This window comes from Hemitrygon akajei, chromosome 8, assembly GCF_048418815.1.
Source record: "Hemitrygon akajei chromosome 8, sHemAka1.3, whole genome shotgun sequence".
NCBI classification, from domain to species: domain Eukaryota; kingdom Metazoa; phylum Chordata; class Chondrichthyes; order Myliobatiformes; family Dasyatidae; genus Hemitrygon; species Hemitrygon akajei.
Genome location: NC_133131.1, coordinates 160,810,260 through 160,954,438, shown reverse-complemented (window position 1 = coordinate 160,954,438; position 144,179 = coordinate 160,810,260). Strand labels below are relative to the sequence as shown.

At 42.4% G+C, this 144,179-nt stretch overlaps 1 protein-coding gene across 10 annotated transcripts; it reads left to right on the top strand.

Moving 5' to 3' along the window:
- The first annotated feature begins 44,977 nt into the window (after positions 1 to 44,977).
- actr3b (actin related protein 3B) lies at positions 44,978 to 140,724 on the top strand. Of its 10 annotated transcripts, none has more exons than XM_073054911.1 (13): positions 44,978 to 45,154; positions 59,215 to 59,270; positions 63,115 to 63,177; positions 72,091 to 72,215; positions 79,364 to 79,474; positions 90,832 to 90,927; positions 96,885 to 96,992; positions 123,555 to 123,698; positions 130,597 to 130,770; positions 132,576 to 132,668; positions 135,928 to 136,053; positions 137,962 to 138,045; positions 139,876 to 140,724. In XM_073054911.1, the coding sequence occupies exons 1-13, from the start codon at positions 45,111 to 45,113 to the stop codon at positions 139,969 to 139,971; spliced, it is 1,320 nt and encodes a 439-aa protein (XP_072911012.1). In that variant the 5' UTR covers positions 44,978 to 45,110; the 3' UTR covers positions 139,972 to 140,724. The 10 variants fall into 10 exon arrangements, with proteins under 10 accessions (XP_072911012.1, XP_072911014.1, XP_072911018.1 ...); XM_073054912.1 differs by having other exon boundaries at positions 45,001 to 45,067; XM_073054913.1 differs by lacking the exon at positions 63,115 to 63,177.
- Positions 140,725 to 144,179: the final 3,455 nt, after the last annotated feature.

Below are 144,179 nucleotides of genomic sequence, written 5' to 3'. Positions count from 1 at the left end.
CCTTTGTATGTCAATGCTGTTAAGGGTCCTGCCATTAACTGTATACATTCCCTTTGCATTTGATGTCCCAAAGTGCAACACCACATACTAAATGCTGGAGGAACTCAGCAGGTCAGGCAGCTTCGATGGAGAGGAATAAACAGAACACTCCATAGATGCTGCCTGACCAGCTGAGTTCCTGTAGCATTTTGTGTGTGTTGTTTTGAATTTCCAACAACAGCAGAGTCTTATGTTTAACACCTCATAAGGGCCACGATTCAATATCAGCTGACATTTCTCCACCACATCTGCAATCCATCAATCTAACAATCACCTTGGACTCCTTTCTCACCTCTCCACTTCATAAGGGCCATCTTGCTTCTCCGTTCCATCCTGATATGGGGCTCCAACCAAGATGTTGACAATTCCTTTCCTCCCAGAAGTGCTGCTCAACCCGCTGAGTTTCTCCAGCAGGATGTTGGTTGTTCTGCTGTGTCCCACTGCCTCCTTTGGCGATGTTCTGTACCATCTACAACTTCACCAATTTTTGTGTCAACTATAAAGCTACTAAACAACATTTTCTTCCAGGTCATTTATATGTACTGTATATTCCGATCAATTGCGACCAGCACATTTTGCCCAAATTAAGCGGTAGATCCAATTAGCCAACATTTCATGGAAATACTTGAAAATGTATATAAAAAAAGACAAACTGCCATTTAACTGAGTAACAAATTATGTACTTTAAGTGAAATATAGACCAAATTAGCACACCACCAATGCTATTACTGTACTATAAAGCTGTGTATTAGTTCCTAATAGTTAATCGACAGAGGAATTCATCCACTATACACTGCTGTGTGTGGGGCGTACACCACTTATCTTAATTTAACTACTGTATATATATTTACAGTAACTCAGGTTTTTTGTTTATGTATCATGTATCACATTGTATTACTGCCACAAAGTTGACAAATTGCACATTTGCCGGTGATATTAAACCTGATTCTGATTCTGATCTCCTGGGATTTTCACACACAAGTTTCTAGATTTTAAGAGAATGGTGCAAAAAACAAAAAAAAAACAGACATTGAGTGAGCAGCATTTATGTGGATGAAAATGCTTTATTAATGAGAGAGATCAGAGAATGGCCAGACTGATTCAAGCTGACAAGAAGGTGATAGTAACTCAAATAACCACATGTTACAATAGTGGTATGCAGAAGAGCATCTCTGAATGTACAACATGTCTAACCTTGAAGAGGATGGGATGGGCTACAGCAGCAGAAAACTACACACTGGGTTCCACTCCTGTATTTAATAATTTTGCAAGATGGCATTATTTGCAAGATGACACTGACAATTATTGGTGACTTTGTGTGGGCTGCAGAAATTTGTTCCAGAATTCCTCTTAAATGTACTTTTTTGAATTACTTTCGCTGCATTCTGCAGTATGTAAATTTCTTCTTAACTTTTAAATCACCTCAATAATCTTAAGATCTCATGGTCGACTGAAGAACCCAGACCAGTTAGGCGTGGTTTCTTGAAGACCCATCGCCATGGCAGGAGAGGGGAAATCCAAGCCAGGCTGAAACACAGAGCAGTGAGGCCTCTTCTACCCAGTATCTTGGTGCTGAATGTACAGTCGTTAGAGAATAAAATGGAGGGCCTGAGGGCAAGGCTGCTGTATCAGGGACAGATGAGAAACATCTCAGTTGTTTGATGTGTCAAAACTTGGTTATCTGTGGACATGACGAATGAAGCAGTCAGACCAGAAGGATTTACGCTTTACAGAATGGTCTGAACTGTGGACTCGGGTAAGGCAAAAAGAGGAGGCTTGTGTTTTATGGTCAATCCTCAATGGTGGTCCAACTTGGCAGTTCTTTCCAACTCATTTTCTCCAACCTTATGATTCTATTTGCCTCAGGAATTCTCCTGTGTAATCCTGACTGCGGTGTATATGCCACCAGTACTGGACCCCAGTCAGTTTGGATGCCAAACAACATCTCCATCAGAAGAGGTGCACTACAAGATGAGTGCTTATCCCCCTGCTCTACTTGCTTTACGCCTATGACTGTGTGGCTAAGCACAGTTCCAAAACCATATTCAAGTTTGCCGATGACACCACTGTTGTGGGCCGAATCAAAGGGGGTGACGAATCAGCATACAGAAGTGAGACTGAAAATTTGGCTGAGCGGTGTCATAACAACCACCTCTCACCCAATGTCAGCAAGACCAAGGAACTGCTTGTAGACTTCAGGAGAGGGAACCAGAGTTCCGTGAGCCTTTACTCATCGGAGGATCAGAAGTGGAGAGGGTTAGCAACTTTAAATTCCTGGGTGTTACTATTTTAAAGGAACTCTCCTGGACCCAACATGTGTACAATTGTGAAGAAAGCATGGCAACACCTCTGCTTCCTTAAGAGTTTTTGCGTGGATTCGGTGTGACAGCTAAAACTTTGACAAACTTCTATAGATGTGTAGTGGAGAGTTCATTAACTGGCTACATCGTGGCCTGGTACGGAAATGTCCAATGTCTTTGAACAGAAAATCCTGCAAAAGAGTGGATTCAGCCCAGTACATTACGGGTAAAGTCCTCCAAACCATTGAGCTCATCTACATGAAACACCATCGTAGGAAAGCAGCATCCATCATCAGAGATCCCCGCCACGCAGGACATGCTCTTTTCTAGCTGCTGCCATCAGATAGAAAGTACAAGAACCTCAGGACTACACCGCAACCATCAGGCTTTTGAACAAAAGGAATAATTACACTCACTTGCCCATCCATTAAGATGTTCCCACAACCATTGATCTCATTTTAAGTACTCTTTATCTCATTATCTCATGTTCTCACTACTTATCACTATGTATTTATGTTTGCATTTGCACATTTTGTTGTCTTCTGCACTCTACTTGATATTTCATTGATCCTGTTATAACCATATAACTATAGTCACTATACCGTAGATTTGCTGAATATGCCTGCAGGAAAATGAATCTCAGGGTTGTATATGGTGACATAAATGTACTTAAATAATACATTTTATTTTGAACTTTAAAGTGGCTACTGAGTGCATAAACAGCCCGCTACTTTCACATATTATGACAGTGACTATACTTCAAAAGCTCTTAATTCAAATAATTTGATGCTGTAATAGATATTATGGAAATCCAATACTTTAGTTTTTGCATGCCGGTTTAGTTTGAATTTGCAATCAGAGGAATCCATGGTGTACATCTCACTTTAAATCTGCGAAGCAATTTGCATAGCTCACCAAGCACCACTCATAGGCGAAGAAGGAACAAATTTATCCTCAAATCAAGTCAGTAGATAATCTATGTGGGCTCTTTCTTCCCACTGCTTGTGAATACCTGCTCTGTTCTCAGTACTTCCTTTGCTGAGGAGAACAGGGGCCAATTGTTTGAAGTTGGGATGATTTAGAGCATCATGTTGGCATCTGTTAGTTTTCTAGCTCATAGCTGTCATCAAAGTGCTTGATGTCATTTCCTTATCCTGGTAGCTGTTGTTTTTGCTTCCATTTGGTTATCATGCCCCAGAGATGGGGGTTGGGGTGGGGAATACTTTCATGCCATCTTGCAAAGATAGAACATCCTGATGTTCTCAGAAACATTTCTGCCAAGCAGACCTTAGATTTTGTGCAATTAACTGGCAAAATGAGATAACTTTTAAAGCTCAAACAAGAGAAAATCTGCAGATGCTGGAATCCAAGCAACACACACAAAATGCTAGAGGAACTCAGTAGGTCATGTTTAATGTGTGTAACTTTTAAAGCTTTTAGTTATACGGTTGCACTGGAATTGAGGCAAGATTATTGATAAAAATAGATTAATTTGTCTCTTGCTCAGTGGCTCATACATTATTTAATGAGTTTAAAAAGAAAAAGGAGGAAAAATCTTTTGGTGCTTTGTCACTGTTTCAAGGACTCTACAACTCATGTTCTCAATATTATTGTATTTATTTGTTACTATTAATTTTTGTATTTGTGTAGTTTGTCTTCTTTTGCACATCAGTTGGTTGTCAGTCTTCGTAATCTACAGTCGGCCCTACTTATCCGCTGGGGATTGATTCCGGGACCCCCCGCTGATACCAAAAAACGCGGATGCTCAAGTCCCTTATTTAGCCTGATCAGTACGGTGGTCTTTAGGACCCAGTGGAACTCCAGACCTTATTTAACCTGTCTCAGTGCAGTGGACATTAGGATCTGTTGCAGCTCTGAATCCACAGTGTTTCTGTTCACAAAAATAATCACGATTGAAAATAAAGTAGAAATAATAAAGCGATCGGAAAGAGGTGAAACGCCATCGGTCATTGGAAAAGCGTTATGCTGCAGTTGGTCAACGATCAGAACAATTTTAATGGAGCATGTGAAAGGCCCTGCCCCGATGAAAGCTACGATTATTGCTAAGCAACGCAGTGGTTTAATTATTGAAATACATACGTTTCTTAAGTGTTTTATATGCATAGAAAGGTAAAATGTATATTATATACTAAGACAAATGTTTGACTAACTGACGCTAACTAATACTGGATGTACCTGTTCCGACTTAAAGACAGACTCAGGAACGGAACTCGTTCATAACCCGGGGACTGCCTGTACTTTTAAGTCATTTCTAGATTACTTATAGTACCTAATACAATGTACCGTAAATGTATGTAAATAGTTGTTATACTGTATTGTTTAGGGAATAATGATAAGAAAAAATAGTCTGTACATGCTCAAATAATGACTGCTGGAGAGAGAACATCTGGGTTTTCCCGATCCGTGGCTGGTTGAATCTGCGCATGCGGAACCTGCGGATAAGGAGGGCCGACTGTAATTGATTTTTAAAAAAATTTAGTGATACAGCATGGTAACAGGCCTCACTGGCTCATCGAGCCTACAGTGCCCAATTACACTCATGTGACCGTATTAACCTACAAACCTGTATGCCTTTGGAATGTGGGAGGAAACCAGAGCACCCAGAGGAAACCCACGCAGTCACATGGAGAACCTACAAATTCCTTACAGACAGTGGTGGGTATTGAACCCGGGTCACTGGCACTGTATTAGTGTTACACTAACTGCTACATAATGCAAGAAAATGAATCTCAGGGTATTATATAGTAGCATATACATACACTGATAATAAATTTACTTTGAACTTTCAACTATAAAGCCGTGGTTAATCTGTGGGGCGCCACAGCAGCGTCATGGTTAGTGTGACACTATTACAGCTCGGGGCGTTGGGGTTCAGAGTTCATTTCCCGCATCATCTGTAAGGAGTTTGTCCATTCTCACAATGACTGCACATTTCCTCCAGGTGCTCCAGTCTCCTCCCACAGTCCAAAGATGTACCGATTTGTAGGGTAAATGGTCAACGTAAATTGTCCCAGGATAGGGTTAAATAGGCGGGTTGCTGGACGGTGCAGCTTGTAGGGCCAGAAATGCCTATTTCATGTTGTTCTGTTAATCTAAAATCTAAATTCTAATCTCTCTCATAATTCCCCCTGATTCTCCTACCACTGGTAACTGCTATTGATCGTTACTCAATAACCGAATATCCACCGTTCATTTAGTATAGTATTCCAAAAACTCACTACCCTTTGATAGAATAAATTTCTCTTCACCTCCGTTCTAAAACTGCTGACTTCTGATCTGCAGTTCCACATTCTCCAGCCGGGTCAACATTCTTCTAACATTCCCTCAACTCCACTCCCCTCAGAACTTGCCAATAACTCGGGGGGATTAAACATACCAACTTGCACGTCTTTGGAATGTGGGAAGAAACTAAACCATCTTGAAAGTAGTGTCACAGGTACTGTAGATAGGGTTGTAAAGAAAGCTTTTGGAACACTAGCCCTCATAAATCAAAGTGTTTGAGTACAGGTGTTGGAATGTTATGCTGAATTTTTATAAGATGTTAATGAGGCCTAATTTAGAGTATTGTGTACAGTTCTGGCCATCTACCTACAAGAAATATATATTAATTAATATTGAAAGAGTACAGAGACAATTTACAAGGGTGTTGCCGAGAATTGAGAACCTGACTTACAAGGAAAGATTAAATTAGTTAGGCCTTTATTCCTCAGAGTGTAGGAGAATGATGGGTAGTTTGATAGATGTACATAAAATTACGAGTGGTGTAGACAGGGTATATGCTAAAGGGCTTTTTCCACTGAGGTTGGGTGAAACTAGAACCAAATGCCATGGGTTAAGGGTGAAAGGTGAAATATTTAATGGAACTGAGGTGAAACTTCTTCACTCAGGGGGCAGTGAGAGTGTGGGACGTGCTGTCGATGTGGATGTGGGTTTGATTTTAAAATTTAAGAGAAATTTGGATGGGTATGTGGGACTAAGGTTTGGGTGCAGATTGATGGAACTAGGCAGAGTAATAGTTTGCAAAGGACCTCTTTCTGTGTTGTAGAGCCTGATGGCTCTACGACACCCACATGAAACTCAGGTGGTCACAAGGACAATGTACAACTCAATGCTGGGTGTGAGGATTGAAGCCAGGGTGTTGGAGCAGAGAGGCACCAGTTTACTGTCTATGACACTGTGCTGTCCCATTTATATTCCTAACTGCTACCGTGGGACTCAAAGTCATATGTCTGAATCAGATATCAGGGTGGTATTTCTGTAATTTAACAATAACCTACTGTAGCTGAAATTATTCCTGTATTGAAACAAAAAAAAACACATGAATAGTGTTTGAATCTGACACTCAAACTCCAGTCCAAAACTAATACCTTCTTTCTGTGATATAATGTACAGTCTTGACAGCAAATTTGCAAAAGAGTCTCAGTTCATACAGTTGTAAATTCTGCTCGAGTTCCACGTCCCTCGATATAAATGCTTCCTATAGTGGGTGTGGGGGGGGGGGGTAGTCTAGGACCAGAGAGCACAGCCTCAGAATACAAAATGATGAGGAATTTCTTTAGCCAGAGGATGTTGAATTTGTGGAATCTATTGCTATAAGTGGCTGTGGAGGCCAAGTTATTGGATATCTTTAAAGCGGAGATTCTTGAATAGCAAAGATGCCAAAGATAATCAAAGGTTCAGAGGTTCATTTTATTATCAAAGTATGTATGCAAAATACAACTCTGAGATGTTATAGGGAGAAGGCTGGAGAATGGAGTTGAGACGGATAATAAATCAACCAAGATGGAACAGTGGAGCAGACTTGATGGGATGAATGGTGTAACTCTGCTCCCATGTCTTATGGTTTATTGTGTAAATCAACTTTCTATTAGGCTGTTTCTTTCTACTTATCACTAGTTTTTAGTGATGTTCATACTTCAGCCTCTCCTCACTCCTGAGTTCTTAGCATTTACAAAATACCCTGATTTGGTTTTCTCAGGTTCCTACCTAGATAACAAAGCACTTTTCTCCCCTTCCGGCTATCCCCTGCCAGATTTTGTTCCACATTTTCATATCCCCTCTGTCTTTTGTTCCAGAACATCAACTGTCCGTTTCCTTCCACAGGTGCTACCTGACCTGCCGAGTTCCTCTAGCATTTTGCCTGTTGCTCCAGATTCCAGTATCTGCAGCCTCTCATGTGTCTACATATTTTCCACTATGAGATATGCCATCACATGGTTCCACAACTATTGAAAGCACAAAGGTTGTCACCAAGATTGGATGACAAAAATAAATACATACCTGAAACACGATTAAGGAAGAACTCAAAAATGCAACAAGGGGTAGATGACTTAAAGAGCAACTGGAAGCACCTTAAGCATCACTGTGTCGGAAGGTGGTTTGAGTAAGAATGTTATCCAATCATACAGAGATACAGCAGGAAATAAGCCCTCTGGTCTCAGGGTCCATGCTGATCTTCACCTATGTACACCAATCTGACATTAATTTTTGGTCACCTACTTATAGGGAAGATATAAACAAGCTTGAAAGAGGGCAGTGAAAATTTTAAAGGATGATGCCAGCTCTGGAGGACCTGAGTTATAAGGAAAGACCGTATTCTTTACAACATAGAGGATTGAGAGGAGATTTGATAGATGTAAACAAAATTATGAAGGATATAGAAAGGGTAAATGCAAGCAGGCTTTTTCCACTGAGGTTGGGTGGGTCTACAATCAGAGGTCATGAGTTACTTTACTTTACTTTTATTGTCACCAAACAATTGATACTAGAGCGTACAATCATCACAGCGATATTTGATTCTGCGCTTTGCGCTCCCTGAAATACAAATTGAAGTAAATATAATAAAATTTTAAATTATAAATCATAATTAGAAAATAGAAAAGGGAAAGTAAGGTAGTGTAAGTCAGGTCCGGATATTTGAAAGGTACGGCCCAGATCCGGGTCAGGATCCGTTCAGCAGTCTTATCACAGTTGGAAAGAAGCTGTTCCCAAATCTGGCTGTACGAATCTTCAAGCTCCTGAACCTTCTCCCGGAGGGAAGAGGGACAAAAAGTGTGTTGGCTGGGTGGGTCATGTCCTTGATTATCCTGGCAGCAGTGCTCTGACAGCGTGCGGTGTGAAGTGAGTCCAAGGATGGAAGATTGGTTTGTGTGATGTGCTGGGCTATGCTAAGGGTGAAAGGTGAGAAGTTTAAGGCAAACATGAGGGGAAAGTCAGTGTGTCTTGAGAGCGTGAAATGAGCTGCCAGCACCAGTGGTGCATGCGAGATCAATTTCAACGTTTAAGGGGAATTTGGATAGGTACATGGATAGTAGGGGTATGGAGGGCGATGGTCCTGGAGCAGGTCAATGGGAGTAGGCAGCTTAACTGGTTTCAGCACGGACTAGATGGGTCAAAGGGTCTGTTTGTGTCCTGTACTTCTCTATGACTCCATGACTCTAAATCCATTTTTTATTCCCTCATCATCATCATCTTCTCCTTCTCATCATCTCCCTCCAGATTCTACCATTCTCCTACACACTTGAAGCAACTTGCAGTGGCCAACTAGCCTATCTACCTGCATGTCTTTGGGATGTGGAAGGAAACCAGGACACTCAGAGGAAACCTACATGGTCAAGGAGGGAACATACAAGTTCCACACAGAGAGCAACTGAGACTGGTCCCTGTAGAACTGAGGTTAGGAGGAATTTATTCAGCTAGAGGGTGTTGAATCTGTGGAATTTGTTGCCACAGCGGGATGCAAAGGCCAAGTCATTTTGTGTACTTAAGGCAAAAATTGATGGGTTCTTGATTGTTAAGGGGGTTAAGGACGATGGCAAAAAGGTGTCTGAATGGTGTTGAGGAAAGGATAAAACTAAGTCAGTCACCATTGAATGATGGAGAAGACACAATGGGCCAAATGGTCTAATTCTGCTCCTATATGTTATTGTCTCGTGATTGCAAATTAAACTAAACCTATTTGCCTGCACATGATCCATACCCTTGCATTCCGCAATTATAATGTGGTTTAGAATTAAATGTAGATTTAGTTGAACGTGCTCTGGGGAAATATTACAAAGATTGTTCTAAGGAAATATAGTGAACAACAAACACAAAATGCTGGAAGAACTCAGCATGTCAGGCAGCTTCAATTCAGGGGAATAAACAGTCCATATTTCGGGCTGACACTCTTCATCAGGACAGGAATTAAGACCATAAGATCATAAGACAGCAGAATTAGGCCACCTGGCCCATCAAGTCTGCTCCGCCATTCAATCATGGCTGATCTTTTTTTCTATCTCCTCCTCAACCACAGTTCCCAACCTTCTCCCGGTAACCTTTGATGCCATGTCCAATCAAGAACCTATCAATCTCTGCCTTAACTACACCCAGTGACCTGCTTTCACAGCCGCATGTGGCAACAAATTCCACAAATTCACCACCCTTTGGCTAAAGAAATTTCTCCGCATCTCTCATGTAAATGGACGCTCCTGTATCCTGAGGCTGTGCCCTCTTGTCCTAGACTCTCCCACCACAGGGAACATCCTTACCACATCTATTCTGTCTAGTCCTTTCAACATTCAAAAAGTTTTAATGAGATCCCCCCCCCAATCCTTCCAAATTCCAGCGAGGCGAGTACAGACCCAGAGCCATCAAATGTTCCTCGTATGATAACCCTTTCATTCCTGGAATTATCCTTGTTAACCTCCTCTGGACTCTCTCCAATGCCAGCACATCTTTTCTAAGATGAGGGGCCCAAAACTGTTCACAATACTCAAGATGAGGCCTCACCAGTGCCTTATAAAGCCTTAGTATCGCATCCTTGCTCTTGTATTCAAGACATCTTGAAATGAATGCTAACATGGCATTTGCCTTCCTCACCTTCGGCTCTGCCTGCAAGTTAACCTTCATGGTGTTCTGCGCAAGGACTCCCAAGTCCCCTCTGCGTCTCAGATTCCTGGATTTTCTCCCCGTTTAGAAAATAGTCCGCATGGTTTCTGGTGATGTCATTGTCTAGAATGGCAGCTTAAGTCACTAGCTCCTCTGGAAAAATGCGTATTAAGCCCCATTAACCCGTCAAATATAATATTTTTCGAAAAATATTTGAACTGAAAAGAGAGGCAAGAATGGGGAGAAGAAATGGAAATAAAAAAAGCGACACTGCGGAGCCTGCGGCCGAGAGGAGTGCAGCGAGCGGCTCTCCGACCCAACCGCGTGCGAGCGAGGCGGCCACCGGGCCTCGTTCAGACGAAGTGGCGAATGTCTTCGAAATCCTGAAAGAAATAATGGAGGTCCAGAAAGATATAAAGCAGCAGCTACATGATATGAAGTCAGAGCTCGCCAGCGTTAATCAAAAAATAGCGGTGGCAGAGACTTGCATTGAGAAGGTGGAAGATCGCGTTCAAAACGTGGAATGGATACTGAGCAAGACAATAAAAATAATACATCACCAAGAAGGTAAACTGCTTGACCTGGAGGGAAGATCATGGCGGAAAAATATCAGAATCTACAACGTTCCCAAAGGAGCGGAGGGCTCATTCATGACGGAGTTTGTTGGAAAGTTACTGCGGGATGCGCTGGAGCTTCCCCCGGCTATGAAGCTGGAAGTTGAAAGAGCGCACCGCGCGCTAGTCCTGAAATCTACCCAGGATAGAAAGCCACGCTCAATTATAATTAATTTCCTTAGGTACAGCACCAAGGCGGAGATTCTACGAAGGACCTGGGGTAAGAAGAGAGTGTTTTTAGAGGATAAATTAATATATTTCGACCAAGATTAACCCCCCACAGTCCTCCAGAAACGCAAAGAATACTCCGAAGTAAAGCAAGTATTAAAGCAAAATAAGATTAGATTTCAAACTCTGTACCCTGCTAAACTTCGAGTGTTTTATGACAATGGGACGCAGTTGTACCAGACAGTGGAAGAGGTGACTACAGACATGAAGGCCAGAGGGTTGTCCATCAGCATGACCAAAACGAAAGAAGGCCTGGCTGAGGAATTGTCTCGCTCGGCTTGGGAAATAGTGCGAGAATCGAGAAGGCAGGAGACGGGAGGAAGCCAAGAGAAACATATCAGGAAGAGACCGGGAGTTTCCCAAAGATAGTCCTCACCCCCTTCAGAAGAGCCATAAGATTTGGCTAATTTTAAAAATGTTGAGAAGCTAAACAGAAGCAAAAGTACACGGTGATATACTTATCTTGAGAAATACTTATAATGTGGATTTTATATTACTTAGTTGTTATTCTTTATTCGCTCACTTACTCCTTTTTCCCCACCAAAATGAGAATATATATATATGTGTGCATATATGTGTATGTGTGTAATGTGGGTGTGTGTGTGTATGCACATATATATATTTGTGTGTGTATATATACAGGAGGAGTACACAGGGAAATCTTTTCTGTGTAATGGATTTGTTCACTGACTTTTATGAACACTGCAATTGAGGCCCTCAACTCACAACTAGGACGGGTTATCCCCCACAGCTAGACGTTTCCTCTAGCTCAACACAGGGTCATTTACTAGAGACCTCAGCCGTTCGTTGCCATTTTTGTTATTATTTGAGTTTCTTGGTTCTTATTTGTTCAGGGAGTAGATCGATTAAGTTTTATTCTAATTTCAATGATATATTGACAGATAAATACAGATGGCTAAGGACAAGGTAAAATTAATTTCTTTTAATGTAAATGGGCTATTAAATCCAATCAAACGTTAAGAGAATTTTATCCAAAATGAAAAAAGAACAAGCCCATGTAGTATATTTACAGGAAACTCATTTAAGTGATAATAAGCATAAAAAACTAAAGAGAATGGGCTTCACTAATCTGTTTTTCTCCTCATATAAATCAGGACATAGGAGAGGAGTTGCTATTCTTATCTCAAGTAAGCTAAATTTTGAAAAAATATTCGAAATGGGAGATAAAGAAGGCAGATATATTCTGGTAAGGGGGAATATAGATGGCCATTCAGTTACTCTATTGAATACATACGCACCCCCTGGAAGTGATATTGGTTTCTTTCAGAAAATTACTGATATTATGGTAACGGAAACAGAAGGTCTCCTGATATGTGGGGAGACTTAAATTTACAATTACAACCAAACTTAGACTCTTCCAATAGAAAAACCTATGAAACAAAATCTTTACATAAGAAAGTTAATACACTTTTTGAGGATGTTGGTTTAATTGATATATGGCAGGACCTTTTCCCTGACAGAAGGGATTACACTCATTATTCTGTTCCCCATTCTGTATATACAAGAATAGACTATTTCATAACATTTGGAAAAGACAAAGACAAAATAAACACCTGTGGAATTGGGACAATAGATGTAAGTGACCATGCACCTATATATTTATCTGTTGATTTTGACCTACAACCAAAGAATACTATTTGGAAACTAAATTCAAGTCTACTCAATGATCCATACTTTAAGGAACAAATTAAAAAAGAAATTGGTCTCTACTTAGAATTTAATGATAATGGAGAGGTTTCACCTCTCATTATATGGGATACTCTGAAGGCGGTCTTAAGAGGGAAAATTATAGCGATATCTTCATATAAGAAAAAAATAAGGAATAAAACATTAGAGGAATTACAAAATAGGCTGAAGGAACTAGAGAAAAACACAAATTGAATTTGGCACAGGATACATTAGAGGAAATTAAAAGAATTAGGAATGAAATAAATAATTTGGCTACGCAAGAAATCAGGAAAAACTTAAATGTTTCTGAAACAGAGACATTATGAAAGTGGATCGAAATCTATGAAAATACTGGCATGGAAACTGAAAAAAAAAGATAGCAGAAAATACAATTCATAGAATTAGGGACCCAAGAACGAAAATGATAAAAAATAAGCTAAGTGAAATTCAAGAAGCTTTTGAAGTGTTTTACAAAACTCTATATTCCAAAGTTCCAGGGGGAAGCATAACCCAAATTGACACCTTCTTGAATTCTCTAGAGTTACCCACTTTAAGCGAAGAACAAAATAGAAGGATGATTGCTGACATAACTGAAGTTGAATTAAAAGCTGCAATTAGTAGGCTTAAATTAAGCAAGTCACCAGGATCAGATGGGTATATGGCAGAGTGGTACAAAGAATTTTAAAATGAGTTAATCCCTGTTTTACTCCCCACTGTGAACTGGGCTCTAAAAAAGGCACAAATGCTACCCAGTTGGAAGGAAGTGATAATCTCAGCTACACCAAAAGAAGGGAAGGATAAAATGGAATGCAGGTCATTTAGACCAATATCCGTTCTTAATGTAGATGATAGGTTATTTACCTCCATCATGGCCCAACGATTAGAGGAGTTTCTACCCATACTGATACGTAATGATCAGACAGGTTTTATACGACAACGCCAGACTCAAGACCATATACCAAGGACACTTCACATTATGGATCATATACAAAAAAATAAAATTGAAGCAATAGTGATAAGCGTGGACGCTGAAAAAGCATTTGATTCGGTTAATTGGAATTTTCTTTACAGAGTTTTACATAGATTTGGTTTCCAAGACACAATTATTAAAACTATACAGACACTATATGACAATCCTACTGCTAGGATTAAAATCAATGGATATTTATCAAATAGGCTTACCCTAGAAAGGGGCACGAGACAGGGTTGTGCATGGTCACCACTACTCTTCGCACTATATCTGGAACCATTTGCTCAATACATCAGACAAAATGAAGATATCAGGGGAATTACTATTAAAGGGACAGAGCATAAATTGGCTTGTTATGCGGATGACATTTTGATCTATCTAGGGCTACCAACATACTCTTTACCTAAATTGATGCAATCCTTTGAACAATATGGTCAATTATCAGGATACAAGATCAACATAGATAAAACCCAATTACTTTCATATTACTATAGCCCACCAAGAGAAATTGAAAGTCGATACCCCTGGGCATGGCACACAGTCTTTCAAATATTTGGGCATCATTATGCCAAAAGATTTGGCAAAATTATCAGAATGTAATTATCAGCCTTTATATAAAAAAATTAAGGAAGATGTGGCAAGATGGAGCCTGATTCCTTTTTTCAGTCTCAGTTCAAGGATTGAGTCTATTAAAATGAATATACTGCCCAGACTGTTATATCTCTTTCAGACCCTACCAATAGAGATTAATCAAAATCAATTCAATGAATGGACCAAGATGCTATCAAGGTATATTTGGCAGGGTAAAAGGCCTAGAGTGTTCAAACTCCTTCCCACACCGAAAGACCTTGAGTTTCCGAGCTGCTTCTTGATTCCTCGGGTGGAATGCACACACTTCAGTTTTTGATGGATTTGGGTTGAGAGGCCATTTTTCATAATACAACTTCATTGCTTCGGGGGCTGCTGTAAGTTGTAATTTAACTTCTTGGAAGGAGTTAGCTTGTGTTGCTATATATAGGTCGTCTGCATAGATAAACTTGCTTGTGTTAGGAAAGGTTGGTTGGTCGTTTGTGTAAACATTAAATAGTAGAGGTGTCAGGACTGAGCCCTGTGGGAGTCCATTCTTTTGTGGACGCCACCTATTCTTAATTCCATTCATTTCTACATAAAATCTATGGTTTTCTAGGAGGCTTCTTATGACTTGACTGTGGTTTCGTTCTTTAACATTTTAGACAATTTCAGTAGGAGGCCTCTGTGATTCACAGTGTCGTATGCTGCTCTTAAGTCGACAAATACTGCCCCTGTAATTTGCCGTATTTCAAAGCCATCCTCAATATACTGGGTCAAGTTCAGGACTTGACCACAGCAGGAGCGGCCTGGCCTGAATAGGTGAAGAGGAATAGGTTAGGACTTTATTCAATGGAATGCAGGAGAATAATGGCAGGTACACCAAATTATAAAGACATAGATAGGGAGGATGTATGCCAGCTTTTTTCTCTCAGGTTGGGTGAAATTAGAACTGGAGGTCAAAGATTAGGGTGAACGGTGAAATCTTTAAGGGGGAATCTGAGAGGGAACTACTTCACTTAGATAATGGTACAGGTGTGGAGCAACCTGCCAGTGGAAGTGGCAGAAGTGGGTTCAATTGTAACATTTAAGAGAAGTTTGGATAGGTACATGGATGAGAGAGGTATTGAGGCCTATGGTCCTGATGTAGGTAGATGAAACAAGCAGAAAAATAAGCCAGGATAGACTAGATGGGCTAAATGGTCTGCTTCTTTGCAGAATGCTTGATGACGAGATGTTGTAGACTGTTCTTAAGAGCATCAAAAACAAGGGGTGTAGATTTAAGGTGAGAGGAAGGAGTTTGAGGGGGATATAAAAAGGGAGTTTTTTTTAAACTTGAAAGTGGTTAATATTTGAAATGCTAGAGGAGGTAGTGGACTCCGATTCAAGCACTAGGTTTAAGAGATCACGCACACAAAATGCTGGGGGAACTCAGCAAGTCAGGCAGCATCTGTGGAAAAGAGTACAGTTGACGTTTTGGGCTGAGACCCTTCAGCAGGACTCTGCCCGAAATGTCGACTGTACTCTTTTCCACAGATGCTGCCTGGTGTAATGAGTCCCTCCAGCATTTTGTATGTGTTGCTTTGGATTTCCAGCATCTGCAGATTTTCTCTCGTTTATGAAAGATTTAAGAGATACCTCGGCAGGAATTTGAATAGGCAAAGCATAAAACAATACTGACCTAATGTGGCAAATGGTATGAGTGTAGGTAGGTAAAAGGATTAGTAATTTTTGTGGTATTCATATATTTTTGTATATTTAGTTATTTATGTCATTGTGCTGTAAAGCTGTCACAAAATTTAAAAAAAACTCCAGGTGGATGTGCAGAGGATATTTCCAGTAATAGGAGATTCTAGGATCAGAGGGCACAGCCTCAGAATAAAAGGACATCCCTTTAAAACAGAGATGAGGAGGAATTTCTTCAGCCAGAGGGTGGTGAATCTGTGGATTTTATTGCCACAGATGGCTGTGGAGGCCAAATTGTTGGGCATATTTAAAGAGACATTGTTCAGTTCTGAATTAGTAAGGGCATCAAAGGTTACTGGAAGAAGGCAGAAGGTTTTTAAATATAAGGGTGTCAAAGGTTACGGAGAAAACGGGATTGAGAGGGAAAACAGATCAGCCATGTCTTGTGGAGCAGACTCGATGGGCCAAATGGCCTAATTCTGCTCCTATGTCTTATGGTCTCGTGGTCTTTCAACTCTATGTCCACTACTGTAAGTGCTAGAAAATAGGATTAGTACAGGCAGAGGATACTCAGTGGTTGGCATGGAGATGGTGGTGTTGAAGGACTTGTTTCCATCGCTCTATGCCTCACTGACAGTGCTAAGATGGAGCACAATCAAATGAATATTGCAAATAGGTAACACTGACTTAAGTATATATCATGACTCACAAAGTACCTGCAGGCTTTGACATGGAAAACATTAGTTGAAGTAAGTATGTTTTTGGACACAGCATAATGGAATATCTCCACTGAATCCTTTCTGTCTCATTCTTCCTACATTTATAAATGCCCTTTGCAACTTCCTGCTCCTAACAACATTAGTTACTCTGACATGCAATTTAAAATCATCAGCAAACTTGGAGATAAGCCTCCCTATTCCTGCACCCAAGTGAATCATAAATATCATGAATATCTATGGCTGTTTATAAATCCTGAATGTACAACACTAGTCATGTCCTGCCAATCTGAATTTGAGTGTACTTTCTCTTCTCTCTGCCTTCCATACCCTCCATCAAAAGCAATAGGTTCCACTGATTCCACATGCACGTGGGCACTACCTCATTATTTTTGCTCATTATTTATTTCATTTATTTTTCAAATATTTCCTAATGTTTTTCTTTATTTATCACACTGTCCTGCTGCTGCAAAACAACAAATTACATGACATATGACAGTGATAATAAACCCGATTTGTCAAAAATCTCATCTGCAGAGCCCTGTAGATTGATGTGGCAGTCCATTGAAACAATATCTGTGAACACTTATTCACGGGAATTGTTGCCACCTCAAAGAATTCTAAATATGAAAGGAATTTAACTCTTAAAGTAGGCTCCTTGTAAGTGCCATGTGCCAGTGGGTGTAGAGCTAGGAAGATGAGGTGGATCAGTTCACAGCTTGAGGTGTAGAAGGGAGGGTTTATGTTTATTGGAGTACTGAAGACTAACTTTGAGACAGGGTCACCTATTCAAAAGTGAAAGATTATAGCTCAATGGGACTTGGAGCAAGATCATCATGGTAAGGTTACTAGTGTGGTTGTGAAGGCCTAAACTAAGATATCAAACATAGAGCAGTACTGCACATGGAGTCATAGATCACTACAGCACAGAAAAAGATCTTTCAGCCCATCTAGTCCATGCCAAACTATTAATCTGCCTAGTCCCATTAACCTGCACCCGGACCATAGCCCTCCATACCTATCCAAATTTCTCATAAATGTTGAGATCAACACTGCATCTACCACTTGTGCTGGCAGCTCGTTCCACACTCTCACCACCCTCTGAGTGTAGAAACTCCCCACCATGTTCCCCTTAAACATTTCACCTTTTACTCTTAATCCATAACCTTAAGTTGTAGTCTCACTCAACCTCAGTGGAAAAAGCCTGCTTGCATTTGCCCTATCTATACCCCTCATAATTTTGAATGCATCTATCAACTGTCCCCTCAATCTTCTACATTCCAGGGAATAAACCCTCTTCTCATTGCTACCATCAAGGAGAAGGCACACATTCAACGATTCAGGAATAGCTTCTTCCCCTCTGCCATCAGATTTCTGAATGGGCATTGAGCCCATGAACACTATCTTACTACTTTTTTTCTCTTTTTTCACTACTTATTTAATTTAACTTTTAAAATATATATTCTTCTTTTTGTAATTTACAGATTTTATTATGATGTATTACAACACCACATAACAACAAATTTGATTAGCATCCTAATCGATTCAATCTTTCCTTATTACTCAGGTCCTCAAATTCCAGCAAAGTACTTGCAAATTTTGTCTGCACTCTTTCAATCTATTGGCGTACTTCCTGTGGGTAGGTGACCAAAACTGCACAAAATACTCCAAATTAGGCTTTACTGATCAATTTCTTATACAATTTCAAAATAACACCCAAACATCTGTACTCAGTACATTGATTTATGAAGCCAATGTGCCAAAAGCTTTCTTTATGACCCTATCTACCTTTCAAGGAATTATGGCTCTGTCTTCCAAGACCCTCTGTTCTTCCACATTCCTCAGTGCCCCACTGTTCACTGTGTAAGTCCGACCCTGGTTAGTCCTCCCAAAGTGCAACACCTCACACTTGTCTGCAATAAATTTCAACTGCCATTTTTCAGTCCACTTTTCCAACTGGTCTAGATCTTGATGCAAGCTTTTTTTCATTGTCCACTACACCCCCAGTCTTGGTGTAATTTGTAAATTTGCTGATCCAGTTTACCACATTATCGTCCAGATCATTGATATAGACAGCAAACAACAATGGATCCAGCACCGATCTCTATGGTACACCACTAGTCACAGGCCTCTAGTCAGAGTGGCAACCGTGAACCACCACTCTCCGTATTCTGCGAAGCCAATGTGTAATCCAATATTCAATCCAACAATGTCTACCTCATCGTGAATGCCAAGTGACTGAACTTTTTTGACCAACCTCCTATGTGGAACCTTATCAAGGGCATTGCTAAAGTTCATGTAGACAACATCAACTGCCTTGTCTTCATCAACTTCCTCGAAAAACTCTATGATTGGTTAGACATGACCTACCATGTACAAAGCCACGTTAACTATCCCTAATCAGCCCCTGTCTATCCAAATATTTATGTATCTGATATCTTAGAATACCTTCCAATAACTTTCCCTCTACTGATGTCAAGCTCACTGGCCTATAGTTTCCTAGCTTATTCTTAGAGTCTTTCTCAATTAAAAGAACAACATTAGCTATCTGCCAATCCTCCAGCACCTCCCCCATGTTGGAGGGTGATTTAAATATCCCTTCTAGGGCTCCTTCAGTTTTTGCACCTGCCTCCCACAGGGATTGAAGGAACACCTTGTCAGGTCATAGGGATTTATCCACCCATAATTTGCCTCAAGACAGAAAACACCTCCTCCTCTGTAATTGGTATAGGGTCCATGACCTCACTGCCACAGACTATGTGTCCATCTCCTGAGATGGGGAGATCATAAATGAACTTTTTTCCCAGATGCAAAAAAAATTCATTTAAGGTCTCCCTCATCTCTTTTGGCTCTGTGCATAGATTACCACTCTGATCTTCCAGAAGACCAGCTTGGTCCTTTGCTACCCTTTTGCTCTTCATATTATCTGTAGAAGCCCTTAGGATTCTCCTTCATCTTGCCTGCTGGAGCAACCTCATGTCTTCTTTTATCCCTCCTGATTTCCTTTTTAAATGTTCTCTTGCATTTCTTATACTCCTGGAGTGCCTTATTTGTTCCTACCTGCCTCTATCTGCTATGCATCTCCTTTTTTTTACCCAGGACTTCAATATCTCTTGAAAACCAAAGTTCCGTAAACCTGTTATCCTTACCTTTCTTTCTGAAGGAACACGCAGACACTATACTCTCAAAATTTCACTTTTGAAGGCTTTTCACTAACCAAGTACAGCTAACAACCTGTCCCAATCCACACTTGCCGGATCCTCTCTGATACCATCAAAAATGGCCTTTCTCTAGTTTAGAAACTCAATCCAAGGACCAGACCTATCCTTTTCCATAATTACCTTGAATCTAAAGGCATTATGATCATGAGATACAAACTGTTCCCCTACACAAACTTCTGGCACCTGCCCTGTCTCATTCCCTTATAGGAAATCTAGTATCACACTCTCTCTAGTTGGGATTTCTATGTACTGATCAAGGAAACTTTTCTAAACACATTTGACAAACTCTATCCCTTCCAGCCTTTATACAGTACGGGGTTCCCAGTCAATATGGGGAAAGTTAAAATCACACGTCATCAGACCCTTACTTTTCTTGCACCAGTCTGCGATCCCTTTACAAATTTGCTTCTCTAAATCCTGTGGACTGTTGGGTGGTCTGTAATAAAATCCTATTAATGTGGTCATACCTTTCTTATTCCTCATTTCTACCCATAAAGCTTCACTAGTCTGTCCTGACTGAGCACTGTGGTGACATTTTCCCTGACTAGTAATGTCACCCCTCCTTCTTTACCATATGTAAAACAACAGATCCCAGACCACTGAGTTGCCAGTCCTGCAACCAATTCTCCTGAATAGCTACAATTTCATAATTGCACGTGCTGACCCACGCCCTACGCTCACCTACGGTCCTTTAACACCCCTTGCACTGAAATTTACGCAGCTCAGAATATTCCCACCACGATTTCTTTTGATTTCTGACTTTGTATGTATGTTTAAAAACTAGTTTCTCCACAAACCACTCCACCTTCTGTTCTGGTGCTCTGGTTCCCATCCCCCCTGTACCTCTAATTTATCCCCGCTCCTCCCGTGCAGTACTAGCAAACCTTCCCACTGGGATATTAGTCCCCCTCCAGTTCAGGTGCAAACCATCCTTTCTGTACAGTTCCCACCTTCCCTGGAAGAGAGCCCAATGATCCCAAAATCTGAAGCCCTCCATCTTGCAACATCTCCTTAGCCACGTGTTACACTGCATGATCTTTCTATTTCTGTCCTCACTAGCACATGTCATGGGTAGCAGTCCTGAGATCACAACCCTGGAGGCCCTGTCCTTTCACATAGCATTGCAGGAGCTTATCACCCCTCCTACTCATGTCCTTGGTGCCAACGTGGACCATGACCTCTAGCTGCTCACCCTCTCACTTAAGAATGCTATGGATTCAATTTGAGATGTCCCTGACACTGGTACTCAGCAGGCAACATACCATCTGGGAATCTTGTTCTCGTCCACAGAATCTCTTTTCTGTTCCCCTAACCAATGGACCCCTATCACTACAGCTCACCTCTTCTACCTCCTTACTTTCAGAGCGACAGAACCAGACTCAGTGCCAGAGTCCCGGCCACTGTGGATTTCCTCTGCTGGTTCCTCACCTCCAACATTATCCAAAGCAGTATACCTGTTTTTGAGGGCAATGTCCCCAGGGGGACTCTGAACTGGCTGGCTATCCAATATCCCCCTCTTGATGGTCGCACCGTTACGTGTTTCCTGCACCTTGGTGGTAACTTCTGATATGAATTGTAACTCCAGAAACCAATCAAAAGAGAAACACGGGAGCCAGGATTACTAGTGTACTTAGTTTTCCTCCACTGAAGTGCTCACATATGAAGTGATGGCATCATGATATATGCCATTCAAGTGCTTCTTACATATAACCCGTAATGAATTTTGTAAACAAACAAAGAATGCTTAATCAAATAGTATCTTCACAGTATTATTGAAATATTACTGAAATATTAACTATACTATTAATACCTTCCTATGTGTTCTGTCTATCAACCCCTCAGTCTTCAGAAAGATCTGGAGTTCATCCAGTTCCGGCTCCAATTCGTTAACATCTTGGGTGCAGAAACTGGGTGCATTTCTTGCTGCTGTAGCCATCAGGGACACTGGAAGCCTTCCTGCCTTCCCACATCTGGCAAGAGAACCACTCCACTATCCTGGCATTCTTGCCGCTGTAAATGTGGGACAAGAAAGAATGAAAGAATAAATAAGAAAGAAAATCTACTCACAGGCTTTGCCTCTTCCTTGCCGAAGAGTCAATTCCCCACTCTAACACTGGCCCACTCGCATAATAGTCACTCTCATAATGGCCGCTCCATTACTTCTAACTTCCTTTTATTGGATCTTGCCAATGCCTAATTATGTGCAATCCAATGTCTCCTTGAGAATTGTAGCCCGCAAAATGTGTTGGCTGTTAAACACTCTCTTCCTCTACATAATTCAATGTCTCTTCAGGAACTGTGGCATACAAAAAAAATCTCATGAACAGGCCATTCAGCCCACGATATTTGTGCTGACCAGGATGCCAATTCAAATTGCACATCTGCCTACATATGCACTATATTCCTCCATTCCCTGTATGTTTATGCATCTGTCTAAATGACTCTTAAATGCTGCGGGAGAGGGGGTAGTATTTTTTCCGAGTTATGGGAAAAATTTTGGAAGGTTGGGAAAAAGCAAATGTGACATTTTTGTTTAAGAAAGTGTATAAGGATGTTTATAAGGAGGTAGAGCTTTTGAGTCAGTAATCAGGTAGAAATTAATAGGGATTTGCAAAATACAGATTATATTTGACTGAACTATTTGATGTTTTTGATGAGAAACCGAGGAGACTGTTGAAAAGAATGCTGTCTATATGGATTTTGAGAAGATATATGTCATCGCTAAAATGGCAAAAGGCACACTATGACTCATTCATTGTTAAAAGCATAAAATCAGATTTTGAGGCATCAATGCAAGTCAGAGATCTGTAGTAGACACAAGAAATTCTGCGGATGCTGGAAATCCTGAGTAACACATAAAATGCTGGAGGAACTCAGCAGCTTAGGCAGCATCTATCGAAATGAGTGAACAGTTAACATTTTGGGCTGAGATCCTTCATCAGGACTGGAAAGAAAGAGGGCAGAAGCCAGAACAAGGTATGGGGGGAGAGAGGAAGGAGTACAATCAGGCAAGCGACAGGTGAAACCAGGTGATGGGGAAGATGTATGTGTGGGGGAGGAGTGACAAAGAGATAAGCTGGGGGGATGTGATTGGTGGAAGAGATGAAGGGCTTTACAAGAAGACAGTGGACCATGGAAGAAAGGGAAGGAAGTGGGGAACCCGAGGGAGCTGATGTGCTGATGAGAAGAGAGGGAATCCAGAATGCAGAATGGAAAAAGCGAGAAGGTGGAGGGGTGAGCGATTACCGGAACTGATGTTCATGCCATCATGCCAGACACTACACAGGGAGAATATGAATAGAATTGACTTTATTACTTGCATCCTTCATATACATGAGGAGTAAAAATCTTTATGTTACTTCTGTCTAAATGTGCAATGTGCAATTATAGTAATTTATAATAAATATTATGTATTATGTACAACAGGATAATCAACATAACATAGAAATACAGTTGCGTCAGCATGAATTAATCAGTTTGATGGCCTGGTGGAAGAAGCTGTCCTGGAGCCTGTTGGTCCTGGTTTTTATGCTGCGGTACCGGATGGTAACAGCTGGAACAGTTTGTGGTTGGGATGACTTGGGTCTCCAATGATCCTTCGGGTCCTTTTTACACACCTGTCTTTGTAAATGTCTTGAATAGTGAGAAGTTCACATCTACAGATGTGCTGGGCTGTCTGCACCACTCTCTGCAGGGTCCTGCGATTGAGGGAAGTACAGTTCCCATACCAGGTAGTGATGCAGCCACTCAGGAGGCTCTCAATCGTGCCCCTATAGAAAGTTTTTAGAATTTGGGGGCCCATACCAAACTTCTTCAACTATCTGAGGTGAAAGAGGTGTTGTTGTGCCTTTTTCACCACACAGCCAGTACGTATAGACCACGTTAGATCCTTGGTGATGTTTATGCTGAGGAACTTAAAGCTGTTCACCCTCTCAACCCCAGATCCATGGATGTCTATAGGGGTTAGCCTGTCTCCATTCCTCCTGTATTGCACAACCAGCTCCTTTGTTTTTGTGATGTTGAGGGAGAGGTTGTTTTCTTGACACCACTGTGTCAGGGTGATGACTTCCTCTCTGTAGGCTGCCTTGTTATTATTTGAGATTAGGCCAATCAGTGTCGTATCATCACCAAATTTAATTAGCAGATTGGAGCTGTGGGTGAACACACTGTCATGGGTTACAGAGGGTAAATGAGGGGGCTTAGAATACAGCCCTGAGGGGCATCTGTGTTGAGAGTGAGAGGAGCAGAGGTGAGAGAGCCCACTCTTACCACCTGCTGGCGATATGACAGGAAGTCCAAGATCCGGCTTCATAAGGCCGGCCGAAGGCCAAGATCTCTCAGCTCCTTGTCGAGCCTGGAGGGAATTATGGTGTTGAAAGCTGAACTGTATTCCAAGAACAGCATTCTCACATAAGCATCCCTCTTCTCCAGATGTGTAAGGATGGTGTGTAGAGCTGTGGCTATTGCGTTGTCTGTCAATCAGTTGCGTGAGTAGGTGGATTGTAGGGGGTCCCGTGTGGGTGGTAGTATGCTGCGGATGTAGTCCTTGACCAGCCTCTCAAAGCATTTGCTTATTATTGAGGTGATTGTGACAGGATGCCAGTCGTTCAGACATGTTACCTTGGTTTTTTTTAGGTACAGGGACAATGGTGGATGTTTTGAAGCTGGGAAAGGGAGAGCGAGGGAGATGTTACTCCTCCAGCTTGCCCATTGTAATGGGCTTCTGTATTTTCTTCCTTCTTCAGTATAGCTTGTTGAATCTACAAAGTGTCAAATGATCATCCCTAGAGCTCCTTATTTAATAGCATTGTGGGGACAGCTTTAGGGGCTCATCAGCAATTCCTCAAGGGATATTAGGTGCTTCAGAACATAATATATGCTTGCTGATGAAAATATTGCACTGTATTATGTTAAAATATTGATTCCTAAATTTACATTTTCCAAGCACTTATAGATCTATAGTTCATAATGTTCTTCCACATTTTGGGTGACCTTTCCCTTCCAGACTTTATGGTCCACACAGGAGAGAAACAATACAAATCAAGGCTAAATCCTAACACTGATAACTAATACTGAAAACCTACTCTTTCACTTCTTTCCTCAACTCTTAATGATGCCTCAAAAAAAAGGGTTACCAAGATAGTCAGAATGAATTTTCATTGAGACAACCAGGGTTTCATGTTTTTAGGTTTAACTAATGACCTTGGGAATTTGGTAGTTATTTTGACACAGCTTGATGCTTCAAGACCATTTTTTTAAAAGGGTTGAAGTGTGGAGCTTTGTAGGTGGTCTTCAAATATTGATCCAATTCCATTTTGATTGCTACCTGCTTCTGCACACAAAGTTCAAATTTGGAAGTAAATTAATTTTCTTGCAGGCTTACACAGTAAATCTAAGAAACACAGATAGAATCAATGAAAAACCACATCCAACAGTAAGGCCAAACAACCAATGTGCAAAGGACAACTGTCCAAATATGAAAGACAAGAATAATAATAATAAATAAATAAACAATAAATATCAGGAACATGAGAAGAAGAGACCTTGAAAATGAGTCCATAGGTTGTGGGAACAGTTCAGTGAAGTCATACCTTCTGGTTTAAGAGCCTGATGGTTGAGGGGTAGTAACTGTTCTTGAACCTGGTGTTGTGAGTCCTAAGGCTCCTGTACCCCCTTCCTGATGGCAGCAGAGAGAAGAGAGCATGATCTGGGTGGTGGGGGTTCCCTGATGATGGATGCTGCTTTCCTGTGACAGTGATCTGTGTAGATGTGCTCAAATTTTTGTCGTCATACATTTACTATTTCACAATAGGTGGGGAGGCTAAATTATTCTTTTTGTTTAAGTTTGTTTTTTATTAAGTTTGGTGAATGGAGTTATAGGATCATGGAGCAATACAATACAGATACAGGCCCTTCAGCCCAACTAGTCCATACAGACCCTGCTAGTCCCAATTTCCTCCATTTGGTTCATATCCCTCTAAGCCATACATCCTCTATGTACTTATGCACATGCTTCTTAAATTATACTATTGTACCTGACTCAATCATTCCTCTGGCAGCTCATTCCATATACTCACTGCACTCTGCATGAAAAGTTGCCGCTCAGATCCATTTTAAATCTCTCCCCTCTCACCTTAATCAATGTCCCCTAGTTTTGGATTCCCCTGCCCTGAGGAAAAGACTATTGCCATCTTCTTTATGTATGTCTCTCATAGTTTTAAACAGTTCTGTAAGATCACCCCTCTGAGGGAAAAAGACCGAGCCTGGCCAACCTTTCTCCAAAACTGAAGCTGTCTAGTTTTGGCAACTTCCCTGTAAACCTTTGCTGCAGTTTGCCAAGTAGTGTATATCACACTCCCTTGACAAGAAGCACTAATGCATTGAGGCTGCATTGTGGACCGGTACAGGGTTCACTGCAACACCTTACAGAGGTGTCTTTGACATCATCATCATTATCATTATGTACTGTGTCATCTGACGTGGGCGATCATTGGTCCTTGACCATGATTGCTCTTGGCAAGTTTCTTTGGCAGCATCTGCCGAATCCATTGGCTGGTGTATGGGAATGTTGTTTTCCAGGCAGCACATCAGCACATATTGCTGTCTCTTCATTGTTGCCAAGTTCAATGAATGCAACTCACTACTTAATGAGGAGCTTCACTACACGCTGTTCAAAAAGGCACCTTCTCAATGGCTTTTAGAAATAGCTGTTATAAACCTTTCAGCTTATCAGCTGTACTGTGCTCCCAGTGTGACCCGGCATAGATTGAGGAACCACTTTGTTGAGCACCTTTGCTAGCAGGATTTCTCAGTGGCCCTCCCATTTTAATTCCACTTCACAAAAATACAACTGCAGATGCTGTGGATCAAAGAATACGCACACAACGCTCGAAGAACTCAGCAGGTCAGGCAGCATCCGTGAGAAAAGAGTAGCCAACGTTTTGGGCCGAGACCCTTCATCAATTCCACTTCCCCTCTCCATCCTGACACATTTGTCCATGGCCTCCTCCACTCCCACAACGAGACCATTCTCAGGTTGGAGGAGCAACACCTCATATTCTGTCTGGATAGCCTCCAACCTGACAGCATGAATGTTGAAGTCTCTAACTCCCGTTAATTTCTCACCTCACCTCCTTCTCTCTTTCTCCATTCCCTATTTTGGCTTCCTTCTCACAACTAGATTTTTATTGTTATTGCTGAGGATTGTAGTGCTCCATTCAGTGCAAAACAGCATACTGGCAATTCAATCACTGAAAACATAATGACTAAATTTAAAATGTCTGAGTAATTTAGAATGACATCTTATCTTCACTTCTCTTCTTCTCATTTCCCTATCACCTCCCTCTGGTGCTCCTCCTCCTTCTCTCCTATCAGATTCCTTCTTCTTCATCCCTTTACTTTTTCCACCTATCACCTCCCAGCTTCTCACTTCATCCCGCCTCTACCCACCTTCCCCCTCACCTGGTCTCACCCATCACCTGCCAGTTTGTCCTCCTTCCCCTCCCCCCACCTTCTTATTCTGGTATCTTCCCCCTTTCCTTTCCAGTCCCGATGAAGGGTCTCTTCCCAAAACGTCAACTGTTTATTTCTCTCCAAGAATGATGCTTGTCTGCTGAGTTTCTCCAGTATTTTGAGTGTTACTCTGATATATATTTGGCTTGTCAGTTGAACTCATAACCTTCCATATTGGCACTGGAGTATGGCAAGTCTTTATGAGATGGCTTCAACAGATCTATTCATTACCATCATCATCATGTGCCGTGTCGTATGACATGGGTGATCATAGTCATTGACCATATTTCCTTTGCAAAATTTTCTACAGCTGTGGTTTGTCATTGCTGCCTTCTGGGCAGTGTCTTTACAAGATGGGTAACCCCAGCCATTGTCAATGCTCTTCAGAGATTGTCTGCCTGGTGTCAATGGTTGCATGACCAGGACTTGTGATATGCACCAGCTGCTCACACAGCCATCCACCACCTGCTCCCAGAGCTTCACATGATCCTGATCGGGAGGCTGAACAAGTGTTACACCTTGCCCAAGGGTGACCTGCAGGCTAGTGGAGGGAAGGAGCGCCTTGCACCTCCTTTGGTAGAGACATATCTCCACCCATCACCCTTGTTCGTTACCATATCACTTGAAGTAATTAAAAAAAAGATGCACTTATGATATCTGTGAGAGATTCAGCATCATCTAGCACCACCTCATGGTCGTACAACAACCATAAACATCAAACATTACAAGATCAGTAAGAGATGCCAAAATGGAGGACGGCTACATTTCAGAGTTGGAGGTATATTAAAGACATCTTATGACAGAGTATGACAGCAGTTACTTTATTAAAAGAAAGAATGAGAGGATAGTGTCAGTGGAACACAAACTAGTGTCAGAACTGGTTTGAGCATTCAATATCATTTGCTTGTTAATGAGAAATGCTGGACGATTGTTGGAGAAACTGTATGGTAAAAATGAGGAAAGAGACAGATTTCATTTATTATAATGAATACTGACAGTCATGCTGTTAGAAACTACTTATGTAGATCTAGGCTTAGTGAGATTTCATGGAGTAAGCACATGGCTGACTAACTGAAACAGCAGACTTGTCTTTCTTCCTAAAGTCATGCACCATTGACCTACGTTTTGGAGGATAGGACATCTGAAGCTGTCTCACTCCAGATGGATGGAAGCAAGAGGAAGAACAGGCAATCTGCTAGTTCCAGGTCTGCTCCCATTGACACTTCCCACATGCAGGCACTTCCCAGTCTCCAACCAGCTAACAGAATTCACCTGATGTTTCAGACTCGTCACCTGCAGCCTACTTAACCCCAGTTCTCATCCACAGTCCCTGTCACTCATCAATCCAACCAGCCTCAACCAGTTGCTTCTGGTTCTTATTCTCCCTGCCTAAAGTTTACCTTGTTGGCTGTTGTGTTTAGTTTCTGTTCTCTCTTGTTTTGTGGCCCCTCGTGGCTCTTTAGTTTGCGATCTATTATTAAAGTTATTGCTCACTGCTGAATCATCTCCGCTGCTCTGCTTTTGGGTCAAGCCTCCCCTACATTCCCTGACAGCTGGATGAACTCAGCTGGTGAAGCAGGAGCAACCCCTATTATTTTCAAATTAGCAATGTCTGAAAGAAAATAGAAACCAAAAGTGAAGATACGGTTGTAAACAGTTGGTAGAGAACTGGATGATAATTGAGGTGCTGGAGAAGGTCAAAACTTCTGAGAATAAATAGAACTCTCCAGGCAATGAAATTCTGTGCAGATTGAAGTTTTTCAAGGCACACTTGTCTTGAGAGAATGATGAAAACTATGGAATTCTTGGCTTCAAAAGCCAGGGCATAGAAAATAAGAGACATTGGACACTGCAGGTGCTGGAGCAGCAAACTGCTGGTGGGACTCCACAAGTTAGGCCGCATATGCGGAGATAAATGGACCAGACTTTTAGGATTGAGACCCTTCAACTGACTGAAAGAGTAGAGGGGAGATAGTCAGTATAAAGAGGCGAGGGGAAGGTGTGGGACCCGACACGGCAAGCAATAGGTGGATCCAGGTGAGGAGAGGTGATGACAGATGCCACCTGATCTATTTCCAGCAGTTTCTGTGTTGAAAACACAATTTTCTAACTCAGTGCTGACACCTTAAGGAAGAAGGTAGCACAAAAGGAATCCCTCAAAACTCACCAGTGACAGCAGGGCAAAGTTTATGACTCAACAAAGCTGGAACATCTAGAGACCTTTGGTTGCAAGTTGACTGCTTCTGGCTGTAAAGCTGTATTTACCCTCAAACGGCAGTCACAGTTGTGACTAAAGGCATTTCAGTGAATCCTGTGATGGAAGTATTCAACTGAATTACAGCTGCCTGTAAGGTTTAAGAGCCATAGATCACAGAAGCAAGCCCTTTGGCTCACCATGTCCATGTTAATCAGAATTCCTCCAGCCTTTCATGTATTAATCCAAGATTTGCAGAATCTTTAGATTCCTTGTGTCCCCATCTATACCAATCCATTCATCACCAATCGGTACAGGTCCAAGTGGTAATACAGATACTTGCTTAAATGTTTTACTGCAGGCGTTTCAACTCAAATTGACCATTCCATTCCTCCCACAGTATCCAGGACTGATGGCGAATATCGAAGCCCGAAGGTCAATTGGAAGTGCAGAAGTCAAGACCTGATGACCAGAGCCTAGAGTCTGTGACTCTCTGCGAGTCCACTGGGGAAGTCGCAGGCCCAGTGTCTGTGAATACGCTGGAGGCTGAAGGTTGCCTGCCCCGGGGGGGGGGGGGGGGGCGGTTGGAGGACTGCGTATGAGTGTGGGGGGGAGGTGGGAGGGAGGACGGGAACTTGTTTTGCTGTTGTTGCTCAGCATGTTCTGCTTTGCTGTGTTCTGTGTTGTTCTGCTGAGGATGTGTGGCATCACTTGTGGGCTGGCCCCAGCACGTCCTTGGTTATGTTGGTGTTAAAATAAAAGACGCATTTCAATGTATATGTGATAACCCTGAATCACACTGATCTGATGCTGCTCAACCTGCTGAGTTCCTCTAGTATATTGTTTCTGTTTAAATTCTATGAGAGTGCCTACCTCCACCACCTTCCTGGACACTATGCAACCACTCTCCAGGTGGAAATAAAGTTTTCCTTGTGTTTCCTCCAAAGCTCTTACTCCTCATCTTTAACCTATCTTGTTATGGGGGAAAGTTTCCTCCTATCTATGTCGCTTATAATTTTGTATATTTCTTTAAAACCTTCTCTGTTCCGAGGAAAGCAAGGTGTGCCCATCTACTGAGGCCTCACAGCTTTGGTGGAATTCAATAGGAATGTATCCTGATGAACACTTGAATCACTGACTCAGATTTTCAGGCTTCTAAACAAGAACTCATATTGTTAGAGGCATGCTACTGGTGTGCAGAGAAAATTCACTAGCAGAAGCCAGAGTTTAGGGACAGAGGGGACCTTTTCAAGAGTGGAGTCAGTGTTGGGACCACCACTTTTCAATTTATATGTTAATGATCTAGATGAAGGAACTGATCGCATTGTGGCTAAGTTTGCACATGATAGAAAGATAGGTGGGGGACATGTAGTGTTCTAGAGGCATGGAATCTGCAGGTGGACTTGGACAGGTTGGGAGTGGACAAAGAAATGCAATATGGAATAGAGTGTTGGGAAGACCATGAATGTACTCTTTTTTTTTAGGAAAAGTAATGGTGTAGACTATTTTCTAAATGGGAGAGGATTCAGAAATTGCAGATGCAACGAGACTTCAGAGTCCCAGTCCAGGACAGATTGAGTCTATAGTAAGAAAGGTAAACACAATGTTAGTATTTATTCCAATAGGACTAGAACATTAAAAAATAAGGAATTAGTCAGATTGAATTTGGAATACTTCGAGCAAATTTGGCCACATATGTAAGAGAAGATGTGCACAAGAATGATCCGAAGAATGAAAAGGTTTAATGTCCTAATCAGATTCAGATATATTTATCACATCTACATTGAAACATTCAGTGGAACGTGTCATCTGCGTTAACACAGCACAAACAAATATGTGCTGGGGACTGCCTACAATGTCTGAGGAATGTCGATGGTGCAGGGTCTGTACTCAATGACGAGGGGAAATCTCATTGGAACTTACTGAATACAAAATGGCCTGGATAAAGGGTCAGGTTGGAGGAACAACACCTTATATACCGGCTGGGTAGCCTCCAACCTGATGGCATGAACATTGACTTCTCTAACTTCCGTTAATGCCCCTCCTCCCCTTCTTACCCCATCCCTGACATATTTAGTTGTTTGCCTGTTCTCCATCTCCCTCTGGTGCTCCCCCCCCCTTTCTTTCTTCTGAGGCCTCCCGTCCCATGATCCTTTCCCTTCTTCAGCTCTGTATCACTTTCGCCAATCACCTTTCCAGCTCTTAGCTTCATCCCACCCCCTCCGGTCTTCTCCTATCATTTCGCATTTCCCCCTCCCCCCACTACTTTCAAATCTCTTACTATCTTTCGTTTCGGTTAGTCCTGACGAAGGGTCTCGGCCTGAAACGTTACAGCGCTTCTCCCTATAGATGCTGCCTGGCCTGCTGTGTTCCACAGCATTTTGTGTGCGTTGTTTGAATTTCCAGCATCTGCAGATTTCCTCATGTTTGCTGGATAAAGGGGACCTGGAAAGGATGTTTCCATTAGTAGGAAAGTCTAGGATCCAAGGCTCGGGATACCCCTTTAAACTGAGATGAGGAGGAATTTCTTCAGCCAGAAGGATGTAAATCTGTTAAAGTTGTTGAAGGAGAGGGCTGTGGTAGACAAGTAATTGAGTGTATTTAAGGCAGAAAGCCAGAGATTGATAGGTTTTTGATTGATAAAGATAGGGGAGCGGAGGGGTTAAGCACTTCAGAGAGAAGGCAGAAGAATAGTGTTGAAAAAAAAATCATAAGCCGGATGGTGAATCCTTCTCCTATATTTTATGGTATTATATAGAGTAATGGAAATTTGCAATTGGTTCTCTTGAAAGATTGTAGAGCTTGTAGATGGTAGATGTTGGAGCAACTGAAATTTTCAAAGTCAAGACTAATAAATATTTGAAGAAACATAGAAAAGCAGATTTGGAAGTATGAAATAAGCTTAAAACACTCAGTAGTTCAAGCACCATTTGTCCTGACGAAGGGTCTCGGCCCGAAACGTTGACTGCTCATTTCAACAGATACTGCCCGGCCTGCTGAGTTCATCCAGCTTGTCTGTACGTGTTGATTTGACCACAGCATCTGCAGTATACTTTGTGTTTACCATTTGTGGAAATAGGAAAGTGTTAATATTGATGGACAAGCATGGATAACTGCACTCAACTCATCACTGAACTGATTTTACAACCTATGGACTCACTTTCATTGACTCTACACCTCATGTTATTAGTATTATTTACCTGTTTGTAAGACCATAAGACATAGGAGCAGAATTAGGCCATTTGGCCCATCAGGTCTGCTCTGCTATTTCATCCTGGCTGATCCATTTTTCATGCCTTGACTAATCAAGAATCGATCAACCTCTGCCTTGAATATACCCAGTGGCTTGGACACCACACCCACCTGTGGCAATGAATTCCACAGGTTCACCACACTCTGGCTGAAGAAATTCCTCCGCATCTCCATTCTAAAAGGACATCCCTCTATTTTGAGGTTGCGTCCTCTGGTCTTAGACTTCCCCACCATAGGAAATATCCTCTCCACATCCACTCTATCAGGGCCTTTCTGCAGTCGACAGGTTTCAATGAGATTCATTCTTCTGAATTCCAGTGAGTACAGCCCCAGAGTCATCAAACGCTCCTCAGATGATCAACCTTTCAATCCGGGAATCATTTTTATGTTTACTTGCACAGTTTGTCTTCTTTGGCGCATTGGTTGTCTGCCAGTCTTTGAGTGTATTTTTTATTGATTCAATTGTATTTCTTTGTTCTGCTATGAATGCTCACAAGAAAATAAATCTCATGGTCGTATATGGTGAGGTATACATAATTTCATAAATACATTTAATTTGAACTTTGAAAGAGGATTTATGTTCTAGTAATTAAATAAATCTTGAATTAAATAAAACATATCAGAAATGGTGACCATGAGATTGCTACATTGTCCTAAAAATCAAACTGACACATTATTATCTTTCAGGACTGGGGATCTGCCGTCTTATACTGAACAAGACTCTATGTGACTCATGAAACAGTTCAAAGGTAATCAGGGATGGACTATAAATACTCATATTCTAAGTTCAAAATTCAAAGTAAATTTATTATCGAAGTATGTATATGTCACCATGTACTGCTCAGAGATTCATTTTCTTGTGGGAAATACAATACAAAGAAATAGAATAGAATCAATGAAAATTGCACACAAAGGAAGACTGACAAACAACCAATGTGCAAGCGAAGACAAGCTGAAAATACAATAAATAAATAATACTGAGAACATGGGTTGTCGAGTCCTGGATACTGAGTCCATAGGTTGTGCAATCAGTTCATTGTTGAGGTGAGTGAAGTTATCCACTCTGGTTCAACCTGGTGGTTGAAGCGTAATAACAATTCCTGAACCTGGTGGTGTGAGGTCTAAGGCTCCTTGTAGCTCTTTCCTGATGGCAGCAGCGAGAAGACAGCATGGCCTCGATGGTGGCGGTCCTTGACGATGGATGCTGCTTTCTTACTCCTAAGAATGTTCATATCCTTTGAGTGAATAAAAAATCCAAATTATTATTCTAGAAGTAATCATGAATGAAGGACGATAAATTATAGTGCATTCTTTCGATGATCGCTAATGTCCTATCCTTTGTGGATGAACAGACTAATTTGAAGAATAATTCATTTCTGTAGAACAGATGCTGGTGAAATAATGTCAGGAGGAAAGACGCCGAAATAATTAGCGTCTTCATCACTCACTCATTGTGCCAAATCACTACTCATTGCTTCATACCAAACCAGTGCTTTGTCTGTATTTGCACAGTTTGTCTTCTTGTACACATTGGTTGTTTGCCAGTCTTTGTTTTGTGTAATTTTTCATTGATTCTATTTCTTTGTTCTGCTGTGGATGCCTGCAAGAAAATGAATCTCAGTATTGCTTATGATGACATATACATCAACCAGGATCGATCTTAAAAGTTCTCCTACTTGTTTTTAAAGCTCTCGATGATCTGGGACCAGAGTGCATCACAAAATCACTTTTGTTTTATAATCCTGCTCGAGCTCTCAGGTCTTCTTCCATCAGTCTCTTAAATTTAATCAATCTCCCTAGAAAGAAAATTGGCAAGTCTGCTTTTTTTAAACTCTGCTCCTAAACTGTGAACTCAGTACCTAAAACAATAAAGGGTGCAGACTGAGTTGACATTTTTAAACACCAGCTCAAAACCTATTTACTTCACCTTGCTTTTAGCTAGTATAATTTTGTCTTTTATTTTCATGTTTGCACTTTATCCCATTGTAAAGTATTTTGAACTAAATCATCTGTACAAAAGGTGCTCTATAAATAAGTTATTAATATTAGTAATATGTAGGTACGGACAGTAGGCCAGACAGAGACAGGAGGTGGATTTGGTGCCACGATGCTCAAACAATGAACAGGAAATTCTGGCAGAGCTGAATGAAAGTATTTATGTTCTCACTCTTGAGCTTTGTGAAAATTAATCAATCTCCTGCGGGATCTAGAGTAACACACACAAACACAAGAGATTCTGCAGATGCTGGAAACTCAGAGTAACACAAACAAAATGCTGGAGGAACTCAGCAGGTCAGGCAGTGTTATATTTTGTAACTCCAATACATAAAAACAAGAATATATATCTTATGGTCTTATGGTATGCAATTCACGTACTATTACATATAACCTGTAATGAATTATTTAAACAAAGAATATATATCTTATGGTCTTATGGTATGCAATTCACGTACTATTACATATAACCTGTAATGAATTATTTAAACAAAGAATGTTCAGTCAAACAATATATTTACAATATTATTCAAATATTACTGTAATATTAAATACACAACAGGCAGCATCTATGGAGAGGAAAAAATAGTCGACATTTTGGAATCCTTTAGGATCTATCACTTTACCTTAGTTTAGGTTTAATTGGTAAATCAGTTTATCATTATCACGTGTACAGAGGTACAGTGAAAAACTTCTGGCATGCCAGTCATACAGTTCATTTCCCTATATCATTACGTAGAGGTCGAACAATGGAAAAGCAATAAGAGAATGCAGAATATTGTGTTAGGTTGCAGAGAAAGTACAGTGCAGGCAGACTATAAGGTAGCAGGTCTTGACAAGGTAGATTGTGATTAAAGAAGAAAGATTATCCTTATTTGTCACATGTCCATCGAAACATTGAAATGGGCCGTGAAATGTGTCATTTGCGTTAATGACCAACACAGTCTGAATACATGGGACAGCCCACAACTGTTGCTATGCTTCAGATGCCAACATAGCATGCCCACAGCATACTAACCCTAATGTGTATGACTCTGGAATATGGGGCAAAACCAGATAACCCAGAGAAGGCCTACATGGTGGTGGAGCGAATGCAGAAGTTCATTACTGACAGCAGTAGGAATTGAACCCCGAACACTGGCACTGTGAAGGCTTATGCTAACCACTATTCTACCATGCCACGGATTGTGAAGTCAAGAGTCCATTTTATTGTACAAAAGGTCTTTAATCATGAAGATAGCAGAACAGCGGCTATAATTCATTAGAATTTGCAGAGATTTGGTATGTCACAAAGATTCCAGCAAATTTTTACAGATGTACAATGGAGAACATTTGACTTGTATGGAGTTTCCAAGGGACAGGATTGATAGAGGCTGCTCAGGGTTGTAAACTCAGCCAGGTCAATCATGGACATGAACTTCCCCACTGTCAAGGACATTTTCAAAAGGCTCAAGGTGCCAACATCCATCATGAAGGAGCTTCACTACCCAGAACATGTCCTCTTCTCATTACTACTATCAGGGAGGAGGTACAGGAGTCCTGAAGTGATGTTAACACTCACTGTTCTACAAACAGCTTCCTCCTCTACCATCAGATTTTTGAATGGCCCATCAGCCCATGTAGACTACCTCTCTATTCCTCTTTTGCACTACTCATAACTTTAGGTAAGTTATAGTAATTATTTTTATGACTTGCACTGTACTCCTGTCACAAGACAATAAATTTTGTGACAAATGTCAGTGATAATAAACCTGATTCTGATTCTGCGGAGGCTCACTTCCTGAGTATAATCAAGACAGAGAACGATAAGGTTTTGGATATTAAGGGAATTGGAAGCAGTATATGAATGTGATGCTGAGTTATCGAGAGATACAACATGGGAACGGGCCTGTTAGCCCACTTAGTCAGTGTTGACCATGAACCAATGACCTGTGGCAGATCATCCATTTGTATTGTAAAGGTGAGAGATGGTAAGTTGAATACTCCTGCTTCTATTTATGGTCTAAGATGGTCAATTTCTCTCTGCTCAGAACTGCTGTCCACTGAGACTGAATCTGGATGTGATATCCAGTGGAATAGCCCCAGAAATGGTGGGTAAGGGAGCCTCACCATGCTTCAGCCCAGGCTTTCTACCCCCTTGTTTGCCTTGCTGATGCCATCTCTCGGTCTACGGACAGAAACCTCCCTCTGCATGACCCATCGGGGCTTGCTTACCCCCTGCATGAGGAGCCCAGACACAGAGCAGTTGACTTCATCCACTACTTCCTCAGGCAAATTCATGGAGATATAGGGGAATCTCCAGGGAACCTTTAGAGGGAATGAAGTCCAGTAGCCGGACATTCTCTCTTCTTCCCCCCGGTCAGGCAGAAGATACAAAAGTCTGAAAGAGCATAGCTTATACACCTTTACCAATCAAGAACCTACAGACCTTTGCTTCAAATATACCCAGTGCCATGGCCTCCACAGCCATCTGCCACAATGATTCTCCATCCTCTGGCTAAAGAAATCCCTCTTCGTATCTATTATATATGTACAAGTTATGGCTCCAGATCAGAATTTCAGGACTTGACTTGGCAGGACAAACTTTCTGACCAGCCACAGAACAGTTCTCAAGTTCATTATTAATCATCTTAGCAAATACTTAACAAGGAAAACACAGGCTTTCAGCTGTGCCAATCTCATTGATTTTAGGTGAACAGAGTGTTCGTCAATTGATAGAAATTGCTGCTGAAATGACATAGCATCTCACAATCAACACCCTGTAACAACACTTTAAATGTTAACTTATTTACAAGAGGGATGGCAGTGCATTTGTTTTTTCTGGGATCAGTTCCCTTCGCATTTATTCTGATTATATCAGTATTCATAAATCTCGAACAGGGAAGGATTAAATGCTGATCTAATTGAAGTGGTTGAGACATTCAAGTGATTGGTAGGGTGAGAAACTATTTCTTCTGGTGGCTGAGTCCAGAATAAAGGAACAAAGAATAATTAGAGTTGGGCCAGTCATGGATGAAATTAGGAACAATTTCTTTGAGTGATGGATAATGGGAATTTGGAACTCTCTCTGTGAAAGGGCTGTTTATGTTGTACTTATTTGTTTGAGGTGACACATTTTGAGAAGTCAAATCGGGGAAGACACATACAGTAAATGGTAGGACCCTAAGGAATGTTGATTAAGCGAGACCTTGGGGTACTAGTTCATAGTTCCCTGAGGGTGCTAACACAGAAGCTAGGTTGCCAAAGATGTTATAGGTTGGGAAAAAGAATATAAGAATTCGGGCCTTACGTCAGCCAGTATCATCAAATTCTGGAACATGTTTGAAGGGCCACATCGTCTCTTTTATTTCTTATGTTCTATTTTTATTACACATTTCTAACCTTTGTCATAACTTCCATTTACATTATACCTATAAACTGATGTCAAGTACCCATCTTCTAATTTGATATTCCTAATATTTCCAGCTTGGAAGAGCTTGTGTGACAACACACACAAAACTCAGCAGCTCAAGCAGCATTTATGGAGAGGAATAAATGGCTGACGTTTTTTGGCCAAGATCCTTCGTCAGGACTATAATGTCCATCACCAGACAGCAGGCACTTCAGGCCTCACATCAGAATCAGATTTATTATCACTGACATGTCATGAAATTTGTTGCTTTGTGGCACAGTACAGTGTAAGTGTAAAATTGCGATAAGTTATACTAAAAATTAGTGCAGAAGAGGAATAGTGAGATGGTGTTCATGAGTCCTTGGACTGTTTGGAAATATATATAAGAAAATATAAATATGGTGGGAGGGAAGGAGCTGTTCCAAAAATGTTGAGTATGTGCCTTCAGACACCTGTACCTCCTCACTGATTGTAGTAATGAGAAGAGGGCATGTCCCAGATGATGAGGGTCCTTAATGATGAATGCCCCCCCTTTTGAAGATGGCCTTGATGGTGGGAAGGTTTGTACCCATGATGGAGCTAAGTCTACAACCCTCCGCAGTCCCTTTTCATCTGATGCATATGGGGCCTCCGCAGCCAGAATACCCTTCATCGTACATGGGTAGACATTTGCAAGAGGCTTTGGTGACATAAATCTCCTCAAACTCTGAATGAGGTATGGCTGCTGATGTACCTTCTTCATGATTGCATCGATATACATGAACGTGAGAATCAGGAAACGGAGTTGGCTACTCGTTGCCTCAAACGGGCTGCACCATTTAATAAGATCATGGCAAAGCTGATTGCTACCTTATTTCCACATACCTGCCTACCCCTGGTGTTGTGTATTTTACATGTCAATAATACTTAAGTAATCTTGTGTATATTTTGCGTGAACTGCATACGTCATCACACTGCCACGTGAAATCCGTGTGCCTCATTTAAAGTAAACACTAAGTTAGACTCACATTTCGGACTCCCATGCCTTCCTTTGAATTAGCTTAATGTTAAGAAGTTATGAAACCTTCCACTTGTTTATCAAGAATCTATCTCTACCTCAGCCCTAGATATATTCATGCACTCTGCTGCCACCATGCTTTAAAGGAAGTAAGTTCCGGAGATTCATAACTCTCTGGCAAATGAAACGTTTGCTTCTCAGTCTTAAGGCAGTTGCTGGTTTGAAGTAGCAACCTTAGTTTCAGATTCTTCCTCTACACATCCAAGCAGCCCTCAGTCAAGCCCCTCCTCTGGTAAATATAAACCTGGCCAGTCCAACCTTTCCTCATAATCTACACATTCTAGTTCTGATGAAATTAAATTCTTCCTTAAGTGGAGGGACAGTACGGTAACTTTGTGGCTATCGTAATGCTATTACAGTGCCAGCGACCAGGTTCAATTCCTGCTGCTGTCTGTAAGGAATTTGTACATACTCCTTGTGACTGTGTAGGTTTCCTCTGGGTGCTTGGTTTTCTCCCATAGTCCAAAGACATATGGGCTAGTTGGTTAATTAGTTACATGTGTGTAATTTGGCTCATTGGGCTGGAAAGGCATGTAACCATACTGTATCTCTAATAAAATAATATATTAATTAATATAGAGGTCTACACTCTACACAGCACTTGCGATGAAGTCTCACCAAAACTTGACCTATAACTGAATTATAACTTCTCTATTTTTGTATTCAATTCACCTCACAATAAATAGAAATATTCTCTTACCTTTTAAAATTATTTTCTGTATCTGCATCCTAGTCTGTGCTGCCTAACTCTATGAATCTGTAACTCTATTGCAACCCACTCTCCACGGGCATTCTCTTTACAAAAGCCAGAAAGCACGTACCACCAGGCTCAGGGACAGTTTCTATTTCACTGTTAGACTTCTAAATGCCTCCCTCGTGAGATTGGGCACCATGGAACTGTCACAGTGAAACACTACTGCAGTTCCGAGTTCAGTCCCAGTTTCCTCTGCAAGGAATCTCTCCATGGAATGTGTGGGTTTTCCCTGGGTCCTCCAGTTTCCTCCCAAAGTCCAAAGACATACCAGGTAGGTAATTGGGCATTGTAAATTGTCCCGTGATTAGATTAGGGTTAAATTAGAGTTGTCGGGGGTTGCTGGGCAGTGCAGCTCGAAGAGTCGCTGTATCTCTAAATAAGATAGATTCTTGACCTCACAATCTTCCTCATTATGATCTTGCACCTTATTGTTTACCCGCACTGCGCTTTCTCTGCAGCTGTTAGACTTTATTCTACATTGCTATTGTTTTATCTCGTTCTATCTCAATGCACTGTGTAATGAACTGATCCTTATGAACAGCATGTAAGATAAGACTTTCACTGTATTTCAGTACACATGACAATAATAAATCAATTCCAAATCCAATTCCTCACTGTTCTGTAATTTAGAGCACTAGTTTAAGATTGAATTACTACATTTTCTATCTTAATAAAGAATTCTATAACCAATTCAAAGTTCAAAGTTTAAAGTAAATTTATTATCAGAGTGCATATATGTCACCATATACAACTCTGAGGTTACACGAGTGAATCTACAGATGCTGGAAATAAATAAAAACACAAAATGCTGGCAGAACTCAGCAGGCCAGACAGCATCTATGGGAGGAGGTAATAACGACGTTTTGGGCTGAAACCCTTCATCAGGAGTGAAGTAACATGGGATGGTCGAGGGGGGATAAGAAGTGGGGGGAGGGATGAAGTGGAGAGCTGGGAAGTGATAGGCTGAAGGGAAATGGGCTGGGGGAAGGTGGAGAATTATGGGAAATAAAAGAGAAAGAAAGGTAGGGCTGGGGGGAGATTATAGTGAGGGGGGAAAAGAGAGAGAAAGAGAACCAGACTAAAATTATAGATAGGGATGGGGTAAGGGGGGGGCAGGGGTATCAACGGAGGTCAGTGAGTTGAATGTTCATGCCGGCAGGTAGGAGGCTACCTAGGCGGGAGATAAGGTATTGCTCCATCGACTTGCGTGTGGCCTCATCTTGATGGTAGAGGAGGCCATGGACAGACATGTCGGAGTGGGAGTGGTCTGTGGAATTGAAGTGTGTGGCCACAGGGAAATCCCGCCACTGCTGGAGGACTGAGCACCGGTGTTCGGCTAAACGGTCTCCCAGTCTGCGGCGGGTCTCCCCAATGTATAAATGGCCACATCGGGAGCAACAGATACAGTATATCACCCCAGTTGACTCGCAGGTGAAGTGGTGCCTCACCTGAAAGGACTGCCTGGGGCCTAGGATGGTGGTGAGGGAAGAAGTGTGGGGGCAGGTGTAGCACTTCTTCCCTTTGCAGGGATAAGTGCCTGGAGGGAGGTCGGTGGGGAGGGATGGGGGGGGATGAATGGACAAGGGAGTCGCGTAGGGAGCGATCCCTGCGGAAAGCCGAGAGTGGGGGGGAGGGGAAGATGTGTCTGTTGGTGGGATCCCGTAGGAGGTGGCGGAAGTTACGGAGGATTATACGTTGGGTCTGTAGGCTGGTAGGGTGATAGGTGAGGACCAGGGGGACTCTATCCCTAGTGGGCTGGGGGAGGATGGGGTGAGGGCAGAGGTGCGTGAAATACGGAAGACGCGATGGAGGGCAGAGTTGATAGTGGACGAAGGGAAGCCCCCTTCTTTAAAAAAGGAAGACATCTCCTTTGTCCTAGAATGTAAGGCCTCATCCTGAGAGCAGATGCGGTGGAAGCGGAGGAATTGAGAGAAAGGGATAGCATTTTTGCAGGAGACAGGGTGGGAGGAGGAATAGTCTAGGTAGCTGTGGGAGTTAGTAGGTTTGTAGTAGACGTCAGTGGATAGGCTGTCTCCAGAGATAGAAACAGAAAGATCTAGAAAGGGGAGGGAGGTGTCGGAAATAGACCAGGTGAATTTGAGGGTGGGGTGAAAGCTGGAGGCGAAGTTAATGAAGTCGACGAGCTCAGAGGTTCATTTTCTTGCGGACATACACAGTAAACCCAAGAACCATAACAGAATCGATGAACAACTGCACCCAACAGGACGGACAAACAACCAATGTGCAAAAGACAACAAACTGTGCAAATACAAAAGAGGAAATATAATAAATAACAAAGCAATAAATATTGAGAACATGAGATGAAAAGTCCTTGAAAGTGAGTCCATAGGTTGCGAAAATAGTTCATTGACGGGGAGAGTGAAGTTGAGTGAAGTTATCCCCTCTGGTTCAATAATCTGATAGCTGAGGGGTAGTATCTATTCCTGAACCTGGTGGTGTGAGTCCTAAGGCTCCTGTACCTTCTTCCTGATGGCAGCAGTGAGAAGAGAGCATGACCTGGATGGTAGAGGTCCTTGATGATGGCTGCTGCTTTCCTGTGACAGCACTCTGTGTTGATGTGCTCAAAGGTGGGGAAAGCTTTACCTGTGATGGACTGGGTCAAATCCAATACCTTTTGTAGGATTTTCCATACCAGGCAGTGATGCAGCCAGTCAATATACTCCCCACCACACGTTTATGGAAGTTTGTCGGAGTTTTAGATGTCATCCCAAATCTTCACAAACTTCTAAGGAAGTAGAGGTGCTGCCATGCTTTCTTCGTAAAGGCACTACAATGCTGGACCCAGGACAGATTCTCCGAAATGATAACACCGAGGAATTTGATTTGCTGACCCTCTTCACCTCTGATGAGAACTGGCTCATGGGTGGACCTATGGATTTTTTCTCCTGAAGTCAATAATCAGTTTCTTGGTCTTGCTGACATTGACAGGTTGTTATTGTGGCACCACTCAGCCAGATTTTCAATCTCCTACACGCTGATGCATCATCACCTTTGATTCTGTCAACAACAGTGATGTCATCTTCAAATTTAAAATATGGCCCAATCCACGTTAAGATATTATTCATCAATTCTATTTGCCTGCGTTTGACCCCAATTTCTCTAAAACTCTACAGCCACGCACCTGTTGGAGTACCTTTTAATTATTGTTAAAGTGCCTGCCTCATCTTCCTCTGGCAGCTTGTTCCATATACTGACCATCATCTGTGTGACAATGTTGCCCATCACCTTCTTATTAAATCTCACCCCTCTCATCTTAAACATGAGCCCTCTAGTTCTTGATTCTCCAACCCTGGGGAAACAGCCTATGCACATTCACCCTATCGATGCTCCCCATAATTTTATACCCTTCTTCATCACCTTTATTCACCTGCCCGCCAGTGAAACAAGTCTCAATCTGCTCAATCTCTCTCTGTGACTCAGTTCCTCAGGTCATAGAGTCATAGAACTCTACATGGTAGTGTTGGTGGTTAGGACAAGACTTTACAGTACAGGCAGCCTGGGTTCAATTCCTAGTCTCTCCAGCATCGAGGACATCTTCAATTGGTGAAGCTTCAGAAAAGCAACATCCATCAATGACCCTCATCACCCAGGACAAGCCCTCTTCTCATTGCTACCATCAGGGAGGAGGTAGAGGAGCTTGAAGGCACACGCTCATCATTTCAGGAAGAGCTTCTTCCCCTCTGCTATCAGATTTCTGAACGGCCAATGAATCCCAATGATATTAAACCTGATTCTGATTCTTGTGTCGGCCTGAAACATCGAATGTTTATTGCTCTCCATAGGCATTTGCCTGACTTGCTGATTTATAAACATAGAAAACCTACAGCACAATACAGGCCCTTCGGCCCACAAAGTTGTGCTGAACATATCCCTACCTTAGAAATTACTAGGCTTACCTATAGCCCTCTATTTTTCTTTGCTCCATGTACCTATCCAAAAGCCTCTTAAAAGACCCTATCGTATCAGCCTCCACCACCGTTGCCAGCAGCCCATTCCACGCACTCACCACTCTCTGAGTAAAAAACTTACCCCTGACATCTCCTCTGTACCTACTCCCCAGCATCTTAAACCTATGTCCTCTTGTGGCAACCATTTCAGCTTTGGGAAAAAGCCTCTGACTATCCACATGATTAATGCCTCTCATCATCTTATACACCTCTATCAGGTCACCTCTCAACATCTCTCACTCCAAGGAGAAAAGACCAAGTTCACTCAACCTATTCTCATAAGGCATGCTCCCCAATCCAGGCAACATCCTTGTAAATCTCCTCTGCACCCTTGCTATGGCTTCCATATCCTTCCTATAGTGAGTCGACCAGAACTGAGCACAGTACTCCAAGTGGGGTCTGACCACGGTCCTATATAGCTGCAATTTCCTCCAGTATTTTCTGTGTGTGTTGCAAGGTAGACAACACCATGTTCTGGGACAGGGAGTGGGTGGCAGGGCCCATTCTTTGACAGGTAGTGGGCAAGGGCAGGCACATTCTTTGACAGGTAGTGGGTAGGTGTGGACACATTCTTTGACAGGTAGTGGGTCGGGGCAGACACATTCTTTGACAGGTAGTGGATAGGGAGTCTGAAGGTGACTGGTGGTCACTGCAAAACTCTGGGACAGGGAGTGATTAGGAGGCTGTAGGGGATAGGTGGACACCACTATGATCTAGGATAAGGAATGGATGGGAGGCTGAAGGGGCAGGTGGACAACACTATATTCTGAGGCAGGAAGTGGTGGTGGGGGACAGAAAGGGACGGGTATACAACAGCATGTTCTGGGACAGGGAGTGAATTGGGGTACCGAAAGGACGGGACCACTCTGGGTCTCGCTGCCCCTCAGTGCTGCAGAATCCGGGTCGACATCGCCCCCTAGCGGCGGTGACCCCGGAAGTGCTCGGCACCTGGTTACTGCAGAGACGCGGCGGCCGGCGGCTCCATGGTCTGTCGAGGGGTTTCTCCGGCTGCTCATCTCACAGGGTAGGAGCACAGTTCCACCTGGAACCTAAAGGACTGGATCGGCATGGCCGGCTACTTACCTCCGTGTGTCATTGACTGTGGAACTGGGTGAGTCGCTGTCATGCTGGTGTGAGCGCGCTGCACGGAGGCCCCGCCCGACCGGCTGCCCAGCTGTCAATCACAGCGGCTGCCTTGGCAACGGCCGGCCGAGTGCTGGCGCGGCGGCCGCTCGCCCGTCGCGGCCCAGACTGGAAGAGCTGCGAAGGGTTGACTCTGTAGACATGGGTTTAACAGCACGTGTGCATTTGTGAGAGTTTGGTCCTTGCAGGGGAAAAAGTGGATGGAGGATGATGTAATAATGCACAAGAGATTCTGCAGATGCTGTGAACCTTGAGCGACACACACTGAGGGAACTCAGCTGGCCAGGCAGCAGCTATGAAGGGTAATAAACAGTTGACGTTTCGGGCCGAGACCCTTCATCAGGACTGTAAAGGAAAGGGGCAGTCTCACCTCTCAATTGCCAGCTTCCCCTCCCTCACCGTTTGCCCGCTTTCTTTCCAATCCTGATGAAGGGGCTCAGCCTAAAACGTCGTCTGTTTATTTCCCACCGTAGATGCTGCCTGACCTACTGAGTTCCTCCAGCATTTTGTGTGGAATGTAATATTGTGTTTTGTTTAAATCTGTTAATTCCTAGAACTGTAAGCAGCAAATGTACAGGCAGAATCAAATTTCACACTTCATGTGCATAATCTTGCATTTGATAGTGATTTGATAAAGATAATTGCCTCGTACTATATGCATTTGTCAATTGCGGTTCAATTGTCTTGCATGCTGTGAAAAGCTTGTTTGAGCAGTATGTGGGACAAGGTTATTATTGTATCTTAGTACATGTGACAATAATAAACCAATAACAATACTAGTTGGCAACAGTCTTTTTGGGTTCTAGTGATTTGAACTGACAAGCTTGGTTTATGCTCCAGTCCAACTGAGTGAGTATAGCAGCATTTTTGGAGCAACCTGTTCGTTGAAATGTTAAACCCAGGCCCCAATGATTTCCATGGATAAATATATTTATCCCCAATCAGCAATACTTAAAATATATCAATTGTTCGTGATCACAATGTGTGTAAATTGATTCTTGAGTTCCTTGTATTAAAACAAGGACTGAACTTCAGAACTCTTTCGTTGGTTGTAGAGTTTTTTGGGATGTTGGGTAACCAGAATCCAAGTTTCTGTTTTCAGATCATGTAAATAGAATTACAAAAAAAAAATTGGATTTCTAGCATCTGTCATATCTTATCTGTTCATTGTTTTAATGAAGGTTCCTGATTGTATTTTGAGTTACATCTTTGAGTGTCCTCACGAACATTCCCATAAGCAGAGATGCACCAAGTATACACAAATCTAAAAGTCAAGGTTGATATATTTGAAATAGGACAATAGCTCTATTTGTCACAAATAAATTAAAATGGTTCCGGGATTGAAAGGCTTATCAATATGAAGAGCTTTTGATGGCTGTGGGCCTGTACTCACTGGAATTCAGAAGAATGAGCAATGATCTCTTTGAAATCTATTGAATGCTGAAAGGCCTTGATAGAGTGAATGTGCAGAGGATGTGGAGCGGATGTGGGAGAGTCTAAGACCAGAGGACACTGCTTCAGAATAGAGGGACATCCATTTAGAAAAGAGATGAGGAGGAATTTCTTTAGCCAGAGAGTGGTGAATCTGTGGAATTCATTGCCACAAGCAGCTGTGGAGGCCAAAACATTGGGTATCTTTAAGGCAGAAGTTGATAGATGCTTGATGAGTCGGAGCATGAAGGGATAAGAGGAGAAGGTCGGATATTGGGGCTGAGAGGGACATGGTGAAATGGCGGAGCAGACTCGATGGGCCAAATGGCCTTATTTGCTCCTATATCTTATGCTCTTATGGTCTTAAACATACGCCGAGGTGCATCATTTGTGTCAAAGCAAATAAGCGAGGATTGAACAGGGCAGCCTGTAAGTGTTGCCGTGGTGCTGTTGCCTACATGATGTGCACAACTCACGAACCTTAACCATATGTCTTTGGACAGTGAGAGGTAAGCAGAGCACCTGGAGGGAAAAACATGAGGTCCCGGAGGGAACATACAAACTCCTCACACACAGTGGTGAGAATTGAACCTCGATCTTCTTAGGTTTCACTGTTGTTGTGAAATCTTCAGTTGCTATTCAGGATCCAGATTTATTTATCATGTGTACACCAAATAGAGAGTGAAATGTACCATTTGCATTAACAACCAACACACGCAAGCATGCAAGTGTCACCACATGTTGCAGAATCAGAATAGCATCCCTAAATTTGATATCTCACCTCCTAGCTCTCCCCTTTAAATCTCCCATCTTTTGACAGTGCTTTTGATTATCTGCTTAAGATCTTTTGTGCGGCTGATGTGAAGTATCTTGAGACGTTTTGCCAAGTTAAAGTTGTATTCTGCCAGCAGAATTGGTGGATAGGGGTTCAATTTCAACACTTGAGAAGTTTGGACAGGTACATGGATGGGAGGGGTATCGAGGGTCTGGGTGCAGGTTGATTAATAGTTTGTCACAGACTAAATGGGCCAAAGGGCCTGTCTCTGTCCTGTAGTGTTTTGTGACTTTGACTCTGTGAAGCAGAGGCTCCCAACCTGGGGTCCATGGACCCCTTGGTTAATGGCAGGGGTCCATGGCGTAAAAACGGTTGGGAAGCCCTGCTCTAGAGAGAGGTAGATGCAATTACATGAAGAATCAGCCGAGCTGGCGACAGTAAAGGCTATTGTGCTGAATATCAGCTGCATCATCTGCTGAGCTATTCAAGTGTGGCAACTTTGGCGTCTTCTAAATTAAAGTGGCACATAGCCCTGTCCTCGAAAATGAGGACAAATCCAGTCCTGATTTATCAGCTGTAAGGCCTTAGAATGAACAGTTGACAGAGATGCCAACGAGTGCTTTTTCAATAATATCCTTGGGGTACAACCAACAACTAAAAACAGAAATGCCGCGTTTGCCTTTACAGAGAATGTGGAACGTAACAGCATATTACATGCTCTTCAGCCCACAGAATTGTGCTGACCTTTTAACCTACTCTAAAATCCATTTAACTTTTCCCTCCCACATAGCCCTCCATTTTCCTGTGTCTATCTAAGAGTCCCTTAAATGTCCCTAATGTATCTCTCACCTCCCCTGGCAGTGCATTCCACGTTCTTACTACTCTATTTCTGACATCTCCCCTAAACTTTACACCACTCACCTTAAAAGGATGGCTTCTGGGATTAGCTACTGCAGTCTTGGGGAAACCGCCAACATTCCCTCCTATACCTTCCTTCAATCACCTTAAAATTGGGCCCTCTAGTTTTAGCCCTTGCTACCCCGAGAAAAGGCACAAGCAGTCCACTCTGTCTGTGCCTCTTATCATCTTATACCCTTCTATCATGTCAGCTCTCATCCTTCCTCATTCCAAAGAGAAAGGCCTTAGCTCAGTCAGCCATTCCTCATCAGACTTGGTCTCTAATTGAAGCAGCATCCATGGTAGCATAGCGGTTATCACGGTTATCACAGATAGGGGCGGCGGAGTTCAGTGATGAATTCCCATGTCATCTGTAAGAAGACTGTATGTCGTCCCCATGGAATGTGCAGGTTTTCTCTGGGTGTCCGATTTTCTCTCTCAGTCCAAAGACAAACTGCTTAGTAGGTTAATTGGTCATTATAAGTTGTCCCTTGATTAGCTTTGGATTAAATGGGTTGTTGCTGAGCTCAAAGGGCTTATTCTGTACTGTATTTCACTAAATAAACCTCCTCTGCATCCTCTCTAAATCTTCCACGTCCTTCCTGTAATGCGGTGACCAGAACTGAATATAGTATTCCTTTAATGGGAGGAGATTAATATAGAAAAATAAGGAAGTCATTAGAATTATGATGAGTTTTGTTGAGATGCTGCTGGTATTAAAGATAAATAATGGTTAAATTAAGTAAATCAGTAAGGCATCCAAGTGTGAAATGTTGACCTGACGGTGGCATATTTTTTCATGAATTGGAGAGATAAGGACTGCTCAATCCCTGAATGTATATCCTGTATTGTTTGGGAATTTGGGCTGCCTCTTACATCCCCACAGCGTAATCATGTGGAGGGAGAATGAATGGATGAATGTCAGGAATGCAAAGACAAAGGACAGAGTGCAGCAATGCCTTGAGTATGTCACGTTATGTAGAAAATAGACCAGTACAGCACGTGAACAGGCCATTTGTCCTCTGATGTTTGCTTGTTCTTATTTAGAACAGCCCTTCTGATGAATGAGTTGTGCCAGCTGCCTGTTTAACCCTAGCCTAATCACAGGACAATTTACATTGACCAATTAACTTACTAATTGGTACGTTTTTGGACAGTGAGAGAAAACCTACGCGGTTCATGGGGAGAACATACAAACTCTTTACAGAGGGTGCTGGAATTGAACTGCAAACTCCGGAGTGCCCTGAGTTGTAATAGCATCATATTAACTGCTACGCTATCATACTGTTGTGCTGAACTAATTAAACTTGATGCCTAATGAAACTAATCCTTTGTACGTGTCTGTTCATTCTCTGTACGTTCTTGTGCTTATCTAAGAGCTTATTAAATGCTTCAGAGAAAACAGCACATGTTTATTAACAGCAGTGATTCCTGCAAGTGGAGGAAATGCTACAACTGCCCCCTCACCTCCATTCAGGGCCCTAAACACTGCACCTGTGAATCTGTTGGGGTGGTCAACTCTATTCAGCGCTCCTAGTGCAGCTTCATCTTTACTGGTGAGACTTGACGCAGACTGGAGGACCGCTTTATTGTGCTCCTTCACTCCATTCGCACAAAGCAGGATTTCCTGGTGGCCAACCACTTTAATTAAACTTCCCATTCTTGCACACTCAGTTTGGAGGGGCATCGCCTCATATTCCCATTTGGGTAGTCTCCAAACTGATGGCATGAACATCGATTTCTAAAACTTCTGATAAATCTTTCCCTTTCCATATTCTTCAATTCTCCACTCTGTCCCCATTCTTACTGCTTCTCCTCCTTACCTCTCTTGGTGCCTGTCCTCTTTCTCTTTCTTCCATGGTCTACTCTTTTTTGCTATCAGAATCTTTCTTCTCCAACCTTTTATCTGTTTCATCTATCATCTCTCAGCTTCTTACTTCATCCACCCTCCCCCAGCCATCTGGCTTCACTTATCACCTTCTGGGTTGTACTCCTTCCCCTCCCACTATCTTCTTATTCTGGCTTCTACCCCTTCTTTTTCAGTCCTGTTGAAGGGTCTCGGCCTGAAATGTCAACTATTTATTCATAATAGTGAATGCCTTTCTTCTGAGTTCCTCCTGCATTTTCTGTGATTTCCAGCACCTGCAGAATCTGTTGTGTTTTCAAGTTTGTTCAACCTCTCATGGTAGCTCACGTCCTCTAATCCAGGCAGCATCTTGGTAAATCCCGTCTATACCCTTTCCAAAGCCCTCACATCCTTCCTGTAGTGGTGTAATCTGAACGGAATGCAAGATTTCATATGCTCCTTAATTAAGAGTTTTATAGAGCTGCCATATAACTTGAGTCGAAGTCAGTGCCTCAACTAATAAAAGCAAGCATGCCATTTGCCTATTTTTCCAACCTTTTCAAGATCCCTCAACATCAACACTGTAAAGGAATTGCCATTAAAGGCATACTTACCATTACATTTGATTTCCTAAAGTGCAACACCTTACATTTGGCTGGAGTAAACTCTGCCTGCCATTCCTCCACTGTAACTGATCTGCAAACAGTGGCCACTTTATAAGGTACCTCTAAAGTGGCCACAGACTGTATGTGCTCTTTTGCACATGTAGCCCATCTACTTCAAGGTTCAATGTGTTGTATGTTCAGAGATGCTCTTCTGCACACCACTGTTGTGTGGTTACTTGACTTCCTGTCAGCTTGAACTGGTCTGGCCGTTCTCTTCTGACCTCTCTCATTAACTGCTGCTTACTGGGATTTTTTTTTTTTGTTTTTTGCACCGTTCTTTGTAAACTCTAGAGACTGTTCTGTGTGAAAATCCAGGAGATCAGCAGTTTTTGAGCTACTCAAACCACCCTGTCTGGCACCAACAACCATTCCATGGTCAGAATCACTTAGATCACATTTCTTCCTCTTTCTGATGTTTGGTCTGAACAACTGAACCCCTTGACCATGTCTGCATGCATTTATGCATTGAGTTGCTGTCACATGATTGGCTGATTAGATATTTGCATTAATGAGCAGGTGTACCTAATAAAGTGGCCACTAAGTCTATATCACGAATAGCAGAGCTTCTAGTGCAAATCCCTGCAAAAACACAGGGATTTCCAGCCAGAATAAGCCCTGTTGGCCACAGTCTTCTATGACAGACTATGAACACTACCTCACTTCTCTCTTTTTGAACTTATTATTTATTTTTATATTTTGTATTGTATGTTACAGTTATATAAGACCTTGGTCAGACCCCACTTGGAGAACTGTGCTCAGTTTTGGTCACCTCACTACAGGAAGGATGTGGATACTATAGAGAGAGTGCAGAGGAGATTTACAAGGCTCTCGCCTGGATTGGAGGGCATACCTTATGAGAATAGGCTGAGTGAACTTGGCCTTTTCTCCTTGGAGCAATGGAGGATGAGAGGGGACATGATAAAGATGTATAAGATAATGAGAGGCATTGATCGTGTGGATAGCAGAGACTTTTTCCCAGGACTGAAATGGCTAACATGAGGAAGTACAATTTTAAGGTGCTTAGGTACAGAGGGGCTGTCAGGGATAAGTTTTTCACACAGAGAGTGGTGAGTGCATGGAATGCACTGCCAGCAACAGTCGTGGAGGTGGATACAATAGGGTCTTTTAAGAGACTCTTAGATAGGTACACAGAGCTCAGAAAAATAGAGGGCTATGCGGTAGGGTAATTCTAGGCAGTTTCTAGAGTTGGCTACATGGTTGACACAACATTGTGGGCTAAAGAGCTTATAATGTGCTGTAGATTTCTATGTTCTATGTATTTTTTAGTAATTTTTAATGTATTGCACTGTACTGCGGCCACAAAACAACAAATTTCACGACATATGTCAGTGATAATAAACCTTATTTTGATTTTGTGTCTGATTCTATGGGAGAGTCAATTCTGAATCCGAACTGCCAGGATCCCATGGACCTCAAGCTCCTGGATGAGTAATGTTTCAGCCGGAGCCAAGCCTGTGGTAACTACATGACATTGGAATAGAAAGGGCATGGAGAGCTCTGGTACTAGTGGATAGAGTATTTAAGAGGAAGATGCAAATGAATGGCTGGCTCAAGAGAAAGGTTTTAAATTTCTGTCACAATGGGAACAATTCTTAGACAAGGCAAAACCTATATAAGCTGGATAAGTGAGATCTCGGGAGGGCCAGGGAACATAGTCTTGCAGGGAGGACTGCTGGTGTTGTGGGGTGGGTTTGGGAAGTTAACAGTAGATTTTGTAGGGAGAGTGACAAATATGGATGCAAACAGTCATGATTTATCCAATGAGCCTGGAAGTCAGGGAAGAATGCAAATATCAGAAATCTGGAGAGAAAGGGAAAAATGGGATTAAAATATGAAAAAGTGGATAAATTCGCAACACAAGAGACTCTGTGGACGCTGGAAATCCAGAGCAACTCACACAAAATGCTGGAGGAACTCAGCAGGTCAGCAGCATCTATAGAAGTGAATAAACTATTGATACTTTGAGCTGAGACCCTTCATCAGGACTGGAAAGGAAGGGTGAAGGTGTCAGGATAAAAAGATGGAGGGAGATGGAGGACAAGCTGGAAGGTGATGGCGGTAAATCACCAAGCCTGAATTAATTACAGTTTGGACTTTTAAAATGGGGAAAAAAAGAGGAAATAACATAGGGTCTGTCATTTTCCGGTTCCCTTTTGGCTGAGCTGTGGCCCTAGAGACTGCTGTTTGAGATATTGCTTAAAAATAAATGTTTACCCATCTAAGACAGAAGTGATGTGCATATTTTTTTCTCGTGAGTTTTTGGATTCTCTTTCGCAAGGAACGGAGGAAGCAGTGTTTTGGCATATTTTTAAAGCAGAGTTAGATAGATTCTTGATAAGGGGATGGATGTTTACCAGGGCAGGATTGCAGAGTTGAGGCTACAATCAGATACTCTATTCTGTGATCTTATTGATTGTCACAACAGGCTTGAGAAGAGTCCCACTTCTGTTCCTAATTTATCTGTTTGCATGGAAGATGAGTAATATGGTACTGATTCTTTTTCATAAAAAAACAGAAAGGGCTCAATCTAGTAATTATGGAGCAGTCATCCAGCATATGTGGTATATAAGTTATTGGAAAAATTTTTGGTGGGCAAAAAAAAAATCAGCATATAGGAAAGGGCAGATTAATCAAGGTAAGTAAGCTTGGATTTATTAAAGTAAATTGTGTATGATTTTCGTTTCATGCAGTAACAAAGGTATGCAGTTACAGAAGAAACAAAGTTGACAAATACAGGTAATGAATTTCATGTAGTCTATCTGGATTTTAGCAAAGTGACTAAGTCCATTGATGAGGAAAGAAAGTCCTGATGAAGGGTCTCGGCCCTATCTAGTCCTTTCAACATTTGGTAGGTTTCAATGAGATCCCCTCGCATTCTTCTAAATTCCAGTGAGTACAGGCCCAAAGCTGCCAAACGCTCCTCATATGCTAACCCTTTCATTCCCTAGCTCATCCTTGTGAACCTCCTCTGCACTCTCTCCAATGACAACACATCCTTTCTGAGATATGGGGCCCAAAACTGTTCACAATACTCCAAGTGTGGCCTGACCAGTGTCTTATAAAGGCTCAGCATTATCTCCTTGCTTTTATATTCTATTCCCCTTGATGGAAATGAGACAAAGTTTCTCCGAACCTGGGTGTGAAGCACAGAACGGAGCAGAATTAGGCCATCTGGATTTAGAATATCATTCCTTTATGATTTAAGAATATCATTACTTCAAGTTGCATACTATTTTGACTTGTCATTCCTTTATGTTGGAATTCCAGATGAAATTCTTAATGACATTTTTGGTGAACCTTCACCACAGAGATGACAGTGGTTCAAGAAGGTCATTCATTTCCACTTTTTTGAAACTAGTGATGAGGGTTAAATGTCAGATTTGCCACTGAGGCTATCATATGAGAATTACTGTTTGAAAAGCAAAGTATTTAAAAGAATAAGATGTTGTAATGACCCCAAACAGATTTTAATGGGTGGTATACTAGGGAGTAAAAATGGGGAAAACACATCAGTGGTTGGGCTTGTAGTTTAGAAAAAAGAAAAATAGTAAACACAAGAAATTCTGCAGATGTTGGAAATCCAGAGCAACACACGCAAAATGCTGGAGGAACTCAGCCAGTCCATGGAAATGAATAGACAGTTGATGTTTTGGGCCGAAGCCCATCTTCAGGACTGGAAAGAAAGGGGAAAGAGGCCAGAATAAAAAGGTGGGGAGGGAGAGGAAGGCTAGCTGGAAAGTGATAGGTGAAGCCAGGTGGGTAGGAAAGGTAAAGGGCTGGAGATGATAGGGGAGAAAAGTGGTCTTTGGGTTAAAGGGAAGGAGGAGGGGGCACCAAGTGGAGCTGGTGGGCAGGTGAGAAGAGGTAAGATGCCAGAGTGGGGAATAGGAGAAGATGGGAGGGGGAGGGGAATTTTTTTTTACCGGAAGGAGAAATTGACATTCATGTCATCAGGTTGGAGGCTACGCAGACAGAATATAGTGTTGCTCATCCTGAGCGTGGACTGTTTGTGGCACCAACATGTCTGAATGGAAGCGGGAATGGGAATTAAAATGCTTTGTCACTGGGAAGTTCTGCTTTTGGCAGATGGAGCAGAGGTGCTTGATGAAGAGGTCTCCCAGTTTATGATGTTTCTCACCAATGTAGAGGATGCCGCATCTAGAGTGCGGGACACAATAGACGGCCCCAGCAGCTTTGCAGGTGAAGTGTTGCCTCACCTGGAAGGTCTGCTTGGGGCTCTGAATGGAGGTTGTAGTTGTTGGAGGTCAGTTACCCCTTCCTAGTGACAACACACCAGAAGAGTTCTAAACCCTTCCACTACTTCACCAATTACCTTCTTTTCCTCATAAAGGCACTGGTGGGGGCAAATTTGGAGTATTGTTTGCAGTTCTAGTCACGTACCCAAAGGAAAGATATCAATTAGATTAAAAGAGTACTGAAAAAATGTACAAGGATGTTGCTTCGGCCTGATGATCTGTTTTATAGGGGAAATTTGAATAGACTAGAACTTTATTCCCTGGAATGTAGGAGAATAAGAGGAGATTTGATAGAGGTCTACAAAATTATGAGGGGTATAGATAAATGCAAACAGGCATTTTCCACTGAGCAACGCACACAAAATGCTGGAGGAACTCAGCAGGCCAGGCAACATCTATGGAAAAGAGTATAGTTGGTATTCCTCCAGCATTTTGTGTGTCTTGCTCGGAATTGCAGATTTTTTCTTGTTTTCCACTGAGGTTGGGTTGGACTAGAACTAGAAGTCATGGGTGAAATGTGAAAGATGAAATGTTTAAGGGGAACATGACGTGGAACTTCTTCACTCAGAGGGTGGTCAGAGAATCAGCAGAAGTGGTGGGTATGGGGTCGATTTCAATGTTTAAGAGAAATTTGGATAGTACATGGATGGGAGGGTGTGGACAGTGAGATTATCTATCCACTCTGGCATTCAATTGTAATACCATCGGGAAATCCACCATCTTCAACACTTTGGGTGTCCCCATTGACCAGAAACTCAACTGTACAAGTCACTTACAGTACTGTGCAAAAGTCTGAGGCACATATATATAACTAGGGTGCCTAAGACTTTTGCACAGTACTGTATTTATCAGGGTGGCATGGATGTAGACACGCCCAGCCCTGAGGCACCGGACAAGGTAATTTGATACCAAACAATTGGTTTATTGATCATTACAAAATATCTCTCTGGTGCTTCCTGCTCCCTTCCCTCTCTCTTCCCCTTTTCCCAATCATGATTCCCCTCTCCCTGCCCCCTTCCATCTCTCAGTCCACAATAGAGACCCATATCAGAATCAGGTTTATCATCACTAACTTATTTCATGATTTTTTTTGTGGTAACAGTACAGTGCAGTACATAAATTTACTACAGTACTGTGCAAAAGTCTTAGGCACCCTGACTGCACTGTAAATGTAGAGCTAAAAGAGCAGGTGAAAGGTAAGATGTTCTGTGGCAACAGACTTTTTTTTATCCTGACAGCATATGGTCCTCTCACCATTTACAAGGCGCAATCAGGGAATAGTCTCCAGTTACCTGGATGAGTATATCTCAGCTCAGACTCATCCAGGGCAAAGCTGTTGCCTGATTGGCAATCTATCCACTGCCATAAATGTATATTTCCCACCACTACCAGCAGTGTGTGCCATCTACAAAATGCACTGATGTTACTCAAATGGATGGCTGTGACAATTCCTTTAAAATCCAAGTCCTAGATCACAAAAAAAATTACATAGGCATTAAGCAGATGTGAAAATCACCACATGCCATCTGCCCTCCCAGTTGCACATAACCCTGATTGGGGAACATGTAGCTGAGTTGAAGACCTGGAGCTCCCTGTCAACTACTATGTAGAAATGCCTTCATCAGAAGAACATCGGTTGTTCAGTTTGGGGGCCTCCTTCTCCTCCTCATGGCCAATCAGGGGTGGGAAATAATTTTGGCCTCGTCAGTGATCCCTGATCCAAAAATTGGGCAAGTCAAAAATGGTTTAAAGTTAGTTAAGTGTGACATTGTAATGTTGCAATTAATATTTTTTTCTTGCCTCATATGAAATGAGTAATAATAGTAGATTCTTCAATCTCTGAATAATTTAATACTCTGATTGTTTTTTTAAACTATGTATTGGTGTAATTATGATTTTAATAATGATTTATTTGAAAATCAAATTAGTTATGACCCTTCAGGGTCAGTGCGGTAATAATTAGCAGTGATAAAATTACACTGATGCAGATTGAATAAAATTTTGAATAACGAGAAGCAAAATGCACTGTGTTAGATTAAAATAATTTTGATCCCAAATTTGAACCATTAGAATTTTGTGAGAGCTATTTAATGCAGTTGTCCTTTTGCCCTTCCCCTGTTGTAATCCCGTAATCACGTGAGATTTTCATTAGGATTTGGTTACCGCATGAACATTGTCCACACTACCGTGTCTGTCCTGGTGATAATACACCATTTAACCTTACTGTTCCAATTTTGCTCCTTTTTGCTTATCTGGCTTTACCTTAAATGCACCCATGATATTAAATACACAGAAAGTTCTACTTGTGGGGTATTATGCTTTTACCTCAAGTTAGTTCTAAATCATTAATTATTTCGTATTCCTGACCCTGCAGGTAGAAACTTCTCTATGTTCAATGTTCTTTTGCTGGATTATTTTGAAATGATATCTTAGATTATTTTGCAGCAGGAGGAAAGATTAAAAGAATGAGGTGGTGATTATAGGTACGTTTTTACTACTGTCATCAACTTCCCATGCAAAAGTCCTGCATAGTAAATACACACAATTACATGCTACATTCCAAAACAAAACAAAGTCTGCAGATGCTGGAATTCCAAAGCAACACATACAAAATGCTGGAGGAACTCACAGGTCAGACAATTTCTATAGAAATGAATAAACAGTCGATGTTTTGGGCCGAGACCCTTTTTCAGGACTGGAAAGGAAGGGGGAAGTTGCCAGAATTAAAAGGTGAGGGGGGGGGAAACGAGAGGAAGACAGATAGCTAGAAGGTGATAGGTGAAGCCCGCTGGGTAGGAAATATAAAGTGGAGTGGTAGGTATCTGATAGGAGAGGAGAGTGGACCATGGGATAAAAGGAAAGGAGGAGGGGCATCAGGAGGAGGTGATAGAGAAGTGAGAAGAGGTAAGAGGCCAGAGTGGAGACTAGAAGAAGAGGGGAGGAGAGTTTTTTTTTACCAGAAGGAGAATCAATATTCATGCTATGAGGTTGGAGGCTACCCAGATGTAATATAAGGTGTTGTTCCTCCATCCTGAGGGTGGCCTCACCTTCGCACAAGAGGAGGCCATGGACTATTTCTGTAGACGCTGCCTAACCTGCTGAGTTCCTCGAGCATTTTGTGTGTGTTGCTTCATTCAAATACCTCTTCTGAGATATAACAAAGGATTTATATTTATATAGAATATAAACACAAAGAAGTAATGCTGTGGTTTTATAAGGCATTAGTCAGACCACACATGGCAGGAATGTGGGCAGCACTGGGCTTCTTATCTAAGAAAGGAACTCTGTCATGGATGGTCCCAAACCTGGATGTGAAAGGAGGAGGTTTGGACTTGGGGCTAGCCACCCCATCACACAAAAACCCAGAGCTACAGAAACACCAACAGAAGCACAAAGATATCATCCTTGGGAGAGGAAGGATCTTGCAAGATGGGCTATACCTGGCGACAGCTTGAAAGACTGGCCCAGGACAGGGGACTCGAGTGAGCTGCTGTCAGCGGCCTATGCCCCAGTAGGAGTGATGCCTTAAGAAGAAGAAGAATCAGAGAAGGATTGTGCTGGTATTGGAGAAGATCCAGTGGAGGTTCACGACAATAATCCTGGGAGTGGCAGGGTTAACGTATGAGGTGCGTTTGATGGCTTTGAGGCTTTACTCACTGGAATTTAGAAGAATGAGGGGGAGAATCCCATTGAATATTGAAAGACCTAGTTAGAGTGGATGTGGAGAAGATGTTCAAGCAACACACGCAAAATGCTGGAAGAAACTCAGCAGGCCAGGCAGCATCTACGGAAAAAAAGTACAGTGAATGTTTCAGGCCGAAAACATTCGTTGACTGTACTTTCTGTTCTTTTTTTCCATAGATGCTGCCTGGCTTGCTGAGTTCCTCCAGCATTTTGTGTGTTGCTTGGATTTTTAGTATCTACAGATTTTCTCTTGTTTGTGGAGAGGATGTTTCTTATTTTGGGAGTCTAGGACAAGAGGGACAGCTTCAAAGCTGCTTCTATTGGCACATATATTTTATGGAAAACACAGTAAAATAGACATTCCCTCCTTACTAATCTGGTTATATGAAAGATAAAGACTAAGTCTATGTTTCTTTTTCTTTCTCTCTTTCTGCCTCCCTGTCTTTTCCTCAGCTATACAAAGCTTGGCTATGCAGGTAACACAGAACCACAGTTCATCATTCCTTCATGTAAGTACTATGAAAGACTTTTAAACAAATATTTTCAGAGCTCTTTCACAGTTTTATTCTAATTATGCCCCCTAGAATAGTTTTAGTCTAATGACATAATGTTTTTTTAATGTAGAGGATAAATACAACCTAAATCTTTTCATTTGTATCTGCTCCACTGTGTAAGACTATTAAATAGTTCCTTAGATTGTGAGGTCAACAATAAATTGGACTCTTGACTCACACGGTAGGCTTATTCAGAATGTCAGAAGGCATGGGATCCAGGGAAGTTTGGCCAGGTGGATTCAGAATTGGCTTGCCCCCAGAAAGCAGAGGGTCGTGGTGGAGGGAGTACATTCAGATTGCAGGGTTGTGACTAGTGGTGTCCCACAAGGATTGGTTCTAGGACCTCTACTTTTCGTGATTTTTATTAACGACCTGGATGTGGGGGTAGAAGGGTGGGTTGACAAATTTGCAGATGACACAAAGGTTGGTGGTGTTGTGGATAGTGTAGAGGATTGTTGAAGATTGCAGAGAGACATTGATAGGATGCAGAAATGGGCTGAGAAGTGGCAGATGGAGTTCAACCCAGAGAAGTGTGAGGTGGTACACTTTGGAAGGACAAACTCCAAGGCAGAGTACAAAGTAAATGGCAGGATACTTGGTAGTGTGGAGGAGCAGAGGGATCTGGGGGTACATGTCCACAGATCCCTGAAAGTTGCCTCACAGGTAGATAGGGTAGTTAAGAAAGCTTATGGGGTGTTAGCTTTCATAAGTCGAGGGATAGAGTTTACGAGTCACGAGGTAATGATGCAGCTCTATAAAACTTTGTTTAGGCCACACTTGGAGTACTGTGTCCATTTCTGATCACCTCACTATAGGAAGGATGTGGAAGCATTGGAAAGGGTACAGAGGAGATTTACCAGGATGCTGCCCGGTTTAGAGAGTATGCATTATGATCAGAGATTAAGGGAGCTAGGGCTTCACTCTTTGGAGAGAAGGGGGATGAGAGGAGACATGATAGAGGTATACAAGATATTAAGAGGAATTGATAGAGTGGACAGCCAGCGCCTCTTCCCCAGGGCACCACTGCTCAATACAAGAGGACATGGCTTTAAGGTAAGGGGAGGGAAGTTCAAGGGGGATATTAGAGGAAGGTTTTTTCCATTGAGAGTAGGGGAGATTCAAACAAGAGGACATGATTTGAGAGTTAGGGGGCAAAAGTTTAAGGGTAACATGAGTGGGAATTTCTTTACTGAGAGAGTGGTAGCTGTGTGGAATGAGCTTCCAGTAGAAGTGGTAGAGGCAGGTTTGGTATTGTCATTTAAAGTAAAATTGGATAGGTATATGGACAGGAAGGGAATGGAGGGTTATGGGCTGAGTGCGGGCCAGTGGGACTAGGTGAAAGTAAGCGTCGGCACGGACTAGAAGGGCTGAGATGGCCTGTTTCCGTGCTGTAATTGTTATATGGTTATACTCAGAGAGTGGTTGGTGCATGGAATGCACTGCCTGAGTCAGTGGTGGAGGCAGATACACTAGTGAAGTTTAAGAGACTACTAGACAGGTATATGGAGGAATTTAAGGTGGGGGGTATATGGGAGGCAGGTTTTAAGGGTCGGCACAGCATTGTGGGCTGAAGGGCCTGTACTGAGCTGTACTGTTCTATGTTCTATGTTCTATGTTCAATCAACCTTGTTGTGACCTTGCACCTTATTGTTTACCTGCATTTCACATTCTCTGTAGCTGTTACACCTTATTCTGCATTCTGTTATTGTTTTACCTTGTTCTCCCTTAATACTGTGTAATGATCTGCTTTTGTGAATAGTATTTAAATTTCAAAGTAAATTTATTATCAAATTTATGTCACCATATATAACCCTGTAATTCGTTTTTGGGGGCATACGCAGTAAACTCAAGTAATACAATAGAATCAGTGAAAGATCGCACCCAACAGTTACGGACAACAACCAATGTGCAGAGGTCAACAAACTGTGCAAATATGAAAGAAAATAAATACATAAATAAGCGATAAATATCAAGAACATGAGATGAAGGGTCCTTGAAAGTGAGTCCATAGGTGGTGGGAACAGTTCAGTGATGAGACAAGTGAAATTGTGCAAAGCTATCCCCCCCCCCCCCCCCCGATTCAAGAACTTGATGGTTGAGGGGTAATAATTGCTCTTGAACCTGGTGGTGTAAGTCCTGAGGCTCCTGTACTTGATAACAGCAGCGAGAGAGAGCATGGGCTGGGTGGTGCGAGGTCCATGATGATGGATGCTGCTTTCCTGTGACAGCGCTCCATGTAGATGTGCCCATTGGTGGGGAGGGCTTTACCAAGATGGACTGGGCAATATCCACTACTTTTTGTAAGATTTTATGTTCAAAGGCATCCATACTAGACCATTATGCAACCAGTCAATAAACAGTTCGCCACACATCTATAGAAGATCGTCAAAGTTTAGATGTCATGCCAAATCTTCACAAACCTCTAAGGAAGTAGACACAGTGCTGTGCTTTTTTTGTAATTGTACTTATGTGGAGGGCCCCAAGACACAGCCTCTGAAATGAGTTTTACAAGGTAAACGTTTCACTGTATCTCACTATGTGAAGATAATAAACAAATTCCAATATGTACGCAAGATACATTAAAAAACGTGTTTTGGATGACACCCATACAGATCATTTCATTGAAACAGTGCATCAAAATAGTACCAGGGAAGGGTAATGACAATGCAGAATAGAGTGTTACCTTTACAGAGAAAGTGCAGTGCAGGGAGACAGTAAGGTGCAAGGTCATATTGAGGTAAATTGTAAGGACAACAGTTCATTATATCATACTAGGGGTTGTTCAATTGACTTCTAACAGCAGGATAGAAGCTGTCCTTGAGCCTGGTGGTACGTGCTTTCAGGTTTTTGTATCTTCTGCCCTTTGGGAGATGGGAGATGAGAGAATGTCTGGGAAAGGAGGGGTCTTTGATTATGCTGGCTGCTTTACTGAGGCAGTGAGAAGTATAGAGAGAATCCATGGAGGGGAGGCTGGTTTCTGTGATGTGCTGTGCTGTATCTACATCTGGGTGGGTGGTTTCTTGGATTATACTGGCTACTTTACTAGGCAGTGAGATGCTAGAAGATTTAGCATACCATTCAAAATATGTTCACTCTGAAGATACTTAACAAAGTTTCTGATGTTCGCCTTATTTTCAATGTCTTCCTCTGTACTTATATTACTTACGTAGTTTAGGTCACTGCTGCTTCCTTCCCTCCATCCTCTACTCCACTGTAATATGTAACCATCTTCTCTATGGACAATGGAGTTTGACCAAGTCAAACTTCTTTTTCATCCTTACTCCACGCTACCTAGGGGTTTCTTTTGGTGGAATGGTATATCTTCTCTGATGCTATTCAACCATTAAAAGCTAGGAAAGATGCACCATTTGGTTGTTAATAACAACCTAAAATAACCATAAAAATTATGGCTGCAATAGGGTCTTTGCAGATACAATAGGATCTTTTAAGAGCCTCTTAGATAGGTACATGGAGCTTAGAAAAATAGAGGGCCATGTGCCAGGGAAATTCTAGGCAGTTTCTAGAGTAGATTAGATGGTCGGCATAACATTGTGGGCCGAAGGACCTGTAATGTGCTGTAGATTTCTATGTTCTATGTTCTAAAGGTACTTCATGGTGTACAGCAAATTAGTGATTTATCAATAGATTAAATTATATAGCTTCAGAAGAACCATAATCAGAATTTTAATTGTTTGCAAGAAGTTTTCTTTCTTTGTGAGGGTCTCAAAAGGATTTATTTTAGATGGTCTTGCTGTGAACCTGTTGTTAAATTAATGTCATCTGTATCTCTTCTTTAAAGACCGTGTGTGGACTCTTTCAGGAAACCACTCTTTATCGAATGATGAAACCTTTACATACCAGAGTAAGAGTTTTTGCTCTCTCACGATAAATAAAATAGTTCAAATCTGATTTCCAAGATCATGGTATCAATTACTTGGCAGAAACAGTATTTTTCAGCAGCTGTTTGGCACAGTGTGTGGCTTCAGTACCTGAAGTAGAGTGTGTAAGTTCTGTCAGAGAGTTTGGAACATCTGCTGTTAGCATGCACGGTGTTCCTGTAGACAGGGAAAATACATACGATGTCTCAGTACAGTGGGTTGGAAAAGACTATTTGGTGGCTGCCACAGCAGTGAAGAAGAATAATTTTGGCCCCTTTCAAATTTGTCATTTTGGATAAAGATGAAAGGGTGTAAGTTGATAAACAAAATTTGTGACCTAATGGAACATTTTTAGCTTCTAATAACAGGTAATTTGGAAGTTGCCTACTAGAAAGCAAATGTGGCAACTACAGTAACACACCTTTAGTGGAGTTTGCTGCACTATTCTCATCCGTATAGGGAAGGTGAGGGGGAGAAGTTCCAGGGTCAGGGTATTGTTGAGAGCAAGAATAGCTGAGGACATTTCAAATATACATAGTTTAGTGCCGAGTGTTTGGAAAGCTGGAATTTGTATTGGTTTATTATGGTCATATGTACCACGATGCTGTGAAAAACTTATATTTGCATACTGTTCATATAGATCCAATCATTACACAGTGCATTGAAGTAGAATAAGGTAAAACCATAACAATGTAGAATAAAGTGTACCAGCTACAGGGGAAGTGCAGGGCAGGGAAGCAATATGTGCAAGGTAATTTGTGAGGTCAAGGGTCCACCTTCTCAAACAAGAGGTCCATTCAATAGTGGAGTAGAATCTGTCCTCTGAAATGCTGGAGGATGGAAATTTGTAAAGTTTCAAGATTACAGCATTGCAGAAGGATGATTTTGTTTATTAATCTGCTATAGCCTTAAATTGAGTGGTGGCCCAATAGTCTGTAGCCTTTGTATATTTAGAATCATTGAATCATAGAAATATACAGCAAATGTACATGCCCACAATATTGTGCTGACCATGTAACCTACTCTATAAACTGCCTAGAATTTCCCTACCGTATCGCCTTCTACTTTTCTAAGCTCCATGTATCTATCTAGCGGTGGGCAGCCGTCAATCCCGGGGATCATGGGTTTGTGCCTCTGATGGACTGTGTCCTCTCCAGGGTGCGAGCCTGGCTGGGAAGATTTGAAGAACCAGCTGTTGCCCACGCAGCGGGTTCCCCCTCTCCACGTCACTGATGTAGTCCAAGGGAAAGGCAAGGCTAATACAGCTTGGCACCAGTGTCATCGCAGGTTTAAAATCAGAGTTCTCCTTCTTCTAGGCGGGCTGCTGTCCAATGGTAACGAGCCCCACCTGCCCGAAGCAGCTGGTTTTGAGGCTCCAGTGGTCTGCCTTTGCCCCTTCTCTTGTCCGTAGGAACAGTTCCGCCAGGCCTAGTAGCTAAGCCGCATGTGAAGGCCAAGAGTTGGACTTGGTTGTCAGAGGCTGTGAGAGATGCAGACCATTAGAGCACTTTATAGGTAGTGGGAGCTTATCCCCACTACCACCCTACCACCCTTAGCTATGACAACCTTAGGAACTTGTACCTATCTAAGAGTTTCTTAATTGACCCTATTGTATCCACCTCCACCACCATCGCTGGCAGTGCATTCTATGCATCCACCACTCTCTGTGGGAATAACCTACCCCTGACATCCCCCTTGTACCTACTTCCAAGCACCTTAAAACTATGTCCCCTCATGTTAGCCATTTCAGCCCAGGGAAAAAGCCTCTGGCTATCCACAAGGTAATTGGCCCTCATCATCTTATACACCTCTATCATGTTCCCTCTCATCCTCTGTCACTCCAAGGAGAAAAGGTCAAGTACACTCAACCTATTCTCATAAGGTATGCCCTCCAATCCAGGCAACATCCTTGTTAATCTCCTCTGCACTCTTTCTATAGTATCCACGCCCTTCCTGTAGCGAGATGACCAGAACTGAACACAGTACTCCAAGTGGGGTCTAACTAAGGTCTTGTATAGCTTTAACATTACCTCACGGCTCTTGAACTCAAACCCACAGTTGATGAAGGCCATCACACCACACACCTTCTTAACAACACTGTCAACCTGGCAACAGCTTTGCGTGTCCTGTGGACATGGACTCCAAGATCTCTCAGATCCTCCACAGTGCTAAGAGTCTTGCCATTAATATTATATTCTATCTTCAGATTTCATCTACTACTTCACATTTATTTGGTTTGAACTCCATTTGCCACTTGTCAGCCCAGTTCTGCATCCTATCGATGTCCCTCTGTAACCTCTAACAAACTTCCAAACTATCCACAACATCCCCACTTTTGTGTCATCAGTAAACTTCCTAACCCACCCTTCTATTTAATAAGGGAAGCTTATCAAATGCCTTACTCTCATCTAAATACATTATATCCACTGCTCTGCCTTCATCAATGTGTTTTGTTACCTCCTCAAGTAATTAAATTAGGCTCATAAGGCATGACCTGCCTTTGACAAAGCCATGCTGACTATCCCCAATCAGATTATGTCTCTCCAAATGCTCATAAATCCTGCCTGTCAGGATATTTTGAAGCTATCTGATCATCCAAATGTGGGTGAATGCAGATGAATTATAGTCCCGGCCTCTCAGCTCTTATTTTACCATCCACTGAACAATCATGGCATGTTTCTCGGAAAATATTTCAGAATCAGAATCAGGTTTTGGCCCGAGATGTCGACTGTTTATTTCCTTTCAAAGATGCTGCCTGTCTTGCTAAGTTCTTCCACTGTTTTATCTGTTGCTTCATAGTTCCAGCAGCCACAGCTTCTTGTTTTTGTTTCATGAAGTTCATTGTTTTGTTGCAACAGTACAGTGCAAGATATTGAAAATTACTAAACATTACAAAGATAGACAGTGTAAAAGACGAATAGCGAGGTAGTGTTGCACAGTTCATAGACAGTTCATCAAGGTGTTGGGCCCAGGATATATCCTCTGAGATGCTGATGCCCAAGAACTTGAAGCTGCTCTCAGTTTCCACCACTGGCCCCTTGGTGAGGGCTGCTGAGTGTTTTCCTGATTTCACCTTGCTGAGGCTACAATCAATTCCTTGGTTGCTGACGTTGAGTGTGTGACGTTGTTGCAACACCACTCAAATAGCCAATCTATCTCACTCTCGTCACCATCTAAACTCTCCAACACTGTGTCATCGGCGAATTTGTGGATGGCATTTGAGATGTGCCGAGCCGCACAGTCATGAGCGTAGAGAGCGTAGAGCAGTGAGCTAAGCACACATTCTTGAGATGCTGCTGAATTGATTGTCAGTGTGATGCACATTGACTGTGATAAGGAAGTCGATGATCTAGATTCAAACAGAGTTACAGAGTCCCAGGTTTTGAAGCTCGTTGAATAGGAGTGAGGTGATGACAGTTTTGAACACTGAGCTGTAATCAATTAACAGCAGCCTGACATAAGTTTTGCTTTTGTCTAGGTGCTCCACAGCCAAGTGGAGAGGCAATGAGATTGGGTCCACTGTAGAGCTGTTGTGGCAGTAGGCAAATTATAACAGGTCCAACATCTTGCTCAGACAGGAGTTAATTCTAGCCAATGACCAGATTCTTAAAGCACTTCATCGCAGCAGATGTGAGTGCTACTGGGTGATAGTTGTCCTTTTCATTTAACATCTTCTCTGTGATTTCAAAATACATCTCAATCCTCATTGCTTACCCTATCAAGTTTATTGCCTTCAAGTTTAGTTTTTCATCTCCAGTCCTCTGCTTTGTCATTTTATTTTATTTTATTTAGAGATACAGTGCAGAATAGGCTTTTCCAGTCCTTCGAGCTGCGTTGCCCAGCAATGCCTGGCAAATCTGATTTAACCCTAATCTAATCTCAGGACATTAACCTACCGGATACGTCTGTAAAGTGTGGAAGGAAATTGGAGGACCTGGAGAAAACCCAGGCATTCCTTGGGGAGGAGTCTCCTTACAGAGAATGCAAGGATTGAATTCTGATCTCCAATGCCCTGAGGTGTGTTAGCATTGTGCAAACGCTATGCTATCATGGCACCCATGTGGCAATTTTATTGCAACTGGCTACCTTCTTGATCATAAAAAAGTCTGTAGGTGCTGGAGATATGTCAGTCTGTGGCCTCTTCTGTGGTCATGATGAAGCCACTCTCAGGCTGGAGGAGCAACGCCTCATATTCTGTCTGGGTAGCCTCGAACCTGATGGCATGAACAATGATTTCTCGAACATCCGATTATTTCTTCCCTCTCTCCCTTCTCTCTTTTTCCATTCCTCTTTTTGGCTCACCTCTTACCCCTTCTCTTCACCTTACCACCTTCTTCTGGTTCCTCTCCTCCTTCCCTTTCTCCCATGGTCCACTCTCTTCTCCAATCAGATTCCTTTTTCTTCAGTCCTTTACCTTTCCTGCCTATCACCTCCCAGCTTCTTACTTTGTCCACATTCCCTCACCCACTTGGCTCCACCTATCACATTCCAGCTTGTACTCCCCCCCCCCCCCCCCCCACACACACACACTCTCTGATCTGGATGAAGGGTCTTGTCCTGAAACATTAACATCGACTATTTATTCCTCTTTTTAGATGCTGCCTGACCTGCTGCTTTCCTCCATCGTTCTGTGTGTGTTGTACACCTCTTTCTTTGCTTTCTAACTCCAAGTAATGTAAATTTAAATACTTCCCCTTTTATCCTCTGTAAACAAACCAGTCAGAAATTTCATGTTTTGCCTGATTAGTTCAATGCTTTTTATGGTTTTTGATTAAGTATTTCTTAATTATTTTCAAGATACTTCTAATCCTCCAACCCTCTGAGATTCCTCCAGTTCCAGCCTCTCAATCATCCCCAGTCTAAATTACTCCACCTGTGATTGACTTTCACCTTTTAAGGCCCAAATATCTTGACCTCCCTCTGTAAATCTCTTTGCAGCCCTCTCTTTCTGTACCCTCTTTTAAGATGCATCTTTTAAAATCCTTTTCTCTTGAGCAAGCTTATCATTTGCCCTGAAGTCTCTGCTTAGCAGTCTCAAATGTTGTCTAAAACTTGTGAAATGGTTTGAGGGATTTTAGCTGATTTAAAACTTTTTTAAATATATCCCTGTCATTGCTTTCAGTAGATAAACAGCTTGGTACACCATCAATAGATTTGTCTGGATCATATTAAGCATCTTGTGGTTACGCTGGTCAAGTTCATCAAGAAATGATGAATGTTAAGTTAAGAACCAGCTTCTCTGAACAAATGATCTTTGTGCATTGCCCTCCCCACCTCTTCCACTTTTATCTTGATCAACACATGTGTGGAACTAATGGTTTCATTTGTCACAAATGTCATGGCTATTTATATTCTTCGGATTGGATGAACTTCCCATAATACTCCCTACTGATCTGGAGCTGAAACTGGATATTTCTTTAACTTTTCTAGCTTCTGGCCCTGCTATCTCTTTAACACATTATTTGAACCTATTCTTACTGAATAGTTGACTAGCTAGTTGCCCTTAACATAGAATATAGAACATACTCTTCAGCCCATGATGTTGTACTGTCCTTCTAACCTACCATAAAATCAATCTGACCTTTCCCTCCTACATTGCCCACTGTTTTTCTATCATTCATATGCCTATCTAAGAGTTTCTTCAATGCCCTTAATGTATTTGCCTCTACCACCACCCCTGGCAAGGTGTTCCATGCACCCGCCACCCTCTGGTTAAAAAAAATGACACGTGACATTAATAAACCAATAAGCTTTAATCTGTGGAATTCTTGGCCTCAGGCAGCTGTGGAAACCAAGTCTTCATGTGTATTTAAGGCAGAGGCTGATGGATTCTTGATTGCTCAGGGCATGAAGGGATTCAGGGAGAAGGCAGGAGATTGGGGCTGAGAGGAAAAATGGATAACCAGACTTCGATGGGCCAAATGGCCTAACTCTGCTCCTATATCTTATGGTCTTCTAAATACCACAAAGTCCATTGCAACTAGTGAGGAGATTAGCTGTGACATCCTGAGTCCCCAGTCCTTGCCAAAAAGAAGCTCCCCATCTCCAACCTCCATTTTCTATTCAAAATCCTGGAACTTTGCAGCCTGCCATATCCATGGAGGTATGTCCACAAAAATCTTTGAGGGTGGTAGGATAAATTGAGAAGGCTATTGATTACTAAAAAGCACAAGGGCCGAATGTCTAAGAAAGGATGCTAGTATTGGAGAGGGTCCAAAGGAGGTTCATGAGAATGATCCAGGGAATTAAGGAGTTAACATATGAGGGGAATTAGTTGGCCCTGGGCCTGTACTCATTGGAGTTAAGAAGAACGAGGGGGTAATCTCATTGACGCTTATTGAATATTGAAAGGCCTGAATAGAGTGGATGTTAAGAGGGTGTTTCCAATAGTGGGAGGTTTTTGGACCAGAGGCATAGCGTCAGAATAGCAGATGACCTCTTAGAACAGAGATGAGGAGAAATTTCTTTGGCTAGAGGGTGGGAGAATCTGTGGAATTCATTGTCACAGACTGCTGGTGAGGTCAAGCCATTGGATGTGTTTTAAGTGGTGGTTGAGAGGTTCTTGATTAGTAGTGGTGTCAAAGGTTAAGGCAAGAAGGCAGGAAAATGGGGTTAAGAGGGAAACTAAATGAGCCATAATCAACTTGCAGAGGAGACTCGCTGGTACAAATCGCCTAATTCTGCTCCTATGTAGTATGGTCTAGGCATCATGGCTTTCAATAGATGTGAAGAGTACAAAAACAAGAAAGTTATGCTGAATCTTTATAATGCATGGATGAGACTCCAACTAATATCTTCAGTTCAGGTCTCCACACTATCAAACTGTTGTCAGAGCTTTCGAAAAGCTGCAGACATGTGCTGTACTGATAGTAGAGGTGTTTTCAGTGGCAAGAGGAGTTCCAAGCTGACCTTGGAAAATTTTTGATGAAGGTATTTGATGTCAGTGTTAATTTTGACAGAGCGATATTGAGAAGTCATCTGTGGTGACCCAGACTGGTTGCAACTCTATCTGATAGGGAAACACCAATGCCCAAGAATGGAAAAGCCACAAAAAATACGAATGCAGCCAGTCCATCTCAGGAAAAGTCCTCCATACCAGTGAGCACAACTACAAGAAGCACTGCCACAAGAAAGCAGCATCCATCATCCAGGACCCCCAGCAGCCAGGCCATGCTCTCTACTCAGTGCAACCATTGGGAAGGAGGTATAGGCACCTTTGGTTCCATGCCACCAGGTTCGGAATAGTTATTACCCTTCAACGATCAGGCCCCTGAATCGGTGTGGATAACGTCACTTACCTAAACACTGAACTGACTCCACAACCTATGGACTCACTTTCAAGGACTCTACAACTCAGGTTCTCAGTATTATTTATTTATTAAAACCAGTTGCTTTGGGCAGATGGGGTATATCAGCCATGGCTGGCAGCTCAGCTAGGAGAAGGAAAACTTGGGTCTCAAACCTCCACTGCCCACTTATGGGGAAGGCTTTGGGAGTAAATCCCGAGGGAAAACTCCAAAGCTGGACTCCCTAAAGCATCCTAAGTTGAATTCAATGCTGACTGGCAACTCCTGTGACACTGCTGCATGGGAGTCAGCTTGCTCTTCATATCGTACTGCCCTGGCTTGTGTATCACAAAGACAACTAGGACACAACATCCATTGTCTTTTTTACATTGGTTTTTCATCACTCTTTGTGTGTAGTTTTTCATTCATTTGATTGTTTTCTACGTTCTACTGTGAGTGTCTGCAAGAAAATTATTCTCAGGTTAATATCTGGTGACATATACGAACTTTGATAAGAAATTTACTTTTAACTTTGAACTTTGACAGAAAGGTTGGGTGACTGGAAGGTACAGTTAATAAGCAGAAAGATTAGAAGTGCCGTAAGGTTTTTTTTTCACACAGCAAGCTGTTATGATCTTGGATGCACACCCTCAAGGGATACTAGAAGCGAATTCAATATTATCAAAGAGGATTTGGAGGGTTGTGGGGTCAGGGTTTGAGGCAAATTGGATAATTTCAATCACAGTGGGGTGAATCAGAATTAGGTTTATTATCTCTGATATATATGGTATGAAATTTGTTGTTTTGCAACAGCAGTACAGTGCAATACATTAAAAAATACTATTAAGTTACAATAAGCTTTTCCCGATCCTGTATACCAGGTGGCGAAGCAACCAATTAGAATTCTCTCCATGGTACATCTGTAGAAAATTGCAAGTGTATTTCCAAATTTACCAAGCTCCTAATGAAATATGGTTGGTGACATGCTTTCTTTGTAATTGCATCAATATGTTGGGGCCAGGATAGATTGTCAGAGATGTTGACACCCAGGAACCTGCGACAGCTCACCCTCTCCACTGCTGACCCCTCAATGAGGACTGGTGTGTGTTCCCTTGACTTTCCCTTCCTGAAGTCCACAATCAATTCCTTAGTCATTTAGCTGCTGATATCATGCTTTGCTAGTGGTTTTTTAAGTTTATGTGAGTTTAGTTACAATTTAAAATCATTATATCAAGAATTCTCATTTTTCTCGAAGTCTTTGAAGTACTTGGTTGCCAAAGTTCACTTTAGCACAAGACGGCTAATTTTGACAAAGGGTATATTGTTACAGATCAAGTCCAGTTATGCAGCTTTTAACACACCCAGCTCCTTTTAGTGAAAACACTTCCTTCAATAGATTTTCACTTTATTCAGCTGGACTGAACAAACATGATAACATGTTATAGTTGGCTTCCAGCACTTGGGTACATCAGTTGCCATAGTTACCTTGGACCGTCAGATTTTTAAGAGGCTGTCAAATTGCAATAACAGTGATACATTAACACTGTGTAAGTGGATGTAATTGATTGGATGCAGGTTTGAATTGACCTCCTGAATATTGTATCTCACCAGGTATAGCTATCAAAGAGTCAGCCAAAGTAGGCGACCATGCACAGCGCCGATTAGTGCGGGGAGTGGATGACCTAGACTTTTATATAGGAGATGAAGCTGTAGACAAACCTACATATGCCACCAAGGTAATTAAAACATTCTGTTTTCCTTGCTGTCATTACATTGCAGGAGACAAATTAAAGCTCCTGAATTTTTTAAAAGTTGTAAGCCAACATGTTCTACAAATCACAGTGACAGATAATCCTTCGTGTGCAAATTTTCTTTCATTTCATGTGTCATTATTGTAATCCATCGGGGCTAGACCATAAAACCATAAGGCACTGGAGTAGAATTAGGCTATTCAGTTTCACCATCATGGATTTTATTTCTTAGAGAAACACCACAGAACAGTCTCTTCCAGCCCAACAAGCCCACACTGCCCAACTTCACATTGTGATCAATTAATCTACTAACCCATATGTCTGTGAAATGCGGGAGGAATCCGAAGGACCCAGGAGAAACCCATGTGGTCACAAGGAGAATGTACAAATTTCTTACAGACAGCTGTGGAATTGAACCCAGGTTGCTGGTACTACAATAGCATTACGCTAATGCTATGTTAAAAAAATGTGAGGGAAATATGACAAATAGCGGTCTGTTTTCTTTCAAATGGAAAAGAAAGAGGTTACCTATGCCCCTATCACTGCTGTTGCCATATGAACAATATAATTGAGGGAGGAAGGTTACAAACAATTCCCAAAACAGGGATTTTAGTGCAAATGCTCTAATGAAACAAAAGTTCACTTCTGTCTTAGTATGTACTTCTTTTCTGTAGATTCAGCCCAAAGAACTCTTAATGTTTTCCCTTTGCCACTTGCGCTAGGTAACCATAATGCCGGAGGCTAGAGTGACAGAGAGCAAGTATGAATAATCTGCACAGACTTTCAGGGTGGATAACCCATTGCCCAAATTTGCCACCCACAGTGGCTACCTGCTCAAGAAACAGAGGGGTGGCTGAGCTGACCTTGGAGCTGAAGAGTTATCCAGCAAGCTAGAGTACACTAGCAAAAACTGGACCACAGCTCATGTATTCTGAGTCTCTGCCCCTGGAAAGCCCTAGTGGCCTTTTGACTCTTCACCATTGCTTATATTGTTTATAAACTGTTCCTAAATGCTTCTGATCTGTGTGGCCTCCGTCGGTCGTGGTTGACCATGGGTTCTGTGCCTCTAGTAGTCACTGGTTTGTCGAGCAGCGTCGACTATGGCTATTGAGGCCGATCCTGGAACAGTAGGCTTTGCCACAGATGCTGCATGTGTAGGGAGTCGTGGAATTGCTGTCCGCTGTGCTCTCCGTTTAGCTGTCCTCTCCTCAAACTGATCCAGGATCACCCTTTCACCTTGCTCTAGGTGTTGCCGAAGAGTACATCGCCATTTGTTGCGGTCATCCGCTGTATCCTCCCGGCACTCTGTGTTGATTTTTAAGGCTTTCATGTCGCGCTTGCAGAGGTCCATGAAGCGAAGCTGGGGTCTACCAACGTTCCTCTTGACTGTTGCTAGTTCTCCGTAGACGATGTCCTTTGGCAGTCTACCATCCTTCATACGATGGATGTGGCCCAGCCAGCGCAGTCTGCATTGTCTTAAAAGCGTGAACATTGTGGGAAGTCCAGCACGGGAGAGGACCACAGAGTTTGGGACTTTGTCTCTCCAGGTGATGCCAAGGATGTGGCGAAGGCCATGCAGGTGAAAACTGTTGAGTTTCCTCTCCTGTTTGGAGTAGATGGTCCAAGTCTCGCTACCATATAGGAGGGTGCTGATAACGCATGCATTGTACAAGGCAGTCTTGGTCTTTGTAGCGAGTTTTGGATTCTCCCAGACCCGCGAGGAGAGTTGAGCAAGGATTGATGTTGCTTTGCCGATACGCCTATTGATTTCAGCATCGAGGGAGAGAGTGTCGCCCCACGTATGTGAACTCGTGGACCATAGATTGTAATTGTTGATGGTAGTGACTGGTGTCCCCACTATGTTCTGGGCAAGGACATTTGTTTTCTTTAGGCTGATGGTAAGCCCAAAGTCCTTGCATGCCTTTGAGAAGCGGTCCATGAGCGTTTGTAGTTGCTTTTTGGTGTGCGAGGTTATAGCAGCGTCATTGGCAAAGAGCATGTCACGTATTAAGATCTTTTGCACCTTTATTCTTGCTCTCAGGCGTGCAGGGTTGAACAGCGGCCCATCAGACCTGGTGTGCACGTCGATGCCTTCTGATGATGTCCCAAGCGCATGTTTCAATAGCATAGAGAAGAAAATGCCAAATAATGTTGGGGCCAACACGCATCCTTGTTTGACTCCACTATGAATAGCGAAGCGTTCTGATGAGCTGTCATCGTACAGAACAGTAGCCCTCATGTCATCATGGAATGACTTGATGATACTTTGGAGTTACGGGGAACAGCCGACCTTGAGGAGAATCTGAAAGAGCCCATCCCTGCTGACAGGGTCGAAAGTGACATAGAGGGGTTTCTGTTGTTCCCTGCATTTCTCCTGAAGTTGATGGAGTGAGAAAATCATATCGACAGTTGACCTCCTTGCGCGAAAACCACATTGGGACTCGGTAGACTCGTTCTGCCGGAGTTTGTAGACGTGCCAGAGCTACACAAGCAAAGACTTTGTCAACTATACTCAGGAGGGAGATACCCCTGCAGTTGTTGCTGTTGCTCCTATCACCCTTGTTCTTGTACAAAGTGACAATTTTGGAGTCGCGCATATACTGTGGTACAGCTCCTTCCTTCCAGCACTGATGGAGGACCTTGTGTAAAGGTTGGAGGAGTGAGCTCTTGCAGTGTTTGATCAGGTCTGGAGGAATCCCATCATTGCCAGGAGCTTTCCCTGGGGCCAGACTGTCAATTGCCTCGCTGAGGTCCTCACTGGTCGGTACATTTAATGATCAGGACATTTTAAAATTGTTTAAATATACCTTACAATTAAAACAAATTAATTAATAAGTTAAGTTCAATTAAAATGTTATATATTTTGCTAAATGTTTTAATTAAGTAAAAATACTTGAAATTACATTTTCGCTCATGGTCAGGAATCCCATTCAAATAAATAGATTACCTCGCTAATGCTAGCCAACCTTAATGAAAGGCTGAGGGAGTTGAATGCAGCGTTCATGTTCGTCTGTAGGATTCTACAGAACTGTTGGATAAAAGCATGCATAATCTGGCCAAATAAAATTCTAACAATGTAGATGGTTACAATAATTTCAACTGATGTATGGAGCAGGTCATTTGAACCAGTAGGGAAAGCTTTTGAAAAAGTGGCTAAAATTGCTCATTGTGATTGTGGGTGAATGGAGGCCGAGTATTTTGTTGTTTGCTTGATATGGATGCTCATTGTGTAAGAGACTGTTCTCCAAAAGCTGTGCAGGATCAATTTTCAATACATTGGTGGGGAGAATAGAATTTGCTGGAACCAGATTGCATGAACATTTAAACATAGAAAGTCATCCTCAACCATAGCACCAATTGCTGTTTTGCAGGGACTGGGCATTAGTCCAGAACTGTTTTCAGTAGCTCACTGTCAATGAACTGAGCATGATAATGATGATCTCATCTCAATATTGCTCTCAGCACATTATTCGTACCATTCAAAGAGAATAGCAGGAATGGATTTTCTCCATCACCAGCCAACAATGAGCCATTGGTCCCTGTAGCTGCATGGGATTTGTAAAATCTCAACAGGAATCACACAGGAAGTTAGTACTGAAGGAACGTTTGGGAGTAGAAAGGTTGAAAGGGAACAGAAATTGGGCTGAGTCAAGTTAGGCATTACTTCATTCATCAGCTCAGTGTTCAACATAATCATCCCCTCCAAGTTCCTGTCAAGCTTCAAGACCTGGGTCTCTGTACTTTCCTTTCCACCTGCATCCTTAACATACTCATCAGTACAGCTCAATCAGTACATATCGGTGACAACATCCCTTCCTCGTTGACTATTAACAGAGGTGCACCTCAAAGCTGTTTGCTTAGATCCCTGGTCTGATCTCTTGAAACCCACAGCTATGTGGCTAAGCACCATCTACATGATAACACCACTGTTGTTGGCTGAACAAAGTCACTGGAGGGATGTAGCTGGTAGATATGAAGTAGTCTTTTATTCGACAAATTGAGACATAGCAGGCATCATATTGAGATCCTTTTGGAGGAAGAGACCTGCTTGACCCAATATTACATGATATTTTATATGCTAAAGATCAAAGGTCAATTCTATATTTACAATGTATCTACATTGCTTCCTTTGAATTACATATAACTTTCACAACTCCATCCTTGTACCCACATTCCAAACAACCAAAATGAATGTTCATCCACATTGTCTGGTTTTTCAGTTAACAGCTCTAGGAACCTATTGTCCAAAGTTGCATTTTAAATTTAATCTACAGTCAATGTTCAGGTCTACAGATTGGTGGCTGAAGTTAATTGTTGAAGCTAATATCTTTCTGTACACCCTAAGTCTAGAATATGTTGTAACAGGCTGAAACATGGGTGGTGTAGAGCCACCCTACAGGTGTGAGATAAAATACCTGGTTGAGTGGTGCCATGAGAACAACCTCACGTTCAGCGTCAACCAAACCATTGACTTCCAAAAGGGGAAGTCAGGAGACACGTGCCAGCTTTCAATGGTAGCTCAGAGGTGAGAGACATTCTGCACATTCTTTGGTGTTAACCTCTTGGATGAACTGTCCCTGGACTAGCACATAGAAGCAATCATAAAAGAAGGTTTCTCTACTTCCTCAGATGTTTAAGAAGATTTGGAATACCGCCAAATGCTCCAACAAACTTCAACCAATTCTCTATTGAAAGTGTCCTGATTAGTTTGCATCATGGACTAGTATGGCAATTGCAATTCACAGGATCACAAGAGGCTGTCTAGAGTAGTGGATGCAGTCTAGTCCATCACATGCATAGTTCTCCACTGAAAGCATCTACATGAAGTGCTGCCTCATGGAGCTTTCTATCGTCAAAGATTACGACCTCTAAGAGCATGTCCTCTTCTTGCTGCTGTCATCGGGTGGGAGGTACAGAGGCTTGAAGTCCCACACCACTGGTCTAGGAGCAGGTAATTCTCTACAACCGTCAGGTTCTTGAACCAACCTCACAGCCCTAGTCCTGCCTCAGGAATGGAACACAATGGACTAACTCTTGCAGAACCATGGATGTCTTTGATAGTGCTTTTTTTTTGCTCTTGTTCTGGCCTCCTTCCCTTTGGATGCCTTTTAAATTTACAAACAGAAACCCTTGGCCTTGTATGCATTTTTAGGTCTCCGAATTCTTTTACATCTCTACCCTTTAAAAATCTCGTCCAAGGAATGTGTTGTTACCCAATAAAATACAACACCTTGCACTTAGTATGGGAGAGGCTTATCTTGTATTCTCATGTATATTATGCAAGGTTATTAAACTATTATTATTGTACCTTACTACAGTCCTCCGCCTTCACCAATTAGCATATGTAGGGTGTGTTCTTCATTCTTCTGTTTGAGTAACTTCCACATTCTTGAGGTCATTTCTCTAGCCTAAAATACATCTCTGTTCAGAGCTCTCTACTTACAGTATCCACTGCTTTGAGTAAACAGTGTGCCAGGTCCCACAGAAAACATCTTCTTAATCATTATAAAACCTGTAGAAACAGTCTAAATTTCCTTCTTCTTCTTCTGATTTCACTCATGCCATCACTTGGTATCCTGAAATCCATAAGCCAGTTAAACACGAAGAATAACACACACAGAATGCTAGAGAAACTCAGCAGGTCAGCCAGAATCTATGGGGAGGAATAAAGAGCCAACATTTCAGACTGAGACCCTTCATCAGGATCCAAATAACACAGGTGATTCTAATTTAAAACTTTCAAGTCCCTGTAGTTGGATGGTAAAAGTGCTGAAATATTGAAGAAGCAAGTCTAACTCTGTTTCAAAAATCTCAACTCTTGCCTTCCTATCTCATGAGGGAAGGGAGCTTAGAAACTTTTCCAAACCTGCTGCTTGCTGCCATCTCAAATGTATAACCTGTCGAGTGATATAAACAGATTGTCTTTCACCCTGTAGCTGTATACACTCAATTCCCTCAGTGTATATTTATACAAAGATAGAGGATTCTAAAGTTTTTTTTGAGATTTTCCTTATGCCTTTGGAAGCAATATGGGTTGAAAACTTACTTCATGTACAATAGGATGAAGAAGGGCAGGTCCGCTGGGTCTTCCTTCTTCCTCCTATATATATGTGAACCAAGTTTTCAAGCCATATTGATATTACGATTTGAGCCATTGCTATTCCTATTCTTCATGTTGCCTTCTTGGTGGGTGAAGAATATATTTCCAATTGCCTTACACACCCACAAATGATAAAATTGGACAACCTACCTTCTTTAGTGATGTAGTTGTACTCTGAATAGTATACATTTATCAGTTTCGTGGCCCAAAATTCATATTCAATTAAGATCGTAAGACAAGGAGCAAATTAGGCCATTTAGTCCTTTAAGTTATTATTCCTCCCAACCTTCCTGCCTTTCTCTCTGTAACCTTTGACAGCTTGACTAATCACCCTTACTATCAACCTCAGCTTTAAGTATACTCAATGACTTGGCCTTCACAGTTGTCTGTGGCAACGGGTTCCACAGATTCACCACTCTCTAGTTAAAGAAATTCCTCCTCATCTCTGTTCTAAAGGGACGTCCTTCTATTCTGAGGCTGTGCCCTCTGGTCCTAGACTCCCCCACTATGGGAAACATCCCTCTCAATATCCACTCTATCCAAGTCTTTCAATATTCTACAGGTTTCAGTGAGAACCGCTCATTCTTCTAAACTCCTCCAAGCACAGGCCCAGAGCTCTCAAATGCTCCTCGTACATTAACCCTTTCATTCTCATGAGCCTCCTCTGGATCCTGTCCAATGTCAGCATCTTTTCTTACATAAGGGACCCACAACTGTCCAAGTCCCATCTGACCAATGCCTTATAAATCCTCAGCATTACATAAGCTATTAACTGTAGTAACATGGCTCATTTGCAAAATAGTTCAATTTGTATTATAATTGTCAACGATGATAAATCTGATTCAGATTTTTATTTGATTTGTATGGCATGGTATATCAAAGAGAATTAATTTTATTTCTGTTCAGTGTATGTTGCAAAGACTTGTAGAATTAATATAGAATTGTGGCACAAAAGTTGCGCTTCACATTAAATGCGGACGTACAACAGATGGGAAAACTATACCTGACAATAGCTTTCTTTTTAAATTTCTAGTGGCCCATTCGACACGGTATAGTTGAAGACTGGGATCTAATGGAGAGGTTCATGGAACATGTGATATTCAAATATCTGCGGGCAGAACCTGAAGACCATCATTTTTTAATGGTAGTTATTATTAATATACAAATAAATAAATTAATAATTAATAAATAAAATAATAAATAAATTATTAATTGATATAATCTATATTAGTAGCCAATTGTCATAATTTACTGTTTCTTTCATATTGCTGGTGTCACGTGCATATTCTGCATAATGTTTAGCCACCAAATGTTCAAGGAAGTACCTAAGTGGACAAATCAATATTGGAACAATCTAAGCTATAGTGGACTGGAAGCAAGCTAGCCACAAAAATGTTATTACTCTTAATATTTATGCAAATAATTTGTTTTAAGTGTACCTGTTCATAGGATGTGGATGACACTGTCATTGCTCATTGATATTTGTTGGCTGAACTGAGTGGTCTGTTCAATCATTTCTGAGCCAACCATACGGTTGATGGGTGGCAGATGGATTATAGTAGTGGTCACCAATCTTTTTAAGCCCAAGATCCCCTACCTCAGTGAAAGGCAAGATCGACTATAGATCAATTAGTTACACGCATGCGCACTGGGGCAGAAAAGACCGGAAGTAAAACCCCGCAACCCGGAAGTAGAAATAATGTATAAACACCAGGGGTACCCATCCTTTTTTGCACCGCGGACCAGTTTAATATTGACAATATTCTTGCGGACCAGCCAATGGGGGGAGGGGGGTGTTCAACATGACGGGAATACAGCGGTACTTGAAGCAGGTTCCTTATGTCCAGTCTATTCCACAGTTTAGTTTTTGCAGCTCTCGGCACTTAGCTTCTGTCCCGCTTGCTCACGTTTTTTTCCCGCTAACAAAACTCAACGGGTTTGTCTTTAAGTGCAGGGTGCTTGGACTCAAGGTGCCGAAGCAGTTTTAAGGGCTTCATTGCATCTGGGTCCAAACTCCAGCCTCCCTCCCGCCTGCCGCCTGACGCCTGGGCCAGGTGAGGCTGGTTGTGGGTGGGGTGAGAGGACAAGGTAAGGGCCGGAGGTCTCCGTACCGGGGCCGTGGCGGTTGCAGCGTGGAGAGAGCGACCGACCGAGCGAGGACTGCGACAGGCCCGCGCCCGCCCCCCTTGTAGGATCTATCGGCTGAGGGATGACTTTCAGTAGATGGCAGTGAGATAGCTGCTCAGCTACTTATGAAACGCTGAGCCCAAATTAGGTCGTCTGAGAATATTTTAGCACCGGGTTCCCCATGAACATTCGGTGTGGTGAACAGGTCTAGAGGCAGCGCCCATCTGTCCGCGCTCCAGGCCAGCAGCAACGGCACTTCCCGCCGGCCGCGCAAGGCGCTGGTTACCCAAGGCCAACCAGTAATCCCTGGTGCGAGGGTTTCACTGTGTTTAGGCGACTGATGACCTCGCATGGGTTGAAGTTCAACAGTTTGACAGGGAATGAGGAAAGGTGCAGCTGACTCATATCGTTGTGTGGGGGAGCTACACGCATGCACACTGGGCAGAAAGAACGGAACTAAAACCCCGCAACCCAGAAATAATCTCTCAACAGTATTTGTGTATTTATTTTTCTTTTTTTTTCGGGATCTACTGGGAAAGTCTCAAAGATCGACCAGTCGATCGCGATCAACGGGTTGGCGACCACTGGATTATAATGCAGGGAAGTGTATGGTCTTGCCCTTTGGGAGAAGGAATAAAAGCACAGTCTAAATTCTAATCAGGGAGCAAATTCAGAATTCAGAGTTGCAAAGGGGTTTGGGAGTCCTTGTGCAGGGTTTCATAACGGTAATCTTGCAAGTGGTAAGGAAGGCAAATGCAATGTTAACATTCATTTTGAGAGGACTAGAATATAAAAGCAAAAATGTAATGCTAAGGCATTTTAAGGCATTGATCAGACCACACTCGGAAAATGGTGGGCAGTTTTGGACCACTTATCTGAGAAAGGACGTGCTGTGGCATTGGAGAGGGTCCAGAGCAGGTTCACAAGAATGATTCTGGGAATGAAAGGGTTAACATATGAGGAGTGTTTGATGGCTCAGGGCCTGTACCTGCTGAAGTTTAGAAGAATGAGGGAGGTTCTTATTGAAACCTCTTGAATATTGAAAGCTCTAGATAGATTGGACATGGAGAGAGGGTTTCCTGTAGTTGGGAAGTGTAGAACTAGGGAGCACAGCCTCAGAATAGATGGACGTTGCTTTAGAGCTGACTTGAGGAGGGGTTTCTTTAGCCAGAGGGTGGTGTATCTGTGGAATTCATTGCCCCAGACAGCTGTGCAGACCAAGTCATTGTGTAGACATAAGGCTGAGGTTGATAGGTTTCTGATTAGTAAGGGCATCAAAGGTTATGGGGAGAAGGCAAGAGAATGGTGTTGAGAGGGATAATAAATCAGCCATGATGGAATGGCAGAGTAGAGTGAATGGGCTGAATGACATAATTCTGCTTCTATATCTTATGGTTGTCTCTGTCATTTCTCATTGTCAGCCTATCTGAGTGGCTTGTTCCGTCATTTCAAAGCCAACCATATCAATGGATCTGGAAAAACTGTATTCCAGTATGCATAAAGATCCAGTAATTTCATGGCCTACATTGCCGATAGCATTCACACAAGAGATTCTGCAATGCTGAAGATCTAGAGATACACTCACAAAATGCCAGAGGTACTCAGCAAGTCAGACAGCGTCTATGGAAGGGAAAAAGACAGTTGCTGCCTGGCTTGCCGAGTTCTTTTAGCACTTAGTGTGTGTTGCAATTTTTCAATCCCAGATTTAATTATGGGATTTGAAATCCCCAGTTGCATCAGTTGGAGTTGAACATCTCCAGATCAATGGTCAAAATTGAATACTAATTTAGTAACTTAACCATGTAATTTTTATATTCCTATGATGCTTTACTACAATTTTGTGTATTTTTCCTCACATCTGGTGTCCACATTTATGTTACAAACGGTCTGCATAAACTTATCAAGTGACACTTTCACTCCCATCTAGACGTGGTAATGCGGCTCCTCAGTTTTACATATTCTAGCTTGTCATGCTGTGGGGAAGGTAAACTGTTCATGTTCAGGTTCAAGTTCAAAATTATTGTCATTTGGCCATACATATGTTTAGAGCTAAACAAAACAGTGTTCCTCTGGGGCCAAGGTGCAAATCACAGTACAGACTGTCACACACAGCATATATTGCTACAAGAGCACATACAGTCACAAAATAATATTGGTGGTGCAAGGGATGTTGTCCTGGAGCCATGTTTCTGCAAGAACAAGCATGGAGCAGTTCCTCATCTTACACTATGTCAGCAGCAGATGAAGGTAAATCAGCTTGTCCCGTGCTGGGTCAGCTGCAGACAAAGGCTATTTTATGATAAGATATGAACAGGTAGAGGTTATTGAACTCCTTGTGTCAGCTCCACAGTTCATTTGGATACCATCTGATCTGCAGCTTAATTCCATTTGATCTATTGCTGATCTCTAGCCTCTTGGATAACAATATAAAATACCATCATGAAACACTAATCCTGCTTACAGGTATTGGTTGAGCCTCAGCATCAAGTTCAATTGTCATTCAACCAGACATGGACACCCACAAATACAGCCAAATGAAACAGCGTTAATCTGGGGCCAAGATACCAAACACAGTACCAACAGTACAAAGCACATATAACACAAATAAGATAGCAAGCATATACTGTATAAGATAGCAAGTGCATACAGGTGGCCCCCATTTTTCGAATGTTTGCTTTACGACAGCTTGCTGTTATGAAAGACTTACATTAGTGCCTGTTTTTGTTAACCAAAGAGGATTTTCGCTTTTACGAAAAAAAGATGCCTGCTTTATACGTGTGTTTACCCTGAGAAAGACTACCATGACCGTGAAGCCTTGTGCGGGCAGTTGTGTGCGCATGCGTAGATGTGTATGTGCGCATGCGTGTACGTGCCGATTTTTTTTCTCCAAATCGATTTTGGCTCGTCTTCTTCCCAATTTTGATAAGTGAAACTACACCGTACATACTGTATTTCTACTTTATATAGGCTGTGTATTTATCATGTCATTCCTGCTTTTACTATATGTTTGTGTTATTTTAGGTTTTATGTGCTATTTGGTATGATTTGGTAGGTTACTTTTTGGGTCAGGGAACGCACAAAAAATTTTCCCATATAAATTAATGGTAATTGCTTCTTCGCTTTACAACATTTACAACAAAGCTGGGTGGCAGTGTGAAATGTCAGGAGGATGTTATGAGAATGCAGAGTGACTTGGACAGGTTGGGTGAGTGGGCAAATGTATGGCAGATGCAGTTTAATGTGGATAAATGTGAGGTTATCCACTTTGGTGGCAAGAACAGGAAGGCAGATCACTATCTAAATGGAGTCAAGTTAGGAAAAGGGGAAGTACAACGAGATCTAGGTGTTCTTGTACATCAGTCAATGAAAGCAAGCATGCAGGTACAGCAGGCAGTGAAGAAAGCTAATGGCATGCTGGCCTTTATAACAAGAGGAATTGAGTATAGGAGTAAAGAGGTCCTTCTGCAGCTGTACAGGGCCCTGGTGAGACCCCACCTGGAGTATTGTGTGCAGTTTTGGTCTCCAAATTTGAGGAAGGACATTCTTGCTATTGAGGGAGTGCAGCGTAGGTTCACAAGGTTAATTCCCGGAATGGCGGGACTGTCATATGTTGAAAGATTGGAGCGACTGGGCTTGTATACACTGGAATTTAGAAGGATGAGAGGGGATCTGATTGAAACATATAAGATTATTAAGGGATTGGACACACTGGAGGCAGGAAGCATATTCCCACTAATGGGTGAGTCCAGAACTAGAGGCCACAGTTTAAGAATAAGGGGTAGGCCATTTAGAACAGAGATGCGGAAAAACTTTTTCACCCAGAGAGTGGTGGATATGTGGAATGCTCTGCCCCAGAAGGCGGTGGAGACCAAGTCTCTGGATGCATTCAAGAGAGAGTTAGATAGAGCTCTTATAGATGGCGGGGTCAAGGGATATGGGGAGAGGGCAGGAACGAGGTACTGATTGTGTATGATCAGCCATGATCACAGTGAATGGTGGTGCTGGCTAGAAGGGCCAAATAGCCTACTCCTGCACTTATTGTCTATTGTCTATTTCTGCTTGCAAACAGTTTCATAGGAACGCTCTACCTTCGGATAGTGGGGGAAACCTGTATAAGATAGCGGCAAAACAGAGTCACACAAATAAAATATAGTCCAAATCCCTGAGTCCATGAGTGTTGTGGCAGTCTCTTGTTGAACACAATGCAGCTTGTCTCCTGCTGAGTGAACGCTGGGGGGCAGCTCCAGCTCCAGCATTGACACTGCGCCACACTGCCTCCGGCACTCTGGTGGAGCGGTCAGCTCTGTCGCCACCCCCAGGTGCTACAAACAGGCAACTCCGTGGCATGAAGCCTAGTCCTGTCCTAGCTATAACTGCAGCCATGCAGCTCACCCGCCATTTGCCCCTGCCAATAAACCAATGAAAAGGACTTCCAGTATTCCACACCACCAATGTCCAACAGTGTCTTGCGATCATAAGAAAAGTGACTAAGAAGACCTTGGAACACATCAGCAACAGCTGTGCAAGAGCCCTGGGAGAAGGCCGCTACTACTGGTGACATGATGGCACAGTATTTATGGCCCAAATAATTACCTCCTGTTTTGTAGGAATTATGAGATTCTATATGATTAGTAACTGTTTCAAAAAGAAGAGTCTTTTTTGAAGCACCCTTGACCTTTGGGTGGTTTAGAATATTATAGAATATGCTATATCTTCATGATGAATATTTGAAATTGGATTTACAATAGTTTCATCTCGATTTATTTTATTCAGTTTATGAAATAGTGCCTAAAAGCGGAAAGGCAAAATAATTTTACAGTTGGTAATACCTTACTGTTACGTACCCCGTAACTGGGTCACTTACCAGCAAAGATAGAGAGGTCCGTTGAAGTCTGATGGTACTATTTTTAACAGTATTTATTGATAAAAATACACAAAAATAATATCAATGCAAACATACAGATAATATACGTCGTCAATACTAAATCTAAAAGCGCGGGTATAATAATAATCAATAAGAAATAGCTCTATCGTTGTCTAGGGGATAATGTATTGTCCGATGGAAATATAAAAGTCACTCAAGTTCATTCAGGCTGCAGCTTTTGGTTGGAGAGAGAGAGAGGATGTTTTTAGAACTTGCCCGTTTTCCTTTTTATGATGTCGATCCTTCGAAATGTCATCGGTGGTGATCTCTCCTTTAGCTAAGCCGTCTTCCGTGGTAAGGCCTCAATCCCAGGCAACGGGAAAGGACACAAGTGGGCCTTCCACCGGCTGTCGCTATTAAATGCTGTCACGGGCTTTCTAGCGTTTCTCCAGGTGCGTCTAAAGGGGTTGTTCCCCAGACCTTCTTCTATCCTTACTCACGGGGTCTCAGATGTCAATCAGGCTGGAATGATGCCGCCCCTCAACCAGCCCACTTTTGGTCATTCCCTGAGGGCTTCAAATAAATAATACAGTGCTCAATACACAATTCCGTCTCCAAGAGACAATGGCCGTTTTCCGTGGCTTTGTATCGCTGAGGGGCCGGGACACATTCCAAACGTCTCTCTCTCATTTCCTGGGTCTCCTGACCTGAATTAATAGCGATCTTGCGATTCTCAAAAAGGAGGGGGCTACTTTGTACCCTTCGGCCCCTCAGAGTTGGGGCACAGTCGTAACATTACGAAGTCTTGATAGACTAAAGTCTAGTTGTTTCTGTCAGGATAATGTGTTTCAAACTTGAGGATAATTTGTAAATGTATTAATTTATGATTGGAAATTTTTCTGTTTAATAGCTAGCTCTAAGTTGATGTACTTTTAAATGTGTGTCTGCTGTAGATTATAAAACTAGATTTCCTGTTTCAGCCATATCATTGAAAGTAGAATGTCCAAGTTTATACCCAGTGGCCACTTTATTAGGTACACCTGCTTGAAAATGAAAATATCAAAAAAAGGATTGCCGGTGCCAAGCAGGCTGATTTGAGTATCTCAGAAACTGCTGATCCCCTGGGCTTTTCATGCAAAACAATCTCTATTACAGAGAATGGTGCAAGAAACAAAAAAAACAATTGTTACACCAGGGGTAATAGGACTATTGACCTACTGTATGCAAACGTAGAGGATGCATATAGTGCATCCCTGCTGCCTTCACTGGGGAAAGCTGATCACAACCTGGTTTTGTTACAGCCCAGATATAAATCAATTGTGATGAGGCATCCCACTACCACACGCTCTTTTAGAAAGTGGACTCCTGAAGCTGAACAGGCCCTGAGAGACTGCTTCGGTACTACTAACTGGGATGTACTGCAAGGGGGGCTCTGTGGGGCCGTTGAGGAGGTCACTGAATGCACAACGGACTATATTAACTTTTGTGTGGATGCCGTTGTTCCTGTTAGAAATGTTCGCCGCTATCCCAATAATAAGCCCTGGATCACTAGTCACATCAAAGGCCTCCTAAACCAGAAGAAGAGGGCCTTTAAAGATGGTGATCGGTTGGAGCTTAAAAGAGTTCAGAAGGAACTCAGAGTACAGATAAGGGGGGCAAAGGAGCAGTATAGGAGGAAGCTAGAACAAAAGCTGCAGAAAAAAAGCATGAAGGAGGTGTGGGATGGGATGAAGATCATCACCGGATGCAGTGCAAAGCGGGGGGCAAACATAAGTGGAGATGTGGAGAAAGCGAACCAGCTGAACAACTTCTTCAATAGGTTCGACAGCACCATCTCATCCTCACCGCAGAACTCCACACCAGGCTTACTTCCCTCACAGGAAAATAGCCACTCACAGGAGACCTTGCCCATGCCCAGGATTACGGCTGCACAGGTGGAAGGTCAACTGAGGAAGATCTGTACCAGCAAGGCGGCGGGACCGGATGGAGTTTCCCCACGATTACTGAGGGCCTGTGCGACTGAGCTGGGAGAACCACTACAGCGCATCTTCAACATGAGCCTGGAGCAGAGAAGAGTACCCAGACAGTGGAAAACATCCTGTATTGTCCCGGTACCGAAGAAACCACAACCAAAGGAGTTGAATGACTTCAGACCTGTTGCCTTGACGTCGCACGTGATGAAGACCATGGAGCGGCTGATAATACAGAATCTGAGGCCACAAACCAGGCACGCCCGGGATCCTCTTCAGTTTGCGTATAAGGAGAAGGTGGGAGTGGAGGATGCTATCACGTATTTGCTGCACAAATCCCTCTCTCACCTAGATGGGGTCAGTGGTGCTGTGAGGATTACATTCCTGGACTTCTCTAGTGCCTTTAACACCACCCAGCCCAAGATCTTAAGGCACAAACTAACGGAGATGGGAGTAGACTCTCACATGGTGGATTGGATAGTGGACTACTTGACAGATAGACCTCAGTATGTGAGGTTGGGAGACTGTAGGTCTGACACGGTGGTCAGCAGCACAGGAGCGCCGCAGGGGACCGTGCTGTCTCCGGTCCTGTTCACCCTGTACACAGCAGACTTCCAATATAACTTGGAGTCCTGCCATGTGCAGAAGTTCGCTGACAACACGGCCATAGTGGGGTGTGTCAGGAATGGACAGGAGGAGGAGTATAGGAAACTGATACAGGACTTTGTGATATGGTGCAACTCAAACTACCTGCGTCTCAATATCACCAAGATCAAGGAGATGGTGGTGGACTTTAGGAGATCTAGGCCTCATATGGAGCCAGTGATCATTAATGGAGAATGTGTGGAGCAGGTTAAGACCTACAAGTATCTGGGAGTACAGTTAGACGAGAAGCTAGACTGGACTGCCAACACAGATGCCTTGTATCATCGGTAACATCGGTAGCTGAGCGAAGGGTGCTGAGTAGGCTACGGTCAATTATGGAAAACCCTGAACGTCCTCTACATAGCACCATCCAGAGACAGAGAAGCAGTTTCAGCGACAGGTTGCTATCGATGCAATGCTCCTCAGACAGGATGAAGAGGTCAATACTCCCCAATGCCATTAGGCTTTACAATTCAACCGCCAGGAGTAAGATATGTTAAAGTGCCGGGGTTGATTGTATATAATGTATTTAAGTAAACTACTTAAGAACTTCTTAAAAGCTATTATTAATGCTTTTTGAGAGAGTGATTTAGATGCACATCATATTTTTACTGAGTTAAGTATTGTATGTAATTAGTTTTGCTACAACAAGTGTATGGGACATTGGAAAAAATGTTGAATTTCCCCATTGGGATGAATAAAGTATCTATCTATCTATCTATCTATCTATCCAGTGAGAAACAGTTCTGTGGGTGAAAATGCTGTGTTAATAAGAGAGGTCAGAGATAATGGCTGACCAGGGGTTCAAGCTGACAGTAACTCAGATTACCACGCACGACAGCAGTGGTGTGCAGAAGAACATCTCTGAACACACAACACGTTAAACCTTGAAGTGGATGGGCTACAGCAGCAGAAGATCATGTACTGTATACACACTCAGTGTCCACTTTATTAGGTACAGAAGGTCTCTGATAAGGTGGCCACTGAGTGTATGTTTTATTAATTGAATTTGACAGGAACCTATGGTTGGCTCTGGTATAAGATAGAGAGTGGGAGTTGGGTGAGGATGGGGGGAGGAGTGGTGGGGAAGGGAAGTCATTTATAACTGGTCAATTGCTTCAGGTAGAATGGGAATCGGGTCTTCTTGAAATGAGGACTCATTTGAAATGAAGTTTTCCTGCGTTAACCTTCAGACTCCCAAACCCCTTTGCACCGCCAGCATTTTCTGTTTTGGTTTGAAAGAAATAATTTGTCCAGGCTTTAGATACATAGATTTCCCTGATCTCAGTTTTCAATGCATAAATCTATTTGATAAGCATAGTTCAGTTTGTATAGTTCATAGTTCAGTTCAGTCAGTAAAATTTGTATGTCATGTACTGTAATTTTTCTGTTAACTAACTTAATTGACGTAAATTGTATGATACATTTGAAGTTGCTTGAGGTGCAAATTTATGGCAGATGAATATGAGGCAAGTTAATAACATGATCGATCAATATTTTCTTTCTCTTCTACCTGATGGAATTAAATGTACAGGCTGAAGAAGTGGCTGGGTTATAGGTCAGGGAAATGATTCATGGAGAGTGAAAGAGAGAGAAAATAAAGGAAGATTGTGCAGATAAAACATAACTTACAGGAAAAATCTAAACCAACACAGGATTTTGGGTGATAAATGAATATAGCTTTATAGTAGTAAACCATATGATGGATGGTTCTGATTTAATAACTCCTGTAGTGATGTTTGCACTTTTATGATGTTCCCTCATCTTTGTTCCAGATATCATCTTGGGCTGACTTTCATTATAACTTTTCTCGATTTATATCACAGAAACATTTTTTTCCAAAAGCAAATCTACTTCTGTTTTTACCTGTTGCGCAGTGACCTTAAAGCATGCTTGCGTATTGTTCCACCCCTTCACTTCAGATTCAATGACAATAATTAGACGAGGTGGACAGGGTGTTTGGTATGCCTGCCTATGTTGGTAAACGCACTTGAGTACAAGAGTTTGGATGTGCAGTGTAGGTTGCCGAGCTATAATCTGAAAAGGCTGCACAAGCATTTGCAAGGATACCGACAAGGACTGGAGGGCTGAGCTATTAGGAGTGACCAATAAGGGTGGGACTTTCTTCCCTTTAACATTTGAGCTGAGAGGTGACCTCAAAGGTATATAAAATCAGAGGGGATATAAATAAGTTTGAGGCAAACCCGCCTCCCCCCGCCCAAGAAAAAGACATCATTGCATGGCAACACAGTAGCCAGCCAGATTGTAGTAGATTGGATCAATTCAACAATCAAGATAAGTTGATAACGTGGTTGTAAATGCCTGACTGCTGGAATAATTAATTTTATGAAGAAAATTCAAAGTAAATTTATTACCAGGTGTCACCATATACAACCGTGAGATTGATTTTCTTGCAAACGTTCACAGTAGAACAAAGAAATACAATAGAATCTGTGAAAATCTACACACAAAGGCTGACAAACGATCAATGATCACAAGAAGTCAAACTGCAAATACAAAAAAACTAGTAATAATGATAATAAATAAGTAAATAATACAGGAGTTGTAGAGTCCTTGAAAGTGAGTCCATAGGATGTGGAATCAGTACAGTGTTGAGGTGAGTGAAGTTATCCAGAATAGTTCAGAAGGCTGATAGTTGAAGAGTAACAACAGTTTACTTGAAGCTATCCTGAACTCAACATTTTTCATGAAAAATTGCCCTGTAATGATTTGGGAAAGTTGTTGTTCTTTCTATTAACTTCACCTTTTAAATGTTTTAAGATGTTGGACTGTGTGGAGTAATCAGAGTGCTGTTGAAGTCTTTTCTGAGGTAAAAGCACCAATTTCTTCAAAGACGTTAGCCTTGCATGTAAATTTGTTACCTTTTCTTTGCAGACAGAACCACCTCTAAACACACCAGAGAACCGAGAGTACCTTGCCGAAATCATGTTTGAATCCTTTAACGTCCCAGGTCTTTACATTGCGGTCCAGGTAAAAAGATTATAACTAGCAAAGGTCACTTGCGCAATGATTGACGTCAGTATTGTTGGGGGAGAAGGGAGCTGATTGTGATCCATATTGCAATTTTTGACATTTCATTGGCTGGAAACTCTCATTGGCAGAAGCTTGGGAGCTGCTTGTTTGTCATTTTTCCTGGCTGGATATAATTTACGGTGACTGAGGGGGAACCATCATTAGTTTCTTAAAGAAACTGAAAAGGTTAACCCAAGATGCATTTTTTCTTGATCTAACATTTTACTCACCTAAGCAATCAATTGATTGGGAGAGTGGGTAGAACACAATCAGAACTGTCACAAACAGAGAGTTGTGTTTTCATTAGAATTTACCCTTGCACTTTGTAGTTAAATCTGGCTTGTGCAGATGGGGTGACAGACTTCTTTCTCTGGTAATTATTCTGGGTCAAAAGCAAAGGTTAATAAATCTCGGCAGGCCAAAATTGGATTTTTGGAGCACGCAACTTCTCAACCTCAACCTGTCCCGAAATTGAAGGTGTGGAGCACGTACATCAATGGTAATTAAACAAGGCTCTGGCTCTATTATTCAGGTTAATTAACTAGGCATGTTTTTAAAAAAAAAAATGTGAATCAGACTTAGCTCAAGGGTAACAGAAAAGCAGTTCTGTACTTGGTGAACATACAGTTGAAATTGGTACAGGAGAGGGTTGGGAAAGGACCCATCTTTCTCTCTGTTTTTGTTTTGATAATGGTCTTGCTCCTGTAAAAAAAATTTCACTGGGACCATGCTATACATCTTTCTTGAGTCTGCTTCTCCATTTGATAAGACCTTAGCTGATCTGATAATTTGCCTGAATTCAACCTTCCTATCTGATGTCCAAAACTCCCACAGACATGTAGAAAAGAGGAACAGGAGTGGGATGTTTGGCTGTTTGGACCATTAAACATGATATACTGTATCTGATCATCTATTTCACTAACTTGGTCCTACTGCCTGCCATTTTCCTTTTAGCACCTCTTTCTTGAATATGGTTTACTCTATGGTTTACCCCTTCTTGAACAGGGTTTGCCACTTAGAACCAAGGTCAGAGACAAAGAATTCTTAAGAACATGGTGAATCTGTTGAATTGTCTTTCACAGAGAGCCGTGGAAACCAAGGTTTACTATGCTCTGAAGAAATTTTCTCCTGATTTCAGTTCTAATTAGTAAACTCTGTAAGTTGAGATCCTTGGATGTGAACTCTCCAGTTGTTAGGGATGTCTTCCTTGCATCTGGTCTGTATAATTCCATTCAAATTTTATAGGTTTCTTTACATTTATAGGTTTCTATAACAGTTTTTCAAGACTCCAATGTACATAGGCTTAAGTGACCCAATCTCTCCTTGTATGTAAGGTCTGCCATTCTAGGAATCAATCTAGTTTACCTTTGTTGGATTTTCTCTGTGGTAAAAGCATCCTTCCTTGTATCATCATCATCATCCTGTGCTGTGTTGTATGACACAAGCGATCATGATCTCATGACCATGATTGTTCTTGGCAAATTGTTCTACAGAAGTGGTTTACCATTCCCTTTTTCTGGGCAGTGTCTTTTCAGCCATTATCAATACTCTTCAGAGTTGGTCTGCCTGGTGTCAGTGGTCACATAACCAGGACTTGTGATATGCACCAGCTGCTCATACGACCATCCACCATATGCTCCCTTAGCTTCACATGACCCTGACTGGGGGAGCTAACTAGGTGCTACACCTTGCCCAAGAGTGACCTGCAGCCTAATGGAGGGACGGAGTGCCTTACACAAGGGATGTAACTCCACCCCGCCATCCCTTGTATAGGGCAATCAAAACTTCACACACAGCTCCATATGGAGACTCACCAAGGCCCTGTATAACCACAGCAAGACATCCTCACTTTGTACTCAAATCCTTTTGCAATGAAGACTAACATACCACTTACAGTACTTCTAAACTACTTGCTGCAACAGAACATTTGCTTTCAGTGACTGCTGTACCATGACTCTTTACACAGTCCACTGTCCCTTTTTCTCAATCTGTCACATCAAGTTAATAATCTGTCTTTTTCTATTTAAAACCAATTGCATAACTTCATAACCTTATCTCTGCACTGACCCAACCTGTCCAATTTGCTTTGGAGCTTCTTAGCATGCTCTTAGCAACTCATATTCCACTCCAATCCTCAATCCTCGATCCCAACACTAAGATATTACATTGATCCATATTGGGAATAGTTGGCACCAGAACACTGATTCCTTACAGCCCTCCACTAGTTACTGCCTACCACCTGGACAAAGATCTGCTAACTTGTACACTCAGTATCCTAACTTTCTACCAACTTCTCAATTCATACTAGTATATTATCTCCAAACAAACACACTTTAAATTTATGCACTGGTCTCTTATGTGGAATATTAGCAAAAGTTTAGAAAGGTTGAAATATATCATATCCACAGGTTACCCCTTATTAGTCTCTTTGTTATTTCCTTTAAAAAGTAGATTTGTAAATCCCAATTTCCCTTTCACAAACTCAAGCTGACCTTGTCCAGTTCCATTAATGTTTTCCAGATATTCTGTAATTACATCTTTTACCCTCTGCTCCACAGTTGGGCTTGTTTCCATGGTTTACTCCATTTCCTCTTCTTTCTTTTTGCCACCCTCCAATCTATGAAATATCATCAGAGTCAAAAGAATTTTGGAATATGATCTCCAAACCATCTTTTCCTGGCCACTTCCTCTAATAATGGTACAAATAGATTATCAGGCCCTGGCAATTTGTTAGCCTTTAATTTACATTAATTTCCCCAGCATTATTCCTTTACTGATAATCTGTTCCTTTCTCTCTCTGAACTCTTGGTTCTGTAACATATCTGGGAGGTTATTTGGGTCCTCTGTAATGACAGAACCAAGATATGTATTTAATTTTTTTTGCCGTTTCTCTGTTCTGAGTCATAATTACCTCCCCTCCCTTCTGATGATTGTTTATCCAGACTTTCTCTTCACATGTAGAGTAGATTTGTCACAAAATCCATCTTTCCCCTATTAATCATTCATTTTGTTCTCTGCTGGAATTCTAAAATGTTTTCAGTCCTCAGCCCTGCATTTCTATGATAATTGTATACATCTCCTCTTTAAATCTAATAACATCGCTCAAGTCACAGTCGAGTTTCCCTTTGCTAACTTTATTTGATTGTCATGGAGGAACGGACAATTGTTGCAAATTATATGTGCCTTTTCTTTAATTATTACCCATTGACTATCCCCAATCTGTCTTTAGTAATTTGTACTTTATTCTTTCAAAGATTCTTTTGTTCAAATACAGGACCCTAGTTTCTGTTTTGATAACTTCACTCTCTATCTTAATGAAGAATTCCATCATGCTGTGCTCACTCTTCCCCAAAGGGCAACATACAAAAAGACTGCTAATCATTGCACAATGCATTTAGGATAGCCTGTTTTCTGATCAGCTGCTGAACAAACATGTAAGATAACTACATATTATTATGTAAGATGATACTATTATGTAAAATTAATCTGAGGGTTGTATATGGTGACATTTATATACTTTGATGATAAATTTATATTGACCTTTGGACATATTTCTAAAGTTTTGCCTCACAGTAGATTAAATTCAACATTGATTGAAGTTGAATCTGTAATGAAGGCATCTCTAATTTTAAGTTTAATTCAATTTCTGACTGGGCGCAATGGACAATGGCGATTTATCTATGATATATAGCGCACTCCTCACAGTCAGATTCTGTATTAAGATTTTCTGAGCCAATGTCCATCCGCATTGATATCCTCCTTAATGAACAACTTAACATTTTTTTCCTTTGCTTAACCATCCTAAATGTTGAATACCCTTGGATGTTCATTTCATTCTTGTTCACCCGGCAGCCATGCTTGTGTGTCAATATTGTAACCAATTGTATCTACGTGCTGTTGAATCATTGAATTTATTGCAAATGCTCTATGCATTAAGCTCAATGTCTTTGGACTTACCTTTTTGGCATTATTAACTCCCTTAGCTGTTTTTATTTTCAATACGAGCAACATATTTCCAGCACAGTCTTGTTGGGCTGAAGGGCCAGTTTCTGTGCTGTCTTGTTCAATGACTCTATCTGCAGTTTCTTGTATCTCTTCTTTATTTGCACAATTGCAAACTAGGCTAGCACAGACTAGAAGGACTGAAGGGTCTGTTTCTATGTTGTGGTGCTCTGTGGTTTCTATGACTCTATGGCCCTATTTGTCCGTAACTCTTCTTAGCCTTCATTTTGTTCCCTTCATTTTGGTTTGTTTTTCCCTCTCCTTTCGTCCTGTTAATTTCCAGTTTGATTCATCAGCCTCACTCCCAATATATTTAATGACTCAGCTTATTCTGCCATCTGAAAGAAAAAATGTCTCAGTCATCTTGCTTAAATGCTGAAATCTTACAATGATGCAGTGCCCCCCAGTTCTAGACTTTCCCACTGGGCAAATATTGTCACAGCATCACCCTGTCAAACCCTTAGGGAACTTTTGCAATTCAGACAAATGAGAGGTGGTATAGTCCATAAGACAATATGACTGTCCCTTCAGTCCTGATGAAGGGTCTCAGCCCAAAATGTTGACGGTTTATTCCTTTCCATAGATGTTGCCTGACCTGCTGAGCTCCTCTAGCATTTTCTGTGCTTTGCTCTGGATTTCCAACGTCTGCAGAATCCCTTGTGTTTAAGGCAGCCCCTTTCCTCATCAGGTAGACTTCTTGTCCCAGAAATCATTCTGGTGAATCTTTGCTGTGTTACCTTCAATGGTAGTTATCAATCCCTTAAATAAGGAGACGGTACTGTGCAGTAGGAATCACCTCATCAAATATCTGTAGGCAAGATATTTCTTACTTTCCTGGACTGAAACAAAAGACTAATTCCCATTTGCCTTCCTAGTTGCCTATACACCACATTAATTTTCTCTGTTTTCCTTTACAAGGATTGGGGTTCGGGTTTTCACTGAACATTAAATTATCTCAAATCCCTTCCAAGACCAAGGAGATGGTGGTGGACTTTAGGAGATCTAGGCCTCATATGGAGCCAGTGATCATTAATGGAGAATGTGTGGAGCAGGTTAAGACCTACAAGTATCTGGGAGTACAGTTAGACGAGAAGCTAGACTGGACTGCCAACACTGATGCCTTGTGCAGGAAGGCACAGAGTCGACTGTACTTCCTTAGAAGGTTGGCGTCATTCAATGTCTGTAGTGAGATGCTGAAGATGTTCTATAGGTCAGTTGTGGAGAGCGCCCTCTTCTTTGTGGTGGCGTGTTGGGGAGGAAGCATTAAGAAGAGGGACGCCTCTCGTCTTAATAAGCTGGTAAGGAAGGCGGGCTCTGTCGTGGGCAAAGTACTGGAGAGTTTAACATCGGTAGCTGAGCGAAGGGCGCTGAGTAGGCTACGGTCAATTATGGAAAACTCTGAACATCCTCTACATAGCACCATCCAGAGACAGAGAAGCAGTTTCAGCGACAGGTTACTATCGATGCAATGCTCCTCAGACAGGATGAAGAGGTCAATACTCCCCAATGCCATTAGGCTTTACAATTCAACCGCCAGGACTTAAGAACTTTTTAAAAGCTATTATTAATGCTTTTTGAGATAGTGATTTAGATGCATATCATATGTTTTACTGAGTTAAGTATTGTATGTAATTAGTTTTGCTACAACAAGTGTATGGGACATTGGAAAAAAAAAGTTGAATTTCCCCATGGGGATGAATAAAGTATCTATCTATCTATCTTTTTTTCCGGAATTGTTGAATTCAGCAGAAGATATGATTTTTTCAGTGCAGCATATTTAGAATTAGGAAATACAATTTTGCTAAAATGCTATTCAGAGAAATGGATGATATTTTATATATATTAATATCATGTACAAATTCTACTGGATATACAACAATGTGTAACCTTTCGGGATTTATTTTAAATTGCAGGCTGTGCTAGCCTTAGCCGCATCGTGGACCTCACGGCAGGTGGGAGAACGCACATTAACAGGCTTGGTAATAGACAGTGGTGATGGAGTGACCCATTGCATTCCAGTGGTGAGTATATTGGTTAAATGCACCCAAATGATCATCATATCTGCTGAAACAGGATTGGGATTCGGGTCAGCTAGAGAGCTAAACTAAGTTAAGTAGTGCAGGACAAGCTTTCTCACACAGAGACAGTTGTGTGCCAGGAATGTGGTGCCAGGGGTGGTTGTGGAAGCAAATATGAAATAGGTGTTTAAAAGACTCTTAGGCATATCAATATGCCAAGAGTGCACATTGTATAGGTAGAGGGGGTTAGGTTGGAAGATTCTGGTAACACAGTACTTGCAAAAGGTGATTTAATAGTTACAGGACTGAGTTTATCTGGTGGTGGTTCTGAATGGAGCTATTGGCAATTAACAATTCAAACTGAAGTTAATTTTACACTTGCATGCATGGACTGTGAACTGGGGATTAACAGACAAATATTTGGAGTCAGGTCCATTATTGAATGTTGTTCTGGGACTTCATAGCAAGGTCTGGTCTTGCTGAAGAATTGGCCCCTGGGATAAAACCTAGAACTCTTTTAATTTTGGTGGGAATTGTGGACCTGCAGATAAGCAATTTAAAAAATTATGTTGAACTGCTTAATGCACTAGGGTAGGGCTGTAGTAATTGTCTATTTTCAGATGCCTGATGAAAGTGGTATGCTTCCTATTTGTAATGATAATATTTGCATAATGTTGCTGGGTAGAAAATTTCAGGATACTAGACCAGCACTGACAGAGAAATAGATGGAGAAATCATTACTGGAGATGATTGGATTCCCAAGATGTCTTTGTTTTTGTCTTTGGTTGTAGAAGCTGTAGACGAGAAAGGTATTGTCAAGGTAAGTTTGCCTAGCTGCAGCTCTTTATAGCCTGAGACCTCCAACTAAAAGTAACTTCAAGGCTATGGGTGCATAATTATTACTAAACAGTAAATTGGACAACAGCTTTCAATGACCCAAAAGTGGAAATTTGCAAGTAGCTGTTTAAGTTAGCTTGATTCTTCTGAAGCATGATCATCCCGGTGAAATGATGCAGAAAATGTACGAAGAACTGCACAAGAAATGGGCGGTAGGGTAGCGTGGCAGTTAGCATAATGCTGTTTCTGCGCCAGTGGTCACCGATCGAGGCTTAATTTCTGCCTCTGCCCGTAAGGGGTTTGTACGTTGTGACTGCGTGGGATTTCCTCTGGTTGCTGCAGTTTCCTTCCACATCCCAAAGATCTATGGATTTGGGCATGCTGTGTCATCGCCGGAAGTGCGGCAACACTTGTGGGCTGCCACCAGCACAATCTTGACTTGACTTGATGCAAGTGGTGCGTTTCACTGTATGTTTCAATGTACATGTGGCAAATAAAGCTAATTTTATATAACTGTAGTTCCAAAGGAAAGTAACACCATGACAAGTCTTAACTGGGATCCAGTAATTTCTCAGCCATTTTTTCCATCAGATTTTAATATTTTTGTTGGAGAATTAAAATGAATTGTAACACTTTTTTTCCTTTCTTATTTTTCTTTCAATTCAGTCTGTCTTTCTCCTTTCTTTTGTTTTCTCTGCATGACTTTTCATTTCCGTGTTTAGAATCAGTGTGATTTTGTAAAGCTTAGTAAAGCTTAGTAAAGCAATGAAGCCTCATTATTCTGGTTGGTGTGCTGTCACCTCTTGATAGCTACAGATCAGATTTGCACATTTACTATAGGCTCCACCGCAAAAAGCCTGTTGTTTTTAGCAGACTGCTAAACTGCTACAGCAAACTCCAGATGACCCATGGTTAACAGGCCATAAAGATGATAAATAGACACAGGATGTTGAACAGTTGAACTATTCTGAAATAAAACAGGCAACGCAAGAAACACCCATCAGGTCAAAGAGCACCTGTGGAAAGGAAAACAAGCAAGAGATACAGTAACACACATAAAATGCTGGAGGAACTCAGCAGTCCAGGCAGCATCTATGAAAAAGAGTACTGTTGCGTTTTGGTCGAGACCCTTCATCAGGACTGGCGGATTTTATAAGAGACTCAGTAATTGTTTTAAGTTCAATCTCCTACTTCAGAACACTCATTAACCTGCCTTCCCTTTCCACAGATGCTGCCCAACCACTATGTTCTCTTTTTATTTCAGAATTTCAGCATCTGCAGTTTTGTTTTCACCCCTGTCCTGGTGCTTTTTAATATTAAAGTTTAACATTAATATTTCGTTCCCATGGCCAAGCTTTGGATCACCTAACCTGAAAATGGTTTATCACTTTATTTAGTTAATATTCCTGTAAAACACTGGATCATTCTGTTACGTTAGAGGCGCAATATGAGTGAAAGTTCCCAATGTGTCTATGGGCCTTCATGTTCACAGCTGAACATCACATTACACCACTAGATGGCAAATGAGCTTTGGAGGTTAATGTAGCATTCAGATTTACAAATGATTTTTTTCTCAACAAGGAACACCTTTGGTCTTGAATGACAGAAGATTTCAAAGATTCAAAGTACATTTATTATCAAAGTATCTATGCAATATACAACCCTGAAATTCTTCTTCTCACAGACAGCCACAAAACAAAGAAACACCATGGAACCTGTTCAAAGAAATTACTAAACACTCATTGTACAAAAATAGGAACAAATCATGCAAACGGGAAAAATGGGGAAAACACACACAGAGTATTAACTATCAAAAGCAGAGAGTCCTTGAAACAGCTGATGAATGTTCAGTTTAGTTCAATTTAATGCTGTCGTTCGTTGACAACAGGTTGCAGAACCAGTCTGCCCCAACCAAAATCACACAAAATAACCATAAAATAAAGGAGTAACCAGAAATTAGAAACACATTGAACATGAACTGCAGGATCCAATCCACAAACTATGTCAGTTAAACTTTGCTCAAGGCCCAAGACTCCAGCACCATCCTCCAGCAACAGGGAGTGAGAGGGAGAGAGAGACCAGTCAAATGCTGGCACCTTCCTCTGGTAGCAGCAAGTGAGGGGGGTGGGGGGAGTGAGAGAGAGAGAGAGAGATTGAGAGACACTGGCACATGCAGGCAGATGAGGCTGAACACCCACTCGATTTCTGCTGTCGGAGTCGATGGAGTCGAACGTGGGCTCATGCCCCGTTTCCAAGATTCTTGGCCTCTAGGCCGTGCATGCCGTTCTAAACCTCGCTGAACTCCCTTGGAGACTGCAAAGCGCCAGATCCCTCAATCAGCCTGAAAACTCAACATCAAAACCCAAATCACAGGTTCCAATGATGCTTAGCTGAGTAGCAGAATTGTATTTGACAGTAGGAGTAAAAGAAGCTTGTGAACTGTCTAAAGGATGTCGTCTTTAGTTGCGTTTTTCGCTGGCCCCATCTTCTTCAGTTCATGTTTTACGTCTGTGATATAAGAACAACAAATGCCCGTGTGCTGTTGTCCCTTTCAGATGGTTGACCAAGTTTCTTAGATGTTTGCGCAGGTTTTGCATGTCATTTAAAATTTTGAAAAACTTCTATAGATGCACAGTACAGAGTATCCTAACTGGTTGCATCATGGCCTGGTGTATTAACACCAATGCCCAGGAATGGGAGAATCTATAAAAGTGGTGGATACAGCACAGTCCATCACAAGCAAAGCCCTCCCCACTATGGAGCACATCTCCAAGCAGTGCTACCGCAAGAGAGCAACATCTATCATCAAGGATCTCCACCATCCAGGCCATGCTCTCTTCTCACTACTACCATTGGGCAGGAGGTCCCACTCCACCAGGTTCAGGAACAGTTATCACTCTTCAACCATCAGGCTCCTGGACCAGCATAGATGACTTTACTCACCACAATTCTGAACTTACTCCACAACTTACAGACTTAATTCCAAGGACTCTACAGCTTTTGCTCTGAGTATTATTTACTTTTGGCATTTGCACAATTTGTCTTCTTTTGCACATCGAGTGTTTGTCAGTCTTTTGTATAGTTTTTCATAGTTCTCTCTTCAACTTCCACCAAACAAAAGACCTGGAGCACCTCGCTCTCAGGCACACAACAAGAAAAAAACACTCCCTTCACTGGGCACCGCACATTCCAAAGCCCCTGTTATCTCTAGTCATAACCCAAACACTGCTGCTACAGAGAAACCATTACATTAGCAGTGAAACCTTTTCCAGGGCATTGAGGAACTGATTCATCAATCTATGGACTCACTTTCAAGCACTGTACAACTCATGTTCTCAATATTATTTATTTATTTTCTGTATTTGCATAACTGGTCTTTTGCACATTGGCTGCTTATCAGTCTTTGGGTGTAGCTTCCCATTGATTCTATTGTACTTCCTTGTCCTACCGTGAATGCCCACAAGTAAATTAATCTCAAGGTAGTATATGGTGACATATATGTACTTAGATAATAAATTTACTCGGAACTTTGATCAAAGGGAAGACACCATAATGACTAGAGTCTTACCTTGCCCAGGTCAGGACCATGAGAGAGAACTTTCCACTTGCTTAGATTTTTGGTTTGAACCACAGCCCCCAAGTTCAATATCATCTTCAACATTCATTCTTCTCATACTAGTGCACCAAGTGTGCTGTCAGGATAATGAGCTGTTGTCACCAATGTGGGCTAATCCAGTGTGGAGGGGAACCTGTGGTGGCCCCTTGAACCCAATACACTGGTCTTCTGTATGGTAGTGCAGATCCTATAAAACCCATGAGTATTGAGCACCAAGGTTCACCATCCCCTGCACATTCTTCTCCAGATAACACACAGTAACATCTTAAATTGAAAATATTGACGCCTACAGAGATACATTAGGGACGCAGGCTCACTGAGTACACCAAACAGCCAATTTTGCACTCATCCTACCATAACCTATTTTATTCTCTCCATATTGCTATCATGCCTTTATATTCTACCACTCATATACACATAAGGGGCAATGCACAGAGGCTGTGTAACCCATGGTTGTGGGGTGAATGTGCAAATGCCACAGAGATGCCACCAGAGGTCAGGATTGGATGTGGGTTGCAGAGCTCCATGGCAACAATTCTACTAGGGATATCACGGTGCTGCAAAATTCAGCTTCACTAGGTGTGAGTCTGGGTACTCTCAACCCTTTGGCATTTAGTGCTTAATCTCACGGGGACTGCTGTTCCTCGCTAGCAAATTGTGGACTGGAGAAGGACAAGAAATGCCAAACAAAGTTCAAACCCAGAAAGTGAATTAACCAAATTGGATCAATATAATCTGTATTCGTACTTTAGGATGATTAATGTTCTTCCTGAAGTCAACTTTCCCTCTGAGGTGCAAATTAAAATATCAATGTAATACATTCCATTGCATTGGAAAATGAGAGTGTAGTGTAAAAGATGCAGATCTTTAGTAGGTATTTGCAATTTGAGAAATCAATTTGTAGATGTGTTAGGACTTTTTTTTAACCAAGCCTCTTTTGATGTGTCCTATTTTCTGGCTAAGTTTATTTAAAGGTGCTTGTAAGAAAGCTGACAATTTTGGGGCTCCGAATGGAAGTTTCTACTTATTTATTTAGAGATGCAGCACAGTAACAGGCCCTTCCAGCCCAGTGAGCCCGCGCCACCGGAATGCACCCGCGCCACCGGAATGCACCCGTGCCACCGGAATGCACCCTCGCCACCGGAATGCACCCGCGCCACCGGAATGCACCCTCGCGACCGGAATGCACCCGCGCCACCGGAATGCACCCGCGCCACCGGAATGCACCCTCGCCACCGGAATGCACCCGCACCACCGGAATGCACCCGCGCCACCGGAATGCACCCTCGCCACCGGAATGCACCCTCGCCACCGGAATGCACCCGCGCCACCGGAATGCACCCGCGTCACCGGAATGCACCCTCGCCACCGGAATGCACCCTCGCCACCGGAATGCACCCTCGTCACCGGAATGCACCCGCACCACCGGAATGCACCCTCGCCACCGGAATGCACCCTCGCCACCGGAATGCACCCGCGTCACCGGAATGCACCCTCGCCACCGGAATGCACCCTCGCCACCGGAATGCACCCTCGTCACCGGAATGCACCCTCGTCACCGGAATGCACCCGCGTCACCGGAATGCACCCGCGCCACCGGAATGCACCCTCGCCACCGGAATGCACCCGCGCCACCGGAATGCACCCGCGCCACCGGAATGCACCCTCGCCACCGGAATGCACCCGCGCCACCGGAATGCACCCTCGTGAACTTTTATGGTGGAGAGTACTGAACATTTTGACAAACACAAGGAAACCTGCAGATGCTGGAAATCCAAAGCAAAATGCTGGAGGAGCTCAACAGCATCTATAGAGAAGAGTAAACAGTCAACGTTTCGGGGCGAGACCCTTCATCAGGACTCTTTTCCATAGATGCTGCCTGGCCTGCTGAGTTCCTTCAGCATTTTGTGTGTATTGCAATGAACATTTTGAATTGTTTTTCAGGCAGGTTTCTATGGGTAAAAACCTTAGAATTGTTCTATTTATTTAATAAATTGTAGAGCAGGGGTGTCACTGGCCAAGCCAGCATTAATTCACTGTCAGAAGTCATGTTCTTGAACTGCTGTGGTCTGTGTGGTGAAAGTACTTGTCCAATACTACTAAGCAGAGATTCCATGGTTCTTTTTTCCCCGGTGGCAATACAGGATCAATAGGCTTTTCCCAAGTTAATACAGAATGTAGGGGGATTTTGCAAGTGGTGGTGTTTTCAGTGTCTGCTATGCTCATCTACAGTCATTTAGATGTAGGAGGTGCTGTGGGAGAAGTCTGAGGAAAAGGAGGATGCAGCGTTAGGCGGAGTGAGTGTCCAAAGAGAAATTAACCAAGAAGAACGGAACTGGGTTCCCGTTTTCTCAGTTACCAGGTTTCAATGACACCTTTTTCCAAAAGTTAAAAAAAAAAGAGCAAACTGTAAGATGTTGGAGAATAAGAGTTAAATGAGCTAAAAACTGCAAAGTTTATAGAACTGCTAAGTAATCATGGGTGGTAGGAAACGGCTTAGGATGGTGGTGAATATTGGTAGCTCGGGTTGAGGTGATTGATGTCACAGTGTACACCGATCTTGGCAATTAGCTTGCCAAACAAAGGCGCAGGCAAACACAAAGCAGGCACGAGAATTTTTAAAAGCGTGGTTCTCTTCTGATAACTCTGCAAACAAACATATTGAAATAGATGCCATCTACAAACTCCTAAGAGCCAAAGGAACACAAGCCAATAGAATTGAAAGGTCAGCTGAAGGGGTAGCCAATCAGAATCGGGGGAAGCAAACTGGGGGGTGGGGGCATTATATGAATGCAAGCATTCCCAGAGAGAAACACCCAACAACTGTGCACTGGTGATGAAGCATCCACAAGCTGATTACCAAGCTCAGCAAACACCGTAACATCAAACAAATAAGAAGTGGTGTTAGGTGCGAACTAATGATATATAAATGGAAACTAAATGCAAAAGGTCAGTGTAGATAAAGCATTCGTTCACAGAACAGTGCGTGCTGGGAAGATGTTCAAAGTATTTACTGGTGAGTGGAATCCTTCTACGTAATTAAATTTAGCCCAACTTGAGAATGCTCTTACCTTAATTGAAGAAAATAAAGTAGCAAAAGGAAGGTGATGTCCCTTTTAGTTGTTAGTGAAGGAGACCAGTGGATTTGATTGAATCAAATGCAGCTGAGAAAGGGAACAAATCACTTGGTCAATTGGGAGAGAGGCAAGGAACCATGAGAGGTGGAGCAGGCTGATATGAGAATTTCTGGCCTCTCCAAATGCTGTGCTAAAATAGAACAGAGTCTGGAGGAAATATCAGACAGCAGTGTTATTACAAACATGGTCAACGTAGTGGGAACGATGCTATGAGGCTCTAAAGAAGAGCCTAGGGCTTCAGAGGTTTTTTATTTACTTATCCTCACTAATCTTCTGCTTTGGAAGATGTACACCCAGTGGCTATTTTATTAGGTACCTCCTGTACATAATAAGGTGGCCACTGAGGGTATGTTCATGATCTTCTGTAGTCCACCCACTTCAATTTTTGATATGTGTGTTCAGAGATGTTCTTCTGCACACCAGTGTTGTAAAGTGTGCTTATTTGAGTTACGGTACTATCACCTTCCTGACTACTTAAGCAGGTCTGGCCATTGGCCTCTCTCATTAACAAGGCATTTTCATTCACAGAACTGTTGCTCACTGGATGTTTTTTGGGGTTTTTTTGCACCATTCTCTGCAAACTTTAGAGATTGTTCTGTGTGAAAACCCTTGGATATCAGCACTTGCTAAGATACTCAAACCACCCTGTCTGGCACCAACAATCATTCCATGGTCAAAGGCTCTTAGTTCACTTTTCTTCCCCTTTCTGATTTTTGGTCTGAAGAACCAAAGCTTTTGAGTTGCTGCCTCATGATTGGCTGATTGGATATTTACATTAATGTGCAGGTAATGTAATAAAGTGGTCACTATATAAATGTCAGAGAGTTGTATTATTGCAAACACAATTAGCATAGTGGAAAGAAATGCTATGATGCCCCAATGAAAAGCTGAAGGGTCTAAAGTTCTTTACTCAGCCTCACTGATCTTCTTCTTAGGGAGACATAGGATAAAAACACAGCTGATCTACTGATGAAAGGTTTAGAAGGACAAGGAATTGTGAAAGGAGAAGTTAACCTACTGCAGAAGATACATCGTGAGCAGGAAAGTGACAGTTTATGAGGTCCACTGCTCTCAACTTTACCTTAGGAAGAAGAACAATGAACAATTGCTCACTCTGCCCGCTGTCCTTGTTCAAGTTGATGTACTATCTGGTTATTACTCTTCTGCCTCCAAGGTGTTCTTGTTCTCCTCAGGTAGAGAGAATGTGTTTGAGAAAAAATCTAGAAATCACAATTCTTAACACATAGAATTATTATATATTGATTTTACCTCGGGTCCACTGGTAATTGAACCTGCAAAACACTAAAACTGGAATTTGCTATATTCAGGACAGGATATCATAGTTAGCTGTGCAATAAAGCAACATACAACATGCTGGAGGAATTCAGTCCTGTATGCCCCTCTAGATACCTCCTGTCCTGCAGAGATCCTCCAGCAATTTTGTGTGTTCTGGATTTCCAGCATTTGCAGACTCTCTTGTGTTCACAGTTGGTTTTACAAGAACCAACATTTCCACGATCACTGTGTTTCAATCTATACCAGTAGTTTGGCATTAGAACTACACAGGGTGATGTCAAAAGCTGACTTATCTCCAGGGACGATGAAAAAGGATTACCTTGAGTGGCAGTGATTAACATTCACAACCTTGAGTTACTGTAGAATGAGGGGTCAGCTTCACTATCAGTTCCTTTCTTTCACCAACACTGATTTAGTAACATTTATATCAGAGTTATAGAGTTGTAGAACACAGAATGAGGCTATTTGGCCCGACTTGTCCACATTGACCAAGTCGCCTACATGAGCTAGTCCCATTTTCCTGTGCTTGGCCTGAATCCCTCAAAACTGTTCCTACCCACGTATCTATCAAATGCCTTTTAAATGCTATATTTGTACTCGCCGTTTCCTCTGGAAGCTTGTTCCATGTAACCCCGCCTTCTGTGTGAGAAAAATTGTCCCTCAGGTCCTCTTTCCCCTCTCACTGGGAGAAGGTAGGAGATTGGGGCCGAGAGGGAAATGATGAAACGTTGGAGCAGACTACTCAGTAAGCCTAATTCTGCTCTCCTATAGCTTATGGTCCCCTACCATAGGGAAAAGACTGTGACCTTCACCTCAGCATCGATCCAGCGCTTTACAGCACCAACTGTAAGATCGAAGTCTGATATTGTCACTGTCTGTAAGGAGTTCATACGTTCTCCCGATTACCGTGTGGGTTTCCCCCGGCACTCTGGTTTCCTTCCACATTCCAAAGACATACATTCAGGGTTAATGACTTGTTGGCTGTGTTGGTGCGGGAAAAGTGGCAACACCTGTGGGCTGCCCCCCACAATCCTCACGATTTGATTTGACATGAACAGCGCATTTCACTGTACGTTTTGATGTACATGACAAATAAAGCTAATCTTTCTTCTTTAATCGTTATCTATGCCCTTTGTGATCTTATATACCTCTATAATGTCACTACTTCGCTTCCTATGCTCCAGGGAAGAAAGCTCCAATTACTCCTTATAACCTAATCCCCTCGTCGTTCCCAGTAACATCCTTGTCAATCTTCCCTGCACCCTTCCCAGTTTAACAACATCCTCCTGATAGCTCGGTGACCAGAACTGCACGCAGTGTGGTCTCATCAATGTCTGTTATAATTGTAATTTGATGTTCCAACTCCTGTACTCAGTGTCCTGACTGAATCATTGAACCACAGACTGAAGTAGATCATTTGGTCCACCGAGCTTGCTCTACTCTGCTATTGAACAATTTCATGGTTGATATACTTCTGGAATTAATTTCAAAGTGCAAAGTATGCCCAGTTGTCAAACCCCTAGGTTCCTCGCACATCCTGGAATCTAGGCAGTGCCTGTTTTGAATCCCATTAGTGACCAAACCACCACAGCTCTCCGGATTGGAGATTTCCACATATTCACATGTATTGAAGAAAGAGATTTCTCTTCATCTTGGCTCTATCTCTTATTTTGATGCAATAACCTTTTGTGGTAGTCTCCATAGCCAGGGGATCCTCACCATATTGGCCAGTTGAGGTGACTAAAAAATTGTATGTGTTAGTAATGTCATCATTCAACCTAAGGTCCTCTAGAGATGAGAGGTCTAGTCTACTCAATCTTTCCCCATTGTAGACTTGCCATCCCAGGAACCAGTCAACTAATGTTTTACAGTCTTTTACAGTCTTTCCTCTTCAGAGAGTGTATTCATTCCTGGGATTATTCTTGTGAACCTCCTCTGAACCCTCTCAAATGCCAGCACATCCTTTCTTAGGTACGAAGCTCAAAAATGCTCACAATACTCCAAATGCAGCCTGACCAATGCCTTATAAAGCCTCTGTAAATTCAGAGATTCTACAGATGCTAGAAATCCAGAGCAAAACACACAAAATGCTGGAGGAACTCAACAGGACAGACAGAGGAATAATCCATCGATGTTTCAGGCCGAGACCCTTCATTATGTGGAATGTAACTGTATTAGTTAAGGAACCTTGCAACTGGAGCATGAGACAATTTGTGTTGTCAAACAATTGTTTTACCAGTGATGCAGGTGGATGCTTCCCTGGTGTCATGGATTATTGATTACCTGACTGGCAGACCTCAGTACGTGCGCATGCAACACTGTGTGTCAGACAGAGTGGTCAGCAGCACTGGGGCTCCACAGGGGACTGTCCTGTTTCCCTTTCTCTTCACCATCTACACCTCGGACTTCAACTACTGCACAGAGTCTTGCCATCTTCAGAAGTTTTCTGATGACTCTGCCATAGTTGGATGCATCAGCAAGGGAGATGAGGCTGAGTACAGGGCTACGGTGGGAAACTTTGTCACATGGTGTCAGCAGAATCATCTGCAGCTTAATGTGAAAAAGACTAAGGAGCTGGTGGTGGACCTGAGGAGGGCTAAGGCACCGGTGACCCCTGTTTCCATCCAAGGGGTCAGTGTGGACATGGTGGAGGATTACAAATACCTGGGGATACGAATGGACAATAAACTGGACTGGTCAAAGAACACTGAGGCTGTCTACAAGAAGGGTCAGAGCCGTCTCTATTTCCTGAGGAGACTGAGGTCCTTTAACATCTGCTGGACGATGCTGAGGATGTTCTACGAGTCTGTGGTGGCCAGTGCTATCATGTTTGCTATTGTGTGCTGGGGCAGCAGGCTGAGGGTAGCAGACACCAACAGAATCAACAAACTCATTCGTAAGGCCAGTGATGTTGTGGGTGTGGAACTGGACTCTCTGACGGTGGTGTCTGAAAAGAGGATGCTGTCCAAGTTGCATGCCATCTTGGACAATGACTCCCATCCACTCCATAATGTACTGGTTAGGCACAGGAGTACATTCAGCCAGAGACTCATTCCACCGAGATGCAACACTGAGCGTCATAGGAAGTCATTCCTGCCTGTGGCCATCAAACTTTACAACTCCTCCCTCGGAGTGTCAGACACCCTGAACCAATAGGCTGGTCCTGGACTTATTTCCACTTGGCATGATTAACTTATTATTATTTATTTATGGTTTTATATTGCTATATTTCTTCACTATTCGCTGATGACACGGCCATAGTGGGGTGTGTCAGGAATGGACAGGAGGAGGAGTATAGGAAACTGATACAGGACTTTGTTATATGGTGCAACTCAAACTACCTGCGTCTCAATATCACCAAGACCAAGGAGATGGTGGTGGACTTTAGGAGATCTAGGCCTCATATGGAGCCAGTGATCATTAGTGGAGAATGTGTGGAGCAGGTTAAGACCTACAAGTATCTGGGAGTACAGTTAGACGAGAAGCTAGACTGGACTGCCAACACAGATGCCTTGTGCAGGAAGGCACAGAGTCGACTGTACTTCCTTAGAAGGTTGGCGTCATTCAATGTCTGTAGTGAGATGCTGAAGATGTTCTATAGGTCAGTTGTGGAGAGCGCCCTCTTCTTTGTGGTGGCGTGTTGGGGAGGAAGCATTAAGAAGAGGGACGCCTCACGTCTTAATAAGCTGGTAAGGAAGGCGGGCTCTGTCGTGGGCAAAGTACTGGAGAGTTTAACATCGGTAGCTGAGCGAAGGGCGCTGAGTAGGCTACGGTCAATTATGGAAAACTCTGAACATCCTCTACATAGCACCATCCAGAGACAGAGAAGCAGTTTCAGCGACAGGTTACTATCGATGCAATGCTCCTCAGACAGGATGAAGAGGTCAATACTCCCCAATGCCATTAGGCTTTACAATTCTACCGCCAGGACTTAAGAACTTTTTAAAAGCTATTATTAATGCTTTTTGAGATAGTGATTTAGATGCATATCATATTTTTTACTGAGTTAAGTATTGTATGTAATTAGTTTTGCTACAACAAGTGTATGGGACATTGGAAAAAAGTTGAATTTCCCCATGAGGATGAATAAAGTATCTATCTATCTATCTATCTATTCTTGGTGTGGCTGTAATGAAACCCAATTTCCCTCGGGATCAATAAAGTATGTCTGTCTGTCTGTCTGATATAAGCTCTTTCTGTGGGTAGCTGTGAAAAACAAATTTATATTTTATGCGGAGTTTTCTAGCACTGACAAGCACAATGAGTGGGAGGCTTTGCATTTTTGAAGGCTTGATTCAATATCTTTGTAGATAAAAATATACTCATATATTTAGAGAAAATTGCTCCTATCTGAGGATTTAAAAAAAGTAGGAAAAACGGGTTTTACAGCTCCTGACAAAGTCTGTTATCACCATTCTAATAGTGGAAAGTACATTTGGAAAATATTTTTAAGATCAGAGTTGGTGCCACTTTCAGAATAGAACGTAGGACATCGAACAAGACAGCACAGGAACAGGACCCTCAGCTCATGATGTTGAGCCATACTAATTCAATTAGTAATCAAATGGACAGTTAAACTAATCCCTTCTGAATACACAATGTTGGTATCCCCCTGTTTTGAGAGAAATTTAAAAGGGGTCTGTGCAGTAAGGATTTCCACATGGGGTGTTAATTATGTGGATTGATCTGTTGGTGGAGGTGGGAGGCAGATACAGTTATGAGGTTTAAAACTATTTGAACAGCTACAGGAAAGGTGCAGAGGGACATGGACATAACTGAGGCAAATGGGATTAGCATAGAAAGGCATTGTGTTCAACATGAACGAGAAAGGCTGAAGGGCTTGTTTCTGTGATCTAGAGTTCTGTGACTACTACACTTGCAATCTATGCCATCAATATTTTCCTCTGGTGTAGTTTGAGGTGATGCAACTTAAAGCTCCCAGTGTTCAAGTGGACTTCAACTCTGGGAGCTTTAAATTGTATCATTAGAGCGTAGTAAAACAAATGTGTTTTGGGGAACATTCAAAATTGAACTCAGAGCACTGTGTTTAAGAGGGGAGATATGACAGAAGTATACAAAATTCTGAGGGGTTTAGAAAGGGTAAATTCACAGTCAGAAAACATAACCTCTGCCGTTTGAATCCTTTTGAGCTGTTTTTAAATGTCTAGTCCTCAGAGACATTTAAAATTGGTTCAAAGGTATTTTGATGACAGCAAACTAAGACAGGTAATCTTAATTAAGCCAGCTTTCGGCAATGAGCTAATTAAATGTCTGAGCAAGCTCAAGGGACTGCATCTGCATTTCTCTCAAGTTCTGACACTCAGAAGCATTATGTAAATAATCAACAAATTGTCTGGTATAATCTGCAGAAGAATAAGGCAGAATTGCAGGTGCACATGCAGAATGTTTTGGGAAATCTGTTTTCAAACTTTTAAAAAAGTATCTCAAACCTGACATTTTACTGATTTTGCACCAGGGGGCGCTGCTCTTCTTTAATTGTCATTATTTTGTGGAAATACCGACTCGCAATACTGTAATTGATTTGTTTAAAACTAATTATGCTTTTTATTGATTATAGTGTGTAACCTTTTGCCCTCTGGTTTATTAGCCACCGGAAATTCTAATAAAACTTGTCTAACTGAGATATGTATTTTCTAATGCATCTGTATTTAAAAAAAAATCCTGTGTTTTTTTTACATCTTAAGACATTTTGTTTTAGGTTATTTAGATTTTGTATCAAGTGCGCTTCACCCAGATCGTTCAAAGTTGACTCGCCCTATAAAGAAGTTTTTAGGAGAGATGTTGCAATGTTTCCATTAGTAGAAAAATCTCAAACAAGGCTAAGTTGGTAGTAGGCAGCAATTGATCCCAGGGGATCATGGGTTTGCACCTCTGGTAGACTGTGTTCTTTCCGGGGCACAAGCCCAGACATGGAGATTTGAAGAACCAGCTGTTGCCCATGCAGCGGGTTCCCCCTCTCCATGTCACTGATGTAGAGAGAAGGGAAAGGCAAGCACCGATACAGCTTGGCACCAGTGTCATCGCAGAGGTCACCGGAATGAAGTTATAAACAATATCAAACTGCCTTAGGAACCCCGGCTCCGGATTTCTTCCTCAGGGTTTACTCCCAAAGTCTTTCCCTGGGTGGGTATGGCTGTAAATTGGTAAATTTATTTATTATTGTCATTTGTACTGAGATACAGTGAAAAACTGCTATCCATACAGATCATTTCATCACATTGGTACATTGAGGGTGTGCTAACAAAGGAGTAATTAGTACATTACTCCCTTAATGGAATAAATGAGGGAAAAGGGAAAATCATAACAAAGTGTTAGTTACAAAGAAAGTGCTGTGTAATAAGGTGAAAAGCCGTAACAAGATAGATTGTGAGGTCAAGATTTCATTTTATCATATTTGGAGCAAGTTTAATAGTCTTTTAATAGAGTATAGAAGTTGTCCTTAAGGCTGGTGGAAGACACTTACCTACAAGCTTTTGTATCTTTTGTCTGACAGAATTACATATAAGACTTAGGTGGCTGTGAACAACTTGCAGCGAGTAGTGAATCCCTGGAATTATATTTTCTGAGGAGAGTAATGGTGGCTGGATCAGTGGGGTATTTAAAGAGGAATTAAATGGAGTCTTTAAAGATGAGGGAATTGAAAGCTCTGTGGAATTGACACAGAAGAGATGATGATGCCTGAGGCACAGTTGATGGCAAGGCAAGCTTGAGGCCTATTCCTGATCAGCTGATTAGTGAACTGAGGAATGAAAAATAGTTTAATTAGATCAGCGCCAAGTGTTGCATTCACAGAGAGAATGCGCAAATTCAGCACAGTGGAGATGTGTGTGACTCTATCACTCTGTGACGATAATTCACTGTGATTCACCTACTAGTGTGTCTCCAGGATCTGGGATGTGGAGAGAAGCCCAAATATTTACAGAGCTGTTTTAAATGTCAAATCCCCAGGGACGCTTAAAACTGGTTCAGTGTTTTTTTGAAGCCAGCAAACTAAGGCAGGTAACTTTAATTAAGCCAGCAACTGGCAATGATCTAGATCATAAGACCGTAAGGAATAGGAGCAGAATTAGGCCATTCAGCCTATTAAGCCTGCTCTGCCATTCCATCATGGCTGATTTAATATCCCTTTCAACCCCATTCTCCTGCCTTCTCCCTGTAACCTTTGACACCCTGACTAATCAAGAACCTAATAACCTTCGCTTTAAATATACCCAATGACACTTGGTCTCCATAGCCATCTGTGCAATGAATTCTACAGATTCACCGTCCTTTGGCGGAAGAAATTCCTCCACATCTCTGTTCTATATGGACATCCCTCTATTCTGAGGATGTGCCCTCTGGTCCTAGACTCACTCACCACAGGAAGCATCCTCTCCACATCCACACTGTCTAGGCCTTTCAGTGTTTGATATGTTTCAATGAGATCCCCCTGCCATCTTCTAAACTCCAGAGAGTACAGGCCCTGAGCCATCGAATGCTCCTCACATGTTAACCCTTTCATTCCCAGAATGATTCTCATGAACCTCCTTTGGATTCTCTCCAATGCCAGCATATATTTTCTTAGATAATGGGACCAAAACTGCTCACAGTACTCCAAGTGTGGTGCAGTTTGACCAATGCCTTATAAAGCCTTAGCACAACATCCTTGCTCTCACATCCTGGTCTTCTCAAAATGAATCCCAGCATTGCATTTACCTTCCTTATCACTGACTTAACCAGCAAGTTTAGGGAATCCCATACAAGGACTCCCAAGTCCCTTTGTACCTCTGAGTTTTGAATTTTTTCCCCATTTAGAAACTAGACTTTGCCTTTATTCCTTCTACCAAAGTGCATACCCATGCATTCCTATCATTTCCACCTCCACCACCGCCGCCAGCAGCCCATTCCACGCACTCACCACTCTCTGAGTAAAAAACTTACCCCTGACATCTCCTCTGTACCTATTTATAAGCGCCTTAAAACTAAGCCCTTTTGTGCTAGTCATTTCAGCCCTGGGAAAAAGCCTCTGACTATCCACACGATCAATGCCTCTCATTATCTTGTACACCTCTATCAGGTCACCTATCATCCTCTGTCGCTCCAAGGAGAAAAGGCTGAGTTCACTCAACCTAGGCATGCTCCCCAATCCAGGCAACATCCTTGTAAATCTCCTCGGCACCCTTTCTATGGTTTCCATGTCCTTCCTGTAGTGAGGCGACCAGAACTGAGCACAGTACTCCAAGTGGGGTCTGACCAGTGTCCTATATAACTGCAATTCTCGGCTCTTAAACTCAAACCCATGATTGATTAAGGCCAATGCACTGTATGCCTTCTTAGCCACAGAGTTAACCTGCGTAGCAGCTTTGAGTGTCCTATGGACTCAAACCCCAAGATCCCTCTGATCCTCCACACTGCCAAGAGTCTTGCCATAAATGCTATATTTTGCCAACATATTTGACCTACCAAAATGAACCACCTCATGCTTATCTGGGATGAAGTCCATCTGCCACTTCTCATCCCAGTTTTCCTTCCTATCAATGTCCCACTGTAACCTCTGACAGCCCTCCACACTATCCACAACACCTCCAACCTTTGTGTCATCAGCAAACTTACTAACCCATCCCTCCACTTACTCATCCAGGTCATTTATAAAAATCATGACGAGTAAGGGTCCCAGAACAGATCCCTGAGGCACACCACTAGTCACCGGCCTCCATACAGAATATGACCCACTGACAACCACTTGCCTTCTGTGGGCAAGCCAGTTTTGGATCCACAAAGCAACGTCTCCTTGGATTCCATGCCTCCTTACTTTCTTAATAAGTCTTGCATGGGGTACCTTATCAAATGCCTTGCATCTTAAGCCTGGCACTCTACGTAGCCATTTCTGCCCCTGAGCCATCCAAGTGTCTGTAATGGCCACAGCATCATAGCTCCAAGTACTGATCCATACTCTAAGATCATTCATTTTGTTCATGATACTCCTTGCATTAATATAGACGCATCTCAAAACATCAGTCTGAGCGCATCCCTTCTCTACCACTTGTCTATCCTCCCTCTCACATTGCTTACAAGCTTTCTTTATTTGTGAGCCAACCGCCCCTTCCTCCGTCTCTTCAGTTCGGTTCCCGCCCCCAAGCGATTCTAGCTTAAACTCTCCCCACGGCCTTAGCAAACCTCCTACCAGGATATTGGTCCCCCTGGGATTCAAGTGCAACCCGTCCTTTTAGTACAGGTCACGTCTCCCCCAAGAGAGATCCCAATGATCCAGAGATCTGAATCCCTGCCTCCTGTTCCAATCCTTTAATCCTCCACCTTATTCTATTCCTATACTCACTGTCGCGTGGCACAGGAAGCAATCTCTCCCCACCTTCTTTATAGGGCCCTTGCCCCCTCCTTCTTTAGTTCTGATGAAGGGTCCCGACCAGAAACGTTGAGTTCATCCAGCTTTTTTGTACGTTTTGATTTGACCACAGCATCTGCAGTGTACTTTGTGTTTACCCGAGATTACTGCCCTTGCGTCCTGCTTTCCTAACTCCCCGTAGTCTGTTTTCAGGACCTGTTCCTTTTTCCTGCCTATGTTGTTGGTGCCAATATGTACCACGGCCTCTGGCTGTTCACCTTTCCACGTGATCAGAAACATCCTGGAACCTGGCACCTGGGAGGCAAACTTTTCTTTCCTGCATCCACAAACTCACCTGTCTGACCCCCTATAGTGTTCCCTATCATTGCTGCCACCCCATTTCCTTCCCTACCCTTCTGAGCCACAGGGCTAGACTCTACCCCAGGTAGGCTGTTCCCCCCCCCCCCCAGCAGTACTCAAACAGGAATACCTGTTGTTAAGGGGAACAGCCACAGGGCTACTCTCTAGTATCTGACTCTCGCCCTTCCCTCCCCTGATTGTTACCCACTTATCTGTCTCCCGAGGCCCTGGTATGACTTCTTGCCTATAGCTCCTATCTATCATCTCATTACTTTCCTTGACCAGATGAAGGTTATCGAGCTGCCTCTCCAGTTCCCTAACCCGCTCCCTAAAGAGTTGCAGTTCGATGCACCTGGCACAGATGTGGCCATCTGGGAGGCTAGGAGTCTCCTGAACATTCCACATCCAACATCCAGTATGGAACAACAGCCTTGCAGGCATACTTTGTATTACTGTTCTTCACAAATAACTTACCTCACTTCGACCTGTTACCGCTGAAGCCACATTGAGCCAAAGCCCGCTCAGTGAAGCTGTCTTCTTTTTAAAATCTCCCCACTGGTCTAACTCGCTGACATCCACATGCCTGCGCAGTCGTGCCTCGATCAAACTGCTGAAGAAAAAGTGCTTTTCTTTTAAATTCTTCCTGCCGGTCTAACCCACTGAAGTCCACGCACCTGCCAGTCGTGCCTCAATCAAACTGCTGAATTAAAAATGCTCTCCTTTTAAATTCTTCCCAGCGGATTCCAACCAGCTTTGTTAGGCAAGATTTCCCTTTAAGGAAACCATGGCTTATTTTATCATGTACCTCTAAGCACCCCGGAACCACATCCTTAATAATGGACTCCAACATTCCCAACCATGGAAATCATGCTAACTGGCCCATAATTTCCTTTTTTTTCTGCCTTCCTCCCTTCTTAAAGAGTACCATTTGCAATTTTTCAGTTCTCCAGTACTGTTCCAGAATCTGGTGATTCTTGAAAGATCATTGCTAATGCCTCCACAATCTCTTCAGCTACATCCTTCTGATTCCTGGGGTGTGCCCATCTGTCCAGGTGACTTACCCATCTTCAGGTTCTTCAGCTACCCAAGCACCACTAGGTTGTGTGCTTACCCTCCTGCTCCACTCGCATTATACTTATGACTGTGAACCTATGCACAGCTTCAATGCCATATTCACTGTCAATGGCCGAATCAAAGGTGGTGATGAATCAGCATATAGGAGGGAGATTGAAAATCTGGCTGAGTGGTGCCACAACGACGACAATCTCTGACTCACTGTCAGCAAGACCAAGGAGATGATTATTGACTTCAGGAGGAGAAACCAGAGGTCCAAGAGCCAGTCCTCATTGGGGGATCAGAGATGGAGAGGGTCAGCAACTTTAAGTTCCTTGGTGTTATCATTTCAGAGGATTTGCCCTGGTTCCAACACATAGTAATTACCATTTCAAAGAAAGCGGAGCTTTCCTTACTTACTTCCTTACTTTCTTCTCCTTACTTAGAAATTTGCAAAGATTTGGCATGACTTCTGAAACTTTAACTAACTTCGATAGATATGTGGTGGAGAGTATATTGACTGGTTGCATCACAGCATGGTAACACCAATGCTCTTGAGAGGAATATCCTACAAAAAATAGTGGATATGGTCCAGTCCATCACGGCTAAAGCTGTCCCCACCATTGAGCCCATCTACACAGAACACTGTCATAGGAAAGCAGCATCTGTCAACAAGGACTCCACTATCCATCTAGAGGTCATGCTCTCTTCTTGCTGCTGCCACCAGGAAGAAGCTACATGAGCTTCAGAACCCACACCACCAGCTTCAGAAACAGTCATTACCCCTCTTGCCCCATCACTGAATTGTTCCCACAACCTATGGACTCACTTTCAAGGATTCTTCAGGGTTGTATATAGTGACATTTATGTAGTTTGATAATAAATTTACCTTGAAATTTGAACCTTCTCCTTAGTAATAGCAACTACATTCACTTCTGCTCCGACACTCTCCAATTTCGTCAAACTGTTAGTGTCTTCCACAATGAAGACTGATGCAAAACACTTAGTAAGTTCCTCCACCATTTCTTTGTTCCCCCATTTCTACCTCTTCAGCATCATTTTCCAGTGGTCTGATATCCATTCTCATCTCTCTTTATAGTTTGGAGAGAAGGGGACGTCATCAGGTCCACCTTCTAAGGGTAAAAAGCAGGAGTGATTCGTGGTGGTGAAATAGACCTTTGATCAGCGGCCAATCGACATTTGGAATTAATCAGCAAAATCAAATGTGGAGGTGAAGGTGATGGTGGAGCCAAGTGCAGCGGCCATCAGCTGAGTGGGCAGAGTCAGAGTGGTGAGAGTAAGGCTTTAGCTCTTCAAGGCTTCACTCAGAGAAAGCAAAGGAAAGAAAAGCTCTTTTTTCCTTCTCATCTTAATATCTACTCAGCTTGGACAGTAGAGATGACAGGTAGGATAGTGCAATGCTCCTCTTGTGGGATGTGGGAAGGCAGAGAGACATCCAGTCTCCCTGACAACTACAATTGTGAGAAGTGCATCCAGCTACAGCTCCTAACAAACTGTGTTAAGGAGTTGGAGCTGGAACTGGATGAACTCCAGATCATTCAGGAGGCTGAGGGGGTGATAGATAGGACATATAGAGAGGTAGTTACACCCAAGGTGCAGGACACAGGAAACTAGGTGACAGTCAGGAAGAGGAAAGTGGTTAAGAAACCAGTGCAGAGTACCCGTGTGGTCATCCCCCCATCTCGCTCCACAATAGGTATATCACTTTGGATACTGTTGTGGGGGGTTCAGGGAATGATCTAACAGAGGAAAGTCACAGTGGTTGGGTCTCTGGCACTGACTCTGCCTCTGTGACTCAGAAAGGAAGGGGGAAGAAGAGGCACACTAGTGATAAAGGATTTGTTAGTTAGGGGAATGGACAGGAGGTTCTGTGGGCAAGAACAAGATTCCTGGATGGTATGTTGCCTCACAGGTGTCAGGGTCCAGGTTATCTCGGATCAAGTCTTCAGCATTCTTAGGTGGGAGGGTGAACAGCCAGAAGTTGTGGTCCATGTAGGTTCCAATGACTTGGTTAGGACAAGTGACGAGGTTTTGTTTAGGGAGTTGGGTGCTAAGGTAAAGGGCAGGGTCTCCAGGGTTGTGATCTCAGGATTGCCACCCATGCCACGGGCCAGAACTAGGAAGATAATGCAGTTTAATAATTGGTTAAGGAGTTGGTGTAGGCTAAGATTTTTGGATCATTGGGCTCTCTTCCAGGGAAGGTGGGACCTATATAGAAGGGACGGTTTGCACCTGAACTGTAGGGTAACTAATATCCTAGTGGGAAGGTTTGTTAATGCTGCACGGTGGGGTTTGAATTAAAATTGTGGGGGGATGGGAACCAGAGTGCCAGAACAGTCAGTGAAGAGGTTGTGGAGGCAGATGCTGGTAAGACCTCAGACAAAGTTAGGAATCAAAAGGCTGAACGTGGTGTGACAAAATCAAAAAGGGTGAATACAGGACTGAGGTGTTGTATCTGAATGTGCGCATATATGGAACAAGGTTGATTAACTTGCAGCAGTGTTGCAAATTAGCAGGCATGATGTTGTAGGCATTACAAAATCGTGGCTGAAAGATTATAGCTGGGAGCTTAATGTCGAAGGACACACACTAGATCGAAAGGATAGGCAGGAAGGCAGAGGGGGGGCGATGTTGCTCTGTTGGTAAAAAGTGATATCCAATCATTTGAAAAAGGTGACATATGGTCAGAAGGTATTAAATTATGGTGGATAGAGCTAAGGAACTTCAAGGGTAAAAAGACCTTGATGAGTGTTGTATACAGACCTCCAAACAGTATTAAGGATGTGGCTTGCAGATTATAAAGGGAGATACAGAATGCATACCAAAAGGGCAACGTTGCAGTCATCATAGGGACTTCAATATGCAGATAGATTGGGAAAATCAGGTTGGTGCTGGTTTGCAGGAGGGAGAATTTCTAGAGTGCCTACAAGGTAGCTTTTTAGAGCAGCTCATGGTTGAGTCCACTAGAGGATCAGCTATTCTGGATTGGGTGTTGTGGAATGAACCAGAATTGATTAGAGAGCTTAAGGTAAAAGAACCCTTAGGGGAAGTGACCATAATATGATCGAATTCACCCTGAAATTTGAGAAGGAGAAGCTAAGGTCAGATGAATCAGTATTAAAGTGGAGTAAAGGGAATTGCAGGGCATGAAAGAGGAGAAGGCTAAAATGATTGGAAAGGAATAGTGGCTGGGATGATGGCAGAGCAGCAATGGCTGGAATTTCTGGAAGCAATTTGGAAGGCACAGGATATATCCATCCCAAAGTGTAAGAAGCATTCTGAAGGCAAGTGTGGCTGACAAGTGAAGTCAAAGTCAACATAAAAGCCAAAGAGAGGGCATATAATGGAGCAACAATGAGTGGGAAGCTAGGGGATTGGGAAGCTTTTAAAAAAACAAAAGAAGGCAGCAAAAGAAGGAAAAAACGGAATACAAAAGTAAGCTAGCCAATAATATTAAAGAGGATACCAGACATTTCTTCAGATACATAAAGTGTGAAAGAGAAGCAAGAGTGGATATCGGACAGCTGGAAAACAATATTGGAGAGGTAGTAATGAGAGACAAGGAAATAGCGGTTGAACTAAATAAGTTTTTTGCATCAATCTGCACTGTGGAAGACACTAGCAGTGTGCTGGAAGTTTGAGAGTAGCAGGTCAGAAGGGTGTGAAGTTGCTAACACTAGGGAGAAGGTTCTTGGAAACTGAAAAGTCTGAAGGTAGGTAAGTCACTTGGACCAGATGGTGGCTGGTCCCGGGGTTCTGAAAGAGGTGGCTAAAGAGATGGTGGTGGCATTAGTAATGATCTGTAAAGAATCAGTAGATTCTGGCATGGTTCAAGAAGGGAGAGAGGCAGAAGAGAGGAAACTATAAGCCAGTTAGTCTGACCTCAGTGATTGGGAAGATGTTGGAGTTGATTATTAAGGGTGAGGTCTCAGGGTACTTGGAGGGACATGATAAAATGTTATCATTCATAATATAAAAGCAAAGATGTAATGCTGAAACTCATTGAGGCTTCATTTGGAGTATTGTGAGTGGGTTTGAGCCCCTTATCTTAGAAAGGATGTGCTGAAACTGGAGAGGCTTCAAAGGAGATTCATGAAAATGATACAAGGATTGAATGGCTTGTCTTATAAAGACCATCTGATGGCTCTGGGCCTGTATTCACTGGAATTCAGAAGAATGAGGGGTGACCTCATTGAAACCCATCAAATGCTTAAAGGGGTGTATTTTTAGATTGAAGATGAGGAAGAATTTCTTCAGCCAGAAAGTGGTGTATCTATGGAATTCATTTCCACAGGCAGCTGTGGAGGCCAAGTCTTTATGTATACTTAAGGCAGAGGTTGATAAATTCTTGATTGGTCAGGGCATGGAGGGATGTGGGACGAGAGGAAAATTGGATCAGTCATAATGAGAGGGCAAAGCAGACTTGATGGGCCAAATGGCCTAATTCTGCTCCTATACCTTCTGGTCTCATAATTGAAAATACTTTAGGTATCCTATTTTATACTATTATTGAACTTTCCTTCATATTTTATCTTTTCTCCCCTTGTGGGTTTTTTAGTTACCTTCTGTTGGTTTTTAAAAGTTTCCCAATCCTCTAATTTCCCACTAATTTTACTTGATTATATGCCCTCTCTTTTCCTCTTATGCTGTCTTTGACTTACCTTGTTAGCCACTGTTGCGTCATCCTTCCTTTAGAATACTTTGAGATGTATCTCTCCTGTATATTCTGAATTGCTCCCAGAAATTCCAGCCCTTTCTATTCAGCCGTCATCCCTGCTTGTGTCCCCTTCCAATCAAGTTTGGCTTGCTCCTCTCTCATCCTTTGTAATTCCCTTTACTCTACTGTAATACTGATACATCTGACTTTATCTTCCCCCTCTCAAACTTCAAGGTGAATTCTATCATATTATGATCATTGCTTCCGAAGGATTCCTTTACTTCAGCCCCCTAATCAATTCTGGTTCACTACACAACACCCAATCCAGAATAGTGGATCCCTTAGTGGGCTCAACAACAAGCTGCTCTAAAAAGCCATCTTGTAGGCATTCTATAAATCCTCTCTTAGAATCCAGTACCAACCTGATTTTCCCAATCTACCTGTGTATTGAAATTCCCCATGACTATTGTACCATTGCCCATTTTGCATGCCCTTTCTATTTTCTGTTTAATTTGTATCCCACATCCTCGCTATTGTTCAGAGGCCTATATATATCCCTCATCAGGATATCTTTACCCTTGCAGTTTCTTAACTCTACCCATAAGTACTTAAGTATTCTATATCTTTCAAAACAATGTCAGCTCTTTCTAAGGATTTGATTTCATTTCTTACCAAAAGAGCCACCCTAACCCCTCTACCAGTGCTTTCGATACATGCATCCTTGGACTTTGAGCTCCCAACTATGAACTTCTTTCAGCCAAGACTCAGTGATGCGCACAATGTCATACCTGCCAATCTCTAACAGTGCTACAAGATTGTGTACCGTATTCCACATACTGCGTGCATTCAGATAGCACATTCAGCCCTGTATTCATCACCCTTTTCAATTTTGTCCCACTTCAAATCTCCCACTGACTACAGTTTTGTCCTATCATTTGCCTGTCGTTCCTCTCAGTCTCACTACACACCACACACTCTAAGTGTCTGAACAAACTTGAGAGGCTGCTTCTGCATTCCGTTCAAGGTTTATTTTGTTGGTTGGTGTCAACCATGGATATTGTGTCCTAGCTATCTACATGATGCACAAGCCAGGACAGTATGATATGGAGAGCCCATGCGCAGGCTCCCCCTCTCTGATTTAAAAGATAAAATCCTAGAGAGAATCGCAAATCGAAGGGAATGAAGATTACTGAAGGTGATTGCTCAGGTAGATGCAGTGAGAAGTAAGGCAGGCATATGGGATACTTACCTCTATTAGCCAGAGCATAGAAAATAAGAGCAAGGAGGTCTCGATACAGCTTTATAAACATTGGTTTAATAACTTCTGGAATGTACAGCATGTGAAGTTCTTGTTTCTTACAAGAAGGACACAGTTGCACTGGAGAGGGTGCAGTGGAAATTCACTAGGGATGCTTCAGGATTGGGTTTGAGATGCTTCAGCTATGAAGGGAGGCTGCACAGGCTGGGTTTGTTCTTCTTGGAACAGAGGAGATTGAGGGGGTCCTGACAATCTCACTCTAACTTATTTTATCGTTTATTTAGAGATGCGGCATGCTAACAGTCCCTTTCGGCCATGCTTCCCAATTACACCCATGTGGCCATTAACCTACTAATCCGTACATCTTTGGAATGTTGGAGGACCCAGAGGAAATCCACGGGGTCATGGGGTGAACATTACAACTCATTACATTTAGTAGTGGGAATTGAACCTGGATCGCTGGTGCTGAGACGTGTAACGCTAACTGCTATGCTACCATTCCGTGCATAACTTAAGAGAGGTATTGATAGAGTAGACGGTAAGAAACTTCTCCTCATGGTACAGGTATATAAGGCCAAAGAGCATAGATATAAAATGAGGGAGAAGAGGTTAAAAGGGTTGTTTTGTTTCACCCAGAGAGTGATTAGATCTTCAAAACGCTCTCCAACATGGTGGTAGAGGCAGATCCTCAAAATGTATAAACATTTGGACAAGCTCTGGTAAAGGGGGTTGAAATGGAAAGGTACTTGACGGTTGGCATTGGAATGGTGGGCTGAGGGGCCTGTTTCTGTGTTTTATGACTCATTGACTAAGCTATATGAGATGGTTTAATGCATTGCTGCACACACAATATATCTGTAGAATCTCTTGTGTTTATGGTTCGATCCATTGATATGTGTTATTGAAATTTGTATATAACGTTGTCTTTTTCATTTCAAAGCAAATTTTCCCTGATCTTCTTTCTGTTTTTTTCCCAAATCACCACAGGCTGAAGGTTACGTCATTGGCAGTTGTATTAAACATATCCCTGTAGCAGGTAGAGATATTACCTTCTTTATTCAGCAGCTCTTGAGAGAAAGGGAAATAGGAATACCACCTGAACAATCCCTGGAGACTGCCAAGACCATCAAGGTAGGAATCGAGGAGAAACCCTCCTATTTTTATGTTGTTACCTGTGTGAACCAACATCTGATACAAATCTCTACTGTCTTCCCACAAGGGCACTGGAGGTTCAAATTTTACTTTTCACTACATCTCATTCAATCGCCAGACACATGAAACAGAAGTTTGTATTCGTCAGAATATACTATTTGCTGCTGTTAATGTGGTCTTCTCTAAGTCAGAGGGACTAGATGATAAACTGACTGCTAATTACCTCTGTTAAGTCAAAACGAATCAAGTTTCATTATAATTTGAAACATATATTGATACAGCTGAACGAGACAGCGTTCCTCTGGGGCCAAGTTGCAAAATGTTCAAAATAGGAAGCAAGCGTTCAAAAATAGTGAGTAACATAATTCAAAATATCAAGCAAACAAGTGTATTCACTCTCGGGCAACACTTGCAGACTACCTGCACAGCACATTCAACTCAAATGTTTACTTATTTATTGTGATACCATGTGGAACAGGCCCTTCTGGCCCATCGAGCCATGCCGTCTAGCAATCCCCGGATTTAACCCGAGCCTAATCACGGGACAGTTTACAATGAACAATTAACCTACCAACCAGGTGGAACTACTTACCTATGAGCTACTTTCAGACAGTGGCGGGAATTGAACCTGGTACTGTAAAGCATTGTGCGAACCTCTATACCACTATGCTGCTCTGAACTGACAGGCATGCCGAGTTTGTTTTCTGGTTCACTCCCGTGCTGAATTTTTCAACTCTTTGAGCCACACTGCTCAGTGTTCAGCAGCCCCTCATCCACTGAAAAGGGAAGCACGGTAGTGGAGCAGTTAGTGCACCACTTTACAGCAGCAGTGATCGGTGATCGGGGTTCAATTCTTGCTGCAGTCTGTGTGGATTTCATGTTCTCCCCATGACCATGTGAGTTTCCTCCGGATGCTCCAGTTTCCTCTCACATTCCAAAGCTTAGGGTTAATAAGTTGTGTGGATGCTGTGCTGGGCCAGAAGCACGCCAACACATGCGGGCTACACATCTTTGGACTGCATTGGTTGTTGATGCAAACGAAGCATTTCACTGCATGTCTCGATGTACATGTGACAAGTAAAGCCAATCTTAATTTTAATCCTGGAAGCATATAGCTTTCTAACCTCAACACTGATTTCAACAACATTGGATTATAGACACTGCTCCCTTGAATACACACTCTTCAAATCCAAATTCAAATTTAATTGTCATTCAACCATACATGAATACCCATGAATACAGCCAAACGAAACGTTACTCTGGGGCCAAGGTGGAAAACACAGTACCAACAGTCATACACAGCACACTGCACATATAGCACTTATAAAATATCAGTAAAATGTAGTCACACAAAAAAAAAGTCCAAGACCCGGAGTCCATGAATGTAGCAAGGGCGGGCAGCACCGACTCCCGCTTGGATGCTGCGCCACGCTGATTCCGGTGAAGCACTGCGACTCCGAGCTGTAAACAGAGAACACCGCTGCTAAAGGCCGAGTCCTCGCTACGACCGAGACCTCACAGCTCCCCCACCCTCCACCAATAAATTAGTGAATTGGACTTGCAGAACTCCACATTAACAATGTCCAACAGGATCTTGCAGTCACAAGAAAAGCAACTACAATGATCACTCACTGCACACTGCCTTTGCACACCGACTCCTCCAAAGCCTCTCTGACCCAGGCTGCAGCGCGATCTACATCAAGTCCATCTCGTTCAGTTTCTCCACGAACAAGCAACTTGCTGATGGGTACCTGCAAGTACCTTGAGTTCCTAATGTCCAGTGGGGAATTGTGATCATAAAAAATCTGTTTAAAAAGGACACTAACACCTTTGGTTTACCGCTGCGATCAAATGTGCCATCATTTTTGCTTATTCTCAATTGCCATACCCATGCCTTGGGTCATTTCATCTCCATACACTCATCTTTAGATTTTACATATTGCTCCTTTTCTACAACACTGTTTTTCTCTGGCTATACGCACTGGAAACGTAAATAGCCATTGTGGTGACTTGCCTTTATAGCACAGCACAGAATGTAAAAGTTGAGATGTTATGTTGCAACTTTGCAAAGCATTGGTTAGACCTCATGGAGTATTGTGTGTATCTCTGATTGCCACCTTATAGATTAGATGTGGTTGTTTGGAGAGAGTGCAGAGATTCATCAGGATGTTCCCTGGATTGGAGAAATTCACTTCGGGGAGGAATTGGATAGACGAGGCTTCTCTTCACTGGAGCAAAGCAGGTTAAGGGTGACCTAATGGGTGTATATAAAATTATAAGAGTCGTGGATAGGGTAGATGATCATAACCTCATTCTTTTGGTAGGGGTAATCATAAATGAGTGGGTAAATTTTGGAGATGGAGGAAGGTATATTCAAGTGGATGTTTCATATACAGATTGTGGTTGACATCAGGAACTTGCTGCCAGAGGGAGGTGGTGGAGTTGCATATCGTCACCACATTCAAAAGTCATTTCATTGACACTTACTGTAGATAGGTAAAGCATAAAAGGACATGGAGTGAGAAAGCAAATTGACTGAGGGTCTCTCTGGGCATGGAGCATCTGTAGGGGCAAAGGGATGATCAAAGGGGCGACATGGTAGTGTAGCAGTTAGGACGACACTATTAAAGCTCGGGGCACTGGAGTTCGGGGTTCAATGCCGGTGTCAGCTGTAAACAAGTTCTTATGTTCCTTCCAGTGTGCACATGGGTTTCCTCTGTGTGCTTTGCTTTCCTTCCATAGTCCAACATGTACCGGCTAATAGGCTAATTGCTCTTTGTAAATTGTCCTGTGATTAGCCTAGGGTTAAATCGGTGGGTTGCAGAGCAGTGCCAGAACGGCCTGTTCCACACTGTGTCTTTAAGTAATTAAAATAAAAGACGTTTTGGGTTGAGAGCCTGCATCAGGACTGAGAGTGCAAAGGGCAGGCTGACATTTTAAGGAGATACGAAAGAGGGGTGAGGCTGGAGCTGGCAGTGTAAAGAAGTGTGGAGTGGTCGGTAGACAAACAGACACAGGTGGGGTGGAGGTGGAGATGGTGACAGGTGTGGAGTGGTCGGTTGACAAACAGACACAGGTGGGGTGGGGGTGGAGATGGTGACAGGTGTGGAGTGGTCGGTTGACAAACAGACACAGGTGGGGTGGAGGTGGAGATGGTGACAGGTGTGGAGTGGTCGGTTGACAAACAGACACAGGTGGGGTGGAGGTGGAGATGGTGACAGGTGTGGAGTGGTCGGTTGACAAACGGACACAGGTGGGGTGGGGGTGGAGATGGTGACAGGTGTGGAGTGGTCGGTTGACAAATGGACACAGGTGGGGTGGAGGTGGAGATGGTGACAGGTGTGGAGTGGTCGGTTGACAAACGGACACAGGTGGGGTGGGGGTGGAGATGGTGACAGGTGTGGAGTGGTCGGTTGACAAATGGACACAGGTGGGGTGGGGGTGGAGATGGTGATAGAGGTGTGGAGTGGTCGGTAGACAAACGGACACAGGTGGGGTGGGGGTGGAGATGGTGACAGGTGTGAAGTGGTTGATAGGTGAATGGACATGGGGGGGTGGGGGTGGAGATGGTGACAGGTGTGGAGTGGTCGGTGGACAAACAGACACAGGTGGGGTGGGGGTGGAGATGGTGACAGGTGTGAAGTGGTTGATAGGTGAATGGACATGGGGGGGTGGGGGTGGAGATGGTGACAGGTGTGGAGTGGTTGATAGGTGAATGGACACGGGGGGTGGGGGTGGAGATGGTGACAGGTGTGGAGTGGTTGATAGGTGAATGGACACGGGGGGTGGGGGTGGAGATGGTGACAGGTGTGGAGTGGTTGATCGGTGAATGGACACGGGGGGTGGGGGTGGAGATGGTGACAGGTGTGGAGTGGTTGATAGGTGAATGGACACAGGTGGAGTGGAGGTGGAGATGGTGAGAGGTGTGGAGTGGTTGATCGGTGAATGGACACGGGGGGTGGAGGTGGAGATGGTGACAGGTGTGGAGTGGTTGATAGGTGAATGGACACGGGGGTGGGGGTGGAGATAGTGACAGGTGTGGAGGGGTTGATAGGTGAATGGACAGGGGGGTGGTGGGGGTGGAGATGGTGACAGGTGTGGAGTGGTTGATAGGTGAATGGACACGGGGGGGTGGGGGTGGAGATAGTGACAGGTGTGGAGTGGTCGGTAGACAAACGGACACAGGTGGGGTGGGGGTGGAGATGGTGACAGGTGTGAAGTGGTTGATAGGTGAATGGACATGGGGGGGTGGGGGTGGAGATGGTGACAGGTGTGGAGTGGTCGGTGGACAAACAGACACAGGTGGGGTGGGGGTGGAGATGGTGACAGGTGTGAAGTGGTTGATAGGTGAATGGACATGGGGGGGTGGGGGTGGAGATGGTGACAGGTGTGGAGTGGTTGATAGGTGAATGGACACGGGGGGTGGGGGTGGAGATGGTGACAGGTGTGGAGTGGTTGATAGGTGAATGGACACGGGGGGTGGGGGTGGAGATGGTGACAGGTGTGGAGTGGTTGATCGGTGAATGGACACGGGGGGTGGGGGTGGAGATGGTGACAGGTGTGGAGTGGTTGATAGGTGAATGGACACGGGGGGTGGGGATGGAGATGGTGACAGGTGTGGAGTGGTTGATAGGTGAATGGACAGGGGGGTGGTGGTTGGAGATGGTGACAGGTGTGGAGTGGTTGATAGGTGAATGGACCCGGGGGTGGGGGTGGAGATAGTGACAGGTGTGGAGGGGTTGATAGGTGAATGGACAGGGGGGTGGTGGGGGTGGAGATGGTGACAGGTGTGGAGTGGTTGATAGGTGAATGGACACGGGGGGGTGGGGGTGGAGATAGTGACAGGTGTGGAGGGGTTGATAGGTGAATGGACATGGGGGTGGGGGTGGAGATGGTGACAGGTGTGGAGTGGTTGATAGGTGAATGGACACGGGGGGTGGGGGTGGAGATGGTGACAGGTGTGGAGGGGTTGATAGGTGAATGGACACCGGGGGGTGGGGGTCGGAGATGGTGACAGGTGTGGAGTGGTTGATAGAAGAATGGACACGGGGGTGGGGGTGGAGATGGTGACAGGTGTGGAGTGGTTGATAGGTGAATGGACACGGGGGGGTGGGGTTGGAGATGGTGACACGAGTGGAGTGATTGATAGAAGAATGGTCACGGGGGTGGGGGTGGAGATGGTGACAGGTGTGGAGTGGTTGATAGGTGAATGGACACGGGGGGGTGGGGTGGAGATGGTGACGGGTGTGGAGTGGTTGATAGGTGAATGGACACGGGGGGGTGGGGTTGGAGATGGTGACACGAGTGGAGTGATTGATAGAAGAATGGTCACGGGGGTGGGGGTGGAGATGGTGAGAGGTGTGGAGTGGTTGATAGGTGAATGGACACGGGGGATGGGGGTGGAGATGGTGACAGGTGTGGAGTGGTTGATAGAAGAATGGACACGGGGGTGGGGGTGGAGATGGTGACAGGTGTGGAGTGGTTGATAGTTGAATGGACATGGGGGGGTGGGGTGGTGATGGTGACAGAGGTGTGGAAGTGATTGGTGGAGAAACAAACAGCTGCAGATTACAGAATCTGATATGAAAGGAAGGTGGTGAGTGAAGCCAGTCGAGGGATGGTGGGTAGATGAATAAAAAGGGGTCAGGGGGAAGGAACTGGGTACCGAGGGATATGTGCAGAGATTTGGAAGGAATGAGGCGAGGAAGAGAGGAAGGGACGGTGGCAGGTTACCTGCAGTTAGAGAATTCAATGTTCATGGGGTCTCTACAACCCAGGCTGGAAATGAGATGCTGTTCCTCTAGTTTGCATTTGGAGAAGGTGGAGAACAGATGGGTCACTGAGAGTATGGGGAGTGAAATTGAAATGATTTGGAACCAGATGCTCAGGAGGGTCACTAGTGGGATATTGCACCGTTCAGGGGAAATATTGATTGCCTAAGATTCACTGGTTTATTGCATGCAGTTTCCCAATGTGCCATTCCAGTTTCTTTTGGCAGTAATTTTAATTTGTTCATAATTCCAGACTTTTTTTCGTTTTCTGTAATGCATTCTGAGTGTAAACATGATCTTTTGTTGAACACTTCAAATAATCAGTCAGTTAGTTAGGGCCAAGATTAATCTTCCTCTTCATTAGCCATCTCATCTACATTGTATCATTCACAGCAAAGAATCTAAATAACTTGGTCAGTATTTTTCTGCGATTTGCTCACACATTCCACAGACCCATAGACCATATATTATCAGAGCTGAATTAGGCCATTTGGCTCACTGAGTCTGTTCCACCACTCAATCATGGCTGATTTGTTTTCCCTCTCAACCCCATTCTCCTGCTTTCTATCCGTAACCTTTAACGTACTGGCTAGTCAATGATCTATAAACCTTTGCTTTAAATGTACCCAATGACTTGGCTTCCACAGCTGTTTGTGGCAATGAACTCCACAGATTCACCACCCTTTGGCTAAAGAAATTCCTCATTGCCTCTGTTTTAAAGGGATGCACTTCTTTTCTGAGGCTGTGCCTCCAGTCTTAGACTTCCCCACTGTTGGAAACATCCTCTTCCCATGCAGTATATCCAGGCCTTTCAATGTTCAGTAGTTTCAATGAGATAGCCCTTAATCTTTTAAACTTTAGCAAGTACAGGGCCAGAGCCATCAAATGCTCCTCAAGCATTAAGTCTTTCACTCCTTGGATCATTCTCATAAACTTCTTTTGAACATTCTCCAATGCCAACATAGACAAGGGGCCCAGAACTGCTCACAGTACTCCAAACGTGGTCTGACTAAAGTCTTGTAAACACTCAGCATTACACCCTTGTGATTTTTCTTATTTTTATGACCTTTTGTGATGACAGCTTTTGTAATTTGTATTTTTTCTAGGAGAGGTACTGTTATATCTGCCCAGATATAGTTAAAGAATTTACCAAGTATGATTCAGATCCTGGGAAATGGATTAAGCCATATGTCGGCATCAACTCTGTTAGCAAGCGGCAATTTGCTGTGGATGTTGGCTACGAAAGGTTTCTGGGGCCTGAAATTTTCTTCCATCCTGAGGTGAAAGTATCTACCATGCTCTGATTCTTTTTTTTAAAGTGTGTTCTGTATCTTGTTTCTTATGCTGTGTCAGCTTGGTCAAAAACATAGAGACCAAATCCAAAAGATTTTATCTGTGAATGAAAACTATTGAACAATTAATTTCATAATTTGCAATCTCTTACATTACCTCCCTATTTGTTCTCTGTCATGCACTTTGAATTGGAGCAGTTATGTCTATGCAATGGGCTCAAAAGGAGAAGTGAGACTGATGTAAGAAAAGTTTGTTCCAGTCTGAAAATGCTTTGGTAAACTAGTAAATTAGTATATTGTTGTCAAAAGTCAGTGAAAAACATTGTCTTGCATACCGTCCATACAGATCATTTCGTTATAGTAGTGCATTGAGATAGTGCAAGGGAAAACAATAACAGAATGCAGAATAAAGTGTTCCAGTTACTGAGAAAGTGCAGTGAAGGTAGAAAATAAAGTGCAAGGCCTTAATGAGGTAGATTCTGAGGTCAAGAGCCCATCTTATCATAGGATATAAGCTGTCTTTGAGCCTGAAGACATGTGCTTTTGCAAGTTGGTACTGACATAACTTCCCTGCTCCTAGTCAAAGAGCATTTCATCTCACATTCCTACAGTCATGGAGGACAGCCTCATGTGATCAAATGGTGGCAGGGAGTTTAGTATTTAATGGTGTCTAACCAACCAAAAAATGGAGGGAAAATAGTAGATCAAAGACAGTCTTAATGAATATTGTTAATTATTTTCAATGACCATTTCTATTTTAATGATTTGTAGAATGGCTTGAGGGTTAGTCCTCTAAAAGGATAACAGCCTTGTTGATGGGTTTGGAGGCTTGTGTGCCTCAATGATCTGGAGAGCTATGTTGGCTGGAGTCCTCCAGGTTTGGGAGTTCAACTCAGGCTAACAACCCCGATCGGTAAAAAGGAATTGTTACAGAAACAGCAATGAAGAATCCTTCTACACATGAGTGCAATGGTATTCCTGAGTCTCCACCCGGAACTTGCATGGCTGACAGTAGTGAGAACCGAGAGGAAACTACTGACACGATGAAGGAAGCCATACACATAGCCAGAGATGGGGGACCGTTGTTCATGCCGGAAACACCAGTTGCATAATAGGCAGTAAGTTAAGGGTTAGTGAGAAGTGAGGTCATAGTTTCATGGAAGTACTAATAAGAGGATGGATTAGTGGAAGGAGAGGGGTGGCATGTGAAATTTGGGTCATTGCAGCAACAAAAGTTAGAAACATTTTGGAGGATAAGGAGGTGATTGTTCGGGGTGCAGAATAAACATTGAGGCAAGGTCTAGGAAACAATAATTTAGATTTAGAGAGGAGAAATTGTAGATAATGTAAGGCGAAGGAGGCTGATCAGTAACAATTGAAGATAACCGTGTGGATGAGGTTTGCCATAGCAGAGTGTAAAATGAATCTCAAGGTTGTATATGGTATACATACTTTGATAATAAATTTTCTTTGTACTTTGAACTTCGTAACCCCCAGCTCAAATTTTAGATCCCATGATATGCTGCATATGTAATCTGATAGTAGGTTGAGGGCATTGGTTTATAATATTGTAGATTATAAAGAAGTGAATTTAAACAGTTGCTAAAGTTGAGCATCACCCTTTAACTATTTAATTATTTCACCTTTAAATCTTAGCATCCCAGTAAGATTTATCTTGTATTAATGCGAGATGCTGTTATTTGATTGGGGACTTTATTGTGAATGTAGGTGACATTCCCCATGTATGTGCAATTGAAAAAAGTGAAAATTCAAATTTTATATTGTTTTTACAGTTTGCAAATCCAGATTTTATGCAGCCGATTTCAGATGTGGTTGATGAAGTAATACAAAATTGTCCAATTGATGTAAGGCGGCCACTGTATAAGGTAATAAAATTGCTAAAATAAAAGGCATACTGCAGATCAAAGTAAAGTCTGCATCCTTTTTGTTGATAGCTCAAACGACAAGATGAAATAGCTTGAAGCAACAGAAGTCAACAGCTTGTATTAAATGGTCCCTTGTATTCAATAGGGTTGCCAGTGGGAGGGGAGAGGAAAGTTCATTGTTTGAGAGGAGAGAAAGTGGGATTGATGTTTTATTTTATTGAGGTACAATGTGTAATAGAGTGGGCCCTTTGAGCCATGCTGCCCAGCAATCCTCTGCTTTAATCTTACCCTAATCGCAGGACAATTTACAATGACCAATTAACCTACCAACTGGTACATCTTTGGACTGTGGGTGGAAACCAGAGCACCCAGAGGAAGCCCATGTGGTTACGGGGAGAACGTACAAATCCCTTACAGGCAGTGAACCTGAGTCACCTGTACTATAAAACTTTGTGCTAACCTTATACTACCGTGCTGCCCTTGACGTTTGATGCGGACACAGTAGGTTGAAAGGACCTGTTTCAATGCTGTATGACTCCATGGCATAATAGGCTTCTGCTCTCTGCAACTGATGGCACCTGCACTGCAGATGCAATTGTTTTCACCCAACTGGTCTTAGCCTATATTTATGCGCCATGCAAGCCTCCATCCCAAATTTAGTTATGATCCAAACAGTTTTTATACTTTTATCCATTTTACTTGCTCAACCATTCCTTGTGTTAAGAAGTTAGTTAAAGCAGAGGTTGATAGGTTCCAGGTTACTAAGGGTGTCATACGAAACAGGGAGAAAGAAGGAGAATGGGATTGAGAGGGATAATTGAACAGCCATGATGGAATGGCACAGCAGATTTGATGGGCTGAATAGTCTAATTCTGCTTTTATGTATTGTTGTCTTATGGTCTATAGTTGAGTAAAGTAATCATTCAAGGGATGAAACCAATGTCTTGTATTCTGTTCAGGATTTCCTGGCGCCTGCCTTGCATTAATGAACCCAGTTTTGGGTATACCTTAAAGGAAAATATCGACTGCTTATATTGTCAAAACCCCTTGATTATAGGCCCCTATCATGTACTGTGTTCAGTTGCTATGTTCTTTTTATCATTGATCCCATTTTCTTTGATTCTTCTAACAGCTTATTTTTCAGAAAATGTTCTTCTGTGTTTGTTTTTTCCCTCTTTACTCTCTCAGGCTGACGGTGTAGGGGCTAGGTGGCACTGTTGCACTTCTAATGATCTCCTCAACTGAATATTGCATTTAAAAATGTTTGTCTTTCCTTTATATTATAAACATATTGTAAAGAAATTGTATAATGGGATTCAGAGGGACATAACTACTGATAAATTAGGAATGCAGTGGATAATATGCTTAGAGAGGACAAAGTGTTGTGAGGCATTCAGAGCAGGTCATAGAGCCATACAACACGAAAATATTGATAGGATGCAAAAATGGGCTAAGAAGTGACAGATGGACTTCAACCCAGATAAGTTTGAGGAGGTTCATTTTGGGAGATTAAAATGATGACAGAATATATTATTAATGGTAAGACTCTTGGCAGTGTGGAGGATCAGAGGGATCTTGGGGTCCGAGTCCATAGGACACTCAAGGCTGCTGCGCAGACTGACTGTGGTTAAGAAAGCATGCGGTGCATTGGCCTTCATCAATCATGGGACTGAGTTTAAGAGCTGAGCAGTAATGTTGCAGTTATATAGGACCCTGGTCAGACCCCACTTGGAGTACTGTAGTCACCTCACTACAGGAAGGATGTGGAAGCCATAGAAAGGGTGCAGAGGAGATTTACAAGGATGTTGCTTGGATTGGGGAGCATGCCTTATGAGAACAGAAAACATAGAAAACCTACAACGCAATACAGGCCCTTTGGCCCACAAATCTGTGCCGAACATGACCTTACCTGAGAAATTACCTAGGGTTACCCATAGCCATCTATTTATGTGAGCTCCATATAGATTTCCAGGAGTCTCTTAAAAGACCCTATCATACCTGCCTCCGCCACCATAGCCTGCAGTCCATTCCATGCACTCACCACTCTATGCAAAAAAACTTATCCCTGACATCTCCTCTGTACCTACTTCCAAGCACCTTAAAACTGTGCCCTCTCATGCTAGCCATTTCATCCCTGGGAAAATGCCTCTGACTATCCACATGATCAATACCTCTCATCATCTTATACACCTCTATCAGGTCACCTCTCATCCTCTGTCGATCCAGTGTTGAGTGAACTCGGCCTTTTTTCCTTGATCGTGTGGATAGTCAGAAGCTTTTTCCCAGGGCAGAAATGGCTAGCACGAGAGGGCATGGTTTTAAGGTTCTTGGAAGTAGGTACAGAGGAGATGTCGGGGGTAATTTATTTTACTCAGAGAGTGGTGAGTGTGTGGAATGGGCTGCTGGCGATGGTGGTGGAGGTAGATACGATAGGGTCTCTTAAGAGACTCCTGGACATCCATATGGAGCTCAGAAAATTAGAGGGCTATGGGTAACCCCAGGTAATTTCTCAGGTAAGGACATGTTCGGAACAGCCGTGTGGGCTGAAGGGCCTGTATTATGCTGTAGGTTTTCTATGTTTCTATGTAAACAGACCCTTTAGCCAAACTGGTTCATGCTGTCCTCGGTGTTCACCTAGCTAGTCCCATTTGCTCTCTTTTGGCCCATATCCCTCTAACCCTTCCCTATTCATGTATCTGTACAAGCCACTTTTTAAATTTGTTAATGTAGCTGCCTCAACCATTTCCTTTGGCAGTTCATTCCATATATCGACTGCTCTCGAGGTGAAGAAGTTTTCCCTCAAGCACATTCCCTTATGACCATGTGAGTTTCATCCAGGTGCTCCGGTATTCTCCCAAATTACAAAGATGTACGGGTTAGGTTGAGTAGGTTGTGGACATGCTTGGTTGGTGCCAGGAGCGTGACGACACTTGCCGGCTGTCCCCAGCACATCTTCAGTCTGTGTTGGTCACTTGGAGGGGTTCCTCCAAGTGCTGGAGGAACTCTGCACATCAGGCAGCTTCTATGGAGGGGAATAGCAGTCTACATTTCAGGCCGAGACCCTTCATCAGGCTGATAGTAGGGTGTGAGATGAGCAGAGGCTTACTGGAGCACTATATTTCAATTTTGTTTACTTGATATCATTCCAGCTGTATAGCATTTGCATTTTCTTTCTACACATGGGTATTTCGCACAGCTTACACTGAACTTAGTCACACAGTACATGAGAATGACATTTTTAATTGATTATTTCTTGCAGAATATAGTTCTTTCTGGAGGCTCGACAATGTTCAGGGATTTTGGACGTCGTCTACAAAGAGATCTGAAGAGAGTAGTGGATGCAAGATTAAAAATTAGTGAACAGCTTAGTGCTGGTCGCATAAAAGTGAGATATTTTCCAATTTTCTTCTTTTCCTCTAATTTTTAGTTAATTTAGAAAGCACAACCATAAAGATAATTCTCCTTCCGGACATATTTCAATGCTTTGCTTCAAGAGGGGACAGAATATGGTGAATCACAGCAGAAGTGTACAATACAGTGATCATTAATGGAGAATGTGTGGAGCAGGTTAAGACCTACAAGTATCTGGGAGTACAGTTAGACGAGAAGCTAGACTGGACTGCCAACACAGATGCCTTGTGCAGGAAGGCACAGAGTCGACTGTACTGTACTGTACTCTGATTGGCGTCATTCAATGTCTATAGTGAGATGCTGAAGATGTTCTATAGGTCAGTTGTGGAGAGCGCCCTCTTCTTTGTGGTGGCGTGTTGGGGAGGAAGCATTAAGAAGAGGGACGCCTCACGTCTTAATAAGCTGGTAAGGAAGGCGGGCTCTGTCGTGGGCAAAGTACTGGAGAGTTTAACATCGGTAGCTGAGCGAAGGGCGCTGAGTAGGCTACGGTCAATTATGGATAACTCTGAACATCCTCTACATAGCACCATCCAGAGACAGAGAAACAGTTTCAGCGACAGGTTACTATCGATGCAATGCTCCTCAGACAGGATGAAGAGGTCAATACTCCCCAATGCCATTAGGCTTTACAATTCTACCGCCAGGACTTAAGAACTTTTTAAAAGCTATTATTAATGCTTTTTGAGATAGTGATTTAGATGTATATCATATTTTTTACTGAGTTAAGTATTGTATGTAATTAGTTTTGCTACAACAAGTGTATGGGACATTGGAAAAAAGTTGAATTTCCCCATGGGGATGAATAAAGTATCTATCTATCTATCTACAATTACTGTCAAATGATGTCACTTAAAGCAATAACTTTGACTTGTGTGATTGTTTGGAAATCCTCACTGTTACCTAGTGAATGTAAATTTGGGTTGGCCTAAAATTCTTGAATTGTTTTAAAAAGAACAGCTTTATTTCAGAGTTTCCCTCAATATGGTTTTATTGTATTGTGTGTGTGTAAGCCATGGGAGCTGATGCATGTCACAAGTCCTGGTTATGAGACCACAGACGCCAGGCAGACAATCTCTGAAGAGTATTGAGAATGGCTGGGGTCATCTGTCTTGTAAAGGGACTGCCCAGAAGAAGGCAGTGGCAAACCACTTGCGTAGAAAAATTTGCCAAGGACAGCCATGGTCAAAGACCATGATCGCCCATGTCATATGACATGGTACATAAAGATGATAATGTGTGCATTCCGTTTTGAGAAAAGCCATTTTGATATGTTGGGCTGTAATTTAAAAAAATCACCAATTTGTATTACCTGGCAGTATTTTCACTTAGCTCTACTACATATACTGCATTGAAGTTACAGCTGAACTCAACCACCTCAGCTTTTACCCAACATCTGACTAAATTAATCCACCCTGTTTTAATATCTGTTTGTATCATTGACTGATGGATAAGGGGACAGTCTAATCTAAGATGTTACTCTGGATTCTGCTTAAATGTTTAGCTCTGTGAGTGATATATGCAGCCTCTTAAATGTGTAGAAGTTTATCTGCTTTCTGTACTAAATGCTTTAGCCATACCTTTAACTACAGGATATGGTCTTCTAATCTAAATCATAATATTAACTACTTGTATTGTGCAGAAACATACCTTAATAAAAATGGGGACATAGAAAGTTATTTTCCGTATAAAAATACATTTTAAAGATGTTCAAAAATTTAATTATACTAATTAACCTGATAAAATGCATAAGCCAAAAATTAAACAGGAGCATGTTCTTGAAGTGAAATCAAATGCTTATACACAATAATGGCAGTAAAACCTTGCAACTTATTCAGAATATACTTTTAAAGACTGCTTATTCATTTTTGTTTTCTCCTATAAGCCGAAGCCAATTGAGGTTCAGGCGGTAACGCATCACATGCAGCGATATGCTGTTTGGTTTGGTGGCTCCATGTTGGCATCAACGGTAAGTGAACAATGCAGTTCTGATTGAAGCGGCTAGGGAAATCCTTCGGTTTCCTTCAGAAAGTGCATATTTTTATGAATCAGAATCAGGTTTATTATCACCGGCATGTGATGTGAAATTTGTTAATTTAGCAGCAACAGTTCAATGCAATACATAATCTAGCAGACAGAGAGAAAAAAAAACCCAAAATAAAAATAATAATAATAAATAATAAATAAATAATGATAGCAAGTAAATCAATTACATATATTGAATACATTAAAAAGTGCAAAAAACAGAAATACTGTATATTTAAAAAATGTGAGGTAGTGTCCAAAGATTCATTGTCCACTTAGGAATCGCATGGCAGAGGGGAGGAAGCTGTTCCTGAATCGCTGAATGTGCACCTTCAGGCTTCTGTACCTCCTACCTGATGGTAACAGTGAGAAAAGGGCATGCCCCAGGTGCTGGAGGTGCCCTGATTCAGAATCAGAATCTGTCGTGAAATTTGTTGGTTTGTAATAGCTGTACAGTGCAATACATAAAACATATCATAAATTCCAATAAGAGTTATATTTAACTCTATATATAATAAACACAAGAAATTCTGCAGAAGCTGGAAACCCAGAGGAACACACACAAAATGCTGGAAGAACTCAGCAAGTCAGACAGAATCTATAGAAATGAATGAACAGTCAGTGTTTCAGACTAAGTTTTTTCATCGGCACTAGAAAGGAAGGTGGAAGATGCCAGAATAAAATGGTGGAGGGAGGGCAAGAAGAGTAGATAGAAGATGATAGGAGAAGCCAGGTGGTGCGAATGCAGAAAAGGCTGGAGATGAGGGAGTCTGTCAGGGCAGGAGAGTGGACCATCGGAGAAAGAGAAGGAAGAGGGGCACCGGGGGAGATGTTAGGCAGATGAGAAGAGGTACGAGGTCAGAGTGGGGAAGGAAATATTTTACCGGAAGGAGAATTCGGTATTCATGCCATCATGTTGGATGCTACCGAGATGGAATGTAAGGTATTGCTCCTCCACCTTGAGGGTGGCCTCATCGTGGCACAAGAAGAGACCATGAATCGACATGTCAGAGTGGGAATGCGAATAGGTGGATGGAGCGGAGGGGCTCAATGAAGCAAACCCCAATTTACGACGGGTTTCACCAATGTAGAGGAGACCGCATTGCGAGCATCAGATACAATAGCTGACCTCAGCAGTGTTTGGTTTCCAGGATGTGGGTATGAGTGGCAAGGCCAGCATTCGTTACCCATCCATAACTGCCCTTGAGAAAGCCACTGCTTGCAGAGAGCTTCATAACACTGTTGAGTGGGAAGCTCAATGATTTAACTCCAAGATGTGATTTTTAATAGGGAGGGAAGTGATATTGTTGTTCTAAATGCTGCCCTGCTGCCCTGATGCACAATTGACTTGAAACCACTGGTGCAGACATCTAAACAACCCTAACACGTACAGATGACTTAATTTACAGTGTGGGTAGTGATTTCATTGTGATATCTTCACCCTTGCTGCAAGGCTGTAATTTAACGTTAAAAAAGAAGGCTAAGCCAGCACGAAATTGAGGGATGCAAACTCATCTCTGGGCATTAGCAACAAATTGTAACTGGAGTCAGCTAGCATTGCTCACCTAAGGGCCAGTACAAACTGAATGGCTTCCTCCATAATAATTATTTGATTCCTTGATTGTAAGATTTGTGAGTGTGAAGATCCAAAAAAAAACAAGGGGGTGGCTAAGAGAATATTGGGAATAGCCAATGAGAAATTTAAAACACCACATTATTTTTAATGCACATTATCATGCTTGGATGTATTTTTCATCTTTTTTCTGCTCAACAGCCTGAGTTTTACCAGGTGTGCCACACAAAAAAAGACTATGAAGAATTTGGTCCTAGTATCTGTCGGCACAATCCAGTTTTTGGTGTGATGTCGTAGTAACAACAACGAGAGCTTCCAGCATAGGAAGTAAAGGGGCAGCTGCAAAACAGGATGGGCGTAAGAACTGACGTATTGATACACTGCTGAATTGAAATCTGGGCATTTGTACTTGGAACGCATATGCTGTAGAGTTGGTCACTGACTAGACTCATTTTCATTAAGCTCACTGTGTGCTGGCTATTTATGTCCCAGTAACTATTCCCTTTACTTAAGCTTATTACGCAAAGTGTTTTTTGGATCTGAGATATAGTATATATACTAGTTTTTTTGTAAAACAGTGCTGGCAGTGTTAATCCTCCCTTTCTTCTGATGAAACGAGATGCTTCAATTAAAGGGATTTGTTTCCTTTTGTAGAAAGATATATTGCAAATCATGTGACAGAGCTATGTTTATATTTCATAATGTTTGTTTTCTAAGACTGAAACCGTTTCCAAGCACAATCCTAATGAGTGTCTTGATATATGCAAACTGAACATTTTGGATGGCATCAATAGTTTGTCTAAAAAAAAGTTCCCTCTTGGGACTTGTTTTCTTTGTTGAAATAAAATTGCCCTTAAATTATCAGTTGAGAGTGTTAGGTATGTCATGTCTTATATGTTGGTAGTGCTTGTATAATAATTTATTTACCAGTGTTTCAGGGTTGTTTGGTTTGAGCTAAGATATTGAAAGAAATGTTAATTATTTTGAGATTTTGATAGCTGGACGAAATGCTACTTTGCACCACTCTAATAAAGATGATTCATATCTGAATTGTCCAGGAGTTTGCTCTTTTGTCTTTCATAGAACATAGAATGGTACTTCACAGGAACAGCTCCTGTGGCCCATGATGTTATGCTGGACCTAATTAAATGGCCTATTAAACTAATCTGGCTACACAAAGTCCATATTCTTCCATTTTCCTTGCATCCATGTGTCTAGCTAAACGTCTCTTAAAAGTCCCGAATGTATCCACCACCCAGGCAGGCATTCCAGCCACCCACCACTCTCTTTGTGGAAAAAAAGACTTACCCCTCACATCTCCTTTGAAATAATCCCCTTCCACCTCAAATGCATGCCCTCTGTTATTAGAGATCTCATCTCTGGGAAAAACAGATTGATTCATAAGATCACGCTTTTAGTAATTATTTACCATTCCCTGCTGTCAAAACAGTGATTTTACCTTAAAAAAAAACATTGACAGTTCTTATTAAAGAGCCTGAATAAAACCACATGAGAATCTGTTCATACTTGAATTATTGATTTATAATAAGTATAGATTGTAAACTATCTCTTTACCCAGCTTCTTTTTATTTGAAAATAACAAACTTCTCTCTTTATTAGTTTGTGCTTCTGGAAAACTTAAAATATCTCTCTCTCCTCTCAAAAAGCAACAGTTGGAGTTTGGGCCACGCAAGAAATGGTTTTCCTGGTTCTTCCTTTTTGCTGACTTGACCTGTAGTCAATGTCATAAGTATGAATTTTATTGGATCATGCTTTGATAATTAGGTCCAGGAGCAGTTATTAGCTTCAACCATCAGGTCCCTGAACTAGCGTGGATAACTTCACTCACCTCAACACTAAACTGACTCCACAACCTATGAACTCACTTTCAAGGACTCTACAACTCACGTTCTCAGCAATTTTTATTTACTTATTTGATTTTTTTTGTATTGGCACAGTTTACCTTCTTTTGCACATTGATTACTGACAATGTTTGTGGTTTTTCATTGACTATATTGTCTTTCTTTGTTCTAGCTTAGTTCAAGTTTGTTGTCATTCAACCGTACAGTATACATTTAGCCATATACATTCAATGTGTGTACAGATAAATGAAACAATGTTCCTACATATCACTTACAGTACATATATCACATAAAATAATATTAACACAATAATAAGACCACAACCATAAGATATGGGAGCAGAATTAGCCCATTTGGCCCATCGTGTCTGCGCCGCTATTTCATCATGGCTGATCCATTTTCCTATTCAGCTTTCTGTCTTTTTTCCATTTCCCTCCATGCATAATACTAACAGGTGGAAACATAGAAATGTAGAAAACCAACAGCACAATTCAGGCCCTTCAGCCCACAAAGTTGAGCTGAACATGTCCCTACCTTAGAAAAAATTACTAGGGTTACCCATGGCCCTCTATTTTTCTAAGCTCCATGTACCTATCCAAAAGTTTCTTAAAAGACCCTATCGTATCCGTCTCCACCGCCGTTGCTGGCAGCCCATTCCATGCACTCGCCACACTCTACGTAAAAATAATAAAAATATTCTGTAGATGTGCAAGTTGATAAAGTACAAATACAACATACTGCTACTGGCCCTGTCAGAAGTAATGTGTACTGGGTACTAGCAGGGTGTTCAGAAGTTTCACAGCCTGGGGAAAGAAGTGGGAATTCTTACTGTAAATGCCTAGGGTAGTGTATGCTGACACATACATACAGTACATTGATAATAAATAAATTGACTTTGAACTTTTGCCTACAAATAACATTCTTCACTTTTTCATTAGTTTGAGCATCCTGAAAACTTGCATCTTGCTGCTCTGTCAAAGGCATCAGGTGGAGTTTGGACATAACATGCAGGAAATGGATTTTCTGGTCCTTCCTTTTTGCTGGCCTGACTCTTAGGACCTGTGATCAATGTCGTGCATTTGGATTTTATCGGATCATGCTTTGATAATCAGGTTGCTTATGGGTAGATAAGAGCTTGTCTAATATTGTTGTATATCTTGATCCCAAAGTAGACACATGACCAACTTGACAATCAATATCCAGATCATTTCACTTATTCTTGTGTAACCAAGGATATCAATTGATGTTTGACTGGTCTACCCATTGTTGGCTTTCTTTCCTAAAGCAATTTAGGAATTTAAATGTGTACTCATTCCAGTAAGGTATGAAGGAACTACAAAAGAAATGGAGAGTGCAAGTGAGTAACTTTTAAAAAAACAACTCTCAAAAACCAAACTCGAAACACAAAAATCTGATTAGTTTTCAGATTGCAAATTCCTTTTCCAATTCAGAGATTGTAATGCAATTTCGTGAAAATATACATCCTCGAGTGGGATGACTCTTAGTGCAGCAAACAATTAAGTTTCAAAGCTCCTTGGACCAGCCACTGAAAATGTATCTTAAAAATAATGTTACAGAATGAGGACTATCAGTACCGTCTGGGGAGTAAAATTGCAAATAGTCTTGTGGTATTGGATTATCTTACCATGCAGGTACACCACGTCATTCCAAAGGGACTGCTGACAAGTTACCTCCCTTATATTAAGTATAGAAAGCATGCCGTTGTTGATGATGAATAATTTAGGCTTCCCCTCTTCATCCCCCTCACTTTCAGTTCTAATTTTATATGAAAGCTTTGCAATATTAAGTTGATTGATCATACCTCATCGAAAATACAATTGAGAAATTGGATCTTTTGCTACTTGTGCCAATTTCTTTAAGAATGTGTTGAAGCAACAGTGAATTTCAACCAGTGATCCACTGGAGTATTTAATGAACTGGAACCCTATAGGCTCCAAAGACAGATAACCTACCCCTTCATAAAATTATTAACGAACAGCTCTTCATATAAGAGCTCTTCATATAAGATCTTCCAATAATTCATATAAGCTTTAATATTAGTCCTGGTAAATTTATTGCAATCAAATGCATCTTGTTAACCCCTCTAGTAGAAACATAGAAACCCTACAGCACAATACAGGCCCTTTGACCCAGAAAGCTGTGCTGAACATGTCCCTACCTTAGAAATTACCTAGAGTTACCCATTGCCCTCTACTTTTCTAAGCTGCATGTACCTATCCAGGAGCCTCTTAAAAGACCCTATTGTATCGGCCTCCACCACTGTCGCCGGCAGCCCATTCCACACACTCACCACTCTGTGTGTGTGAAAAATCTTACCTCTGACATCTCCTCTGTACCTACTCCCCAGCACCTTAAACCTGTGTCCTCTTGTGGCAACCATTTCAGCCTTGGGAAAAAGCCTCTGACTATCCACATGATCAATGCCTCTCATCATCTTATACACCTCTATCAGGTCACCTCTCATCCTTCGTCGCTCCAAGGAGAAAAAGTCGAGTTCACTCAACCTATTCTCATAAGGCATGCTCCCCAATCCAGGCAACATCCTTGTAAATCTCTTCTGCACCCTTTCTATGGTTTCCAAATCCTTTCTGTAGTGAGGCGACCAGAACTGAGCACAGTACT

Coding starts and splice junctions, on each gene's coding strand:
- actr3b (XM_073054911.1), top strand. CDS start 45,111: ATGGCCGGCTACTTACCTCCGTGTGTCATTGACTGTGGAACTGG. Junction 59,271..63,114: donor ACAGTTCATCATTCCTTCAT/GTAAGTACTATG, acceptor TCTTCTTTAAAG/ACCGTGTGTGGACTCTTTCA. Junction 138,046..139,875: donor GCTCCATGTTGGCATCAACG/GTAAGTGAACAA, acceptor TCTGCTCAACAG/CCTGAGTTTTACCAGGTGTG.